General features: G+C 40.8%; 1 protein-coding gene across 2 annotated transcripts; it reads right to left on the reverse strand.

The window, feature by feature from the left end:
* Positions 1-14,410: 14,410 nt before the first annotated feature.
* Positions 14,411-105,321, reverse strand: adamts6 (ADAM metallopeptidase with thrombospondin type 1 motif, 6; the record flags this gene model as incomplete). Of its 2 annotated transcripts, none has more annotated exons than XM_083887815.1 (24): positions 14,411-14,520; positions 33,344-33,500; positions 37,556-37,732; positions 37,823-38,027; positions 40,661-40,790; positions 42,813-42,951; positions 45,761-45,924; positions 48,971-49,051; positions 49,772-49,895; positions 56,471-56,604; positions 58,516-58,618; positions 62,675-62,738; positions 64,600-64,745; positions 67,889-67,996; positions 74,072-74,213; positions 81,999-82,145; positions 86,906-87,011; positions 91,980-92,023; positions 96,142-96,287; positions 100,294-100,377; positions 101,203-101,426; positions 102,076-102,250; positions 104,141-104,511; positions 105,213-105,321. In XM_083887815.1, 24 exons carry the CDS (start codon positions 105,319-105,321, stop codon positions 14,411-14,413), a joined length of 3,390 nt encoding a protein of 1,129 aa, XP_083743941.1. The 2 variants fall into 2 exon arrangements, with proteins under 2 accessions (XP_083743941.1, XP_083743942.1); XM_083887816.1 differs by having other exon boundaries at positions 101,203-101,413; positions 102,072-102,250.
* Positions 105,322-109,725: the final 4,404 nt, after the last annotated feature.

Below are 109,725 nucleotides of genomic sequence, written 5' to 3' on the forward strand. Positions count from 1 at the left end.
ACTTTATAACTTTTGTTTTTTCCTTGAGGTCAAACGTTTTCTCTCCCCCCCCGTCCGTCCGTCACACAACTCCTCTTGTTTCCTTTCTGCAGACAATGTTCTGCAAAAAATTGCTTCTTGTGTTACACCGGAGCAAAAATTAGCATACTGTGTTATGTACAACCAGAGGCGGCTCTAGAGTCTGTTGGGGCCCTAAGCAAAAATTCCCTGGGGGCCCTTCAGAACAGTGTTTATCATTATTATATTATAAATACTTTGACGCCAACGAAAAATATATGAAGTCAAAAGGTTTTTTTTTTTATTCCAAATGATTGAAAATAACATGGAAAAACCTTGTAATTTTGAAAATAAATAAAGTATGTGAAAATACAGTATATACGTGAAGAATAAATAATAAAATACTGTAAATAACTTTTAAGAATCTATATACATTTAGTAAAGAAATATACATTACACTGTAAAGAACCCACATCATAAGACAATATAAGTAACTGTAAATAATATTTTTTGTAAAAAAAAAAAACTGTATATAAACTTTAAAATATATATATATATATATATATATATATATATATATATATAAATATATATATATATATACATTACACTGTAAATAACTTGCAGAATTATAACTTCACACAGGTTAACCTGGGGTGGGATCATGGGATTGACGTGGGGCCCCTTTAGGGCTCCGAGTGTCGGGGGGGGGGGGGACACCTATCGGCTCGGGCTTGTTTTATAATGTGGGTTCTTTACAGTGTAATGTATTTTTTTTCTTACTAAGTTTATATAGTTTTTTAAAAAGCTATTTACAGTATTTTATTGTTCTTTACATTTATATTTTCACATACTTTTTAATTACAGGGTTTTTCCATGTTATTTCATTCATTTAAAAAAAATATATATATATATTTTGAACTCATACATTTTTTGTTGGTGTCAGATTATTTGTAACATAATGGTGATGAACACTGGTTGGAAGGAAGGGCCCCCTGGGAATTTTTTGCTTAGGGCCCCTACAGACTCTAGAATCGCCCCTGGATGAAGTAATACAATGCAGCTATTGTTTGGCAGCGCTTCGATGCTCTTGCGGGTTTTTCGTGTCGATCCAAAACCGATGGTTAAACTCAGACACACATTGAACATGCTTTTGTCGGGAGCCGGTGCAGCGCGATGATTACCCAAACTGCCCCGGCTGTTGAGACGCCGAAAATAATATATTCATTCGTCTTTGCCAAATAATATGAGGTCCAAGCCAGGGCCTGAACATTAGGGCCTTCCAATACCACAGCACAACTGGAGGGAACTCATCAGGAATGAATGCTATTTCTCAAGAAATGCAGGACACTGAAGGAAAAAAAACTAGTGTAAACAATAAATTAAGCCCAGGACTACAAGGTTAAAGACAAAACAAAAGGAAAACCACTGAAACGCTGCACCTCGAAGAAAAAGAATATTTAGCATCGAGTTACATGGAGGACAGTTGTTATCGCACCCCCAGCTGCTCTTTATGAAGTATTTCCATTTAAGGTTGAATTTATTCCATATTGCGAGACATTATTAGACAAAGAGGGACCATAAGTATAATATTGAGTTTTGGTTGAATCCCACAAATGTATTGCAAGTGGGGACCAGTGTGTGGTTTGGCTCTAGTTACAGACCACAGCACTTTACATGTGGTCATAGTAAAAACAATTATTATTCCCTTTTTTTTTTTTTTTTTTTTTTTTTTTTTTTTTTAAACAAACAGAGTTGTTGCAGGTAGAAATGTGATATTCTAATTTTTTTTGTTCCCATTTTTCTTTTGGTCAATTCTGGCCGCACAGACACGTGTGGTTATGGGGGGTATTGTTCCGTTGGTCAGTCCTGCACTTTGATTCTAAACATGCTGCTTTTAGCTTTTAGCTCCAGCCTCACAGGGATGTGTGCATAATTGCAGACTATTGTGTGTGTGTGTGTGTGTGTGTGTGTGTGTGTGTGTGTGTGTGTGTGTGTGTGTGTGTGTGTGTGTGTGTGTGTGTGTGTGTGTGTGTGTGTGTTCTTGTACTTGCGGCATACTGAGGACCAGTGAGGGTTTTTTAAACCAACAAAGTGAGGTCATTTTTACAGAGTGAGGACATTTTGGCCGGTCCTCACTTTGTTTTCATTGAAATCACTTCCTTATGTTGCTATAACATGCTATACTCAATTTGTCAAAAAAAAAAATATTCAAAATTTGGACGACATAGTATAGTATGACTTTTTTTTGGTCAAATTTTGGACCAAAAAATTTTTTTTAATTTTTTTTTTAATTTTAGATGACATAGTATAGCATGACGTTTTTGTCAAATTGTGGACCAAAAATTTTTGGTAAATTTTTTTGGGAAATTTTGGTCGACATAGTATAGTATGACATTTTTGTCAAATTTTGGACCCCCCAAAAAAAAATCTAAAAAGTTTTCCAGCCCTTTTTGCTCTGGGGCTCTACCTGCAGACATTTTATGGTACTGCAACCAGTAGTTCTATATAGATGTCATTCATGAAGTAGATATTTGTAATTGTGTTGATTTATAAAGTGGTTATGCTGGTCCTCACTTTGTCAGCAACCCAGTCCTCAGTATGCAGCAAGTACAAGAATGTGTGTGTGTGCACGTGCGCGTGTGTGTGTGCACGTGCGCGTGTGTGTGTGCGCTGCATGTTCCTGCAAAAAATTCCGCTTCACAACAAAAACAAAAAGTCAAAAGCAGAATGGCGGCACATGCTGTCTCCAGCACTGTTCCCACACACAACTAATCTGCATTCTCAAAATATGCATCATAAGGAACCTATTTTCGACCAGATTACATTTGGATTCTTTTTTCCTTAATCCCAATTATTTGCAGTTCAAAGGTCAATCACAATCACTCCCAGGTTTAACATTCACAACCGATTTTAAGTAGAGTTCACTTTCACATTTATTCCATTATTTTAAAGCTAAAGAAGTGCTTTCTCACCATCTTCTCAGCAGCTGCAGCTACATTTATTTATTCCACTTCCACTAAACAGGTCCAGCACGGTTTAAATTGGCAAGTTGTTGTTGTTCTTTTTGCTTTTCCATCAGCGATAGTTACCTCGTTTTTAGTACCTGCTCTGGCCAGGTTCCATAGTCTTTTTCCTGAAGTTGCATTCCATTTTTCCAGCGCTCTCGCCTTTGCAGCAAGAAGACCCAGCTTCCTTGGGTTCGAGCCCCAGTTGGAACAAGGGTCTTTCTGCAAGGAGTTTGCATGTTCTCCCCAAGTGTGTGTGTGGGTTTTCTCCGGGTTTTCCGGCTTCCTCCCACAGTCAAAAAACATGCACATTTAGGGATTAGGTGAATTGGTCACTCTAAATTGACCGTAGATGTTAGAGTGTGAGTGAATGGTTGTTTGTCTCTATGTGTGGCCCTGTGATGGACTGGCGAACTGTCCAGGGTGTACCACCCCCCGCCTATCGCCCTATGTCAGCTGAGATAGGCACAGCAACCCCCTCGCGACCCTCCGGTGGAGGATAAAGCGGTCGATGATGGATGGATGGAAGTTTGGCCCAGACCATTCATCCATCCGTTTGCTATGAGGGTCGCTGTGCCTATCTCAGCTGACATATGGAACGATAGGCGGGGGTACACCAATTCACCAGTCATCACAAGGCCGCATAGAGACAACCAACCTCACACCTATGGTCAATTTAGAGTGTCTAATTCACCTAATGCATGGTGCCAAAAACTAATTGCATGTTTTTGGACTGTCCGAGGAAATCGAAAAACCTTGAGAAAACCCACACACACACACATGGGGAGAACATGCAAACTCCTTGCAGAAAGGCCCTTGTTCTAAACGGGGCTTGAACCCGGGTCTGGAACCCAACACTACATTCAAAGTTAACCCTTCACGTCGTTTCTTGACAGATGACAGAAAACACAAACTATTCTGCAAAAAAATAATTTCTGCTCAGTCAGTGCCTGCACTTATTTGCTTTTGAGAAATCAAAATCGATGCGAGGTCAATGACGCTGACCTGATCCTCAGGCGCTAAAGTCAAAGCGGTTGTAACTCGTTCAGGCAGGATCTCACTCACTGACAATGACCTTCAAAGAAACCACTTATATATAGTGGAAGTGATGGATGTGGACGATTGTCTCCTTTAACGAGAAGAACCCAGCACAACAAGTTCATGAAACCTGCCTGTTACACAGTAACATCTATCCTCAGTGATCTGGTCACAGATGGCTTCCCGGCCTTTATTCAAATACACGTTGACGTCACGTCTGGAATTGAGAACAACATTCTGGTTTTAAAGGGATCTCAGCTTTAACACATCAAAAGCAAAGCGCCCGACGTTTAACATGTTTTATTGTTAATCGTCATAATTGTGTGCAGAGATTCTGCTGCGTGTTCTGCATTCAAGACTGTTTGCACATGTTTATGCCGTTCATTCGTCTGCCCGACACTAATCAAGTTCAGGTAGAAGCTTTTTTATAAAGGTTTCAGGAAATGGGTTTTAAAGGGTTCTCTGGATCAAAATGGTTCTTACCGGAACCACTTTTGTTACCAAAAACCCTTTCTTCGTGAAAGGGTTTTTCAGAAGCAAATGGTTCCAGGTAGAACCTCAGCCCTTGTAGAAGAACCCTTTTGGAACCCTTATTTCTAAGGGTTCCAAAGTGTTTGATGACACCCCTGATCTAAACCATTCACGCTCTCCTAAAAGATGAAGTGGGTGAAATCATTATTACACACTTCTAGTTTCTTTCACACCTCGGACAGGAAGCAGTGACTTTATGTCCTGTGCTCACTCTAAAGCTGATAGTCGTCGTCGTCACATCTGCACTCTAAGACCTGACAAACACTTCCAAAATGCAAGTCAATGTCACGTTGACTCTCGAGAGCAAAGGACGTGCATTTGAAGTCATTATTTTCACAGCTGTATCTGAGGTATGCAACCTTAAAAGCCCCGGTGTGACGAAGATAAAAGGTAGTCCCGGAAACAAGTGGCTTGCTATTCGTCATTGGACACCCGTAAACAAACAAACTTAGGTCACGTTTTGTTTGTAAGTCAGCGCTGTGTGAGCTGACGCAGATCTCTGGAGTTGTGTCGGAGAATTATTTGTTAACACCATTTTGGAATTTTTTCCGATATCACAAACCGTTGCGTGATTATGGTAATGCAAATTACGCATGCGCAAAATCCGTCATCTGCAAAAACGCTGGGTTTTAGAGCTTGGTTTTTGGTGTGTATCTGCGCTATTTCCTGGTTTATGAAGCCCTAAAGTTTGGAAAACAAATAGTTCAGCCACTGCTGAGAACGCTGGGTTTTATTTCTATTCTCGGGCTCTGCAAGCGCTCTAAAAAAGTCCAGAATCGTGACTTAAGGATCCCGTCTCCTGAACGGCAGATCCTCCTGCTCCGGACACTAGTCCTGGTTGCGTACGTTGAACCGCAGAAGAAGAACGTCCGTTGTGGAGGTGTTTCACGGGCGACAGTGTCTTCTGACTCTGGGTCAAAGTCGTAAAAAGGGACTACGCTCAGGGGGTGTCTGAAAATGAGTAGCAGTGCATCCACCGTTCCAGAGGGGGGAGCTGCTCTTCTGAGAGCTGACGTACTAATTAATTCACTTCCAGGTATTGGCCAATCACAAGACAGTTGGGAAAGCCCTCGCTGGCTGACCAATCACAGCACAGTTCTGTCTTCTGGGGGTGAGATTTCAGTCTGAAATACCGCGGCTGATGAGAGCTTCAGTGAGGAGAGATTTCTATCGGCAACTAAGAGGTTTTTGACCATAAAAACAAGTTAATCTATGTAATTAGACCTCGTTTACTCACATATATGTGCGATAGTTATAAGCTACAACTTACAATAGGTCTTTACAAAAGTCAAACTGTTTATTATTCAAAGATTCACCTCTTCCTTGTCAGGAGTGAAGGACGTGTGGCCAATGAAACAGTGACAGAGGTGGACTTTCTGTACTTTCTGTAATGAGACGATAGCGCCCCCATTACCATTAGTCCTCATTAGCTGCTGCTGCTGTCGTTTGTGACATGGAGACAGTTGGAGGAGAGGAGGCTAAATCACAGCGTAATTCATTCCTGATGGATTTGGTAATGTTCTCTGTAAGAAGAGACATCCTCTGGTAAGCTCGCACACAAACGACGACACACGTACGTACACAACATCGTTCAGCCTCGTCTACGAGCAAAAGCAAAGGCTCTTGGCTTTACTCCATTGGCCTAAGTGATTGGCTATTGATTGGTTATACTCTCAATCCACTTACCTGCTGCCTTTTCTGCTGCCAGAGGACACACCGTGGACGACAACGCAGAATCCCTTAAAGGTGACCCAGCTACCTGCTGATCCATTACACATACTGTAGGTCCTTAAGGGTTAATGCTTCAGTGGGCTTGATTCTAAAACCTCTAACACCCTAACACTGATAACAAAATTAGAAAAATGCTGGATCCAATAATTTCCGACCGATCTTGTATGTTGTACCTGAAATGGCAACTTGAGTATCTTACCAGAAAATGACTTTGGTAGAAGTTGAAGTCACCTTTTATAGGGCATTATTTTAGATTTTTCGTAAATACCACTCACACACTGCATGTTTTAGCAGACCTGTAGCTTTAGCTGTAGCTGTATATGACATTTACTGGATCAAAAGTACTTTTTCCTGATATAAAATGTAGTTAAGTGAGGAGTGGCTCAGTGGTAGAGTTGTGTAAAGTTGTGAATTTGATTCCTGGATCTGCTATAATATAAATAAAATGTGTAAAATGCTTTATATGTGATTTCTTCACCTACATTTAAACTAATAGTGTTTAAGTAATGATTTACAACAAGAGTCCAACAATCATTCAGTAATGGTTAATTAGTGCTTATGAGGAACTTATTAAGGGTTAGGGCAGGTTACTAATGTTAAGTAGTACCTTACATAAGGTTAGGTCAGGGCTACTGGATGACAAGATGTTTCTTTAAATATGGCATCATTTTCAATATCTATATATGTTCTATCATTGGCTCCACGGTGCAGCACAGAGTTCTACACAAACTGCACGTGAGAGTGCTGGTGAGGGCAACGGTGTCCGAAAACCGGAAAAAACTCGAAAAGTTCTATTCTTGTCTCCACAGTGCAGCACAGAGTTCTACACAAACTTCCAGCCTCAGAGGATTTATCTGTCCAGTGGATACATGTTATATATGACGGCAATGTGCCTGCTAGAGCCTGCAAATGATCACTTTTCCAAATGCTAACTGCAGTTAGCTCCCAGTAGCCTCTGTGGCTGATAATGGCACACTTACTAATAACAATATTTCACTGCAGTTTCGATATCTGTCGCCTGTGTCATGAACATGGCACGTCACTTACTTGTTTCAAAGTAAAAGCACCTTAGCATTGCATTTCAATGAATCTGCTAACCCTAACCCCTGTGTGAAGAGGACCCAGCCTAATGTTCATGGTAGATTGAAGACAGAAGTCCTGATGTAGCTGGTGGGTTAGCGCCTGCTCTGTCCTCCAAACACAACCACCAGCTTTGATCCTCATCCACAGCAGTTTAGTCTGGGTGTTTAGCTGTGGGAAGAAAAAAAAAATCACTGTGGCCGAACAGGCAGCAGCAGCAGCCCAGAAGATAGCAGGTGCTGGAGCCTTGACCTTCTCGTCCCGTAGCAGCATTCCTGTCTGTCAGACCCCCCCCGAGTCCATGCATGCGATGTCTCCAGCGACACCATCTGGAGCCGCTGGTCCCGCCGCTGCGTGTTCAAACGGCAGAGTGTCGGAAACACTTCGAGCGCTCGTCGAGGACACAGTACCACGGCAACTTTGATTAGGAGCGATAAACCCATAGAGCGCTCTGAGTTATGTTGTTCATCAGTAATCCTCTCACCGTCCAGCTGGGGAATAAATGTCCAAAAACCAGCCCTGGTTTTAAGTTTAAGAGGTGTGGTATGTACCCAGGACCACAGCCAAGAGTCGTGCCATGCCAAACTCAACAAGTGAAGGCTTTACCATCAAATGTGGCTATGGAAATTTGGAAAGTGAGCATTTTGTGTAAATGTACCGAATAATTGTAGTATCCTATCAACAAATCTTGGTTTGACTCAATAATTCATTGTTACTGAGCAACTGCAATGGCTTCTCTTCTCTTCTCTTCTCTTCTCTTCTCTTCTCTCACTCTCAGTCCTTTCCACAGAAATCTGTTCTCCATCCTCTTTACACCTCTTATCACAAGCAGACTGTGAGATCCAAGTCTCAGCGGGCCAATGGACTGGTAAATCACCTTGTCACTCGTTCGCTCGAATACACATGGTACATGTCAGGGAGACCACAGGGAGTCGACATGTGGGCATACAAAGTACGAATAGTCCTCGATGTAGCCTTCATTAGTTTACCAAAGATACACTTTCCTCAGACAATTAGTCAAGGGACTCACACTCTTAGGAATAAAAGTGCTAAGTAGATCCATATAAGGTTCTTCGGCTTGTCCTCATAGGAGAACCCTTTTTGGCTCCAGGTAGAACCTTTTTTTTAATAAAGGTTCCATTTGAAACCATTTTGGAGGGTTCCATCAAGAACCCTTTTGAAACCCTTTATTCAAGAAAGGGGTTTTAAAGGGTTCTCTGGATCAAACTGGTTCTTACTGGAACCATTAGTGTTACCAAGAACCCTTGAAAAACCCTTTCTTCGGGAAAGGGTTTTTCAGAAGCAAATGGTTCCAGGTAGAACCTCAAGCCCTTGTAGAAGAACACTTTTGGAACCCTGATTTCATGGCCAAAGCCTAAAAGCGACAATCTACCGAAAACTGATTATCGCCAAGTTCACAAACACCTACACATGCTTTCATGTGGATCAGTCATAACGCGTTACCTCATATCTGTCACGTTCCTCAGTGTTGCCCTGGTGTACTTCCGCGCACTTTTCGGCTGTGAGCTGCTCGTACAAGGCGTATCCGAGGGAGACAAAGCATAATTTTCTTCTTCTTTTGGTAGGAATGCTTCCTATTCCCTGTCTTCAGACTTGTACCACCACCCGATGGGGAAGATGCTACAGGATGCTACAGAACCCTTTTGGAAACTTTTAAAACCCTTTTAAAACCCTTTATTCGGGAAAGGAGTTTTAATGGGTTCTCTGGATCAAAATGGTTCTTACTGGAACCATTAGTGTTACCAAGAACCCTTGAAAAACCATTTCTTCTGTAAAGGTTTTTTTTTTAGAAGCAAATGGTTCCAGGTAGAACCTCAGCCCTTGTAGAAGGAACCTTTTGGAACCCTTATTTCTAAGAGTGTACACACACTTGGAAGAAGTACAAAATAAAGTAGGAAGCAAGGAACTGGAAACCAGACAGAGAACTAAAAACACACGGTTAGAGCCTCAAAGTTTTTGAACGAAATAAAGCCAGCTGCGTTTTTAAAACTTTCATTTCAGGGCGCTGTAAAACACCAGAGGAGTGTGAACGACAGGGACACCCAGAGCAGAAGCTAATGTGCGTCCTTAAATGAAACTAGAGCAGCATTGATGTAACCACAGTACGCAGGGACAGTGTTGAGTTTCTCAAGAGTCGGTTTGTTTACGTGTCACACGTACAACATGCTATCATGTCGGCGTACGCGACGAGCAAACCGGTGCCGGTGTTTTTTTTTTTTTTCTCCGTGTGAAGCAGCCTTCAGGTCGGATCGTCTTCAGACACCGAGGATCCCTCAGCCTGAACTCCACCACCTTCTCCTCCCGCTCTGTGTCGTCGTCTGCAGCGCCGCAGATTAGGACTAATGTAATCACAGACACGGCCGCAGACAGTCCAGCGTGGGAGACAGAAGCTCGGGCCAGACGTACAGGTATTCTAAACTGGTTACATTAGACCAAACGGGCCATCTGTCTCCCGCTGTAATTGGACACTGCGGATTAGACGGAGACGGCAGTGTTTCCCAGCCAAGTGGGCTAGTTACTGTTTATTTGGAATTAATTACCGAGGAGAGTGGAAACCTCACAGCTCCTTAAGAGCCAATCCAGACACTTGAGGCTGGGGATGAGAGGAAGGAGAAGCTCTATGGCAACAGAGCTGGAACACTTTCGCAAACGATGTTCTGACATTTATAAATCTCAAATGATAATGTAGCCCGGCGTGTGTCGGAGTTAAGGTCTATTAGAAAAAAAAAAAAAAAAAAGTAAGAAGCTTTTACCGACTTCTCCAGTTCGGTCACCCTAAACTGAGTCTGTGAATGAATGGATTTCTTTAGCGGAGGTAACGGGATCCCTGGTGTGATGCCATTAGGCTGCTCTCATGCTGTGGGTGATTTCCAGGAGTTGAGTGAAAGGACAAGAGTATATGGGTGAATTCCAATTCCTTGCTTAAACCCTCAATCTTAACCCTCAATCTCAAAAATGCGCGCTCCCTCTAGTGTAAGTGCTGTCCAGATTCTCAGAAAAAATTAAGTTGAGGGGGCAAGTTTAAGGGCTGTATCGCCCTCAATATTGAGATTTTCCGAGACCACCCTTGGGAGCAAGGGCTACCCAGAATGCATTGCGTGTTTTGACATAACAAATATGGCGTCGAAAGCAGCGAAAAGAGTATGCTACAAATATTTTCTTTGTTAATAGAGATATAAAAATGATGAAAACCATTGTATTATCTTAGTTTAGGCCCATATTATGGATTACTTACGTCATTGTGGCATAACGTTTATTTGTATTTTTTACGATCTTTTGTCAATAGCCGGCCGGTGCGGACAAGCGATCGTTTGCTATCGTTTGCTTCTCAATAAGCCGTGGTGTGTGGTAACTGTCAGCTGAATATGTCCGTGGTTGTGGTATTTGTATGAGTATCATCTTATAACTAATACTTATAACGGATCGTAATAAATAATCGTGATGTAAATGTGTTCTTCTCCTTCTTCTTCTTTTTTGGAGTTGACAGACTGGACGCAGCTTTCACGTTATTCTGCCCCCCCACAGTCTGAAGACGTATCTGCATTTAAGGGGTGTCCCATTTCTAAGTGACAGAATAACCCTCAACACTTGGTTTTGAGGGCCAGTTAAGATTAAGGGTTGAGCTTGAGGGTTAAGATAGGAATTGGAATTGGCCCTGTATCTCTTAAAGCCTGTGAGAACGGAGCATCCAACCAAACACCGTTTGGACAAGCAGGAAAATGAATAAAGCCACTAACACCTTCTATTCAAAAGCTGCTCTTTTTTATTGTATCTACTTTTTAAAAAAAAATGTTGGTGAAGGGCCGTATCACTGCATTTTTTTTTTTTCACTATGCTACGTTTCAGTTTGCATGCAGTGAAATAAATGTACAAGTGAGACAACACAATAAATTAGCATATAATTTACATTTGAAAAAGAAAAAAAAAAAAATTAGTAACAGTGTACCAACATTAATACCGAATATAAAATATATGCAACTGATCACATGATGCTTTTTTTTCATTTCTGTTGCACTTAGGTACAGGTAATAGCAATGTGACATTCAAACATCCAAGTTCACAGCAATGAGTACCAGTTTGATTGATTTCACTTCTCTTTTTTTTTTTTTTTTCTTTCTTTCCCCTGGAGGCTCCAAAATCCCACGGCCAGCAGATGAGTTAGTCCAAGCAATGTCTAAACGCTTCTGGGCATCCACTGTCCTCTTTCCTAAGGCAACCTCGCTCCACTGAAACCTGTCCGACATCGTCATACTTGAAGGTGGCTACGAAAAAGTAGCAGCAGCAAAAAATGTAGAAGTTAAGTTGTTGAACAGCTTCGACGAGATCCTCGCACGTCGTCTCTCGGAAGCCACGGAAAAGTGTGTGATGGAGAACATTTCAGAGGCGTTTCCCTCTCGTACGCACCCTCACGCTAGCAGAAATGTCATCCGGGTGAAGGGTTACCGCGGTTACAACGGCGTGAGTGTCCATTTTTGTCGGTAGCGCAAACAAACAAATGATACAGGGGCTAACGATGAAAGTTCCCAGTGTGAGGTATACACAGATATACAAACAGAACAAATAACATGACCAGCATTTACGAAACAGAGATATTGACAGGATATTATTTCATATTGTTTGGATCCAGCCTCACTGGAGAGGGTTGAATGGAAGCACCCACTTGATAGCACCAGACGCCTGGAAAGGCTTTTTTTTACCCTCAGGGCAGCACACAGGGAAGATAAAGGTAGACACAGTACGCCAGGGAAATAGAAAAAATATATAATTAAGTGGGAGGGAGGCAGTCGGAGGAGTGAGTCAACTGTGTTTTGTCTAAGCACTGATGATAACTGTGGAAGGAGTGTCTGAATCCTGGAAATGTGGTCTGACAATGGCTCCACAATCAATCTGATGAGTTTGCATATAGAGTACTGGCCCCTTATTTGTAGGAATAGTCAGATATTTTAGATTAAAATGCAAGTTTGGGATGAGAAAACAACGATACCACTCGTGTGTGTATTAAATGGGGTTTGTTGATGAGTGGGAATGGTGTATAAGAAATCAGATTTCAATTAATTTGTAGTTCCTTATTGTGGGACTAATAAAGGTTTATCTTATCTTAACGAGCCCTAAGATTTTTGATATGGTTTGAGCATGGCCCGATGGTGAGCATCCTTGATTTTCAAATTTTTTGGAGGAATTTAAATTTTCGCTTATTGATCACGCTACACCAGGCAGGCAGTGGCTCATCAGCAGCGGCTGCGCTGTCTGGAGCAGGGGAGGTGGGATTGAAGAGGCTGTCCTCACTGTGGGTGAGACATTTTCACACGGTTCACCGCAGAACATGGTGTTATACTGAAAGTCGGTGTCCATTCACCAAATACGCGAGCACATATTTATTTTGCATTAGCATGCTACTACTTTTGCGGCTAACTTGGCGAACCTGTTTCCAAGCGGTAAGCTAGCGACGCTACGATTAGCATTAGCATAGGGCTAACATCATACAAACACTGTGCAACCTCATTAGGCACAACGCAAATGTTTTCATTTTTCGAGTAGCATTAGCGTAGCTAGATGTGACCGTCAGCCACGCCGGTGCCTAATGAGGCTGCACAGTGTTTGCATTATGTTAGCCTTTACGTTACTTATCATGCATTACTGTAACTGAAAAATCTTCAAACTCCAAATATAGGAATACATACTTTCCTACGGGCACTGCACTAGTATTTACTGAACACACATTAGAGTGGTATCAATCTTCTCATCCAAAAACGCATGTTCTCCATTGAGAACGAAGCCATTCCCTTCATTCTCGTCAGTGTAACAGTGTTGGCTTCCTGCTGAGACACAAAAAACACAACTGCCAACCAGACCGACATCTGGTTAAATCATAGGAAATAGGAAACTAATAGGAAATAGTGAGTGCACTGTGACTCTAGTGAAAAGGCCGCTTCATAGAATGTGCTCCTTCAAAATGAATCCTTCAAAAGTGAACTGAAAGCTCCTCAATGGGATGTTTAGCAAAAGGCCAGTTTTGGTAACAGTGTTTTCTTGTGGCCCAGGCATCATCTGACAATATCTTCATTCTAATTTGGACTGACTGACACTGGGTGAACTTTGAGTTATCAATAATTAAGGCACCCATCTGGGGAAAAGTAAAGATGGATTAAAAGCTACTACTTGGTATTTTCTGGTGCAGGATAAACATTATATATAATATATAAATCCTTACAGTTTATAAGGGTCTAATGTATTTTACAGTATGTAATATTTTCATTCCAGCAGAGACATTGAAATTCAATCACATTACATTCCCTTCCGTGAAAGTAGGCTATCATGTGACCAAAAAACATGATCAGAGGACAATATCTCAGCTCTGTTTGGAATTGTACAATAAATATACAGTACACCGATGGGATTTCTCTGTCCTATTTGAGCAGTAAGTTGTAAATAATTGTATTTACATGAAAAAAAAAAAAAAGTGCACTGAAGCCAAAAAAGTCTGCCTGCCAATAGCATCATCACAGTCGTCCCACAGACAGGAGTCCCATGCCCTTCTCCACCCACCCCCCGTCTGTCTGCTAGTCTCTGGGGGAACATCCTGTGTGAGTGATGTGTCCAGCACTTTGGATTAATTGAAACAACAAACATGGAACACGACTAACAATGATATCAATAATTATTATTATAATAAAAATAACATCACCAACTCACAATCTTCCAAGTTCCACTTCACAGAAGTGAAAATTAAAAACAACAACAACGACGACGACGACGACAACAAACGGTTTGTCTCAGCATCGTGAGCTGAGCAGTGGTTTGGATTCCACCTAGGATGGAGGGGGGGGGGGGGAAGGAGGATCAGATTATGAAACAGGGAAGTTCTTACTCCTCTCCAGAGTTTTGCTGTCCAGTCTGCCCTGTTTCCTTCCTTCTTCTCTCTCTTTCAGTGCTGTGTCAGCCTCCCTCCATCTTTGCTCTTGCCGCCTTCTTCTTCTTCTTCTTCTCCTCGTGTGCTCCGAGCGTCAGTGTCCCTGGCAGGTCTTGCAGCACATCTGTCTGAAGTACGCTCGACTGCAGAACTTGAACTTCAGCACCAGCGGGCAGTAGGCCACTTTGTTTACATCTTTGCATTCTGCACACAGAGAGAGAGAGAGAATGAGAGAAGAGTAATTTAATATGTTTCAAACTTGTTTTCAATGTTTTTGTGTAACAGGTGAATCGCTTCTAGCTACACGTTTCACCCAGAGGTGAACTTCTTCATTCTGGAGGAATGTAATTTTTTTTTTACGTTTGGTCTCCATCATGTCTGCCAGGTTAGGCTTCTTTGTGTTTTTTATTGTATTTGATTGTTGTAAATGAACGATGCAATGATGTCATCGTTGTGTGTCCTTGTTTTCTAATTAAAAGAAAAAAGATGTCTCTCTGCAGTTTGTACAACATGAACCAAAACTGACTAAATCAGTTAGGCACCATTATAATTGGCGCTGGAGCCATATTATTATGTTTAAGACATACTTAAGATATCAAATAAAAAATGACCCTATAATAATGTATTGTTCCTACTACTGAAGAGAATAAGTTTATGTTACTTTTAATAGGAGAAATATTCAAACTTGGGGAAAGGGGTGACTACAAATACATGTTTTACACTCAGGACACTCATCACTGCCGCACTGCATCACTGACTCCATTGTAAGATTAAAACGAGAAAAGCACTCTGAGAGCGCAGACCTCCACCAAGGCACCCGGACACCCTTTTTTGTCAAATTTTGGACGACACACTAACCTATGAATTTTTTTTGTGTCACATTTTGGAAGACATAGTGTAGTATGACGCTTTTGTCATATTTTAGACCAAAACATAAAAAAATAAAAATAGTCGCATTTTAGAAGACATAGTATGACTTTTTGTCAAATCTTGGACCATAAACCTTTTTTTTCAAAAAAATTGCAAAATTTTGAACAGCATTGTATCGTATGACGTTTGTGTACATTTTTGGAAGACATAGTATAGTATAAGATTTTTGTCAAATTTTGGACCAAATTTATTTTTTCTTAAAATGGTCAAACTTTGGATGACATAGTATAGTTTGTTGTTTTTGTCAAATTTTGGACAAATTTTTTTTTTCTAAAAATTATTAAATTTTAGATGTCATATTATAGTATGATGTTTTTCACAAATTTTGTGCCAAATTTTTTTTCTTCTGAGAAATGGTAAAATTTTGGACGTCATAATATAGTATGACATTTTGGTCGACGACATAGTATAGTATGACGTTTTGTCACATTTTGGGCAAAAAAAAAAATATTCTAAAAAATGTACAGATTTTGGACGACATAGTATGACGTTTTTGTCAAATTTTGGACCACAATTTTTTTCTAAAATATGGTGAGATTTTAGACAACATGTGCCACACAGAGCCCTGACACAGCCAGGATATGAACCCGCAATTTATAGCTTGAAAGACAAGTGTCTTAACCACTACACCAATGTGTGGGTCAGATTTCAGATGACAGAGCATAATATGAAGTTTTGGTCGACGACATAGTATAGTATGAATGTTTGTCACATTTGGGCTAAAAAAATGTTTCCAAAATTTTTACAGATTTTGGCCGACATAGTGTAGTATGACATTGAGGTCGACGACATAGTATAGTATGACGTTTTGGTCACATTTTGGGCTAAAAAAAAGACATTTCAAAAAATTTACAGATTTTGGACGACATAGTATAGTATGACGTTTTTGTCAAATTTTGGACCCAAATTATTATTTTTTTTAAATGGTCAGATTTTGGAGGGAATAGTGTAGTATGATATTGAGGTCGACGACATAGTATAGTATGACGTTTTGTCACATTTTGGGCTAAGAAAATGTTTACAAAATGTTTACAGATTTTGGACCAAATTTTTTTTTTCAAAAGAATGGTCAGATTTTGGACCAAATAGTGTAGTATGACATTGAGGTCGAGGAAATAGTATAGTATGATGTTTTGGTCACATTTTGGGCTAAAAAACAATTATTTTTTAAAAAATGATCAGATTTTGAACGACATAGTATGACCTTTCTGTCAAATTTTGGACCAACATCTTTTTTTCCAAAAAATTGTCATATTTTGGAGCAAATAGCATAGTATGACATTGAGGTCGATGACATAGTATAGTATGACGTTTTCTCACATTTGGGCTAAAAAAAATGTTTCCAAAATTTTTACAGATTTTGGCCGACATAGTGTAGTATGACATTGAGGTCGACGACATAGTATAGTATGACGTTTTGGTCACATTTTGGGCTAAAAAGAGACATTTCAAAAAATTTACAGATTTTGGACGACATAGTATAGTATGACGTTTTTGTCAAATTTTGGACCCAAATTATTTTTTTTTTTAAATGGTCAGATTTTGGAGGGAATAGTGTAGTATGATATTGAGGTCGACGACATAGTATAGTATGACGTTTTGTCACATTTTGGGCTAAAAAAATGTTTACAAAATGTTTACAGATTTTGGACCAATTTTTTTTTTCAAAAAAATGGTCAGATTTTGGAGGAAATAGTGTAGTATGACATTGATGTCGAGGACATAGTATAGTATGATGTTTTGGTCACATTTTGGGCTAAAAACAATTATTTTTTAAAAAATGATCAGATTTTGAACGACATAGTATGACCTTTCTGTCAAATTTTGGACCAACATTTTTTTTCCAAAAAATTGTCATATTTTGGAGCAAATAGCATAGTATGACATTGAGGTCGACGACATAGTATAGTATGACGTTTTCTCACATTTGGGCTAAAAAAAATGTTTCCAAAATTTTTACAGATTTTGGACGACATAGTATAGTATGACATTGAGGTCGATGACATAGTATAGTATGACATTTTTGTCAAGTTTTGGACCAAAAAAATGTTTTTCAAATAAAAGGATAGATTTCGGACGACATAGTATAGTATGTCCTTATTGTTAAATTTTGGACCAACATTTTTTTTCAAAAAATGGTAACATTTTGGACGAAATAGTGAAGTATGAGATTGAGGTCAACGACAAAATTGAGACGTTGGATTAGCTCAAATGGTTGAGCACCCAACCTGCCCATGTGTTGAGGCTATAGTCCTTGCTATAGACAGCTTTGCCTCCTGTCTCTCTCCCCTAAACGATCCGTTAGAAAGGCAAAAACGCCCCAAAAAAATATTGCCCAATTTTGGACGACATAGTATAGTATGACGTTTTTGCCAAGTTTTGGACCAAATTGTTTTTTCAAAAAAATGGTCAGATTTTGCACGAAATAGTGTAGTATGACATTGAGGTCGACAACATAGTATAGTATGACGTTTTTGTCAAGTTTTGGACCAAATTGTTTTTTCAAAAAAATGGTCAGATTTGGACGACATAGTATAGTATGTTGTTTTTGTCAAATTTTGGTCCACATTTTTTTTTCAAAAAAGGGTCACATTTTGGACGAAATAGTATAGTATGACGTACTACATAGTATAGTATGATGTTTTTGTCGTTTTGGACCAAAAAAATGTCATTGTTTTTGGACGACATAGTATAGTATGTCGTTTTTGTCAAATTTTGGACCCAATTTTTTTTTCAAAAAATTGTCACATTTTGGACGACATAGTATAGTATAACGTACTGCATAGTATAGTATGACGTTTTTGTCAAGTTTTGGACCATAAAAATGTTTTTCAAAAAAATGGTCAGATTTTGGACGACATAGTATAGTTTGTCGTTTTTGTCAAAATTTTGGACCAAATTGTTTTTTCAAAAAATTGTCACATTTTGGACGACATAGTATAGTATAACGTACTATATAGTATAGTATGACGTTTTTGTCAAGTTTTGGACCATAAAAATGTTTTTTCAAAAAATGGTCACATTTTGGACGACATAGTATAGTATAACGTACTACATAGTATAGTATGATGTTTTTGTAAAGTTTTGGACCATAAAAATGTTTTCCAAAAAATGGTCAGATTTTGGACGACATAGTATAGTATGTCCTTATTGTCAAATTTTGGACCAACATTTTTTTTCAAAAAAAAAATTAGTGATTAGTGAAGTATGAAATTGAGGTCGACAACATAGTATAGTATGACGTTTTTGTCAAGTTTTGGACCAAATTGTTTTTTCAAAAAAATTGTCACATTTTGGACGAAATAGTGTAGTATGATATTGAGGGCGACGACTAAATCAAGACATTGGATTAGCTCAAATGGTAGAGCACCCAACTTGCCCGTGTGTTGAGGCTATAGTCCTTGCTATAGACAACCCTGGTTCAAATCCCACACCGAGCAGTTTTTCATGCATGTCATTCCCCAGCTTTGCCTCCTGTCTCTCTCCCCTATATGATCCGTTAAAAAGGCAAAAACGCCCCAAAAAAATATTGCCCAATTTTGGACAACATAGTATAGTACGACGTTTTTGTCAAATTTTGGACCAAATTGTTTTTTCAAAAAAATGGTCAGATTTGGACGACATAGTATAGTATGTCGTTTTTGTCAAATTTTGGTCCAAATTTTTTTTCCAAAACATTGTCACATTTTGGACGAAATAGTATAGTATGACGTACTACATAGTATAGTATGATGTATTTGTCAAGTTTTGGACCAAAAAAATGTTTTTCAAAAAAATTGTCAAACTTTGGACGACATAGTCTAGTATGACGTTTTTGTCAAATTTTGGACCACAATTTTTTTCTAAAATATGGTGAGATTTTAGACAACATGTGCCACACAGAGCCCTGACACAGCCAGGATATGAACCCGCAATTTATAGCTTGAAAGACAAGTGTCTTAACCACTACACCAATGTGTGGGTCAGATTTCAGATGACAGAGCATAATATGAAGTTTTGGTCGACGACATAGTATAGTATGACATTGAGGTCGACGACATAGTATAGTATGAATGTTTGTCACATTTGGGCTAAAAAAATGTTTCCAAAATTTTTACAGATTTTGGCCGACATAGTGTAGTATGACATTGAGGTCGACGACATAGTATAGTATGACGTTTTGGTCACATTTTGGGCTAAAAAAAAGACATTTCAAAAAATTTACAGATTTTGGACGACATAGTATAGTATGACGTTTTTGTCAAATTTTGGACCCAAATTATTATTTTTTTTAAATGGTCAGATTTTGGAGGGAATAGTGTAGTATGATATTGAGGTCGACGACATAGTATAGTATGACGTTTTGTCACATTTTGGGCTAAGAAAATGTTTACAAAATGTTTACAGATTTTGGACCAAATTTTTTTTTTCAAAAGAATGGTCAGATTTTGGACCAAATAGTGTAGTATGACATTGAGGTCGAGGAAATAGTATAGTATGATGTTTTGGTCACATTTTGGGCTAAAAAACAATTATTTTTTAAAAAATGATCAGATTTTGAACGACATAGTATGACCTTTCTGTCAAATTTTGGACCAACATCTTTTTTTCCAAAAAATTGTCATATTTTGGAGCAAATAGCATAGTATGACATTGAGGTCGATGACATAGTATAGTATGACGTTTTCTCACATTTGGGCTAAAAAAAATGTTTCCAAAATTTTTACAGATTTTGGCCGACATAGTGTAGTATGACATTGAGGTCGACGACATAGTATAGTATGACGTTTTGGTCACATTTTGGGCTAAAAAGAGACATTTCAAAAAATTTACAGATTTTGGACGACATAGTATAGTATGACGTTTTTGTCAAATTTTGGACCCAAATTATTTTTTTTTTTAAATGGTCAGATTTTGGAGGGAATAGTGTAGTATGATATTGAGGTCGACGACATAGTATAGTATGACGTTTTGTCACATTTTGGGCTAAAAAAATGTTTACAAAATGTTTACAGATTTTGGACCAATTTTTTTTTTCAAAAAAATGGTCAGATTTTGGAGGAAATAGTGTAGTATGACATTGATGTCGAGGACATAGTATAGTATGATGTTTTGGTCACATTTTGGGCTAAAAACAATTATTTTTTAAAAAATGATCAGATTTTGAACGACATAGTATGACCTTTCTGTCAAATTTTGGACCAACATTTTTTTTCCAAAAAATTGTCATATTTTGGAGCAAATAGCATAGTATGACATTGAGGTCGACGACATAGTATAGTATGACGTTTTCTCACATTTGGGCTAAAAAAAATGTTTCCAAAATTTTTACAGATTTTGGACGACATAGTATAGTATGACATTGAGGTCGATGACATAGTATAGTATGACATTTTTGTCAAGTTTTGGACCAAAAAAATGTTTTTCAAATAAAAGGATAGATTTCGGACGACATAGTATAGTATGTCCTTATTGTTAAATTTTGGACCAACATTTTTTTTCAAAAAATGGTAACATTTTGGACGAAATAGTGAAGTATGAGATTGAGGTCAACGACAAAATTGAGACGTTGGATTAGCTCAAATGGTTGAGCACCCAACCTGCCCATGTGTTGAGGCTATAGTCCTTGCTATAGACAAACCAGGTTCAAATCCCACACCGAAAGGTTTTTCATGCATGTCATTCCCCAGCTTTGCCTCCTGTCTCTCTCCCCTAAACGATCCGTTAGAAAGGCAAAAACGCCCCAAAAAAATATTGCCCAATTTTGGACGACATAGTATAGTATGACGTTTTTGCCAAGTTTTGGACCAAATTGTTTTTTCAAAAAAATGGTCAGATTTTGCACGAAATAGTGTAGTATGACATTGAGGTCGACAACATAGTATAGTATGACGTTTTTGTCAAGTTTTGGACCAAATTGTTTTTTCAAAAAAATGGTCAGATTTGGACGACATAGTATAGTATGTTGTTTTTGTCAAATTTTGGTCCACATTTTTTTTTCAAAAAAGGGTCACATTTTGGACGAAATAGTATAGTATGACGTACTACATAGTATAGTATGATGTTTTTGTCGTTTTGGACCAAAAAAATGTCATTGTTTTTGGACGACATAGTATAGTATGTCGTTTTTGTCAAATTTTGGACCCAATTTTTTTTTCAAAAAATTGTCACATTTTGGACGACATAGTATAGTATAACGTACTGCATAGTATAGTATGACGTTTTTGTCAAGTTTTGGACCATAAAAATGTTTTTCAAAAAAATGGTCAGATTTTGGACGACATAGTATAGTTTGTCGTTTTTGTCAAAATTTTGGACCAAATTGTTTTTTCAAAAAATTGTCACATTTTGGACGACATAGTATAGTATAACGTACTATATAGTATAGTATGACGTTTTTGTCAAGTTTTGGACCATAAAAATGTTTTTTCAAAAAATGGTCACATTTTGGACGACATAGTATAGTATAACGTACTACATAGTATAGTATGATGTTTTTGTAAAGTTTTGGACCATAAAAATGTTTTCCAAAAAATGGTCAGATTTTGGACGACATAGTATAGTATGTCCTTATTGTCAAATTTTGGACCAACATTTTTTTTCAAAAAAAAAATTAGTGATTAGTGAAGTATGAAATTGAGGTCGACAACATAGTATAGTATGACGTTTTTGTCAAGTTTTGGACCAAATTGTTTTTTCAAAAAAATTGTCACATTTTGGACGAAATAGTGTAGTATGATATTGAGGGCGACGACTAAATCAAGACATTGGATTAGCTCAAATGGTAGAGCACCCAACTTGCCCGTGTGTTGAGGCTATAGTCCTTGCTATAGACAACCCTGGTTCAAATCCCACACCGAGCAGTTTTTCATGCATGTCATTCCCCAGCTTTGCCTCCTGTCTCTCTCCCCTATATGATCCGTTAAAAAGGCAAAAACGCCCCAAAAAAATATTGCCCAATTTTGGACAACATAGTATAGTACGACGTTTTTGTCAAATTTTGGACCAAATTGTTTTTTCAAAAAAATGGTCAGATTTGGACGACATAGTATAGTATGTCGTTTTTGTCAAATTTTGGTCCAAATTTTTTTTCCAAAACATTGTCACATTTTGGACGAAATAGTATAGTATGACGTACTACATAGTATAGTATGATGTATTTGTCAAGTTTTGGACCAAAAAAATGTTTTTCAAAAAAATTGTCAAACTTTGGACGACATAGTATAGTATGTCGTTTTTGTCAAATTTTGGACCCAATTTTTTTTTCAAAAAATTGTCACATTTTGGACGACATAGTATAGTATGACGTTTTTGTCAAGTTTTGGACCATAAAAATGTTTTTCAAAAAAATGGTCAGATTTTGGACGACATAGTATAGTATGTCGTTTTTGTCAAAATTTTGGACCAAATTGTTTTTTCAAAATTGTCACATTTTGGACGACATAGTATAGTATAACGTACTACATAGTATAGTATGATGTTTTTGTCAAGTTTTGGACGATAAAAATGTTTGTCGTCCAAAATCTGATAATTTTTTTGAAATAGTAAAGTATGACGTTTTTGTCAAATTTTGGACCAAATTGTTTTTTCAAAAAAGGGTCACATTTTGGACGAAATAGTATAGTATGTCCTTTTTGTCAAATTTTGGACCCAATTTTTTTTTCAAAAAATGGTCACATTTTGGACGACATAGTATAGTATAACGTACTACATAGTATAGTATGACGTTTTTGTCAAGTTTTGGACCATAAAAATGTTTTTCAAAAAAATGGTCAGATTTTGGACGACATAGTATAGTATGTCGTTTTTGTCAAAATTTTGGACCAAATTGTTTTTTCAAAAAAGGGTCACATTTTGGACGAAATAGTATAGTATGTCGTTTTTGTCAAATTTTGGACCCAATTTTTTTTTCAAAAAAGTGTCACATTTTGGACGACATAGTATAGTATGACGTTTTTGTCAAGTTTTGGACCATAAAAATGTTTTTCAAAAAAATGGTCAGATTTTGCACGAAATAGTGTAGTATGATATTGAGGGCGACAACTAAATCAAGACATTGGATTAGCTCAAATGGTAGAGCACCCAACTTGCCCGTGTGTTGAGGCTATAGTCCTTGCTATAGACCAGTGGTTCCCAACCTTTTTCTTAAGGGACCCATATTTTTACCATTGTAAATTTTGGTGACCCCCCCCCCCCATGAAAAATAAAATAAGGAACATCATAACTTCTTTTACATTAAATACTTTATTATATTTCAGTAATTTCATAACAGCATGAAACAATGAGGATAACCTGTCTATACTTCTTCAGAACTTAGGCCTATTTTTAAAAACACAATTTTCTTTATTAGGCCCTATATTTCAATTATTACCTGCTTGACTAAAAAAACAGCAACAGCATGAAACAATGAGGATAACCTGTCTATACTTCTTCAGAACCTAGGCCTAATTTTAAAAACACAATTTCCTTTATTAGGCCCTATGTTTCAATTATTACCTGCTTGAATAAAAAAACAGCAACAGCATGGAGCAATGAGGAAAAACATGTGTAAAATGACCACATAAACTTCAGAACTTGTACTAGGAACACATTTTTCGTTGTATTATGATCATCTTTTCATTTCACTTTCATACATACCAGGCAGCCTAGCTTTTAATGAGAGCTCTGACACTGTATTTCTTGAGCCAGTGATGGGATGTCTGGTGTGACTTTGGTAACAGCCAAACGAAAGTCACTGTGCACATCAAGTCTGTTGCGTGCCTTTGTTTTTATGGTGACCAGAGCGCTGAAAGCAGTCTCTGACAGGTATGTTGTGGCAAATGGCAAGATGAATCTGGTGGTTGCATGATGAGCAAGCCTAGGAGCGACTCCTGGCCCTTTCACAAGCCAAAACCGCTTGTATCCATGCTCATCATAGAATCGCTTGCAGAGAGAGTTGGACTTTATATCCATGAGCTCATCCTCAGCCTGGAGGTGCTCCACATCTTCTTCTTTAGCGAGAAATGGGTCCATCACCCATGCGTCTTTTGAGACATGTTCATTAATATCCGAAAAACGCGAGTGCATATCCTCTTGAAGCTGCTCCATGTGGCGGGTGAATTGTCTGGCCAAAGCATCAGATAACTTCCCCCCTGACTGTTGTTGTAGCAAGGGAAACTGTTGCAGGTCCCCCTTTCCCAGTTTATTCTTCCTGTACTCCACTTTACGCACAAACGCATCCACTGCCTCTTTGCACTCCATTACGTTGGCATCCGCGCCCTGCATGCGTTTGTTTGCCTCGTTGTACAGACTGAATATCTCCGCAAGATATGAAGTCTTAATGAGAAACTCGTCGGTCATTTCGTCGGATAGTTTCTGGTTATGAACGGCTAAGAATTCACTTATTTGGTTTTTAAGTTCCATGAAACGCACCAACACTCTGCCGCGGGAAAGCCAGCGCACTTCGGTGTGGAGGAGAAGTGTCTGGTGCGCCTCATCCTCACACAGCTGTGCAAAGATCCTTTTGTTGACCGGGCGAGCTTTAATAAAGTTGACTATTTTGACCACAGTCTTTAAGGTTACGTCCAGGTCTTCACAGAGGTGTTTGGCAGCCAGTGCGTGTCTGTGTATCATGCAGTGAAACACTAAACAGTGCGGAGCCTTCTCCTTCAAACGGCTGTTGAAGCCCTTATTTTTCCCCATCATTGCGGCGGCTCCATCTGTGCAGCATGCAACTATATTTTCATAGGGAATATTGTGCCTTGTGAAGTACGTGTCGACTACACCGAAAATATCCTCTCCTCTTGTGGTGGCTGTGAGATTAACAGACATAAGAATGTCTTGTTTAAGCTCAGTTTCCTCAATGTACTGTACATACACAATGAGAATTGCTTCCTCTGCCACAGTGGTAGTTTCATCCAGCTGGATTGAAAACGGGCGTGTCCTGATTTTTTCAACGAGTGTCTTCTCAACGTTCCCTGCCATTCTGTCGATCCTGTCTTTCACTGTGTTGTTGGATAGTGGTACAGTCTTAAATTTGTTAGCCACCTGCGGTCCACACAGTATCTCAGCCATTTTAATGCACGCAGGTTTAATCAGTGTTTCGCCGATGTTGTGTGGCTTTTTTGCTTGGGCAATTAGGAGAGAGCACTCAAGGGATGCAACCGTTGCCTGCCTCTGGTCGCTTCCTGCCCTGAAGAAACTCTCCTTTATGTTTTGGGGCCTGCTAGTGACAACAAGCTCTCTTTTTCGGATGAAAAACTCTTTGGGTTTACCCACCGTCTCGGGATGTTTAGTTGTCTGGTGTCGCCTCAGCTTGCAGGGCTTCAAACTTTCATTTGCCAGTTTCTCGTGGCAAAATATACATTCAGCTCTAATTTTATCCATTGCTTCTATGAAGCCAAACTCAATATAACTTTCTTGGAAGCCCCTCTTTTTCTTTTTGACATTTTCCGCAGTCTCCTCTACCTGACGCTTCGCCATCTCTGCCTGAGCTTTGTTTATGTTGCTAGGCAATGGCTGCTGCACGAGAGGCGTTCACGTCACACAGGAATGCTCTGTTCCTCGTGATATCGGCCTATAACTTATTTGTTTACCTATTTAAATACACGAATAAATGTTTAATGTGGCCCTTGAATTTAGTTGATTTTGTCACATATATATGAATTAAACACTTACTCATTTATTTAACATTTTAATTACATTAAAATTATTAAACCCCTTAAAATCAAGAGGGCTTCGCGACCCCCCCTGGATCTTTGGCGCCCCCCTCAGGGGGTCGGGCCCCCCCGGTTGGGAACCACTGCTATAGACAACCCTGGTTCAAATCCCACACCGAGCAGTTTTTCATGCATGTCATTCCCCAGCTTTGCCTCCTGTCTCTCTCCCCTATATGATCCGTTAAAAAGGCAAAAACGCCCCAAAAAAATATTGCCCAATTTTGGACAACATAGTATAGTACGACGTTTTTGTCAAATTTTGGACCAAATTGTTTTTTCAAAAAAATGGTCAGATTTGGACGACATAGTATAGTATGTCGTTTTTGTCAAATTTTGGTCCAAATTTTTTTTCCAAAATTTTTTCACATTTTGGACGAAATAGTATAGTATGACGTACTACATAGTATAGTATGATGTATTTGTCAAGTTTTGGACCAAAAAAATGTTTTTCAAAAAAATTGTCAAACTTTGGACGACATAGTATAGTATGACGTTTTTGTCAAGTTTTGGACCATAAAAATGTTTTTCAAAAAAATGGTCAGATTTTGGACGACATAGTATAGTATGTCGTTTTTGTCAAAATTTTGGACCAAATTGTTTTTTCAAAATTGTCACATTTTGGACGACATAGTATAGTATAACGTACTACATAGTATAGTATGATGTTTTTGTCGAGTTTTGGACGATAAAAATGTTTGTCGTCCAAAATCTGATAAATTTTTTGAAATAGTATAGTATGAAGTTTTTGTCAAATTTTGGACCAAATTGTTTTTTCAAAAAAGGGTCACATTTTGGACGAAATAGTATAGTATGTCGTTTTTGTCAAATTTTGGACCCAATTTTTTTTTCAAAAAATGGTCACATTTTGGACGACATAGTATAGTATAACGTACTACATAGTAAAGTGTGACGTTTTTGTCAAGTTTTGGACCATAAAAATGTTTTTCAAAAAAATGGTCAGATTTTGGACGACATAGTATAGTATGTCGTTTTTGTCAAAATTTTGGACCAAATTGTTTTTTCAAAAAAGGGTCACATTTTGGACAAAATAGTATAGTATGTCGTTTTTGTCAAATTTTGGACCCAATTTTTTTTTCAAAAAATTGTCACATTTTGGACGACATAGTATAGTATGACGTTTTTGTCAAGTTTTGGACCATAAAAATGTTTTTCAAAAAAATGGTCAGATTTTGGACGACATAGTATAGTATGTCGTTTTTGTCAAAATTTTGGACCATAAAAATGTTTTTCAAAAAAATGGTCAGATTTTGGACGACATAGTATAGTATGTCTTTTTTGTCAAGTTTTGGACCAAATTGTTTTTTCAAAAAAATTGTCACATTTTGGACGAAATAGTGTAGTATGATATTGAGGGCGACGACTAAATCAAGACATTGGATTAGCTCAAATGGTAGAGCACCCAACTCGCCCGTGTGTTGAGGCTATAGTCCTTGCTATAGACAACCCTGGTTCAAATCCCACACCGAGCAGTTTTTCATGCATGTCATTCCCCAGCTTTGCCTCCTGTCTCTCTCCCCTATATGATCCGTTAAAAAGGCAAAAACGCCCCAAAAAAATATTGCCCAATTTTGGACAACATAGTATAGTACGACGTTTTTGTCAAATTTTGGACCAAATTGTTTTTTCAAAAAAATTGTCAGATTTGGACGACATAGTATAGTATGTCGTTTTTGTCAAATTTTGGTCCAAATTTTTTTTCCAAAACATTGTCACATTTTGGACGAAATAGTATAGTATGACGTACTACATAGTATAGTATGATGTATTTGTCAAGTTTTGGACCAAAAAAATGTTTTTCAAAAAAATTGTCAAACTTTGGACGACATAGTATAGTATGTCGTTTTTGTCAAATTTTGGACCCAATTTTTTTTTCAAAAAATTGTCACATTTTGGACGACATAGTATAGTATGACGTTTTTGTCAAGTTTTGGACCATAAAAATGTTTTTCAAAAAAATTGTCAGATTTTGGACGACATAGTATAGTATGTCGTTTTTGTCAAAATTTTGGACCAAATTGTTTTTTCAAAATTGTCACATTTTGGACGACATAGTATAGTATAACGTACTACATAGTATAGTATGATGTTTTTGTCAAGTTTTGGACGATAAAAATGTTTGTCGTCCAAAATCTGATAATTTTTTTGAAATAGTAAAGTATGACGTTTTTGTCAAATTTTGGACCAAATTGTTTTTTCAAAAAAGGGTCACATTTTGGACGAAATAGTATAGTATGTCCTTTTTGTCAAATTTTGGACCCAATTTTTTTTTCAAAAAATGGTCACATTTTGGACGACATAGTATAGTATAACGTACTACATAGTATAGTATGACGTTTTTGTCAAGTTTTGGACCATAAAAATGTTTTTCAAAAAAATGGTCAGATTTTGGACGACATAGTATAGTATGTCGTTTTTGTCAAAATTTTGGACCAAATTGTTTTTTCAAAAAAGGGTCACATTTTGGACGAAATAGTATAGTATGTCGTTTTTGTCAAATTTTGGACCCAATTTTTTTTTCAAAAAAGTGTCACATTTTGGACGACATAGTATAGTATGAGGTTTTTGTCAAGTTTTGGACCATAAAAATGTTTTTCAAAAAAATGGTCAGATTTTGGACGACATAGTATAGTATAACGTACTACATAGTATAGTATGATGTTTTTGTCAAGTTTTGGACCATAAAAAAGTTTTTCAAAAAAATTATCAGATTTTGGACGACATAGTATAGTATGTCGTTTTTGTCGAATTTTGGAACCAATTTTTTTTTCAAAAAATTGTCACATTTTGGACGACATAGTATAGTATGACGTTATTGTCATGTTTTGGACCATAAAAATGTTTTTCAAAAAAATGGTCAGATTTTGGACGACATAGTATAGTATGTCGTTTTTGTCAAAATTTTGGACCAAATTGTTTTTTCAAAAAATGGTCACATTTTGGACGACATAGTATAGTATAACGTACTACATAGTATAGTATGATGTTTTTGTCAAGTTTTGGACCATAAAAAAGTTTTTCAAAAAAATTATCAGATTTTGGACGACATAGTATAGTATGATGTACTACATAGTATAGTATGATGTTTTTGTCAAGTTTTGGACCAGAAAACTGTTTTTCAAAAAAATGGTCAGATTTTGGACGACATAGTATAGTATAACGTTTTTGTCAAGTTTTGGACCAAATTGTTTTTTCAAAAGAATGGTCAGATTTTGCACGAAATAGTGTAGTATGACATTGAGGTCGACAACATAGTATAGTATGACGTTTTTGTCAAGTTTTGGACCAAAAAAACGTTTTTCAAAAAAATGGTCAGATTTTGGACAACATAGTATATAATATGTAATTTTTGTCAAATATTGGTCCAAATTTTTTTTTCAAAAAAGGGTCACATTTTGGACCAAATAGTATAGTATGACGTACTGCATTTGGACTAAAAAACTGTTTTTCAAAAAAATGGTCAGATTTTGGACGACATAGTATAGTATGTCATTTTTGTCAAATTTTGGACCAAAAAAATGTTTTTCAAAAAAATTGTCAGATTTTGGACGACATAGTATAGTATGTCGTTTTTGTCAAATTTTGGACCCAATTCTTTTTTCAAAAAATGGTCACATTTTGGACGACATAGTATAGTATAACGTACTACATAGTATAGTATGACGTTTTTGTCAAGTTTTGGACCATAAAAATGTTTTTCAAAAAAATGGTCAGATTTTGGACGACATAGTATAGTATGTCCTTTTTGTCAAATTTTGGACCCAATTCTTTTTTCAAAAAATGGTCACATTTTGGACGACATAGTATAGTATAACGTACTACATAGTATAGTATGACGTTTTTGTCAAGTTTTGGACCATAAAAATGTTTTTCAAAAAAATGGTCAGATTTTGGACGACATAGTATAGTATAACGTTTTTGTCAAGTTTTGGACCAAATTGTTTTTTCAAAAGAATGGTCAGATTTTGCACGAAATAGTGTAGTATGACATTGAGGTCGACAACATAGTATAGTATGACGTTTTTGTCAAGTTTTGGACCAAAAAAACGTTTTTCAAAAAAATGGTCAGATTTTGGACGACATAGTATATAATATGTAATTTTTGTCAAATATTGGTCCAAATTTTTTTTTCAAAAAAGGGTCACATTTTGGACCAAATAGTATAGTATGACGTACTGCATTTGGACTAAAAAACTGTTTTTCAAAAAAATGGTCAGATTTTGGACGACATAGTATAGTATGTCATTTTTGTCAAATTTTGGACCAAAAAAATGTTTTTCAAAAAAATTGTCAGATTTTGGACGACATAGTATAGTATGTCGTTTTTGTCAAATTTTGGACCCAATTCTTTTTTCAAAAAATGGTCACATTTTGGACGACATAGTATAGTATAACGTACTACATAGTATAGTATGACGTTTTTGTCAAGTTTTGGACCATAAAAATGTTTTTCAAAAAAATGGTCAGATTTTGGACGACATAGTATAGTATGTCCTTTTTGTCAAATTTTGGACCCAATTCTTTTTTCAAAAAATGGTCACATTTTGGACGACATAGTATAGTATAACGTACTACATAGTATAGTATGACGTTTTTGTCAAGTTTTGGACCATAAAAATGTTTTTCAAAAAAATGGTCAGATTTTGGACGACATAGTATAGTATGATGTTTTTGTAAAAATTTTGGACCAAATTGTTTTTTCAAAAAATGGTCACATTTTGGACGACATAGTATAGTATAACGTACTACATAATATAGTATGAAGTTTTTGTCAAGTTTTGGACCAAAAAACTGTTTTTCAAAAAAATGGTCAGATTTTGCACGAAATAGTGTAGTATGAGATTGAGGTCGACGACGAAATTAAGACTTTGGATTAGCTCAAATGGTAGAGCACTCAACCTGCCCGTGTGTTGAGGCTATAGTCCTTGCTATAGACAACCCTGGTTCAAATCCCACACCGAGCAGTTTTTCATGCATGTCATTCCCCAGCTTTGCCTCCTGTCTCTCTCCCCTATATGATCCGTTAAAAAGGCAAAAACGCCCCAAAAAAATATTCCCCAATTTTGGACGACGTTTTTGTCAAATTTTGGACGAAATTGTTTTTTCAAAAAAATTGTCAGATTTTGGACGACAAAGTATAATATGTCGTTTTTGTCAAGTTTTGGACCAAATTGTTTTTTCAAAAAAATGGTCAGATTTTGGACGACATAGTATAGTATGTAATTTTTGTCAAATATTGGTCCAAATTTTTTTTTCAAAAAAGGGTCACATTTTGGACCAAATAGTATAGTATGACATACTACATAGTATAGTATGATGTTTTTGTCAAGTTTTGGACTAAAAATGGTCAGATTTTGCACGAAATAGTGTAGTATGAGATTGAGGTCGATGACAAAATGACATTGGATTAGCTCAAATGGTAGAGCACCCAACCTGCCTGTGTGTTGAGGCTATAGTCCTTGCAATAGACAACCCAGGTTCAAATCCCACACCGATCAGTTTTTCATGCATGTAATTCCCCAGCTTTGCCTCCTGTCTCTCTCCCCTATACGATCCGTTAAAAAGGCAAAAACGCCCCAAAAAAATATTGTCCAATTTTGGACGACATAGTATAGTATGACGTTTTTGTCAAATTTTGGACCAAATAGTTTTTTCAAAATAATGGTCAGATTTGGACGACATAGTATAGTATGTCGTTTTTGTCAAATTTTGGACCAAAAAAATGTTTTTCAAAAAAATTGTCAGATTTTGAACGACATAGTATGTATGTCGTTTTTGTCAAATTTTGGACCCAATTTTTTTTTCAAAAAATGGTCACATTTTGGACGACATAGTATAGCATAACGTACATCATAGTATAGTATGATGTTTTTGTCAAGTTTTGGACCATAAAAATGTTTTTCAAAAAAATTATCAGATTTTGGACGACATAGTATAGTATGTCGTTTTTGTCAAATTTTGGACCAAACTTTTTTTTCCCCAAAAATGGTCAGATTTTTGAGGAAATAGCATAGTATGACATTGAGGTCGAGGACATAGTATAGTATGACATTTTGTCACATTTTGGGCTAAAGCATTTTTTTTTACAGATTTTGGACAACATAGTATAGTATGCCGTTTTTGTCAAATTTTGGACCAAATGTTTTTTTTTTCAAAAAAATGGTCCGATTTTGGAGGAAATAGTGTAGTATGACATTGAGGTCGACGACATAGTATAGTATGAAGTTTTGTCACATTTTGGGCTAAAAAAAAAAAAATCAAACAATTGACAAACACATTTTTTCAAAAAAAAAATTGAGATTTTGGACAACATACTAAAGTAATACTTTTCTGTCAAATTTTGGGCGACATAATATTCTGTGACTATTTTGTCAAATTTTGTACGACATACTAAACCTCCGCCCATGGATCACGGCCAAATTGAATCACTTGTTCCTGGTCCCATTGCGGTCATTTCCTGAAAATTTCATCCAAATCGGTGTGTGACCTTTCGCATTATGTTGCTACCGGACAGACAAACAAACTCCAGCTAAAAACATATACCTCCTCAATAAGAGGTCAATAAGAGGGACACAGACTCAGACTCACCTGCTGCATCAGCGCTGGTGCATCTCCCTCAGGCTTAAACATAATAAAACTATACTTGGACGCAGAGACTGAGGCTGAGACAGATCCTGGCCTCGTTCACAGAGTGGGATGTCTGCCATCTCCACCATGCACACTCATATACACACACGTACAAACTGCTTGCTGGATGCTGGACAGGCTCTAAATGCCTTATCACGATCAGAGTGTCTTTCCTTATTAGGCTTTGGCCCCTGCTTCCTCAAAGCCAAATGAAACGAGACATTGCCTCACTGCTGTCCGTAAAGGAACAATTAGCCTACAGCTAATCCCATTAGCCAGCCTGTAAACGCTGCTCACGTTTTCCATTCAGCTTAATCGAAAGGCCCTTCTCTATGCATCTGAATAGCCATCCATCATGTGTAAGTGTATATGGAGGCCTGAGCTGTTTGGCTTTGACCAGGAGCCAGCCTCACTGGAAAGATTAATGTAGCTGGCAAAGTGTAGAGGAGTGTGTCATCCAAGTGTGTTTAGGTCATAGTAGAACAGTGAAGATGAAGATGGAGACAGTTCATAGCCATTTCAGTCGGGCTATGCAGATACAGCACAATAGGTGCTCACATAAACCATCTGCCTTTGCATTCGAAGGCAGAGAAAGACCTGCGTCTGTCCGGCGACCACGCCACGTCTTTTTTGTGACCGTGATGAAAACTGCGAGCCGACAGCTCGTCACGCATAACGAACGAGCTGGGCCGGCGCTATTAAAATGTGATGGCAGACTCAGACATGTGCGTGCAATACAGTAGAGATGGGGTACAGTGCGTTGCACTCGTTCTTACCGTCGCCGTTGAGAATGGGGGTGGCGTCACACTTGCTCTCACACTGCTGCATGGTGGGCGGTCGGAGGGACTCGGCGCAATCGTTCGACGGCTGCCCGGTGTACGACAGACACTGCACCGTCCTCATCTGCTGACCCAGGCCGCACTGCGCTGAACACTGTGACAGATGACATCAGGGTGAGACTCAAATGACATTATATGGAGGGAATCCTTGATGTTTGTGCCCTCTTATGCACCCAGACACACATTTAGATATTCTGAGTAATCCCTACACATGAACCAATCATCCAGTCAACACTGCAGCCAGTGAGGAGAGTCCCATTCCCTTTTTTTTTTTTTTCAATTGGCTGCCTCTGAGCGCTGTGTTTCCTAACTCGGAGTAGCCACGTCAAATGTTGCTCACAAGGAGTTTCTCTGCCCAAATAGGCTCATTTTTTTACGCTTGTGTCAGGAGTGAAACAGAACATTACCTCGTGTTTCTCTTCTTAGACCAACATGCGTGAGTGAAGGATGCAGTGGAAAAGAAAGTCAAAGAGGCAAAGCACTCGGAGCAAAACGTCCTCGACTTTTCAGAAATACAGTACTACAGTTTTAATGATAAAAAGTTTTTCCAGAAAATACAGGATATATATATGTATATATATATTTATGTATACATCAGACTAATGTGTGATTGAAAGTTGGTCTCATATCTTCTTCTAGTAAACCTGGCGTTACAGAGCTTTGTCATGGCAGCCATTTCCCAACAACAATAATTCTGGTTCCATACCATTTAGGTTTAAATGGGCCTGCAATTTCTTTGTAAAGTCATTGTCAACAAAACCAAAACAACAACTCTAATGCTGACATGTAAATGACATATTACACCTATATGTTTGTATTTCTTTATTGAAATTATATTGAGACAATTGTTGGGAAACAATAATGTACACAACCACAAATACCATCATATGTAGCCATTGAATCAGTAAGTTATGCGAGTATGGGCTTCAACTCCCTCGTCTTTTTTTGTGCCTTTATTTGGCAGTGGGCACCTTTTCAAAATATGCCAAATTACCTATTAGTCACTCCTGTTTGCAGTTTTCATGGATGCACAGACACTTACGTCTGGGTTATTTTGATTTCGAGCTAAACTTAAAAAATATACGATGCCCAGAAAAGTTCTGGCGTTATAAGTAACATCTCTTTTCTGTGATTTAATCTCACATATGTGGACGTTTGTTCAAGACGGACCCCAAAAAGATGCCATATCTGTGCCTCCATGATCACAACAATGAAGGTGATCAAGGGTTCTTGGTAACACTAATGGTTCCAGTAATAACCATTTTGATCCAGAGAACCCTTTAAAACCCCTTTCCTGAATAAAGGGTTTTAAAAGGGTTCTTGGTGGAATCCTTCAAAAGGGTTCCAGGTGGAAAAAGGTTCTACCTGGAGCCATACACTCTTAGAAATAAAAGTGCTAAGTAGAACCATATAAGGCTCCTCAGCTTGCCCTCATTGGAGAACCCCTTTTGGCTCCAGGTAGAACCTTTTTATAAAGGTTCCACCAAGAACCCTTTTAAAATCCTTTATTCAGGAAAGGGGTTTTAAAGTGTTATCTGGATCAAAATGGTTCTTACTGGAACCTTTAGTGTTACCAAGAACCCTTGAAAAACCCTTTCTTCGGGAAAGTGTTTTTCAGAAGCAAATGGTTCAAGGTAGAACCTCAGCCCTTTTAGAAGAACCCTTATGGAACCATTATTTCTAAGAGTGTATAGTATTTAAAAGTTGCGCATAAAAAAGAGTAATTGGGTCAATTTCAGATAATAACATGGTAAAATTGTTATTTAGGTTGAATAAAGAAGCTTTCTTCACCATATTTTCAACATTGGCTTGATTCCCTCTGAGATGACAAGACTTGATGGACTTGCCTTGACAACGCAATTGTTTTTAGATACATGAAGGAAGTTGTTGTACTGAGCCCAAAATGTGCACCTGCATGTCTATGTCTGACTTCCATCAATGAGCCAGTGATAATAAAAACTTAAGATTGATTATATGAGTGGCCATTAAACTTTTTACAGGAGGATAAAAAAAAGCAAGCAATAAAGTCCAAAATAACAATTACGGAAGGTGCCAACATGCATTTGGCAAAACAACTACAAATAAAGTGGATGTCTTCATAATTAATCTTCATTGGAAAGAACTGAGGGATAACACACCTGTCAGCTATCACTGTGTGTGTGTGTGTGTGTGTGTGTTTGTGTCCAAGTATGAGGGTGTGACGTGAACTCAGCCGTCAACAAATGGCTGCCTCCTGCTGACGAAAGAACTACCAGGCTTTCTGTCACCTTCGCTGATCCTCGCTGGCTGTCTCGGATCAGTGAGCCCACATGTCATCCCTTCCCAATTAGAAAGTCTTTATTAGGGCCTTGCTGCCAGCCATGACAGATGGTGTATGTCAATGGCGTGACTTAAGTGGGATTTGAACCTGGTCTTTTTGGGTCTTGGGAGACCTGGCGTTCTGTAGCTGGCAACAAGCTTCCCTTTCTGATGCTTTGAGGGTGAAGCTAATGATTACAGGCAACAAAAAAAAAAAAAAAAAAAGAGGTGAATGTGGAGGGGAAGGGTTTCTCACATTCACACACACACACAGCACTCTGCAGTGCTTGAGAAAGTGCTGCGTAAGAGCAGACTCCAGCTGTTGCTCTACGAGGTCTTAACAGGGGCTTGGTGTGGCGAGGCGCCCGCTCTTTGATGGTCCACGTTGAGGTTATCCGTCAGGTCTGCTTTGTTTATGGCAGTTATTGGCACTGATTGAATTGTAAAAGTGCGTTATTGACGTTTGCACACACACACACACATGTGGCGGTGACCTAGACTGCCCGACTCTTGACCTCTGACTTGAACAACACAGCGCTGCTGACACCATGACATCGCTCCCTCCACTAGAGAATGAGCGATCCTCTAAACACCAGAGCGCACTGTTTAAAAATTCCACTTTTGCTCTAAATTATTAACAAACGCTACAAAATAACAAGCCATACTTTTTTTTTTTTTGTAGATACAACTTTCCCTGACGCACGTTTTTCTGGCGTCCTCTCGCTAACATGAGTCAGCTGTGTTATAAAGTTCAACAGCTTTTGCTAAGCTCGCTAAGCCATGTCAGGGTGAACCCGAGAACACTACTCCTCGCTCTTCCTCTAAATCGTGTTCCTGGAAGTGATAGAGAAGCCTGGACCGAGGCAGAGATAAAAAATTCAAACAGCCAGAAGTATATTACTGCCACTGATCACACACTTGCAGGCCTGCTGGAGCGCTCACACCAGAACACACACACAAGCACAGCCTCTATCAGAGCAAGCACATGGAATATATCTGTGCATTGTTTGACTCTATCACTCAGCCTGTCCTTCAAAATGACTAACTTGTGAACTTGTTGTTCAAGACAATCACAAAAGTCATGCACAAAGTTGACAAAAAATTACTTTTTGTTCATGGACATGTAGGCGGGAATAAATTTTTTTTGTGTGCGACTCATCAATAATTCCATAAATACCTTTAAAGGCGCCATATGTAAGAATGTGGCCAAAAACGGTTACTGCACTACAGGTTTTTCGTTTTCTCCGCCATTGTAGCTCAGACGTACCTGGCAACCCGTGGTTGCTCGGCAGCGGAGACTCTACTTGCTGCAATGATTGGTAGATGGTGGTAGGTGGCGCCACATGTCCAGGCACCGTTTATCAGTTAGCTCCGTTAGCTGCATTAGCTCCTTAGCGCGCCTACAGTCGAACTGGAGCGGTCTGTTTATTAAACGAAAAAAAGAGCAGCGCTACAAATAACCAGCGTACCTGTGTACTGCGTATGTGTGCCTCTGCTTTTGAAGGTTAGCGTTACTTTAGAGATCCTTCTCCCAGGATGGACAAGGTAGGTACAATACAGTAGAGGCCAATGTAAAGGAACACTCTTAGAAATAAAAGTGCTAAGTAGAACCATATAAGGTTCTTCAGCTTGTCCTCACAGGAGAACCCTTTTTGGTTCCAGGTAGAACCCTTCTAAAACCCTTTATTCAGGAAAGGGGCTTTAAAGGGTTCTCTGGATCAAAATAGTTCTTACTGGAAGGCATTAGTGTCACCAAGAACCCTCAGAAGCAAATGGTTCCAGGTAGAACCTCAGCCCTTATCGAAGAACCCTTTTGGAACCCTTATTTCTAAAGTAGAAGTAACGACTTACCTGTCCCCATTCACCAGGGATCCAGCGAGGAGGAGGACAACGTCCTAAACTGCAGCGGATTCGGACCGGAGGCTTGTTGTGGCTCGGGCAGTGGGCAGGCGGGAAGGTCTTGGTCAGATCGCTGCTCTTACACAAGGCAATGCGGTGCTTATAGCCAGGGCCACATTTAGGTGTACACTAAAGAGGGACAAATACATGTAAGAAGAAGTAGAAGACGGTACGACGGTACTTTAGGCCGAGTAATAGAATATCAGAATATCGTCGTACCTCAGACCAATCGAGAGTGACCCACTTTGGCGGGCAAGACTGGTTGTTGCAGGATTCTTGTTCAATGGGTCGGTGAGTCAGACAGTGGGTGTCCTCCAGCGTCTCCTCCTCGGCGGGGCCGATCTTCCTGATGCACAGGACTGTCCTCGTCCTTGTCCCACCGTCGCACGTCTTCCCGCACTCTGACCAGTCACCAATGAACCACCTGTAGAAGGGAAACGTCTTAAAAGTGGAAAATCAAAGCTAAACGCTCGGTCTGCAAACGCCACTGTGAGTTTTTTTTTTCAATGTTGTTCCTTCAGTTTGATGCCCAGTGACATTCCGGTGACCTATTCTGACACAGTGTCAGCTGGGATTGGCTCCAACTGGCCCACGAACCTCAGAGGATAAGTATTAGAGATACTTCAATGATGACGGATTGAAAGAATGGATGAATGATATATTGTGTCCTGGTGGACAGGTGTTCCAGATTAAGCTTTAGCGTCAAGTGATGGACCATGCCACAACAGGCCCGCTGGGCTTCTGACCTCCACAAAATTTCACCCCCAGTGTTGTTCAATCCGCCATCAACACCCTTCAGAACGAATATCATAAAACGGCCCAGACAACAGCGACTCCAAACACATCCAGCCTGTGCGATATTACATCATCTTGAAGAATGTATACAGAATTAACAACATGTTCAAACATCTGTTAGCTTTCATTACTCCAGCCCATAAAACCGGGGGCCTATTCTAAAACAATTGTGTTTACACGGTCTCCTTTTTTTTTTTTTTTTTTGCCCGGGCCTTTCCCGAGGCTGCATGAGAGCGTTTGTCTTCCGACACAGACACAGATGCCATGTGTGCAGTGTGTAACTCGGCGCGCACACACACACACACACACACACACACACACACACACCACCGCAGCTTTCAAGTATTAACGAAAACAAACGAGATACGGCGAGGCTGTGACCACCGAATACAGATGTTAAAATAAATAAGCCGTGGACTGTAGTCTACCCTGTGAAAACAAATGACCACTTATACAGTAGATTTATGAAACTATCGGTTACTTTGGCTGAAAGACGTCGGCGCTCATTTTCACGCACAAATAATTGTTAGATGGTCTGAAACTAATTAATGCGATGCATTCGCTGCCTCTTTTTCCAAGCCGTGATTGAAGCGAGCCTGGCTGGAGTTTCCAGCTACGGCTCGGGCTTCACGGTTTCAGTTTGGCCACTGAGCGCAAATTCATATTCCACCTGTATACGTGTATATTACCCCTCCAGGATGGACAAAGAAGCCAAAACAATCAAACACAGGTGGTCATTTCCAAGGCTCTTATTGTTGGCACCAGGCAAACATTGAAAATAGTTAACATATGCAGTTATAAATCACTGCACTTTTATTTTATTATTTTTCTTCCAAACACATTTTACAACCAGGGCTCATTGAAGGTGAATTAATATCACCAGTCAGTCTTGTTTTATGGAGGGTTTTCCTTTTGAAAGCATTAACTTAAAGTTGCTCTGATCAAGTTTTTTTTTCTTCATATGAACAGTGGATCAAATATCTGCATGAAGTGCGAAAGGTGTAGGAACAAACCAACAGAGAATCATCAGTCAATGCATTTTCCCTCAATACTTTTAATAGCCTTTTAGCATCTCTTAGGACACTGCTTTGGTTTTACAGCATGAAATGTGACTGTTTTGGTTTAGTCACAGCCACAGTCATCACAAAGATGGTGCAGTTTAAATATAAAAGTTCATCACTAAGCAAGTTGGACAGCACTTTTGGTGATTTTTGTTGTTGATGATGCTGTTCTGCCTTTGTTTAGTTAGTCTTCCCGAACAGAAACAATGAAACTTTATCTGTATGCCACGTCCTCCATCTGAAAATGAGCAGATGTGACTGCGGGAGTGTTCGTATGTATACAGCAGTAGCACTTTATCCAATCAAACTGCTGAATCAACTGGAACAGGTTTTTTGAGCAGTAGAATTCACTTTCGAATCTTTTCGTGGTTTTCAGTCATTTTACTTGCTCTGTCTTGATCAGGTACACTCTTAGAAATAAAGGTGTTAAGTAGAACCATATAAGGTTCTTCGGTTTGTCCTCATAGAATAACCCTTTTTGGCTCCAGGTAGAACTTTTTTATAAAGGTTCCACCAGGAACCCTTTTGGAGGGTTCCACCAAGAACGCTTTTGGAGGGTTTCACCAAGAACCCTTTTGGAGGGAACCACCAGGAACCCTTTTAAAACCCTTTATTCAGGAAAGGGGTTTTAAAGGGTTCTCTGGATCAAAATGGTTCTTACTGGAACCATTAGTGTTACCAAGGACTCTTGAAATACCCTTTCTTCGGGAAAGGGTTTTTCAGAAGCAAATGGTTCCAGGTAGAACCTCAGCCCTTGTAGAAGGACCATTTTGTAACCCGTATTTCTAAGAGTGTAGTTGTTAGTGCTCTCGCCTTTGCAGCAAGAAGACCCAGGTTCCTGGGATTGAGCCACTGTTGGAACAAGGGCCTTTCTGCAAGGAGTTTGCATGTTCTCTCCGTGTGTGCGTGGGTTTTCTCCGGGTTCTCCGGCTTCCTCCCACAGTCCAAAAACATGCAGATTTGGCCAGTAGGTGAATTGGTCACTTCACCGTAGGAGTGAGAGTGAATGGTTGTCTGTCTCTATGTGTGGCCCTGCGATGGACTGGCGAACCGTCCAGGGTGTGACCCCACCTATCGCCCTATGTCAGCTGAGATAGGCACAGAAACCCCCCGTGACCCTCCAGTGGAGGATAAAGCGGTAGAAACGGGATTTTGGGCAATTACCCTAGAAAAAAAGCAATAAAAGTTTAGTGATACGTACTCTGGGGGGCACGGCTCAGTGTTGCAGTCCCTCTGTTTCTCTGGAGGTTTGCTGTCTGGGTCACAGTAGCTGTTCTGCACCACAGAGTTGTCGTCCAGCCTCTTACACACCACCTCCTGCTTTTGCGAACCTGCGGGAGGAGAAAGAGAAGAAGGTGGGGGGGAGGGGGGAGACGACTGATCAATAGAGCAGCGCTGGATGGAGCTCAGCTGATCTCGCACCATTAAATCACTCGAGAAACATGGAAGCCAGCCGTCGTGTTGAGCACTGTGTTTGAGCGGACATGGTATCACTTTCAGTCTGTAGCAAATCCAGACATGTAAATTCCTGATTCTTTGCAGGATATCTTGGCAAATCACTTTTACAGAGCAGAGAGCTCTTTACTTTGGCTCCTAACGGAGAGAGTGAGGGCTACTGTATCGGTGTCACAACTCCCACTGTGTGCATATATGTGTGTGTGTGTGTGTGTGTGTGTGTGTGTATGCCACAGCAATTCAGAATGGGTCTGTTTGGACCCTCGTGGGACATATCCCACAGCAGACTTGTCTGGCAGCTGTAATGAGATATGGATGCATGCGTATGTCTGCACGTGTGCCTGTGTGTGTGTGTGTGTGTGTGTGTGTGTGTGTGTGTGTGTGTGTGTGTGTGTGTGTGTGTGTGTGTGTGTGTGTGTGTGTGTGTGTGTGTGTGTGTGTGTAGTATAGAAAATCTACCCATCTGTTGTTGAAGTGAATTACAGTTTGGAAGCCTGGTGTGAACCATAAGGGTAAAGCAGTCTCAGTTGTAAGGCTGTCAGAAGGTGTTTTTCATAGGTTTTATTAGAGCAGTGATATATTAAACACCGCTTCACGATTAGCTGAGCTGGCTGCATCGAATGGGCGAATGATTTAAATAAAGCGTTACTGATTTAAGCCTCCGTGCGATCACAGACACATGGTAGACACAAATTAGATCGTTTGGATCAACAAACGCACAGGCATGTTTATGATGCTGGAATTGCCGCGTGTGTGCTTCTCCATCTAAGGAACGACTTCAAACCTCTGCTCGGGACTTGGAAATACTTCCTCAGGAAAAAACCCACATGCTTATTCAGTCATGCTTTTACAAAATATTACAAACCCATCCAGGCCACGCTTGACAACTGGGAAGAAACACTGTTTATTGTTACATGAAACCCATTGCTTTTGGTCTAAAAGGTTTGGCTTAGTCATTCTTGAGGCTCTGGTCAACATTGCAGTGCGGTTTCACAATTGTGCATGTTTGACTTTGTAGGACAAGCGCTCTGGAAGAGCGGCCGTAATCTGCGCGCAGCTCTGGTAAACCAGAAGCTATGCAGAGCAGCTCATTCACAGAAATTACACCTTATTCATTACTCTGGCTCAAATATGGAAAATATACATATTGACTTTATTAGAGGGGGACGGATCTCTGGGCTTTAAAGTAATGATTTTGGAAACCCATCTCAAATTATGATACTGGGTTTCCACACACTGCTCTTCAGCATTTGTGGAATTATTGGTTGGCGGAAGATTTATAGAATGACACACACACACACACAGAGGCAGACGGAGATGAAGTACAAAATATTTGAAAGGGTTAGAAATATTCAAAAAGACTTTTAAACACCCGCAGCATGTTATGGTATTCAACACCAAAATGCTTGGAGAGCTATTATTCAAAAAAAAAAAGAAGCCAACTGGCCACTGAAGCTCAGCAGAAGGTCGACACAGAAAAATAAACTTTGATAATGAAAAGTTATAGAACAGTTTTTCGAAAACCGGTATCTATCTATAATGAAGGGGGGTGAAGTCATATTGTATGTCATGTAACAGGAAGCCAGACAATGCTTTGCTTCTCTATAATAAAATAAATAACCAATGATGTAACACGAGAAACGAGCTGGGTTTGAAGGTTTCTCTGTCCTCCGTGTTTTAGAATGTTTCTAAAACGCCACCTGATTCAAACGTGACCAAGCGCTGTACAAGCCTGATAATGACTCGTTCATTTGACTCAGGTGTGTGTGGAGCAGCGTAACATGAAAGACAGAGGATCTACAGGACCGGGATTGAGAAACCCTGCTAGACGATTAAATAAAAGTGTGTATAGATAAAAAATAAAATACAATAGAAGCAAACTGGCTGTGCTAACTCACCTCCAGCGCAGGTAGCTGAGCATTCGGACCAGGGCAGGTGGTGCCAGGAGAAGCCCACCTCATTGTCCCCACTTCCTGTGCGCTGGATGGGCACATTGAACTTGTAGCGTATTCCCATGTTCTGTTCCTGGAGCAGGATCTGAAGTCAATAATCCAGAGAATAAAATGTGAGAAGAGGGGAGGAAAAATGTGATGGCGGGGCATGAAATGATCATATACACTCTCAGAAATTAAAGTGCTAAGTAGAACCATATAAGGTTCTTCGGCTTGCCCTCATAGGAGAACCCTTATTGGCTCCAGGTAGAACCTTTTTTACAAAAGTTTCATCTGGAACCCTTTAAAAAGCCTTTATTCAGGAAAGGGGTTTTAAAGGGTTCTTTGGTTCTTACTGGAACCATTAGTGTTACCAAGAACCCTTGAAAAACCCTTTCTTTGGAAAAGGGTTTTTCAGAAGCAAATGGTTCCAGGTAGAACCTCAGCCCTTGTAGAAGGACTCTTTTGGAACCCTTATTTCTAAGAGTGTACATAATCAGAATCAATTCATTGCAACTTCCAAAAATGCATTGTGCAAACATGTATGTAAAATACCACACAGGAAGTACACATTTGAAAACACACAACAGACAGTAGTTATAACAATATTATAATTTTTATAAGTTATGCTCTGTAAATGTCAAACAATGGGACTTCCTCATTATTGTTTTCAAATTAAGTTCTAAAGGGAAATTTGAGAAAACTCCTCATCACAGAATTAGGGCTGCAACCGATTAATTCATAGATTAGTTCTTAATTAATCCCTTAGTTGATCCATTAAATGTAATATATTGATGACACCAAGTTGAATCTTTCACATTATGAATAACAATATGACCCCACTGCTAACATTCATGTACTGATCACTATAATAGATATAACAGATGAAGATGAGTGAGGCCCTGGTGGCCTTTTATTAGTCTGCTGGATGCAGAAACCGAGGAAGTAAAGCACAGCTTTGCAAGCCGCAAAGAAATAGCTGGTGGCCAGTGGCTTGTGTACTCCAGCCGCGATGTGTGGTCTGGTATTTTCAACGTTCATGTCAAGGCGGAAAAACCACCGGGGCTAATACAGCGAGGAAACGGCGGAACATGTCATGAAAGCCATTATAGAAATAAGTGCATCTGTGGTGGTTAACACGCACACACAAAAAAGCCTTCACACAATAACGTAGAGAGGACGCTACACAAAAACCAAGTCACACTGTGTTTGCACTCATCAGTGTCTCCATATAAATAGCTTTCAACCCCAAAACCACTGGCTGAGGGTGAGCTAAGGTTAGCAACCAGATGCTGAGTTTAAAGTGGACTTAAATACGCAGCGGCAGGAAAGCGATGCAGAGTGAGAGGAAGCGCTTCTACCTCAGGTGAGTCGAGAAGATGGCGAGACTGAAGGTATCAGGTGGTTTCATGCTTGTCCAATGACAGTGAGAGGGTCTCGTGTGAGGAAACAATGGACATTTTAATGTATTCAAAGAAATTGTTTTTGATTTTAATGCATTGGACACATCTGTTTCTACTCTGTTTACTTGCATGAAAGCACCACGGGGTTCCTTTTATGAAGTAGGGGTAAGGTAATAAGGTACTTTTGGGTTGTGTGAACTGAAATAGTGTAACATTATTGGTATGCTGCATCTGTCAAGCAACACTATCAGACCTGACAGTCCTGTAAAATTGGGTTTGGGTTACGGTTGGGTTAAGGGTTAGACATTTAGTTGTGTTATGATCTATGTCCTATGAGTGCTGTGTGTGCCAGGTATTGTTCCAGGTGAGCAGCTGAATCAGTTTACACAGTCACAGGGTTAGGGTTAGGGTTAGGTCTGGGCCAGTAAGAGTTATGGTTAAGGTTACTCTCCTGACTCCTGAAACCAGACTGTGTGTGTGTGTGCATTGGGGGTGTTTTATGTGAAGCAATAATGCATTACATTTTATGAGCTATACAAATAATGCTGGCTTGTTTGATCGATCGCTGCCTCTTTTGCAGTGGGACATGGGAGAACATTATGATTTATGTATTGGTTTTACTGTGAAGCAGGATATAGGCCCTAAAAGAAGATGAAATGATCATTTATGTTGTGAAATTGTTTGTATATTTGACTATTATTACCATGTTATCAGAAAAGCCCTTCCCTTGGGCACTTTCTCCTAGTATTATCCTACATACATAAGCACCGAACCTGTTAAGCCATTGCAGATGAGGTGTTTGGGTTATACATTCAAAAGGCTGCCTTACACTTGTCACACCTTGTACCTCATACAACTCCACTTCAAAAAAAAAACAATAACATTCTCTTTAAAGAAAGAAGTGTGCTTTGACTTTGAAGGATGAAAACATCCACTCTCTGAACTTTGAATACTGCTCGGTCCGGTCACTCGAAGAGGTTCAGGGTCAGATCTTAAGTGTTTTTGTGTCAAAACATAGACACTAATGTCTACAAAGGCTGTGCTGGCGTTTTAGAGTCTGCTGCAAACTAATTCAATACTTCACTTATTTCACATATACTAGGGCATGAAAGTTTCTTTCTCATACTCAGTATCAGTGTCAATACTTCAGTTCTCAAAAAGACTAAGCTTACAGTTAACCCTTTTTTGGTTTTCTTCATTGTAAATTGTCAATACACCATTTTAACATGCAGTAAAATGTAAATTACTGCCGGATATTTAAAGCTATTCTGGAAAACTGGACGAATGCACTGGATGGACATTTTGAAGCTAGGCGTTAAAGGGTTAAACAACTGAACAAATGTGTGATTATCACCTAAGAATGTATTGGACTGATATCTGTAATAATACTAAAGGTTGTGATTTCAATATTGGAGACAAAAAGTATCAAGTAATCCCTATAGTCTTAATGTTATGGGTCAGTGAGAAGAGCTTAAGAATTCACAGTGGGGGCAATAAGAAATACAGTATTACCATGACAGCCAGGTTTTCAGTGGTGGCCCCCAGCGCCTCTAAAGACTCCGGTTCGTCAGATGGTCTCTTGTAGTGGAACACCGTCCCCGCGATGTCAAACTTCCTGGGCCAGTCGATGGTCCACGCTCCGTTGATGTAATAATCATCCCTTTCAGATTTCAAAGCTAGGTAATCACAGAAAGCAAGAAACCCTTTGAGAAAGCTGAAATCAAAAGCAGACAGGAACGGTAGCTGAGGCAACAGGTGGAGACAATCATTTTGGTGTGATGTCATTGCCGTCGTACGTCTTCATCATCGTCAACATCGACGTTCGCGGGCCCTCCCCTGGTGCTGCCGCTGACAGGCAGGCTTGAGCAGAAACACGCAGCAAACTAGAGACGTCCACGTGCACCGACACGTACAATACGTCTAATTTAGGAGGAGAAAGAAAACACACCTCAGGTGAAAGCCTGGACGAACCTCGTGAATACCACTCTGTCTGGTTGTCAAAACAAAGGTCGGTCTCCAAGCACAACAGATCTGAAAATATCCACTTTCTCTGCATTGAAATGGGGCCAAATTGGGGAGAAACGATCCAACTGCTCGCCGTGCTGTCTCTCTGGCTCATGCTCTCCAGACTCCTTCTCTGCTGTTTACGTAGAGCCGATGGGCAACAGTTTACTCGTCCTGAACACATCGCAATCCTCCTCTCAATAAATTCCCTTTCAGCACATCTGGCACGGATCGAGAGCATTGTGATTTTGTTATATTGAACTGGCCTGTTTACACAAGGACTTCACAGGACTTGCACCAAGTTCGAAAAAAATAGAAAATGCAAAAATCTAAAGTTTGCTGACCTAAATAGCGAGGACTAAGGCAATGCTACGATATATAAAACTATTATCTTTGTCACTGTGGTTAGATATGAAGTTCATGACAAAGTTACACATTGATTAAAAGGGAGAACGTGAGTCCAACAGCCAAAATTGTACTCTTTAAACTTTGATATATAGTCATCATATCCTCCATAATCCTGGTGGAGCAGGCAGCTGTCACCAAGGCCCTATAAATCTGATGCAGCTCTGCGGTTGAGTGTAACTTAAGCCCTCCATCAACACCATCCGCAGTAAATTCAACACGCTCTCACATGTTTTTCTCTTGTTAATGAAAAGACACAGAACTGGCTTAATTGAATCGTTGTTTGACGGCTGTTTGATTGTTTTGGTTTTGATGCTGCCAGTCTAGCAAATACTCTTTGTTTAGTCTGGAAGTGAATGGATGAGTCTGGTGCCAAGACCATCGCACATGTGTTTAGCTGCTTGTGTATGTGTGCATGTGTGTGTATTATTTAATTATATATATTTTTTTTTTTACAAACCCTGTTTTATAGATCCACATTAGGCAATAGGGGATTAACTGATGGCACTTTCGAATTTTCTCTTGACAAGGAAATCCCAGGAAATGTGGTTGACACAGAACGGAACACATAATATGAAACAGCCTGATGTTGCAAATCACACTGCAGTGGTCTTCTGAGACCGATGGATAAATGATGAAGCAAGAGTCAGAGTCTGGGACTATGCTAGCACCCACTGTGCAAAATATGGGGGGGTATGGGAAGGCTAGACCCCCTAGATCAACATTCGAGACCCCCCGAAAGCCTCAAAGGCTAAATTTGAGAGGAATCTAAAAAAACAAAATTAGCAAGTTTACTGTGTACTTAATATGTTTAGTATTCATGATTCAAAAAAGGCTTGCTGATTATGAAAATTAGCCACATGGAAGAGAAAGACAGCGAGACTTCGGACAGCTCAGCATTAGTGAGCGGAGTTCAGTTTTGGAAAGGTTATCAGGTTACGGAATGTCGAAGAGAAGGCAAAATTATTTGCTTTCAAACTTTGGGTTCACATCAAACAAAAAGTGAAAAAGACACCCACAGATACTGGAGTAAGTGAAGATAATGCTGCAGCTACGCTCTTAGAAATAAGGGTTCCAAAAGGGTCCTTCGAACCATTTACTTCTGAAAAACCCTTTTTAGGGTTCTTGGTAACACTAATGGAACCAGTAGAGAACCCTTTAAACCCCCCTTCCCGAATAAAAGGTTTAAAAAGGATTCTTGGTGAAAACCTCCAAAAGGGTTCCAGGTGGAAGATTCTACCTGGAGCCAAAAAGGGTTCTCCTAGGGTTAGGTCCTAGGGCCTTTCTTCAGGAAAGGGTTTTTTTCAGAAGCAAATGGTTCCAGGTAGAACCTCAGCCCTTGTAGAAGGACCCTTTTGGAACCCTTATTTCTAAGAGTGCGGAGTACTGTTATCATTTAGATCTCCAGACGCAGTTTTTGGTCACAAACAGTGAACGATTCAATGCCGATCTGTCCAATAGTTGTGGAGTCGTGTCACTTAAAACCACAAATAGTCAACCTCAATATAGAACAAAAGATAAACTAAAGGCTAATGTCATTAGGATTCAATCTCCAAGGAAACATAAAAGTCTATACGCCATCCAGTAGATGTTTAACTGGAAAGAATATCTTCACCCATTTATGGCACTTGCCCAAAATGTGCTTGAGTGTAGTCATTAGTACATATATATATATATATATATCCTCTGGGACACATGAATATCTGTACCGAATGTCATTCTAATATGTCATAATTGTCAAGATATGTACTAAAATGCACAAATGTTGAGTAAATGTCAGGGGATTATAAAAATCATTAGGTTTTATCCTTTGGGGACACTCAAAACTTCATGGTAATACTAAAAACTCCCTTAAAAAAAAATACAAGAAAATAACCTGTTTGTTGCTCTATGAAGATGGTCATGAGGATATCAAATAATATTAGGATGCATCCACTGGGGACCTTGAATAATTATTTTTTAAAATTGATAGTAATCTGTCTACACACAAAAAACAATACCCAAAAATCTAAACTGAGCGTCATGGGATTACCTAAATCGTTTGGCTGTATCTATTGAAGACCCTGAATATGTAAGCAAAGCTTTGTAGCAATCTGGTTACTATGAAAATCAATAAAGAGACAAAATATATCAATGTAGGTTTCATCCTGTGGTGGCAATGGCAGTTTGTCGGCGGCAATCCATCCAATAGAAATGTCAGTCTGGACTAAAGTGGTCCCACCACTGATATGGCTCATTAGAATCCAGTGCATTAAAACAGATTTTTTAATATCGTTATTTGCGTGATTGTGAAATTTCAAGGCCATTACTTACCAATATAGTTCTTGGACATGGCGACTTCTTTAATCTCGATATGAACCGATCCTTTTGGGATCTGAACCACCTCCATGTAGCCTGGAAGACAAGGACGCAAACCAATGTCTCATTCCCATTGTGACATCTTTCCCATTGCAGACGAGACGGAAAGTCGTGTATCATTTAAGGTAAGAGTACGTATAGAAAAAAAAAATTCCAAAACACCGAAAAAGGACAAAGCGGGAGGACAAAACAATCCCCTCCCTCTTTCTCCATACTCACACACACACACACAGTATTTTTAGATGGTTTACTAGCCATACCATAGAAGGAGAAATATGTTTTCTCTCTCTCCTGGTCTCTATAGATGACCTCAGGCTACAGCCAACGCCGAGCCCCTATCTCACTCCTAATTTCTTCACTCCATGATGTAATTAATGGGGAAAATATTATGTTTTGATCTATATTCTGACAACATAATTCTAAATAGTCAAAAACATATGCTCTGTGGGTGAGTGACAAAGGTGAAAAAGGCACTTTTCCATGAAAGATTATCCTCCTGGCTTCGGGAATGGGGGTTGGAGTTTGGACAAAAGCTGCTTGGCCAGAAAGGACGGTGAGTTATTCTGTTTTCTTCACTGTCATCTTCGCTTTGACACATGTGCTCATCAAACCAAAGCAAACTCTCACCTTCTCCCCGTGTCCAGAATGAGTGAATCAAAGACGCCTGAAAGCTGCTGGAGCTCTCGCAGCTACGGCTACATGTAAGCCTCTCATCCTGAAACACTGAAGCTCGTGTGGAGTCAGATGTGTTTTTACCTCCTCGGGGCAAAGACTCGTTGAAGAGTCCCTCTGTGGCCTCACAGGTGCTGCCGTCCCCTCCGCACACGCGGCAACGATCTTCTTTAGCATCGGATCCCAGGGTGTTGTCGCAGCCGACATGCTTGAAAAAGAGAGAGACAATGTATTCAGGATGTGTATCATTTAGCAAAATGTTACTGTACACTGTCTACAGTCTCGACCTTTAAGGTGAGACTGAAAACACACCTCTTTAACATATATAGCCTATAGTAGAAACTATGTAGATCAGGTATGTCCTGATTAGAATACCTCATCTACCTTATGCTGCCATAGGCCTAGACTGCAGGGGGGGATTTTCCATCAGTTGCTCCACTTTTTCCTCACCCTGTCCTTGATTTCTCAACTTTCAGAGGCGATTCTAGAGTCTGTAGGGGCCCTAAGCAAAAATTCTCAGGGGGCCCTTCCTTCCAACCAGTGTTCATCACCATTATGTTACAAATAATCTGACACCAATGAAAAATGTATGAGTTCAAAAGATTTTTTTTTTTGTCAAAATGAATGAAATAACATGGAAAAAACTTGTAATTAAAAAGAATGTGAATATATAAATGTAAAGAACAATAAAATACTGTAAATAGCTTTTAAAAAACTATATAAACTTGGTAAAAAAAAAATACATTACACTGTAAAGAACCCACATTATAAAACAATATAAATATATACAACAATAAAATACTGTAAATAACTGAAAAAAAAAAAATATATAAACTGAGTAAGCCCTCAGGCTCCAAGTGTCGGGGGGCCCCCTATCGGCTCGGGGCCCCAAGCAGTTGCCTGCCTTGCCTGTTCACAAGCTGCGCCCCTGTCAACTTTCACCACTCACCCGATGTCCCCCCCCCCCCCCCCCCATGACATGTAGCCCATAAAACCACATGTAGCACATATCTAACTGATTTTTAATCTCTTACAGTTCTGCTGCCACCAGCCAAACGGGATGAGACCAGGATGGAAACGAGGACTCCGTCATCCCCAAGTCTCTGACCACAACAGCCTTCGCTACAGGCTGCGACAAACCCAGTGATCCAGATGGATCGTTTAAAGACTTTTTACTCTTTATTTTTTTGTAATTGTGTATTGTATGATTTGGGTAACATCTACTGCACGTCTGTCCGTCCAGGGAGTGGATCCCTCACCTGTGGTTCTCCCTAAGGTTTGTAAGGGTTTTTTTCCCTGGTAGTTTTTCCTTACCCTGGTCGAGGGTCTAAGGACAGAGGACGCTACAAACCCTGTGAAGCCACGTGAGACAAACAGTGTTTTGTAAACTGTGGGCTAGACAAATAAAATTTGATTAATTGATTGATTATGTTGCAAATTATCTTGAGGTCAGATTTCATAGATATCATCTTCAGTAACAAAAGTCATTTAACACATAAAATATATAACCGATAAGTGCACAAACCTCTAACAACACGTAAGTTATAATACATTAAACATCTTTATGCTAAGCTAACTTGCATGATATTAACTGTACAGAGATGAGAGTGGTATTAATCCTATTTGTCAGCAGTCAGTAATTCAACTCTCAAAAACTCAAAAGGATGTGAATCCTATTCTTAAAAATATCATAACTATCCATGAAAGATAATGAACTGTTTTCCTAAAACTGATGGCTGGGATTATTTTGGGAGAATTTCCACAATACAATCTACTTTTTTTCTACACAATTTAATTTAAGCGCAAACACATCAGAATTGTAGATTACATTTGTAACACCCTGCAAAGTCATCCATAACTAACTGATAAAGATACATTTGTAAGAAGTTTGTAAGCCTTTATAATTTAAGCCCACTTTCATCCACAGACTATTTGTTACTTTCATAATTAATAAGTCTGGTGAGATTCTATTTGTTTGTTGTCAACACAAACAACTCTTTTCGGACAAATTCTGTATTTGGGAACCATTTTAAATGTTCGTCTTGGATCTTGAATGGAAATCAACAGGCCTGACAACCACAAACTGCTAACTATTAAGCGACACATGGACACAATGTCGTTTTTGTTTTATATTTGTTGACAGCAGACTAAAAAACCGATGGCAGCCTTCAGACATTACATAATATGCTTACATCTGTAACTGCTAACTACCTCACAGACTTTTAGTTGTAGATTATTGAAGAGCTCAAGTATTTAAACTAAAAAGTGCCGCAGATATTTACAAAGAAATGTTGGCTTACGACGAGTAAGACCAAATGGAGGACATTAAAACCTAATCTGTGCTAAATCTGTGATTGCTTCATCGCTTTATTACTCTCTCATAACGTCCCGGTGTTTCTATTGTTGACGCTAACGGACACTCATATTAAACCCTATTTCTCCAAGTGAACCTAGTTCCCTGGTGTCCTAATGAACATGTCTGTCACATGCTTTGGTCAAAAGGATGAAGCACCACAGCAGTTCAATCACCCTGCCAAAACAGCCCTGTTCAGAACGCTCGGTTTAGTCGTATCTCTTTAGGTCCACCTTAAAGGTCCACCTTAAAGGTCCACCTTGAAAAAAAAGAGGCTACTGGGAGCTAACAGCAGTTATCATTTGGAAAAGTGATCATTTGCAGGCTCTAGCAGGCACATTGCCGTCATATATAACATGTCCACTGGACAGATAAATCCTCTGAGGCTGGAAGTTTGTGCTGCACTGTGGAGCCAAGAATAGAATTTTTTGCGGACTCTCGCCCTTTTTACGGACAAAGCGGCGCTCCGCAAGACAACAATTCCAGGAATTTACCGTCTTGTGACGTCCCAATGAGCGCGGAAGTCAACATCGTGTGTTTTATCACCTGTACTTAGACTGAAGAGGACCACAAAAACACGAGTGAGTCATCTTTTTACACACTTTGGCGACTGATAGGGCCTCCAGAGTCCCAAATATAAGGATTTAAATGATTAAAAAGTTGATTTTGCATAATATGGGACCTTTAAGAATCATTGTGTCATCATGTCTATTATCAAGTATTCTGTACATGCAAAAATGCAAATTAAAGTTATTGTTAAGTGCAATGAGGGGGAGGATCTTTGTAGAGATGAAGGATCATGGTGATGATGCTGAGACCTATGATTGCCCTCCTTTCCAAAAAAAAACTAAAACTAAAACAAATCTGCTGGTCAAGATGATCTAAAAAGATTAATCAGCTGTGGCGCTAAAGTAGAACATAAGCATTATTTTCAGTAAAAAATAGAAACCAGTAAATTCATGTGACGGACACTGATACAGTATCTCTAAACTGAGCAACTGTGTGACCGTACAAATGGGAGGATCACTCATATTCTGGACCTCCCAGGTTCTTTCCATCACTGACTCTCCTATCTCTATGTTATTTGGATCTCTCGCTCTCTCTTTCTCCAGCACATGTGCACAACATAGTCTTTTTTAGTATTTCTAACAGATTTCCAAGCAGCCTGTGTTCCAGTGATTTATCGCAGTGTGGCAATGAACCCAGCAGAGAGCCAGCCTTCTGAAATAAAACGACACACCGGGAATAAACCTGCAACGCTCCTTTCCTGTGGAATATTGCGCCTCTCAGAGCTCACCCCCCCCACATCATGTTGTGTTTTTATACAGTAATCAGAGTAATGTTGCCGGCGTGACACCAAACAGGAATCAAATAGTACGGTCAGGTAGAAGTCAAAGCAAAAAGTGAGGAACCAAAAAGTTATTTCAGCTGCTCATGAAAACAAAGACAGCACAAAGTGCCAACAGTTTTTTTTTCTTTCATTTTTTTTGCCTTGATATTAAATCAAACATATCTAACAAACCATTATTCAACAAAAACAAATTATTTTGTGTTTTATGCATCACAAAACAATCTTGTTCAGGGCTGCAGTTCCATGATAAGAGTCAAACACCAGTCTCTGGACCACAATCAGCTACAATGAGGCCTAAAGACTGATTGTTATTCGCTGTAGAATGGTTTTTCTAGTTTTCTTTAGTCGTGTTTACACAGTCTTTATCTAACTGTTTCATCAGAGATAAAATCTCAAGACACACAGGCTGAGGAAACTCCTGCTAGTCCAAATAACGTGGACCTTAACTGTAACTCCAGCTTCAATTTGACTACATATCGGTCACAAACAATCACAAGAGGCCATCAGTGATAATGTCAAACTGTCAGAGCTGTCCATGCACAAACACTTTATTACATCTGACATGTGTTTCACATCCAAATTATTCATAGTACCGAATTTAGTTTGGCACGATATGAACATTTTTGTAAGTTGTCACTTGTGTTCTGTATAAGAAATGAGATGGAAATCTCACTGATTAAAATAAATACAAACAAAATGCAATACATTGGCTATTCTCATTGGCTCGTATTTGCTCAGTTGTTATTATGTGACCTGGGAATGGAACTGAGGTCACATGACAACTTATGGAGGACTGTGACATTCAGTAAAAAAGTCAGTGGATTCTGTTGGTTCCTCCATTGTCTAGCAGTATTTGCAATTCGCTTATTTGTTGTGTTCCAAGTCATTCTTAATAAACGAAAACATCTTCAGTTAATCTTTCCACTACTTGGCAGTCTGGTGGCCACATGAAGAAATGGTTTATTACGGGACAACTTTGGTTTTAGTTTCATAGCTCTGGGCATAAGTTCTATCAGATACGATGACAGTTAAATCCTAAGATTTGGACAAAGTCAGGATAGTTGCAACAAGCAAGGCAGGCAGGCAGGCAGGCCGTTGCTTTGGGCCCCCGAGCTGAGAAGGGGGGGGCCCCCAAGACCAGCCGATTACATAAGTCCACAGCAATGATAATCTTGTGAGAATCTCTATGTACCAAAGACTGCACACTCTTAGAAATAAGGGTTCAAAAAGGGGTCCTTCTTCGAGGGCTGAGGTTCTACCTGGAACCATTTGCTTCTGAAAAACCCTCTACCTGGTTCCAAAAGGGTTCTCCTTGGAGGGTTCTACCTGGTGCCAAAAAGGGTTCTCCAAGGAGGACAAGCCGAAAAACCTTATATGGTTCAACTTAGCACTTTTATTTCTAAGAGTGCAATGCTTCTAGTTTGCTATAAATCTTTCTCAAGGTACCGTATGAACCAGGGTTCAATGTAATGCCCCCAGGTTCCTTTGCTGGAGCGAGGATCGTGAGAGGAGCTGGAGTCAATCCTGATATCAGACATGGGACAGAAGGTGGGTTACACCCTGCACTCTTATAAATAAGGGTTCCAAAAGGGTCCTTCTACAAGGGCTGAGGTTCTACCTGGAACCATTTGCTGCTGAAAAACCTGTTTCCCAAAGAAAGAGCCAAAAAGGGTTCTCCTATGAGGACAAGCCGAAGAACATTATATGGTTCTACTTAGCCCTTTTATTTCTAAGAGTGTAGAAAGGTCAATTTACAGTGTCCACTCAACCTAATCCTGATCCAAGACTGTTGTGATGCAAAAATGCTAACCACTGCTACCATCACAACAAAACAAGAAATGAATCAGTTTTACAGAATAAAGGTGTTACAAATTTAAGAGGTTTGGTATTTACCTAAAAACGAATTCTGGGATATTCTAAATCTGTACACTATTTTCAGATAATTACATAATATTATTAACACAAAGCAGATTCCCTCTACGAGGCCTCTAAAGTCTCTCTGAGAGAATGACTTGAGCATGTGTTTGAATGAAAAGCTCTGGGACATAATCTTGAGCAGAATTCATTCCTCTTCCATCAACTCCAGGCGCTGCATCATCCGGTTTAAACCCGTACATCAGACCCACTGGTCTAGTGTGAGACAGAGCAAAGTTTTTTTCCGTCATGATTGTGACCCAACATGTCCTTGATGTAAATTTGAACCAGCCATTCTCTTTCACTGGCTTTGGTTTTGCTCTGAGCTTGCTAATTTTTTTGGGGGGACACATTTTTAAATGCTTGTCAGACAATTTCAAAACTGGTGTTTGTCCCAAACTCTTGATGTCTCTGTTCGGCGTTATTCCAGAAAAATTTACACCTCTGCAAAGCCAGACTGTTGCTCTTAAAACTCTCCCAGCTTGATGATGCATTGGAATTTGGCCGCTGCCATCTTACCGTCAATGGATGTGGGATGTTTTATGTAATGTTAAAATTGAAGAAAATCAGTTTAACACCAGATACAGGCCTGGGACTCTTTTAGAGACTAACTTTTATGCAACTGAGTTATAGCTCTCTTTCCTCTTTCTTACGTTTAAAGAAATCTGCAAAATAGTGCAGAATCTTTAACAGCATTTTAAATCTGATTATTTAGTACTTAGCAAGTTTGCCTTTGCAGCAAAAAGACCGGGGTTCGAGACCCGGTCGGAACAAGGGCATTTCTGCATGGAGTTTGCATGTTCTGCGGTGTGACACTCTAAATTGATCGTAGTTGTGAGTCTGAGTAAATGGTGTGTTTGTCTCTACATTCTTATATATAAATAAGGGTTCCAAAAGTGTCCTTCTACAAAGGCTGAGGTTCTACCTGGAACCATTTGCTTCTGAAAAACCCTTTCCGGAAGTAAGGGTTTTTCAAGGGTTGTTGGTAACACCAATGGTGCCATTAAGAACTATTTTGATCCAGAGAACCCTTTAAAACCGCTTTCCTGAATAAAGTATTTTAAAAGCGTTCTTGGTGGAACCCACCAAAAGAGTTCCAGGTGGAACCTTTATCAAAAGGTTCTACCTTCTAAATGGACGAATGGATGGATCGTTTCAGACTTACCTTACACTCTCCGTTGATGCAAATGTTCAGCGAGTCGGCCAGACACCTTGTGCCATCGATGACCGCAGGAGAACGCTCGGTGTAGAAGTTGTAGCCCTCGGCGAGGCAGTTAAGAGCACAGGACTTCACACCACCTGCACACACGGCGGAACGCGCAGTCACAGTTATCAACGGTGAGGACAGAAAACACACAACATGGCAAGAACCCTATGAGACTGTAAAGACCATCAAACACAACCGTTATCCCAGCTCTGGAATCTCCTCTCTGCTTGTTGAAGATAATACTTGCGTAGACCAAACACGGCAGTGTGATGTCACTACAACACTGACACCATCAGAGACAGCACCGGCTGACAACATCTATTACACTGTTCTCGAATGAAAACTACCAGCTAACCGAGCGCTGCGAGTCAGTAGGTGATGGATTTAACAAAACAGACCCTTGTGATAAAGGAGATGCAACTTAAGCTCTTTCATCTCTGAAGGGAAGTAAAATATGTGTTTACATGCTTCACGCTCTTATCACTCTTTCTTTGAGCTGTTTGTCTTTTCAGTTGAGTGGATATTTTCCATGATCTACAGACATCAGTGGGAGAATGTGGGGGGAGAGTGACACAAGGCCTGTACTCTTAAATTGCTGCCAAACAGCTGTGATAGTACAACTGTATACAAACGCGCCGGAGGCATCAACTGAAGGGTGCCTTAACTTTACAAGGAGCCGCATCGAGTGTTGCAAAACTGCATTGTGGGTCCGCTACTTTGCTTTGGTCATGTTGCAGTGGCAAAGGTTTTTGCAGAAGAAATGCAAGTATTCCATCTCAGACAATAGCCAATCGAATTACACACGTTTAACTGTCAAAAGCTGAGATTGTGGACAAGGACAAAAGACAACTCTTAGTGCAAAGTTAGCCTTTACGGACACTGCTCTGCTAACTTCCACTATCCTCCCGCCTGGGCCTGCTCACCACCAAGAGTTACAGCAATACAAAATGTACCAGTCCTCATTATCAGATCATTATTTAAACCTACTCATACGCCAAATATGACCATTGGGTCCAAACAAGCTAACTGATGAAGCTAATCTTTGGAGGGAAAACACTGAGAGCATACAAGACATGAGCTAACACTTTATAAAGAGAGATTTAGAGATTTTATATTACAACATGCATGATTTCTTTTTGCATTGTACAATTTGGGCGATTTACTCTACTTGGTTTGGTATCAGGCGCGTTGTTTTAACGTTAGTTCAGAGTAGGGTCGTTATAGCAAGGCTGCATGAAACTGCTATGATGTCATTATACGTGACACAAACACAAACTGGTGGCGGGAAAGTCCTATTTTTTGGTGTAAGTGAATCATTAGGATTAGTTGATTAAAAGGATTTATTCACTGAATAATTCAGTACTACACTCATAAGGTTCTTCGTCCTCATAGGAGAACCCTTTTTTGGTTCCTGGAACCATGTGTTACCACCAAGAACCCTTTTAAAACCCTTTATTCAGGAAAAGGGTTTTAAAGGGTTATCTGGATCAAAATGGTTCTTACTTGAACCATTAGTGTTACCAAGAACCCTTGAAAAACCCTTTCTTAGGGAAAGGGTTTTTCAGAAGCAAATGGTTCCAGGTAGAACCTTCAACATGCCATCGTTTCAATCTTGTGAAAGAGTGAAATATTAGGTGTTGACATAGGAGCAGCCAAAGTATTCATCATGTCTTAACCATATCAACAAAGCATTTGGCCTTTGACCTGCTTGCTTCCATGCTAAGATGCACAGTGTGAAGGATAAATGTTGGGTTAACTCGTCAACCCCGTGGATGTCCTGTGACTGGCAACACAAAGCTACAGGCGAATCCTATTGTAAGAGTCGTATAAGTAGCATAAAGTGCTTTAAAGTGGTCATCAAGCATAGAAGAGTGCTTTATAAATACAGACCATTCACATTAGGCCCTCTGACGTCCTTCACTAGCTAAGGAATGCTTCACATTTAAACGGTTTGAAGTTTCAATGTAAATCAAAGGATTTACACACTGCAGACGTGAACTCACCACCAGTGTAGGGCTTCCAATTGTAGTACTTCCCACGGAAAGGCATGTTGTCGAAATCGGCGCACTGCTTCTCTCGGAAGTCACGGGAACCCGCAGGGCAGGCCTGCAATACGGAAAAAGAGTGAACGGGAGTGAGACATTTTGCATATCTTAGGACGTTTGTGAGTAGCAGAAAAAAAAACAATAATCCAAATACTTGTTTTATTTATTTATTTTTCTACTCATACTGAGAAATGATTTGCAGAGCTGATTAAATGAAAAAACACATCTGCTGTAATATATTAGATTAGTCTTTTTAGATTGTATTCACCCATTGTCTTTTAACCGTAACTGGATTATCATACAAAAGTTAATTTTTCTTTTTTTTGTCTTTCTGGAAATTGCCTGCGGCATCTTTTGCTGTTGTGCCATTTAGAAAATTATGTATTCTATTATCATATATACAATTAGTGTTTTAACAAAAAGGAAAACGTCACGTACGTTATAATGTTCAGAAAAAATGTGTCCTGTACAATCTTACATACATGAAGTCTAACATGTTGTTACCATTAAGTAAGTGAATTAGCTGCTTGGACTTTTTCTTTATGCTGGAAAGTTTCTATTTGCATGGAAATAGTTGTTATTAACTAATGCATAAAAGATGTCACAAGATGTCACTTTGTATTTACAGATGCTAAAGCAGACTTCGTCCTGGGTCTTCTTAATTGAGAACAGTGTGTTTTGCGTTTGGAGCGATTGCTTTGTTTTCTTGTGCGGATTTATGATGGATAATGAAGCACGTCTTTGGCAGGGTAATTAGAAACATAAACTCAGTCAGAGGAGGTAGAGAAGTCCAGCGCTGCAACACAGGCTGGTGCAGACCTGGTTCTGGCTCAGATTCTGGACTGATTTATCTGGGACGGTGGATGTTGCTCCAGTAAGAGGGTGTTTTAAAAAAAAAAAAAAAAAAAAAAAGGTGGAAAGAAGCGTTTTATTGGTGTGAAAAGGTCCTCAGAAACCCCCAAAACACTCTCCCTCAGGACAAATAAAAGCTCTTGGGTCAAAGCTGTATTTCACATGCTGAAAGTGTTCCACACTGGAGGCTGAGCCACTTTCACTACCACTCGAAGTGTTTTGCCAAAATGGCAGCTTTAACTTGCACATCAAACATACAGAAGAGTCAAACTAATACCATTACAAGAATGTGTTGAAATGACACCACTGAGCCAAATGATATTTACATGTGCTAACACGTGCCTTAGGGAAGAAGAAAAGGATCCTGTTATATGCAAGTTATTTATTATATATTGTATGTTATTGTCATTTTAAATCAAGCTGTTATTAATCTGTTATTAAGTGTTCATGTTTATTCTTGTTTGTTCCAAAATGGTCCTTCTACAAGGGCTGAGGTTCTATCTGGAACCATTTGCTTCTGAAAAACCATTTCCCCAAAGAAAGGTTTCTTGGTAACACTAATGGTTCCAGTAAGAACCATTTTGATCCAGAGAACCCTTTAAAACCCCTTTCCTGAATAGAGGGTTTTAAAAGGGTTCTTGGTGGAACCCTCCAAAAGGGTTCCAGGTGGGAACCTTTATAAAAAAAGGTTCTACCTGGAGCCAAACAGATTTCTCCTATTAGGAAAAGCCGAAGAACCTTATATGGTTCTACTTAGCACTTTTATTTCTAAGAGTGTAGTTGCAGATCTCATATCACTCCCAACCTTGCACACCTCCCTCCACTGGATCCTCATTAAATTTTAGAATCGAACAAAATCCTCGATGACCTCATCCCACCTGGCAGCACCACTTAGATCTCAACCACCTAAAACCCAAAGGTGATGGTGCTTCAGCAGTAAAACGTTGCTTTGGAAGACCTGCTTCATCACTGCCACAACCACAGAATCAGTCTATTCCTTGGTAAACCAATCACAACACAAATACAACATGTCTGTTGTATTTGTGTACTTTGCAGCACCATAGTACTCACCAACTTATATACATCTGTTTCTGGACAAGGTGTGGTCAGTGTGATGAAATAGTAGTTGGTCGGGGCTTTTGTTTGTTTTCCGAAGAAAACACTCAGTGCTTGCTTCTCGGCTATTATTTTTAAGACTTGTGGTTAAATGTCCACAAGGACCATAACTGTTTCAATGTTCACCTTCTGAAAAAATGGCCACCTAGAAATAGTTGAACAGAGATCTCATATTGCAGCCATGTTACATATTTCTTTAAGTAATTTCTCCAGATGCTTCCCATGGAAACAGAGAGTTTTCAAGTGACAAAGAGATGATCGAACCCAAAGTCGCCAAAGTATCACAACCTCGTGCTTTGCTATCATCACCATCTAACGCCACTTTCCATGTCTGACAGCTCAAAGGAGTAAGTAAGACGCCGCTTGAGCCGATCTCTGCTTTCCTCGAGGAGCTGTCTCGGAGATAACGTAACACGTTCTGCAGGAGAAAACGTGAGGCAGCAGTGAAGAGGTTCAGCAGTCGTGCTGAGACAGGCCAAATCCATCCCAGGTCAGAATGCCTCAACACGCACTACCTCAGTCCAAACGCAAACCAGGGAAGAGCATTCATCAAGATGACACTTGGGCCACAAATCATTTCTACAAGGGCGTCTGTTTCAGAAAAGTGTGTTATAACCCAACATTTTTATGTCCCTGTATAGAAATCAATATTGGATCAGATGGAACTGTTAAGTCTCATCCCCATGTTTACATAAAAAAAAAAGTTTCCGACATTATGAAATGTAAAACTAATCTATTAATTGAGAAAATAACCATTCAAACTGATTGTATTTTATTGTTTGAAAATAAACTTCTTCTTTGTACTCCCTGATTTATTCTTTGCGCCGTGGTTTTGTGTTTGCAATTCTGACCGTGGGCGGGTGTTAGGAAGCTGTCTGCTGATTGGCTACTGAGTTTTGGAGCGACAGCTCAATGGACCAGAAGTACGGAGTCGCTGTCCGTCTGGAACAAAATAATTGTACACTCTTAGATATAAGGGTTCCAAGGGTTCCATTTGCTTCTAAAAAAAACCTTTCCCAAATAAAGGGTTTTTCAAAGGTTCTTGGTAACACTAATGATTCTAGTAAGAACTATTTTGATCCAGAGAACCCTTTAAAAACCCTTTCGGACGTCGAAGGGGAAAACTTGAGGAACAAGTTACAGGCAAACAGTGACTCCAAGCCCGAGAATCGCAAACAAAAAACCATGATGCAAAGAATAAGTGAGGGAGTGCAAAGAACAAGTGTATTAAATAAAATACAATAATTTTTAATGCTATTATTTGCTTCTTAAAAAGTGTTCTTTTCCTCTTGAAAAGTGTCACAAACATAATTCCATACAAAACAAGAGTAAAGGCATATCAGCATGTCATTCTTAACACTGCATAACAGTATATTCATTCAGATTTCTAAATACAATACATCTCTGACATAAGTAGATCGATTTTTGTCACAAATCACTTCTTGTAACCTCCTCCAAAAACAACTGAATCTGCTCTGAGCTCAAAGATGTGCAACAACGCCTTTTGCTCAGGAAAAGACATTTTGCCTCGCTGTGAAACGGCCATGTATGATTGCATCCTTACATACCCTCACAAAGTGTGGAGAACAGTCCCATTTTCAGGGCTAAGGATTTCATTCATCTATGGCTTTATCCTCCACATACATAGGGGTAGCTGACATTGGGTGAATTCAAGCTGACACAGGGTGGATGGCGAAGGACTGGCGATCTTTCCAGGGTCCTATACGGTCAATTTAGAGTGTCATAAGAAACCAGAGTCCCTGTATGCAAACTCCATACAGAATGAATTTGGATCGGGTCACAAACCCGGGGTCTTTTAGTTGTCAGGCTACAGAGCGATCCACTACGTCTACTATGGTTTTAATGAAGTCCTGGTTTTGTTTTGAGTGTATGACCTTTATTGTCAATGGAGACAAAGATACCAATTTCGTCCCAATGGTCACATCTCTATCCCCCACCAGTGGGATGCACTGATCTCAGATCTTGTATCATTTATTATGGTGGTTGTACGGTCAGAAACATGTTTAGAGAGGCTTTGGAAAGTACATCAGCATACCCCCATCCCCAGTGGATATTAGACCCTAAGAGCTGCGCACCATCGTCTAAATACGGAGCAGACAGATTAAAACAAAGAAATTAAGACACTCACGTCAATGTTACAGGATCTGTAGCGTTTCCTCTCTCCAAGGCAGTACTTTCCTCCCCCAGACGGACTGAGAGAAAGAGGAGAGCAGAATGAGCAGGGAATTCAAAAGTGCAGCGACATCTTCGACACATCACATCAAACACCAGAAATGCACAAATCACATAATCTTCAAAGACATAATCTGAGTATATTAAGTAAGGCTTCAAAAAAAAAAAAAAAAAAAAAAAGCAAGGAAATTTCAGCCAAAAGTCTGTCTGCGTTTGCTGCTTTGCTGAGCATCTGTGCCAGTGATTCATTCATGAAATCCAAGCCGTCCTAAGAGCTTTTAAGTGTGACATGACATTTAGATTTGGGAGTGTGTAACCTCAGAACGATTCCCCACTCACTCCTTTTTTCCTTTATCCACTCTTCACTTCTCATCTACTACATCTCTTAATGGTTTTCCTTTCCTACTCTTATCATCGCTCGCCTTCATCAGCCCTTTCCTCTCCTGCGCGGCGACTATTTCCACTTCACTGCAAACAACTCGGAGACGACCTCTGTAATGAGTGAGTTAAAGGCCGATGCGAGGACTCTCTTTCCTCTCCCGCCCTTCACTTTGCACTGATGTCTGAGCACCAGTGATCACTTTACACAGGTGTTCCGCATTATGCCCGTGCCTTCTCCTCTTCCCCCGTCTTTCCTTCTGTACTTCTTGTAATCCCAGTTCCCTCTGGTTCACCCTCTCTCTCACTCACTCTCTCGTGTCTTCCCATGATGTCCTTTGACGTAATACCTATCTTCCAGAGCAGAGGAATGCAAACACCGAAGATAGATATGAAGATCCCAGACGTTTGAGCTGCCAGACAGCCGTGCACTGAACTGAACAATGATTTGTCTGGTGAGCGCACAAAACATCGGGAGGCTTTAGAAGAAAAATGACAGCAGTGGTGGAGAGTGAGCTGTGTCATAAGTGATTGCATATGATTGCATATGAGTCCAGCTCCGTCTGCACCAGGACAAGACACTTGAACTAGCAGTGCTTATCACACTTGGAGAGAAATGCTAAATTGTATATTCTGTAACTTTAATCAAAGGATAGTTTGAAGTGTCACTGACTTGACATTCTGTTGTACACTCTTAGAAATAAAAGTGCTAAGTAGAACCATATAAGGTTGTTCGGCTTGTACTCATAGCAGAACCCTTTTTGGCTCCAGGTAGAACCTTTTTATAAAGGTTCCACCTGGAACCCTTTTGGAGGGAAAGGGGTTTTCAAGGGTTCTCTGGACCGAAATGCTTCTTACTGGAACCATTAGTGTTACCAAGAACCCTTGAAAAACCCTTTCTTTGGGAAAGGGTTTTTCTACCTGGAGCAAATGGCTCCAGGTAGAACCTCAGCCCTTGTAGAAGGACCCTTTTGGAACCCTTATTTCTAAGAGTGTAGTGCTTGGTTATCTTGGTTATCATGGTTGCTGCATGGATGCTACACTCTTAGAAAATAAGGGTTCCAAAAGGGTCCTTCTACATGGTCTGAGGTTCTACCTGGAACCATTCACGTCTTTCCTGAAGAAAGGGTTTTTCAAGGGTTCTTGGTAACACTTATGGTTCCAGTAAGAACCATTTTGATCCAGGGAACCCTTTAAAACCTATTTCCTGAATAAAGGGTTTTAAAAGGGTTCTTGGTGGAACCCTCCAAAAAGGGTTCCAGTTGGAACCTTTATGAAAAGGTTCTACCTGGAGCCAAAAATGGTTCTCCCATGAGTACAAGCTGAAGAACCTTCGGGCCTCATCAACATCAAAAACTGGTCAATATCAAAAGTTCACGTCTGTAGATGTTTCATACTCAGATCTCTCCTCCCACTCATGGACGACACACACACAAACACACACCTGTGGGCAGGACCTGGATGTGTGTGTTCAGCTTGCTGTGGCTTACTTTGCCTACTTACGCTGGGCTGTCACAGTGCCTCATGGAGGAGGACACACCGCCCCCGCAGGTCCTGCTGCACTCCCCCCACGTGGACCAGGGCCCCCAGCCTCCATCCACACTCTGAGGCCAGGTACCGAACGCTACACACTCCCCCTGGTAGCACCACTGGCCGGGCAGGAGCAGAAACACAGATACAGAGGGAGGGAGTTTGGTTATTGTGCAGAAAGGGTTGAATTGTTTCTTTATGTCAGAGGCATTGTTACAGCAACAGATTTTTATTAAAATAATGTGTTTATTTGTTTAACACTGCAAGGAAAATGAGAATACTGATAGAATTTACAGACATTGCTGAATCACTTTACCGACATAATGACTCTCCTCCACACTATTACAATACTTTTTGACTGTTGTCAGGTCAGGTCAACGTGTGTTTGGCTTCAAAACTGGAAACAAGTGGTAAAAGCCAACTGAGTCGGTCAAATGATCAACGGCACAAAACACAGTGAAGATGATTTATTTGAATATTAAATTGCATTTGTTTAAATATATATTTAAAAAAAATGAAAATAAAGATTGAGCCTTTTGGTTTCAGTCACTTTTCTCTCAACTTGCAGTGCACATTTTTTCTGTGGTACGACCTCTACTCAAGTGAAAATAAATTATTTATAGAAATCCTAAACTTGTGCATCTTTCTTATGACACACACGACAACAACATTTAATTACCTGCTTTTCATACTGATGCATCATGTTATTATTGTTTTCTCTTGCTCATGTACACTCTTAGAAATAAGGGGTCCTTCTACAAGGGCCGTGGTTCTACCTGGAACCATTTGCTTCTGAAAACCCAAGGTTTTTCAAGGGTTCTTGGTAGCACTAATGGTTCCAGTAAGAACCATTTTGATCCAGAGAACCCTTGAAAACCCCTTTCCTGAATAAAGGGTTTTAAAAGGGTTCTTGGTTGAACCCTCCAGAAAGGGTTCTCCTATGAGGACAAGCCGAAGAACCTTATATGATTCTACTTAGCAATTTTATTTCTAAGAGTGTACTGGCTTTCAGACGTACTGTAGATGAGGAATAGAAAATCCTGTCCAGTGCTTTTAAAGCCTCATGCTTTACTGTCCTGTGATCCAGAGGGGATCAGGGACTAGACCGTTCATTGTCTCTCCAAGTGTGTCAGTGGGTTACAAACTCAGACTTGGACAGTCAAGGTGAGGGTCACGCTGGGCCACTGTCCTATTTACTACTCGCTCATTCACATTCTAAGATGCTATAGGAGATGCTGAGGGGAGAGATCAGGACACAGAAGGCAGGAAGGTCGAGTCCATTTGAAAGGACTGAAAACATCCCTCCATGCAGTTTCTGCCTCTCTCTCACCTCCCTCCCCCATCTCCTGCCTCGCTCTATTCCCTGCTCCTGTTGGAAGGGCCTCTCTCCATTACACGCTGGGTGAGAAATGGCTGACATCCATATTCCTTTGAAGCTGCACCCGGCAAGTCCAGACAGGGTTCGCCACTGGCTCTCCTAAAGCTGCTCCGAAAGCTGTCCCAAAGCCCCCCAGGCTCAACCTGGGGGCCCCCGTGTTGTCCAGGACTCTGTCCATGGGCCTCGGCCCTCAAAGGCTCCACTGAGCTAATGGTAATCACGGGTGACAGCTCGTGACACTCGCCCATTCTTCCCTTTTAGACCTCGGACCATCCGGCGACAATGGCTGCCTTAATCCGCGTTAAAACTGTCTCCCCTAACCTGGCTGGCACCAACAGCAAGCCGATGACCTAATGCTTGGCCTGCTTGTGTGTGTATGTGTGTGTACATCCACTGCATGAGTATGCATTCACAGAACTCTATCCCATTCCAGAGTGGAACAAATGCAAGTTGAGGTAGTGAGTTACCACAGGTGCTGCACACAAAGAAGAGTATTGATCAGTTACTGCACCTTAAAGGGTCAGTCTTCCCCTCTATTCTTCTTTTGGCTTCTCCCTTTAAGGGTCGCCACAGCAGATCATCTGCCTCCATATTGCCTTCAGAACATCCATGATCCTTCTCTGTGATCTTCCTTTCCCATCAGCTCCATCTCCAGCATCCTTTGTCTGGCATAATCACTCTCCCTCCTCTGCACGTGACTAAACCATCTCAACCTTGTCTCTCTGACTTTATTTCCAAACCATTCAACCTGAGCTGGCCCCTTTAATATGTAAATTTCTAATCCTGTCCATCCTGGTCACACCCAACAAAAATCTCTCCACATCTTCAGCTCTGCCACCTCCTGCTTCCTGCCTTTCAAGGCCACATTTCTACTTCTGCAACTGCGTAATGCGTTATCCAACTGCGTAATCACTGTGACCCCTCGTCGTGGTGCCGGATACGCACTGTAATTTCCCGCCCGATCAGTAGCGGTTTTTGTGTTCCCGGCTACAATGAGCAATGACGTCCGAGAGACTGTTGTTGTTGTTGCAGCTGAATAACATTGAAACACAGATATTTTTGATACAAAACTGGAGACGTGAAAGACCGAGGAGACGTGTCCGGAGGTGGTATGTACGTCCACTAAATGCACCGAGACTGATGGCAGGTCTTTGGACATTGGACCGATGAGGGACATGGACGAAGAAACCCACTTCAGGTACTTCCGAATGTCGGCTGGCAAATTTAATGAATTTCTACGCCGTGTGCTACCTCATATTAAACATCAGGGCACCCAGCGCATGCCCGTTGATGCCGCCCAGAGTCTGGCTGAGGACCAATTGCAGCCCTTGCTGTCCCTGTTGTCCCTTGACGGAGTGACGGACTAAACATATTTAATGCAGTCAGAGACGACGGAGGGGCTCTCCAACAGGCTCTCGCCGGCGACGTAGCGGGCTCTCCGTAACCAACATAGACTTTACGCAGGAGTATGAATTGGGCTTTAGACAGTGCCTGCAGAGGCCTGTAGTTTAGGTCAGTCTACCAAAACTATAGAAAAAACATATAGTACCTCTAAATGCAAATGCAAATCTAAAGTCTCACTCTTAGTTTTAGGAAATTCCAATGAGTTAAAAACATAAAACGTACAAAAAAGTGGGTTAAATATCTCTTCATAAAATATAGTGACTGTGACTGTAATTTATTAACATCTCCCTCATCCTTCTCATTGTTTAAAAAGGTCTGGTATCTGGCCATTCATTTCTTGTAATAATCTTGTTTTGTACGATGATATTTGCCTTTAGGGAAGGATGACCAATCAGGGAAAATCTTGAGACTGAGAGTGAGGTTTATTCATTACTTTAATGTCATTGAACTTAAAAGTATGAGCAACTGTTGATGACTTACCCCTTTCTCGATGCTGCCGGTCTGGCACAGAGTCCCCTCTGCAGCTGGGATACTGTTTGTTACACAGCGGTTGCTTTTGCTAAGGCACCAGAGCTCTCTACACACTTCCTAGGAAAGAAGGCAAAAGCAAGTTGATCAGAATAAATCAATTCAGCAGACTGGTGGGTAGACAGCTGAATCAGGGTAAGAGAGAATTATCAGTAGCTGTGTGTATCATTTAACTGCACAACTGCAGATCGAATCAGAGGATGAGCGGAGGCAATGAAGGTTGAGGTTTTGAGGTTGAAGAGCCCATATGCTTTGGATCATGTGCATCTTGAGCAATAATGCCAAGGGTCACCGTGTGCTCTTAATGTCCTCCTATGAGAAATGAAGAGTCAGCTGGATCAACACCATGACTAACGTTTGCTCACGTTCACCTCAGGACCACACGAGACCGTGACATCAGTTCAAGAAATCACATCACTCCTTCTTAGGGGAAATCAAGAGTGAGCAATAGGCCTCCCAAGTTTGAGATAAAGACGACTCAGAGGCCAAACAAATATCTTAAGTATTACTGAGTGGATCTGCCTGCCTCGCTCCGCAGTCTGGGACATCGGGAGAATCCATTTAGATTACTAAAGGAATGGACAGTGTGTTTGTGTACGTGTGTGTGTGGGAAAGGGATAGAGGAAGAGAGATAGTAAGACGACAGCACTAAGTTGCCCCCAAATAAATAAAACCATAAAGTGAACACATGTTACAAGGGAAGCTCTGCGCAACCTTGCATTAGATTTCCCATTAAACCCAACCGGGGTCGGCCCGGCTTCTCCACTTCAAAGGCTTTTACAGGACAATCGTGTGCAGCAGAAGAGCCGGTCCATGAAAGAGAGTTATGATCCCGAGCATAGATTCTGACCTGTGGGGTCAGTGAATATGCCACGGCCCTGCAGCTCCCTGGGCTTATCCAGATTAAATAAGGCAGCAAACTGCCACTCTCTGGTTGCAGTGACTCTCCCCTCTGCCAGCTGGTTTCAATAACCTGACCCACTGCTCCGTTCACTATCCGGGTGCTGCTAAAAGGTCAGCGGCTGGGGCCCTTAACCAACATGGATGAGAGCCTGATTGATTTACACAAAGCGAGAACAAGCCAGCGATAAAAAAGGCCAGAGGCAGTCAGTCTAATATAGCCATCAAAGCGTGTTTATTTTTCATACCTTCAGCTCCCAGTGTTGCTCAGGTTTAACCAAAGGCTTATAGTCAAAACAAGGAAGCGGGAAGAATAGTCACCAAAAACAAATTAAAGCTATAAATTACACTAATTACTTCTCTTGATGTCTGTGTTACTCTTCCCACCTCTGAGAGTCTTGTACTTGATGCTCCTGTGAATCGAGGACCTTTAAAGTCTCTGGATTTATTAGAGTCTCTGAAGGCATCATGGGCCAGATCCACTGAAATATTGCTCCGATATTGCTACACATAAATTTAATGAAATACAAAAGAGTATTTTTTTGCAAGTTTTGATTGAAGCGCAGCATATTTGTGTGTACGTGTGTTGATATTTCTCAGCATCACCATCACCACTACTGACTTGATTAGCTTTTATTCTGTTGGGTTAGGGTTACTCTTTTGATGAATAAAAGTGTGATTTTTTTTTTTTTTTTACTTGGAAATATTGTATAGGTGACCCCAAACTTTTGAACGGTACTGTGTGTAAAAATGTCCTCAGTTACATAACTGTATTTCATGGCTTTTATCACAGATATTTAAGTCTCTGTGATTAGGAGCTTAGATGCTAACCTCCGCAAGCTAGCTAATTTTTCATGAGCTAGCTTTCCTTCTCAGAGTTTCCTTGTGGACTTTTTGGGTCTTGCTTGGAGATGCCTTGTTATTATTACCTTTATTTGTTTCTGTCCTTGTGTATCTTGTATTGGTTTTCTTCCTGTTTTACTTTATAGTGTTTCCTGCTTGCATGTCCTCTGGATTACGTTTCACCTGATTAGCTGATTAGCTGCACCTGTGCCTTGTGTTTCACCTGTTTTCCTTTTGCCGTTGAACGATAACAAAATAACTCCTTCAGAAATGACTGTCTTACAAACGTGAGTATCAAATTACATGGCACTCAAGACTTAAATGTAAATGTTTCAACGTAGAACAAAGTGAGGGACTAACTAACTAACATACAGACACTGCTGTAGCTAGCAAGATGCTTCGGGTAAACAGCTAATGAATTGGGATGTTATGGGTTTGTCCTGAGTGAGTCTCAGGCTACGTTTACAAGATGACGGTCTGGACAGAAGACGCAAAAGTGGCGTCGCGTCTTCACTTTTTATTCTGCGATTAGACGAGCGTTTTTTCGGGAGAAAATCTGGGTGCATACGGTGGCGCAAAAGTGTGTGGAACTCGATTGGGCAGCTAGGTGGTGGAGAGCATTCAAGTTTTCCACCCTGGAGGGTAATTTCAGATTTTTGCGCCCCAAAGAAATCACTGTCACCATCTAAACGAAAGGCACTTCCGATTTTTTTACTCGCAAGCGTCCTCATATAAACGGGGCCTCAGCCTGACTCAGTTCATGAGAATGGTCTAATTCTCATATGAGAAAACGCATCCCAGCTGCCTCAAACCATAATTATGCAGCATTATGAATGATTTGAGAAAAGTCTGTATACAACATTTTATTTATAACCCACTATAGTAATAATAATCTCTGCGTTGCTGTTCATAAACCAGCTGAACGGAACATGCCAGGTCACATGCGGCGGTAAATTTTCCTCTCTGTCCTTGAGATGAATTAACATGATGGAGCGCAGTGTCCAGAATTCTTGTTTGTTGTTGTTTAAACACTTACAAATCATGTTGTTATCTTCCAGTCTGAGCTGAAGCAACGGTCGTTCTCCATGAGAAATATTAAAACTACATTGTGACATATTTATAGATAGATTATAGATAAAACTTTGATTTATTCCGGTGTAAGTTCTCTGCCTTTCCCATCACTGGTCCTCTCTAGAAACTGAAAAAATATCTTCATGTGGAAAAGCTCAATAGGTAATGGTTGAGTTTTAGCGACCAGTTGGAGACCAGACTCTTCATTTCTGTAATCCATTTCTCTGGTCATGTCCTGTCCTGCATGCGGCTGCAGAGGGCATCTCTTTCACAGATGGCTGTATAAAATAGATCTGATTGTCAGACGAAAAACATCCAATCTTGCCCCGCTGAATCATTGCTGGAACCCGATCTGCTCATAAATCTCATAAATGTGTCTTTCATGCTGATCTGAAACCACAATTATGAGCTTAGGAGCCAAAATAACAGGGCTTGATTTGAGGCCTGTTATAATCTGCTGTCAGACGTTTCTTTCAGTGACATGAAATAACCATGCGATCTCAGTCTAATCTCGATTTCCCAGATCAAATGGGAGCACTTCCTTTGTTCCTATAATGTGCCCAAATATTTATGTAACATCACATTATTTTCTTTGATTCTTTCATTTTACCGCGACGCTGCTAATCATCTGTCATCATCTGCCTGTGTCACTTTATCATGTTTTTTCATTTGAGGTTAAAAATAATGATGACGATGATAATAATAATATAATAAAAAGTTGAAAGGAAAACAAGACAATGGGTGTGAAAAGACCTGTAAATTAGCTCTAACTGTCAAACGGTAATGACACAATTATCTTCTTCATGTTTTACCTCTCTTTGATTTCGACCCTGAAACATAAACTGTTATTATTTCCTTATTACAACCCGCAGGGGATTGAAAATCACACACAAGTCAATCCAACTTAAACAGTTTTAAATCATTGCTTTCAGACCTTGTGTCCTAAGGCGCACAGCTATTTATCAATTATAAATCATCAACCAGCGTTTCAGTGATTAATTGGTATTTACTTGTTTCTTTGGTCCTCCGTGAGACTTAACTCAATATATTTGGTTTGTGGACAAAACAATGAGGTTTGGCGGGAAGTTTTCTGACATTTAATGGACCGGGAAAAGAACTGATAAATTGATCAATATTGAAAAGTAAAAAAGAAAATTCTACAGTTCATAAAAATCCAGTAATTCAGTATTTTGTTGTTATATTGTTTTAAAGGCGCCATATGTAAGAATGTGGCCAAAACCGGTCACTGCACTCAAATTCTATTCCGCATTAGCATGCTACTACTTTGCGGCTAACTTGGCGAACCAAAGGTTTCCAAAGGTAAGCTAGCGATGCAACGATTAGCTAATGCTAACCAAAAATGAAAACATTTGCATTGTGCCTAATGAGATCGCACAGTGTTTGTATTATGTTAGCCTAATACTACGTTCCTTATCATGCATTACCATAACTAAAAAAGCTCCCAATATAGGAATACATAAAGTTGGATTGGATTGGAAGTGCAGAGGGAACAAAGGACAATTTATCTTTACTGGTGCAAGATATAAACCTGTATAAACTCATCTGTTTCTGTATGTTACTTACTAAATCTGTCAGTCCTGTTGACAAAATATTCATAGTAACATAACATTTAAACCAGGTACCACTTGATTTGTATTTGAGCCGCTAAGACATTTAAGACTTTGTCTGACTGTTAAAGGTCCAGGTGGGAATCACGACTGGAACAGTAGGAAAATATAAGCTTTTATGATCTTTATTTAAAAACTGAATGAAATGAATATATTAAGGTCAAGGTGAATGTAAAAGCAGTCTGGAGTGTCCCTGATAAATAATTAGAAAAGAAGAAAAAAAGAAGAAGCAATAACAGGCCTTTACTGGGTCATATTGCATTTAAAAAACAGATGTGCCTGCATGGAGAGCATGTCCAGATGAAAATGAAGTTGGTTTGATGAAAAAGGAAAGCCATTAACAATAATTTGACAAGCTATTTTAGCCATGTGGTATGCACTTTAGAGTCCCTGATTTTAACTGTTTCCCATTCACAGTGAGGTGCTTCATCCTGTGCTTCAACACTGATGAAGATGAAGCCCGCTGAACGTCATACTACTGAGCTTTGGCCTCGATATAGGCAAGAACAAAATGATATGTATACATTATATAGGCAACAACAGTATCTGATTATCAGAAGTTCTAAGGAACAGTTACTTTAAGTGATTTCTTGGGAAACTGTTGACAATAATTGTTTTGATATAGCATGTATATAATGGGGGCGATGGTAGCTTAGTGGTAGAGCAGGTTGTCTTTCAACTGGAAGGTTGTAGGTTAGAATCCTGACTCCACTAGTCTACATGCCAATGTGTCCTTGAGTCCTTGGGGCCAGCTTTGACTGAAAAGTGCTATATAAATGCAGACCATATAAAAACATAAGGTAAGCGTCCATTCCAAGACTGCTTTATCCATTCAGGCTGCTGTCGAAATATGGCACAAGACCCTAACCCAAGATGGCGGCTGCCAAGCACAGGGTTCTTCTAAAGCTCAGAAAACCACATTTTTATTTTGAAAATGAAATGAGACCAGGCTGATTAAGCCTTTCAGCTCTACACGACTCTCTTTGTATCTCTCAGTATAGCATCATTATAATTCATTCATTCATTCTCGTGTAACCTGCAAAACTCCCATGCTGCTCACAGGAAGTGATTCATTTTATGTAAAACACAGGCGGGAGGCAACAGCAACATTGCGCAAGTAAATTGAGACAGCTGCAAACAGAGGTTGACTGGAAAATTCTACAGCTCAAAAAATCCAGTAAATCAGTATTTTGTTGTTTATGCTGTTTTTGTGTTTTAAAGGCGCCATATGTAAGAATGTGGCCAAGGTTTCGTTTTCCCCGCGAAACTAGAAAAGCACTCGGAGAGCGCAGACCTCCACCAAGGCAGCTCAGTGCCTACAAAACACACCCTGCCAACGTGTAGCGTCTACGGATCACGCCCAAAATGTAATCACTTGTTCCTGGTACCATTGCAGACAATTCCTGAAAATTTCATCTAAATCCGTCCATGACTTTTCTAAAACATATACCTCCTGGCGGAGGTCAACAACAACATTCACAAGAAGTAGGGAGTATATTCAACCTCTGCCAATAAATCCTCCTATATGTTTGTCCTTAAATGGTGTAAAATACCTTTGCATTTGTTTACTTCAAAGTCAAATGTAATCCAGTGTGGGTCTGGTGTCTTCACTGTAACAAGCGGCACCCCTTTAAACACAGTATAAAACAGGAACAGAACATGTGAGGTGGTGTGCAGCGGCGTGGTTTCTTACCCCATACTTGCACTGGCGTGATGAGGCGCCGTACTGGAAGCGACACTGCTCGTCTGCGTCGTACACCTGCCCCGGGGCCACTGTTGGGTACAGGAAGTCTCGTTTCAGAGGTTCATTGTCCAGACACGTCCCCCGACCTGAGCTGTCAAAAAAACAAACCTACAATAGGATTGTTTCTTACACAAAGGAGCCATTCTGCATGGTTAAAACAACCCCAACCTCCTCACCCTCTCTCTCTCTCTCTCTCTCTCTCTATTAGAACTTGGCTGGTGTTGTTTAATTTTACCACTAAACTACCACTGTAGGAGGAAGCTTGTCAAAGATAAAAAACGACATATAATTAATGTTGATATTACACATCAACGCCTCCTAATCAAAAAGGCAGAGCCATATTCCTGGAGGCGGCGGGGGGAGGGGAAAGGCTGTCGGCCGATCTGCCCGTCTTAAAAAACCTACAACTTTTCCCCTGATTGTACGGTTATGTGGTCCACCGTTCACTGTGTCACTTGTTCTACTGGATCCACGACGGAGCCAATAAAACGACAGAGCAGAGCAGAGAGGAAGAGAAGAATCTGGAGTGAGCCACGGGTCATATGTCCAGGCCTAGGATTATGTTTAGTCTGTTTTGTCAGATAGAAATATGTGCACTCAAGAGGAACTCTCGAAAGACACATACACTAACACACACAGTCACAGCAAAAAAAAAAAGAAAGAAAAAAGAAAAGAAGGAAAAATCAGTCTTGTGTCTGTTTATTTGGGTTCAGACACTGAGACTGTTTAACTGTTTGCGTCGCTGTATGAATGCTTCTCAGCACTCACACATTAATATATATTCTTTTGACCTTTCGTCACAGAGGAGACAAAAAATATAACACAAAAGACAAAGTGCTGATAAACAAACACAGATGTGTTCATTCCTACCTTCTCTATTCCTTCTCCCCGAGTAGGATTTTACTCAAGGCAGAAATATTACTACAACTATTTACTACAACACACTGCAGTGCTATTTTCCAGCTGTGGCAGCTGCAACATGCAGGAGACTCCTTCCCATCCCTCAACAGGAAAAGTGGGCCTGGTGACAACAATAATGTAGAGCTAGGCTTGGTGATTGAGCGCAGTGAGACTTAGGCCCAGAAGACTTGAAAGGAGAAGATTGAGGACTAAAACTAACGTCCCATGTATTCCCACTGGACAAAATATCAATTGACTAAAGACGAAGGTGAACGTGCTAATTTCTAACTTCTTTGTCTGCTTCGTTTTATGCAGCGGTGCAAATCCCGACATCATTTCCAACCGTTATGACCGTTACAACCTATAGATTCACCTTAATAATCCATCCCTACCTCAACATGAAATACACTATTAGAAATAAAAGTGTTAAGTAGGACCATATACGGTTCTTTGGCTTGTCCTCATAGGAGAACCCTTTTTGGCTCCACCTGGAACTCCACCAAGAACCCTTTTAAAACCCTTTATTCAGGAAAGGGGTTTTTCCGATGGTTCCAGGATCAAAATGGTTCTTACTGGAACCATCAGTGTTACCAAGAACCCTTGACAAACCCTTTCTTCGGGAAAGGGTTTTTCAGATGGTTCCAGGTAGACCCTAAGCCCTTGTAGAAGGACCCTTTTGGAACCCTTATTTCTAAGAGTGTAGCAGAGCAGTCAGGGAATCACTTGTGGAGACATTTCAGCAGACAACATTAAAGCACAGTATCAGATCGGACATCTCTACAGTTGGATCGAAAATTTCCGATCCATGAATTATTGTACGTCTATATCGGAAACCGATACCGATACTTGATCGGATCGGCCCCATCCCATTAAAGCAGGGACTTGACTTTCTTGATTCTTGCAAGTATGACTTCGGACTTGCTTGAGACTTGAAGGATAAAACTTGAGATTTGCTTGTGTCTCTTCTTATGGGGGTTATTTCCTATCTTAATTGAAGAGCGTATTATCTTGATTGGAGAGCATTATTTATTGATTTCACGTTCAGATTTTTGTGATATTGTCTCTCAAATCTTTGCTCTTGCACTCAAATTTGCTGGATTTTTGCGGATCTCTGCTCTGCTCTCGGATTAGAAGGCCGGCTAGCGTTGACCAATCAGATTATCCCTGCTACTTTGCGGATGCGTTCGCTGTACTTCAAGGAGCGCCACATACGGGCTGGCACTCTTTCAACCAGGTTTATCCACATCCAAATGTGGTTCCCTTTATTTTCTTTGACGACTTTTGTAATAAAATATCAGTTAATCGATACACGAGCGCCCATGCTTTTCATTACAATAGCTAGATAAAGTATAACACTAGCCACATCTAGTTTTTATGTTAAAGCTTTAGACATGGTTATGGAGGCCACACACACTTCACACAAGAAAATCTAACATTATTTTCTTTCCAAAGTATAACTTATGTTCCAGGCCAAGAAGTACGAACCTTCTCTCCTTCTCTTTTCACCTCTCATCCTTCCTTCACTTGTCTCCCCTCCTCTCTACGTCCACTGATCTCAGTGACTGAATGGAATAATCCTGTTTCTTGGCTCTCATTCCTCAGAGGACCCTCTCCTCATCACAGAGCGAGATCACTCTGAGGCCCTGAGACCGCCCTGTACACTGAGAGTCTCAATATTTATTGGTTTGGAGCGAGACAAAATAGTCAACGTTTAAACAGAGAGGCTTATTTGACGTTGTCGCGAAGGCTTCCTGTGTGACAGATGCAGCCAAATTCATTATGCTGAGTGGAAATAGCCTTTAATATATGCGGGAACGCTGGCAGCCCTTGAACTCTGACACAGGTCATCCACGTTTAAACGTCACTATCTCGACTAGATCCAGGCAGCAGTGAAAACAGCAGCGTGATTATATCAGACTGACCTAACAGTTATCATAAGGCACAAATCTAATATGAACTTCAATAAAACTCATGCTCTCGGGGAGTTTAATAGACCCAAAACTGCTTGGCTTTTAACATTTATAGCAAACTGGCATGCAGACCTGAGAGACTAAACTGCGTCTGAACTGTGAGTGCATTCATGAACCATTCCTAAAAAACCCAAACAAAGCTGCGCATATTGCCCGAGCAAGACGGAGAATCTAGGCCAACACCGCAGCCAAAGTTGTTTACTTGGCAAGAAGAAGCACGTACGACATCCAAAACCCTGATTGAGGGAGAGAAAGGGAGGATAATTGGAGTTTACAGACAGAACCCTTTTGTAAGACACATAAAAGCTAAAGGCAATAAAACCCTAAATGAAAAGACAAAGCTTGAGCCACAGAGTGATACAAATGGAGGTATAACGAGCTTAAGCAAGGAGCGATTCGGCCTTTGTGTCTCTTTTGCAGCCTCGGTCGTCCTCAGACACTCGTGCCAGAAAATGGACAGAGCGGCAGAGAAGTGGTTCTTTGTGTCCCGGCTGGAAACTGGCATATTCTGCAATACTGTCATCTCTGTCACAAGTGCTGCTCGCTAACCCCGCTTTAACAGCTTTCAGCCGGAAACATCATCTGACAGCCACAGACGCTATTATCCGCTTTCTTGGAGGGCCTTGCCTACTAAACGCGAATGCACACACACACAGAGAAAGAGAAACACACCGCAGACTTGCAACACATCCAACCAACACTTAACCACAGGGTTTGCGAGGGGCTCTCGGTCTTAGTGATGAGCCATCAAGCTAGACTGTAGGGAGAATACACAAAGGAGTTTCTCTGCTTGCATTATTTGTGGCTCTATGACTACAAAATTGAGATATTTGCACCCCCAAAGCTTGAATACCTAGTGTCTATTATCCAGAGGAGAATAAATGACAGCGTAGAGAGGGAATGTTGTGTTCTGCGTGTTTCTGTTCCCACAAACCAGTGTTTTTCCACATACACAAATCATATAAACGCCAGAAACATGAAGTTTAATATGCATGATAACAGAAGAAGGCTGCACTGGAGGTCCCTGTTTAAAATGCCCATACGGCCCAAATCTGTTATATTATGACCTTTTAATTGTTATACCTGTCTGTCCACAGCACAGGCAAGTTATCCAAATGTTATGTTGTCAAATGAGATCTCACGATGCTGACTGAGCTCCATACACTCTTAGAAATAAGGGTTCCGAAAGGGTCCATCAACAAGGGCTGAGGTTCTACCTGGAACCATTTGCTTCTCAATGGTTCTTGGTGACACTAATTTTGATCCAGAGAACCCTTTAAAACCCCGTTCCTGAATAAAGGGTTTTAAAAGGGTTCTTGGTGGAACCCTCCAAAAGAATTCAAGGTGGAGTTCTGCCTGGAGCCAAAAAGGGTTCTCCTATGAGGACAAGCCAAAGAACCTACTATGGTTCTACTTGGCACTTTAATTTCTATTATCTAGTATACATATGACTCTCTTCGACTCTTTTCAAGTGCTAGGGATGGTGCCGATCCGACCCAGTATCGGGTTCAGATACAGACGTACATGAATTCATGGATCGTAAATTTCCAATCCAACTGTAGAGATGTCCGATCCGATACTGTGCTTTAATGTCTGCTGAAATATCTCTACAAGTGATTCCCTAACTGCTCTACTAGCTAACCCTAACCCTAACCGGCTGCAAAAAGTGGAATGGATTTCCTGAGTCTCCGACAACAAAAATATTGCCAGGGGTCTGTAAAGTCGCTGTAAAGTCGTACATATCATATTTGAAGTTTATTAAAGTCTTATATAAAATCAATAATAATGATGATAATAATATTAAAGCAAACAGAGCATCCATATCGGCATAGTATCGGTATCGGCAGATATCCAAATTCAGGTATCGGGATAGGAAGTGAAAAAAAAGTGGATCGGAGCATCCCTAACTGCACATAAAATACAATAAAGCCCGCGAAAACTAAATTCTGCAGCTCGGAAACTTGATGGGATAAATACTCTTTGTCTCCACCCGCCACCTGTGCTACAGTTGTATACACACAAGCGCTCCCCTCGGTGTTGCTTTGATAGAGCCTGTTTATAGAAGGATGCAGCGTATAAATAATTTTACATGGATTCTGTTCAAGAGGCGGAATAATAACCAAACGTTATGAGTTGCAGCTTTAAGACTGACTCTTTTTTTCTCACAATAAACACATTCCTATGGTAGAAAAACGGGGAAGCTCTTATTGTGACGCAGCCTCAGGAATTACACCGTGGTCACCTCTGATGCTGCGCTGAAAAACGTGATCATTCTCGGCATTTTTCACCCACATATCGAGTTTTACATCTCGCAGGGGGTCAGGCTACGGTTACGGTTACTTTTGACTGACGTCTGTGTTAAAACAATGTGATTTTGTTTGGGTGCAGTGTAAACAGAAACAGCAGCTGCTGAGACGCTGCTAAAGGAGCATTACGTGCTGTAATAATGGATCGACTGGGCCTGGAAACGCTGCACAGTGAAATCGGGACGTGACACCTGGTGCAGCAAAAAAGGCCTTTTTCAGCAAGAACTTCAACTTAGTGCCGACTCGAGCATGTTTTTCTATTTCTGTTGTACATAACCTGAATCTGTCCTATAGTTTCACTATGTCAGCACAGCTCTAGCCAATAGTTTACATCGGCCCTGCCGCTGCTGTAAGATGAGGAATCTTTGACCTCATTCTCTGATAGTTAAAGAAGAATAGCACGCCTCTCATGTGAGGAAACAATCCTGACCACTTTCTGATTGTTATTCCTAAACAATGAAGCCATTTCCCAGCAGTGACCGAGTCCTTGCAGAATGCACTTTTATACTTCACGGTTATAGCCTGCTCTGTCCTCGTGTGAGAGCACGAAAATGGATTTCTTTTGAGATCGGGCTGCTCCTCCTTCAGGGGTTTTTGACCCGAAAAGAAATATGGATCATCATCATTAATGTCTGTTTAAAAACAGCTACACTGTAGCGTTCCACGGTTTAATGTGCTCTCACGACACTCTTAGAAATAAAAGTGCTAAGTAGAACCATATAAGGTTCTTCGGCTTGTCCTCATAGGAGAACTCTTTTCGGCTCCAGGTAGAACCTTTTTATAAAGCTTCCACCTGGAACCATTTTGGAGGGTTCCACCAAGAACCCTTTTGGAAAGGGGTTTTAAAGGGTTCTCTGGATGAAATGGTTCTTACTGGAACATTGGTGTTACCAAGAACCCTTGAAAAACTCTATCTTCAGGAAAGGGTTTTTCAGAAGCAAATGGTTCCAGGTAGAACTTCAACCCTTGTAGAAGGACCCTTTTGGAACCCTTATTTCTAAGAGTGTTCTAATTTCACAGTAAATGACATTGTTTTATTTTAAAGGCTTTAAATGTGATCATTCACTCTGAAACCCCTGGTGCAACCAAGTTAACATACCGTATGCTATGTTCTTGGTAACACTAATGGTTCCAGTAAGAACCATCTTGATCCAGAGAACACTTTAAAAACCCCTTTCCTGAATAAAGGGTTTTAAAAGGGTTCTTGGTGGAACCCTCCAAAAGGTTCTACCTGGAGCCAAAAAGGGTTCTCCTATGAGGACAAGCCGAAGAACCTTATATGGTTCTACTTAGCAGTTTTATTTCTAAGAGTGTAACTGGTTGCAAAAAGTGGAATGGATTTCCTGAGCCTCCAATAACAAAAATATTGCCAGGGGTCTGTAAAGTCGCTGTAAAGTCGTACATATCAGACTTGAAGTTTATTAAAGCCTTATATAAAATCAACAATAATGATGATAATAATATTAAAGCAAACAGAGCTTCCATATCTGAATGGTATCGGCATCGGCAGATATCCAAATTCAGGTATCGGGATCGGATTGGAAGTGTAAAAAAGAGCATTGTAATTATTCCATTTTAGAGGACGGTGTTATACAATGCACAATGGAAGTTACTGTAGTGGCAAGACGGTGGTTCAGATTGATTGCCTTAAAGCATTTATCATCATGTCATTTGTTGGCAGACTACACTCCTTTATTTTTAAACAACTTCTCATATGTCCTATTGATTCTTTCCTGTCATTTCCACTGACGTTGTCATGATTTTTTTGGAACCCTGCTGTTTTCTAAAAACAATATAATTTGTTCAAAATGCTAAACTGGACCCTACCCCGTCTTCAGGCTCTTTTAGGGTGCTTTCACACCTACAGCATCAGAAATGAAGCCCATATTAAAAACCCGTATTGCAGAATCATTTGACCCGGGGGAATGACTGCTGCTTACACACATTCCCCTGATCAAAAAAAAAAGGTTTAAATCCAGCAGTTAAAAACGCATTTTATCAGTTGGGAATAAGGTATTAGTTCTACCATTATCAAAGGTATCAAACCACTCTGACTGCCTCATTCATGCATTGTCTACTGGGCACTACATGGACACAGTGAGAACATGCAAACTCCACACATAAAGGTCCTTAGTCGGACCAGGGTCATTTTGCTGTAAGGCAACAGTGCTAGCCACTATACCGCCCTGACTGTCTCATTATTTTTCCCGTTTTCCAGGAATCAATCTTCAAAAACGTCACCAAAGTGCCTCGTCTTTGTTTATTCGTACGCTCTCGGTTTTTGTTTTCTTTAACTTGTTAAAAAAAACAAAAAAAAAACAGTGGCAAAGTGGTTGAAGGCAACTGACCGACGCACATCACCACCAAGGACCACACGAGCGCTAACATCGCCCGCCTTGTGGTGCAGGGATGCAATGGACGAAGGCACCCAGTTATCATGCACAGCCGCAAGGAGGTCTGGCAGGAGTCTCCGTGATGAAACGGATGGGAATGGAGTGGGGAAGGACTTGCATACAAGGCGGCCTAGTGGGTCACCACAAGGGCCTGCCAGTGGCAGTGGGTTGTGAAGTGAGACGGCTGCAGGAAAACAGGCATGCACCTTTTTCTGGACCGCACACACACACACACACACACACACACATAGAGGCAAATCTAAACACACTCAGACAGCCCCAATGGGATCAACCATCATCCACTTACTCGAGAAAGCTGGTGATGTAGTCTTTGCTGCAGGCAGACCAGGAGAACGGGTGGGTGTTGGCTGTTATGTGAGCAGCCATCAGTTTGGCTGTCTCGTGGCCTTTGGTACCGCAGGAGTTCCCGATCCCATCATGGTTCATCCCAAAACTAAAAAAAACAAACAAAAAGTGTTAAATAAAATTGACTGTGACGATGACCCTTTCTTTGGCAGTTAAAGGACCAGTGTGTAGGACTGAGTGACCCTTTCCCCAAGCACATCAGGGAATTACGGTGTCCTTCTAGGCTCAGCTTGTCTTAAGAATTGGATAGAGCACCGCCCCCTCTGCCTTGCAGACAATTTTATTCAGTGGCCACTCGTGGTACTGCAACATTTCAACTAAGAAAAGTACCTTTACTTGGTAGGTGTGGTCTGTGCTGTCCCCGATGGCCGCATCAGCGAGATACATAGCGCAATGTCATAGTCGTGTGACGGCAACGACACCCAATGCAACACAAAGGACAACAATGGAGGACATCGACACATCGCACTTTACCAGCAACTCAAAATGGAACAGTTGGGGTTGGTTATTTTGGTACTATTCCTAATGCAAACGCCAACAAATACAAAGTTCTCCTCCATGGAAACAGCTATAAATCACTCTTAGAAATAAGGGTTCAAAAAGTGTACTTCTACAAGGGCTGAGGTTCTACCTGGAACCATTTGCTTCTGAAAAACCCTTTCCTGAAGAAAGGGTTTTTCAAGGGTTCTTGGTAACACTAATGGTTCCAGTAAGATCCATTTTGATCCAGAGAACCCTTTAAAACCCCTTTCCTGAATAAAGGGTTTTAAAATGGTTCTTGGTGGAACCCTCCAAAAGGGTTCCAGGTCCTGGAGCCAAAAAGGGTTCTCCTATGAGGACAAGCTGAAGAACCTTATATGGTTCTACTTAACATTTTTATTTCTAGGATTTTACAAAGCTTGACGTCTTGTTGAGACGAACAAAGCAGGAAAAGCAAGAGCTGCTTGGTGTCCTCCTTTGTTGTGCACCAGTACAGCGTCTATGCATCTCGCTGATACGACCATCAGGCACAGCCTACCACTGAGACAAGAACCTAGCAGAGCTCTGTGGGCCTCTGCATACACACAGATCTGGAAAGTATGACAATATACTGTGTATATAACATATTTTTAATACAATTCTTGCTTATAATGTTATACACTGGACCTTTACTTGCTCAATTTAGATGAAAGGACGCAGGAAAGTCAAGGAGGATGCCTTCGCTCACTGGCTTTGGCTGTAAAGTTCGAGCTCTGTGGCACTGAAAACAGCTGTGAGAGGGAGAGCCACAGGTCAAGGGTCAACCCTTGTCTGGAACTCGACAGGAACGAAAAGAGTTCTAATCACTACTCTGATGCCTGCTTGTCAATCAACGCCTGCAGGTCTGAGCAGGCCGTGACGTGGGAGTTGCCACCAGCTAAAGAGAGGATGTGTGTGTGTGCATGTTTGTGTGTGTGTGTCCTTTATCAATGGCAGAGCTCAGGGAGAGACCCGAAACCCAAGTAGCTCCCAAACCTTGTGGTCTGTTATGAAAGCTGCTCAAGAATTTATTTCACACCGAGGGCGAAAATAAATCATTTTAACAATTCATTTTAAAAAGAAAACCTTATCTGTCTGGATATCATTTGAGCGAGAATCTCAGGTTACGGCAGGAGGTCGTAGCTTTCTTTTCCTCTCAGTCCAGGAGCACAAATCAGGTCTAATGTATAAAACAAACCCAACCACATTGCACAGCCTGAACCTGTTTTTCTAAGGCTGGCGTTTATGACATTTTACCCTACTCTGGAAATAAATCAGCCCGCTTGAAACCCCACTGCACTGTGTTTTTTTTTAATACATCCTCAAGAAGCAGAGACTATTTTTACAACTGCCCCACAACAGAAGCAGACATGAGACATAATAAAGGAAATCGCCATCTTGCTGAACTCTCTCGAGAGGGATATGTAGACTAATACATCATCATTATTTTGCTTTATATTCAGTAAGAAAGAGCCAGAGGTATGTGGACACTGACATTTACATGAGGAAATATGCAAAGATACAGTTCAAGATGTCTGTGGTGGGAAAGAAGGGCAACATGCAGGCCCCATGTAGTCGCTCATGTTTGTTTAACAACAATTATTAAAGCACTCAGTCGTGAAAGGCGATAAAGGGTTTTTAAAAGGATCTGCAGCAAAAGACAGAAACTCATTGGCTGTCAGTGTAGACACAAGTCAGATTGGAGTTGGACTCACGAGAATGGAGTCGCGAATATAATGACTTTTGACTCCACTTGTCAAAATCAAAAACAGACACAGTTTGACTTTGGCTTTAACACCAGATGACGTGTGACCTCAGTTGGACTTTAAGCCTCCCTTGACTTGGAATGACTTGACCCCATGAGGAAAAGTGAGTTCATTCAAGGACAAGTTAGCAGCTTATATGACAACCTTCTAACTTTAGTTTGAATAATTAATTTTTGTTTTAAAACTGTTTTCCTTTTCCAATTTGCTCTGAGTCATGATGACGGTCTGAACAGAAGACGCAAAAGTCACTTTTTATACCGTGTTTGGACGAGACGTTTTCGGGAGGAAATCTGCGTGCATACAGTGATACAGAAGTGTGTGGAATTCGATTGGGTATGCATGCTAGGTTGTGATACACTACACTCTTAGAAATAAGGGTTCCAAAAGGGTTCTTCTACAAGAGCTGAGGTTCCACCTGGAACTTCTGAAAAACCCTTTCCCGAAGAAAGGGTTTTTCAAGGCTTCTTGGTAACACTAATGGTTCCAGTAAGAACCATTTTGATCCAGAGAACTCTTTAAAACCCCTTTCCTGAATAAAGGGCTTGAAAAGGGTTCTTGGTGGGACCCTCCAAAAGGATTCCAGGTGGAACCTTTATAAAAATGTATCGCACAAAACATAAATTAAAAAACAACACTATCAGCTTATTTCCTTGCCGTTATGCAAAATTGAAGTTTATCTTAATTTATGACAAAAGTATTCTTTATCCAAAACAATAAACCCAATGCAAAAAAGACCATTAAAGACACAAACATTGCCTGCTGCTCCTTTAGTTAACCACCAGGTAATATTTAATATTTCAGTACATGTAGGTCGCATTAATCCCTTCTACAGTTGTTTTCGTCAGGGCTTGTGCCCACAGTGTAACTCACAACAGCTGTAGGTGAGTTACACTGTGAACAGAAGATGTTCCCTAAAGCTGTTGCTGAACTGTATGTTCCTAAACATGACCACGCCAATGAAAACAGTAACAATCTGGGGGAAATAGAGGAAAGGAAAGACTAAACATGAAACTATCTCTGTAAAATTTGGAAGCCATGATGATGAAAACCTGTACAATAATGTCATTTTGTTTTGTTTTAAAGGTTTATTTTGACTGTTATGTTTCTTTTCATTCGTGAATAATCTGTTATTTAATTAATTATTGAGTGAATAGTGTCAACAAATGGTAAAAATCCCCTTGTTTTGTCTGACCAACAGGCCAAAACCTACATTTATTCTGTTTACTATCCTAAAAACACAGAGGCGCATCACAAAAGGAAGAGCTATGTCATAAATGGCTTGAAAAGCAAGAGTGTTCAAATGTAAACAGGAAACTTTTGATTTTAGAGCAGGCATTAGACATTAAGAAAGACATCTGTTATGGATCGAGGAGGTTTTGTGTTGTGACGTCGACCTATTTCTTGCCTTGACTGACTTCAGCGGACGAGCACTGCCATTCCACACAATGTCAACTTTAAAGGTCCCATATTATACCCTGTTTCTCCAAGTTAACCTAGTTCCCTGGTGTCCTAATAAACAGCCCTGTTCAGAACGCTCGGTTAAGAAGTATCTCTTAAAGGTCCACCTTAAAAAAAAAAGTAAAACGGAACTTAAGGGACAGGAAATTATATCAGCCACAGAGGCTACTGGGAGCTAACAGCAGTTAGCATTTGGAAAAGTGATCATTTGCAGGCTCTAGCAGGCCCATTGCCGTCATATATAACATGTATCCACTGGACAGATAAATCCTCTGAGGCTGGAAGTTTGTGTAGAACTCTGTGCTGCACTGTGGAGCCAAGAATAGAACTTTTCATGGACCTCGCCAGCACTCTCGTGTGTTTTACGGACAAAGCGGAGCTCCGAGACAACAATTCCAGGAATTTAGCGTCTTGTGACGTCCCAATGAGTTTTTTTCACACTTTGCAGACTGAGTCCCCATTATATGTATTAAAATGATTAAAAAGTTGATTTTGCATAATATGGGCTCTTTAATATTAACTTGGATGAACCCATCCACGTCTGCTAGTGATTTGATTCACCAATACGCAAGCACATATTTATTTTGCATTAGCATGCTACTACTTTGCGGCTACCTTGGCAAACCTGTTTCCAAAGGTAAGCTAGCGAGGCTACGATTAGCACAACTGTTGTGGCGTGGCTGACAGTCACAAAACAGCTAGCTATGCTAATGCTAATCGAAAAATGAAAACATTTGCGTTGTGCCTACTGAGGTTGCACAGTGTTTGTATTATGTTAGCCTTTACGTTCCTTATCATGCATTACCATAACTGACAAATCTTCTTCATCTCCCACTATAGGAATACATACTTCCTACGGGCACTGCACTAGTAATAGTCGAATGACAGCTTTCCCCCATTTGGAGAAAAGCAGATTATCTTTACATGACTCACACGACAGGTCGTAAATTTCAAGGGAACATTTTAAATACAAGAAAATGAGTGATTGCGACAAATTCTCTTGCACATGCAGATTCATAACTGACCTACAAAGCTGGCTGGCATCCTCCCATTTCTGCCATTTGTATCAGAAAATATATATATATATATTATTGCTGAACCTTAAAACATCTTTTTAAAAACTCACTTGTGGCCAATCTCGTGCGCGATGGTGAAAGCAGAGCTGAGGCCGATGTCTTCATTGATGCTGCAGCTCCTCTCCGGCTCGCACATTCCAGCCACCGAGGCCAAGCCTGGACACAAAGACGCACACGCATGCCAGACAAACATACAAACACACATTCTTAGCGGGGCGAGTCATAAAAAAAATCAGGATTCCACACACATGATCGGCCTGCTTCCAGCGGCGCTGAAAGACAATCTGCTGCTAATAGATTCACTTTGGGGGAAGCTGGGGTGTTGAGTTAAGCATCACTGGCTAGACAGCTTCTTTTTCCTTTTTTTTTTTCATTACTTCTTGCAAACTACAGAGACTGGTGGAAAACGTCTAGACAAGGGTTAAGATTTATACATTTCAATTCACAGTAACGGGGGGTCACCAAAATGCGAGCCAAGGAGGGGGGAATATAAGAACCCCCCTCCCCCCCCTCGCCCAACTCTGTGCCCCTGCAGAAACCTGTCAGAAAATATAGATGGTTTACTCATTTCCCAAGTCAGAGAACGAAAGGGGAAAGAGAAGAAAAAGAAAGAAAGGAAAAGAGAGAGAGCGCAGGGGAGGGAGGGGGGGGGAGGGTGTATAAACGTTAAAACCTCTCCATTATCCAGGTGTCACAAGTCCTTTTTCTCTAAAGCTTGACAGGTCAGATAGGGAGACAGGAGGCAATTCTTCACAGATTACATCTACAGGTGACTGCAGAGTGGATCATATGACAGCGCAAAGCAGGTGTGTGTGTGCGTCTGTTTGTGTGTGTGTGTGTGTGTGTTAGAGGATGTGTGCTACGGGAAAGAAGATTTTAATTAAGTTGTTTGTTGCAGGGAAAGACTGAAGGACACTCCGAGAGGGATGAAAGTTAAGTGAATTATTTGCATGTATTACTAATGGCTGTCTGCAACTGAACAAAATAACTTTCTCCATCCTAACACCGCAACGTTTGTGGTGTTTGCATCGCTAAAACGTCCAACAGTAACCCTAATACTTTTGGATAAAACCCAGACCTTCACATTCACATCCATATTTAGCACGTATTGTGACCAATTTCCCAGAAAAACCAGCGAGAGAAAATGCAAAATATTGTGCCTTACTGGAGAGCTGGAAGGCAGAACATATTCAAGTCCTTCCCCAAAAGAGAGAAGAAGAAAAAGAAAAAAAACGCTCAAACAATAAAAAGTTCAAACATTGCTGAGTAAGCCTGATCAATGCCAGGTAAATCTCTCTGTACTCTGGAATGTACCGGAGTTTTTTGAAATCTGGCGTCCGTGTCCGCATTCCCGCACTGGCACACCGCTGGGCGATTTGTGTTTTACATCATCCAGCGATGATTGGTTTACCAGAGCTCGACCGTGGCAACAGAGACAGTGAGTGCGACTACAACGACTGGCGGGGGGGGGGGGTGGGGGGGGAGTACGGAGGAGACAGAGACGTGGAAGGTGTTCAAGAAACGTTCCTGATTTCTCCAGATAAAATGTCACTTTGCATTCAGGAGGAGGAGAGATTACGGTCTAAGAAAGAAAGCAGTCAACGCAGAGGACAGAAATAGACTGAGGGCAGATACACGGAACAATCCATGTGTCTTGGACAAGGAGGCTTTGTAGCTGCTGCATTTATTCACTAATGACTTATTGAATGTATATTTTCTGTGGTGTTGTTTCTCTCATTGTAAGAGCAAGTGGACAAAAGTAGCTTTAAAGCTGCCGTCAGTGTGTTAAAATAGCTCTTTATTCTGACATACAGATGCAAGGTTCTTTAATTGTTCTGGCAGGAAATTGATTTCTTTAAATGAAGTGTGTCACACTTATCTACACTAGGGGGCGATATGCCCCCCTCTCAACTGGTTGGCATTGAGTATTTTTTGGAGTTGACCTATCACGTGACATACCACAATGACTATTTGTGTCATGTCCAGCTCAATTCTGTCTTTCTACCATCCATTAACTTCATAATATCAAACTCTTGTGTGTGCATATATATACGTGCTCAACGTCTTCTTCTCTGGTTTTTGGTCTATTTCTGTAGCAGTGCCACAGCACCACACACAGGACTGGCATATGTACTACAGTGAGTAAAGTAGTTTTGGAAGGTTTCGAGGCCATCCATCCATTATCTACCGCTTTATCCTCCACCGGGGGGTCGCGGGGCTGCTGTGCCTATCTCAGCTGACGTAGGGCAATAGGCGGGGAACACCCTGGACAGTTCACCAGTCCATCGCAGGGCCACAACCATTTTTTCACGCCCACGGTCAGTTTAGGGTGACCAATTTACCTAATCCCCATATTGAATGTTTTTGGACTGTGGGAGGAAGCCGGAGAACCAGGAGAAAACCCATGCACACATGGGGAGAACATCATGCAAACTCCTTGCAGAAAGGCCCTTGGTCCAACCGGGGCTGGAACCCAGGAACCTGGGTCTTCTTGCTGCTGTTGGTGAGTGTGACGTCATGTTTACGTGAATCCCGATTGTTAAAATTAGTTTCTAAAGTAACGCTAAACTTTAAAAACAGAGGCACACATACGCAGTACACAGGTACGCTGGTTATTTTCGCACGCTAACGGCGCTAATGCAGCTTACAGAGCTAACTGGTAAACGGTGCCTGGACTCCGGTGTTGCGGCACGTAAACATGGCGTCACGCGCGTCTTTTTCCAATCAGTTGTCATGGAAACGCGTCATGCGTTAGCCTGGTGCCCAGCGTTAGTATATAGTGACAGGAGTTGAATCACAACCCGATCAGCTGTACTCCAGTTCAGTGTGATCTCCAGAAATTCACTCTTACATTGACGTGCATGGATACAGCCCTAAAAACGGCAGTCAAACCGTCCAAACGTGCTATCGACAACCTCGACACACCTGCATTTGCGCGAGGGAGCGGCTACATAAATCACGCTTTGCTGGTCAGCGTTGCCTCAGACTTCCCCCGCGCAGCTTCGCATGAACTCTGCCTCCCTGTTAAAAGTGGCAAGGCTTTTGTATCCTCTTTACTAAGAGGCTAAACAAGAATAGACTCGCAAATCAGGAGGCCACTGAAACCATTACTGCGGGGTAGAGAGGGAGCCTGAAGGTGAAGAGAGGGAGGGTGGCTACGCTGCGATTAGCTTAAGAATGTGTATGTGTGTGTCGGACAGAGTGAAGTGAGTGTGAGTGTGTGTGTGCTTGTATTTGTTGCCTCTTTAGGACCTTTTCTGGCATAAACACTAACGTGGTCAGGACCAGTGTTCCTCATGGAGACCAAAACCTGGTCCTAATGAGGCAAAACCTCATTTCTGAGGAACTGGTTAAGTTTAGGGCTGAGATTTGAATGTATGTAGTTTTAAGGCATAATGCTATACACTCTTAGAAATAAAAGTGCTAAGTAGAACCATATAAGGTTTTTCAGGTAGAACCTTTTTAGAAAGGTTCCACCAAGAACCCTTTTAAAACCCTTTGGGGTGCAGCGACTTTACAGACTTTACGACTTTTTGTATTGGAGCCTCAGAAATCCATTCCACTTTTTGCAGCCAGCTACACTCAGAAATAAAAGTGCTAAGTAGAACCATATACGGTTCTTCAGCTTGTCCTCATAGGAGAACCCTTTTTGTAAGGGTCGGAGGGTTCCACCAAGAACCCTTTTAAACCCCTTTATTCAGGAAAGGGGTTTTAAAAGGTTCTCTGGATCAAAATGGTTCTTACTGGAACCATTAGTGTTACCAAGAACCTTTGAAAAACCCTTTTCTTTGGGAAAAAAGGGTTTTCCAGAAGCAAATGGTACCAGGTAGAACCTCAGCCATTGTAGAAGGAACCCTTAATTCTAAGAGTATAGGATGAAAATGCTTTTCAGTGATATGACCTGGTTTTAGGGTTAGGTAAGGGTGAAGTACTAGGGAATACATTATGTCTGTGTGTCCTCACTAAGACAGTTGCGCGGGTGAGCGAGCGCAGACACACAAATCCCATAACGAGTGTTTTTCTTAACACTGTGGTGGACCGCGTATTATCTTCAGCCCCGTGATTACTGGGCGACCCTGGAGGCCAGTGATCTGACCCCGGGAGCATGATCCCAGAGAGGGGGAGGAGGGGCGGGTTGGAGGAGGAAGAAGGTGGTCGAGGTAGGTCTGGTGGTGGTGGTGGTGGTGGTGGTGAGAGCCGAGACAACGAGGAAGCCAAGCAGATGCCAGGGCAATTAAAGCGACCTGGGGGAATGTGACGAATGCGGTCAATCTGTCAAACCACCCCTGAAGTCACAATATTACCTCCAAGATATACTGTGGTGCCTGCAGGGCCTTTGCAGAGATAAGATGAGGAGGGGGGGAGATGGCCTGAGTGAGGGGGGTGGTGGTGGTGTGGGGTGGGGACAGGAGAGAATGGGTTCTGCCACTGCATGCTGTCCTTTTTTTTCAAACCCCCATTACCTTCTCCACCAGCATATCACCCACTCCATCTCCCTCCTGCATACTCTAACACTCCCTATAATTGTCCTTTTCCCCCTTATATTTTCCTTTCAACTCCTCCTCTCATTCTTTCTCATCTCCTCCCTCTGTCACTACTCTCCTTTTTACCCACCCCACCACCCCTCCCAAGTCTCCCTCCTCGTCTGTCCGACACATACCGTTTCCTTTCTCTTTCTCTTACTCTTAACGCCTTTAGACAACCTGAGGAGCGAGAGACGAGGAGAAAGGGTTTTATGAATTGGACACCGCGCGAGGAGGTGACCGCGACCGTCCAGGATCAGGACTCCAGGGCCTCGTCCGACAGAGGAGAGGAGGAGACAGAGAGAGAGAGAGAGAGAGAGAGAGCCACTGAGGAGCCATAATAACACAAGTGAAAACATCCTTCTCATTATGTCTCTCAGGAGCCGTCTGGTGTTCCTCTGAGGGAGAATGAGAAGGTTGCTAAACACGGTTTGTCTGAGGACACACCGAAGGTGAAAATGAAAACCACCGTCTCCAGAGAGTGAAAAAGAGCGAAAAGACCCCACCCCCCCACCCGACACAATATAGTCAACATCAGCTAATGTTACCTATTTGGCAGGAATGCACGTGTTAAAACAGTGTTTATAAACGGGGGACTCACCTAAGGTACCACAGGGTTTGTTCTTGTAGGTGCAGATGTCATACCTAGGCAAGAAAAGAAGACAAAAGAAAAACAATTTCATTATCTCCACTTTTTATTTAAAGGTGCCATATGTAAGAATATGGCCAAAAACGGTTATTACATTCATATTCAAAATGCAGAGGTCTTTTAGGTTTAATTTTTTGACGTAACTGGCAACCCGTGGTTGCTCGGCAGCTGAGACTGTACTGACTGCAATGATTGGTAGGCGGCGGTAGGTGGCGCCACATGCCAAAACATGATTTCAAAACATAAGCATGATTTGCAGTCTGCAAAATATTTTTTTGAATGCAAATATTTTGGCTGTACTGTTGTTGTTGGTGAGTTCAGTTTGTTATATGAATATAAGAATGAGCATAACAATAGCCTATAAGGAGCACAACAATAGCCTATAAGGAGCATAACAATAGCATATAAGGAAGCTATGAAAGCACCTGGTGGGCTCCACTCATCCACAGCATGAGCCTCCAGCACAAATGTCACAGGGGTAAAACACACACACACACACACACACACACACACACACACAGTGCTCAAATGTCAAAGAGTACAGTGAAAGGCTGCGGTCCCGCCGCCGTGTCCCGACTGTTAACTCCCGTGACCTGCACACAGGTAATCCAATAGAACGAGGGAGGGATGAGGTGCTGCTGCTGCTACCGCTGCTGAACCCACTAACCCATAGTAAATTAAAGAGCACTACATATATTTCAAATGAAAGATCCAATCATTCTTAAAGCTTTTAATCTATTAAAACCAAGGGCAAAGCTAATCTAATTTCATCTTCCTTCCTTCCTTACCTTACTTTCTCTTCCTTCTTCCTATAGTGGAGCAGCTCCAAACCAGTGAGGTGCAACCTCGCCCTCTTTCGGGGGACGCCTGTTTTTTTATGCGATTCCATAATTGCGTCTCTTTTTTTTTTTTTTCAAAAGTGACAGGCCACGTTCCAAACGTGGCAGAAACTTACAGGGGGAAAAAAAGCAACAGAGCCACAGAAGGTCCCTGGGATGACGACAGCGATGGTTGAAGATGATAAGCAGGACGTTGGGGAAACTGAGTCATTGTAGGTGAAAAGATTTAATGAGTCTCTGCAGGATAGTTGGAGAATACGTTCATAATAATAACTGCAGTGGAATGGCTTTATTCCTTATCATGATGTCATCACATTTCTTCATATAATAATTCCATTTACTGAAGTACTTGGACGTTTGACAAAGTCAGGATTGACTTAATAATACGGTATGTAATGAGATCCTGAGACACATAATTAGAAAAGATTACACAAGAAGTAGACAAAATAGCTGACTGTCGTCCAAATATAGCCATACAGTATAAATACTTTCCTTCATAGTTGGACCTGTTTTGTTCAAGGGAGACTGATGCATATGAGTCTAAACAAACACTTGAATGTATGCCCATGCACTGTGCATGAAAACATGTGCAAAAAATATAACCCTGGCACCCGATTGATCCGTATGTATTATTAAAGGTGCCATATGTAAGAATGTGGCCAAAAATGTTTACTACATTCAAATTCAAAATACAGAGGTCTTTTAGGTTTCGTTTTCTGATGTAACTTGCAACCCGTGTTTTCTCGGCAGCTGAGACTCTACTGACTGCAATGATTGGTAGACGGTGGTAGGTGGCGCCACATGCCAAAACATGATTTCAAATCATAGACATGATTTGCAGTCTGCAAAATATTATTTTTTTATGCAAATATTTTGTCTGTACTGTTGTTGTTGGTGAGTTCAGTTTGTTATATGAACATTATTCCTGAGTCTCTGTGACATATTAGGAGGATTTTATGGCCAGTTGCTTTAGATTTATTACATAATGCACCTTTAACTATTATTAAATAGTTGTCTCAAAAAAAATACTACAAATAGTGAAAAGTTGGTGGAAAGAAATTGGGCTCGTAACCAGAGGGTGGTTCAAATCCCAGGAAAGGCCAAAGGTCGGGGTGCCCCTGAGCAAGGTACCCGATCCCCCATTGCTCCTGCACCCAACTTGTGTGTGTTCACTACTGGTGTGTTATAAGGATGGGTCAAATTCACTATCACAAACTGGTGAGTGTGCAAAAATAACTCATTCTTATTCTAGTGCCCAACATGACGTCATCCAATGTTTTATCTTCTTTATCTGACCAAAGCAAACAAGGTGATTTTGCAGGGTAAATATGCATGTGGAAAAAGTTGATCCATAAATGAATTAAATAACCCTCTGAGCTAAGTTCTGTCCGCTTTTATTAAGCACATTTCACCATCAACTGCTCCTCCAGACATGGCAGCTAATAAGAGTTTACTGGTGTCTACCATCACGTTATTTATACTATCTCCAATGTTAGCATCTCAGCGCTCTCAGCTGCTGCCTCCTCCCAGCACCACATTACCCAATTTTCTCGACACATTGCCAGAGTTTAACGATTCACCGATGCCACATTTGCTCGAAAGTCACAGATGTCCCACCAGAGTGGAACTGACCCAAAGTGCTGCGGTACTAAAAAACAGGGGTTTGGCGACCAATCAGCAAAGAAATCGACAGCAGTGTTGATGTGCGCCATCCTACAGGAAGATTTAAAGCCTGCGCTACCTGCAGATAATAAGGACGTCTGCGAATGTAAAATTGAGCGTTATGAGCCATTTAAGGTGAAAACCTCAATGGGAAACTCATGTGTGTTACAGAAAGAGAACTGTTATTAGGACTCAGTGACCTCAAATATCTGTGCAAATGTAGAAGTATTTAATATATCCAAGGACTGAGGCAATATTTCAGTCTGGACTCAAGTTACTTACACTTACTGGCTCCAACCCATGATCTATCCATACATAATCTACACAGTTCAGGTCCGAACGGTTCAAATCTGTTCTGAATGCTTGCTCAGAACCTGACCACAAATCAAAAGCAATGAGGACGCATGTTGCCACATAGTTTGTCCTCAGGATTGGGTTAGAGCCTGACTCGGCAGCTGACACCCAGCGACCTCCACAACACTAACGCTGATCATGAGATATCCTCTCGACTAATGGTTCAAATATTTCATACTACAGCCGTGCAAGTAGAGGTTTGCTTCAGTCTTTCATCTCTAAAAAGGAGTGGGAAACCATAACAGTCCTATGTAGCACTAGCCATCACTAAAGCAGATATAAACACCAGGTTTGAACCGGGTTATCGTTGCTATCATTTCGCATTCAAAACACATTTCCAAGATAGCTACTGTCTGAGGCAACATTGACATTGCAGTGCTATGCTGCTGCTGTTAGTTTTATCTCCTAGTGGGTGGTGCAGGTTGGCATGTGTGGACCTGGTCTGACAATTCCAAAATTACCGTTTGTGGACTGAAATATGACTGACTAGTGACTAATCATGAGCGTTACACTTCCGAAGAGAGCTTTTCCAGAGAATAGCACCATAATCTATAACGTCCTACAGAAGGGAAAAATTAACAATTTGAGATAAATCCCATGACTAGTCGGACTATGTGGACGCTACTAAGCACCCTTTGAGGCTGGTGATGCTAAAACCAATAATAAAACCTGAGCCACAGCAGCTGGAGAACATCAACTGACAGTCAACAAGAATGAGCACCTAAATGATAGAAAGGCTGTTTTGTGCAAAGCCTAGAGTCAAAAATCTTGGCTTTAGCCTATGTCAATCACAGAGCGCCATCCTTTCGCTAAACAAAACCAGTGGAGGAGGGGGAATGTGCTCTTCAGTTGCTAGGTTATGTGGCCAAAACAGTTCTGGCAACAATGAAGCCTATTCCAGGTAATGACAGACCTTTGCTGTTTCGTGGTAACACCCTTAACGCAATGTGCAACATGACAGGTACAGCAAGTCTGAAACTGCACATTTTATTGACAGAACGGCGGTATTTATTCACATCAGCTGTAACGGTTATAGTTTGAGTGTGTGCACAAGAAGTGGACATTTGGAGGTTTTTAGCGCGGCACCTGCAGGCGCACTCACACACAGTCTCTCAAGCAGAACCGTGAGTTTTTTTATGAGCCAAAAGCACAGATTAGCGCTACTTCCTATGAAAGAACAACTCAAACGTGGCATCAATATACCAACATCGGATTATACCAACATTTTCATAGTCTCGTAGACGTGAGCCTGCACTTACCGGGTGATTAGGACGGCGTTGTCGTGATGAGCCATCCCATTTTCAGGAATACTGTTGCCATCACTGTGATGAGACAAGATGGACTTCTGCCACTTACAGAAACTGTCCAGAGACTTGTCAGCGTGGTGGTTAATCTCCAGGTTAGGCTGCAAAACACAACGCAACAGTATTACAATAAAATCGAACCATATTACGATCCATCATATAGTCTTTTCCACTATCAGATATATGATAGATGTCTTGTGTCAAACCATTGTCTGTTACATTCTATTGTATTTAACTGTGCGTTTACAGCAGATTATCTCACTCTCTTTTGTTCCAATATCATCTCTGTGGCACTAAATCATATCGAACTGTCATAGCATCGTACATCATGTGACAGAATGCAATAAATTGTGTTGCATCATATCCTATTTTGTTGTTACTGCGAGGTTGACTCGTGTACAAACACATCCACGTCGTGCCATATTCATTCGTATTGCATCATGACGCATTATTCAGTTTTTGATGTGTCGGCGCAGCCGTTGGCACTGCTGCCTCACAGCAAGAAGGTTCTTGCTGGTTTGGTTTCTGTAGATTATATATAAGAAATGGACATAGCCTTCAAAGTGAAGCCTATTTAAGCAGAACTATGCAAGATTTAAAGGTTCCATTTTATGCAAAATCAACTTTTTAATCATTTTAATACTTATAGTTGGGACTCTGGAGGCCCTACCAGTCGGCAAAGTGTGAAAAAAGAGGACTCACTTATGTTGTGTGGTCCTCCTCAGTCTAAGTACAGGAGATAAAACATGCGATGTTGACTTCTGCGCTCACAGGACGCCAAATTCCTGGAATTGTTGTCTTGTGGAGCTCCGCTTTGTCCGTAAAACATGTGAGAGTGCCGGTGAGGGCAAGGGCATCCTAAAACCGGAAGTCTGCGAAGTCCGCGAAACGTTCTATTCTTGGCTCCACAGTGCAACACAGAGTTCTACACATACTTCCAGCCTCAGAGGATTTATCTGTCCAGTGGATACATGTTATATATGATGGCAATGTGCCTGCTAGAGCCTGCAAATGATCACTTTTCCAAATGCTAACTGCTGTTAGCTCCCAGTAGCCTCTGTGGCTGATGTCATTTCCTGTCCCTTAAGTTTCGTTCAACTTTTTTTTAAGGTGGACCTAAAGAGATACTACTAAACCGAGCGTTCTGAACAGGGCTGTTTTGGCAGGGTGATTGAACTGCTGTGGTGCTTGTTAAATGACTTGTTTTGTGGGGGGATTGGGGGTGACTCCACTCCGCCAAACCCAGAGTCCTCAGAATTAGGAGGTCTTGCAAAAAAAACCCTAATTGCTTCACGGCAATGAGCTGGGAATAATGAGTTTCAGATTTTCACTCGATTTATAACATCAGTAAACATTTCCCTGAGGAAATCATGGTCTCAATCTCTAGTTTCAGCATTTCATCAATAGAATGTAATGTGATTGACAGCTTGTGCTGTCCAGTAGGTGCCTGGATGCAGGTTAATTGAGGGCTCTAATGTGACTTAACGTGTCTTGTCAATGGTTGTTTGTCCCTGTATGTTGGTTCCGTGATAGATGTAAACCCGGCCCCTCACCCAGTATCAGATGGTATATATCGGGTGCATACGTGCTGGCTCAGTCATAAACAGAGCCATTGTTAATGTGATCAGTAACGCCTGTGCTTTTCCTGCTAAAACATGTCAAAATGGCTGCTGTACAAAGAGCCCCATTGTGTCGCTGTCTGATGTACTGTGTCACATTATATACTCTGTAGTACTACACTGTACACCGCACTAAACAACTTCAAAGGATGGTTTTCATCAAAAGGACCAGTGCACTGGTTGAGACCAGGAACAGTGTATAAGCAGTGCATTTCCAGGCAACACTTCAATCCAAGTATATGTCATGACGGTGTCACGTAGCTGTGTGGTATATATACACATAGAGTATCATTATGTTCCCACAATATCCCCAATTCCACTTTCAATTCCAGTCAGTGAACTTTTTTTCATATCCCTCATATCCTTCATATCCCTCGCTCTCCTAAATTTCTGTCCGTCCCAACTGTCTGCTGTTCAGTAATAGCAACAGTGGAGAGAATAAACAACACTGTCATGTGTTGACAACGCTGACAACCGATGAACCACTAGCGCAATTGTCTGGGTGAATTATTTGGAGGAGGACTGAACTGGGATCAGTGGGAGGTTGGGGAACAAGTTTTTGGAGTAGATGCATTTTTGTATCTGATTTATGCAAAGATACAGTTCTTGTAAAGGTAAGGACAATTTATAGCAGGAGAAGGAGATACTGAATTGCAAAGAAGCACACATTTGATAAAATATAGCAGAAGTGGATGAAAAAGGAGATGCAGCGAAATAAAGACGGTTGGGGAATTTTGTAGCAGAGTCTGCAAAATACATCTCCTCCTTCTATTATAACCCATTTCCACTGGTCAAAAAAAAACAATTTAATTGCAGGTTTAAACTGGTTTTTGACCAGTGGGAATGTGTTTAATCACTCTAGTCAAATGACTTTGCAATGCACGCAGGTTTTATTGGTTTTCATCTCCAATCTGAATTAGCGACCGCAAGTGAGCATTATGAACTTCATTTTTGGCAGCGATGCAAATTCCAGCATCAGTTCCACATGGATGCTAAAATGTATGTTCATCGTCTGGCCATTAGCATAGCTGTTAGCTATACATGTGGTACTTTTCACAGTTTGGGACAGTGCTTAATATTTCTATTTCATCTTACTTAATTTAAAGATCCCATATTATAACCAATATTATCCAAGTTAACCTAGTTCCCTGGTGTCCTAATGAACATGTCTGTGACATGCTTTGTTCAAAATACCATAATACCATACCATAACCTGTTCAGAACGCTCGGTTTAGTCATATCTCTTTAGGTCCACCTTAAAGGTCCACCTTAAAAAAAGTAAAACGAAACTTAAGGGACAGGAAATGACATCAGCCACAGAGGCTACTGGGAGCTAACAGCAGTTAGCATTTGGAAAAGTGATCATTTGCAGGCTCTAGCAGGCACATTGTCGTCATATATAACATGTATCCACTGGACAGATAAATCCTCTGAGGCTGGAAGTTTGTGTAGAACTCTGTGCTGCACTGTGGAGCCAAGAATAGAACGTTTCGCGGACTTCGCAGACTTCCGGTTTTAGGATGCCGTTGCCCTCGACGGCACTCTCGCACGATTTACGAACAAAGCGGAGCTCCACGAGACAACAATTCCAGGAATTAAGCATATTGTGACGTCCCAGTGAGTCATCTTTTTTCACACTTTGCCAACTCATAGGGCCTCCAGAGTCCCAAATATAAGTATTAAAATGATTAAAAAGATTGATTTTGCATAATATGGGACCTTTAACTTTAAACATCGTTACCTTGATTTGTTTTTGGTGCATTTGTCACATTTTATGCACTGGTCACAAATGGGTTAAAAAAAAAAAAAAAAAAAAAAAACAGAACAAACACTGGCAATGGGAATGTGTTAATCACCTTTCACTCGGGTTCAAAAATCTCAGGTTCACCTGCTGAATTTAGTGTGAAATAGTGTGACTGTATTACAGCAGGTTCTGTTATCGTACACCAATGCTCCCTGCAGCTGAATCTGATGCGGCGCTGAACTCTGCTTGACCACTGATAAATTACAGCGGAGCTTAACAGCCCATTCGGCTGCAACTGTATCTGTAATTGAGTTCCTCCAAAACCAGGACTGACAGTCTAATACTTCCTTTTGGATCAAAGTGCGGCTTCACTTGAACATAAAGACAATTTTTTGGGGGGACTTGATGCCGCATAAAGATCCTCTATGATCCCTATAGAAAAAAAACAGATGCTCGGAAGACACTGTTTCTCCCATCACACATACATACACGTGTACAGTGCATGTAAAAGCCCCCAGTCGAGGCTCCCTTAGGGAAGATGCCTGAACACAACTTTTATGTTATGTGACCATATGGTGAACGGTCTCTCTCCCCTTCATAATCACATAAAATACTGCAGCTCAGTCACGCCAGGTACATCACTTATAAACCCAGTGACTATAAGAAAGATTACCCATAGTAATAACTTTGGTTACAGACAGTTCAAAGTTAGTTCTGTGATAATTTTTATTATGACGTTCTTACCTGATCTTCGGTCAGAACTATCAGCCGGGTCACAATAATGTTCACAACATTTCCTAGACTGGCATCACGGTAAAGTTTGGCAACCTGACCTCCAGAAAAGAAGAAAAGACACAAAGTCAGACAAATTGTGTGTCATATATGTCACAATGTCAACACAACACATCATCTTCCACTCAGAACTGTCAGTCGCCATCTTTTAACACATTTCTACAGCTGCAATGAATAGTCAGTCATTTCATTTTTTAAGCAAAAAATGCCAAATATTTGCTGGTCTAAATTCTGCATGTTTAATTGGACCCCAGACAGGGTCGCGGAACTGGGTCTTTTGACTGCAAGGCATCAGTGCTAGCCACTGCTCCGCCGTGTGGCCCTCATTCAGCACTCATTTTCATGGGATTCATTTACTTTTGTTCCTGCTCTGCTCCTGTATACACACAAACGCTCCCTTGGTCAGGTCTGATAGTTTTGCTTGACAGAACCATGTTTCAGATGAAGGACACAGCATACAAATCAGTCAAAGTTACGCACTGCAGCTTTAAATCGTGGGAAAAAAACTGGACTACACTCTTAGTAATAAGGGTTCCAAAAGGGTCCTTCTACAAGGGCTGAGGTTCTCCCTGGAACCATTTGCTTCTGAAAAACCCTTTCCGAAAAAGAAAGGGATTTTCAAGGGTTCTTGGTAACACTAATGGTTCCAGTAAAAACCATTTTGATCCCTTTAAACCCCCTTTACCGAATAAAGGGTTTTAAAAGGGTTCTTGGTGGAACCCTCCAAAAGGGTTCCAAAGGGTTCTCCTATGAGAACAAGCCAACGAACCTTATATGGTTCTACTTAGTACTTTTATTTCTAGTGTTCGAGTGTATTGTTTGGTAGAAAATAACAGGACCAAAAAGTAGGATCAAACTTACAATATTCATTACAGACAGGATGTAGTGCTCGATGTCTTTGCGCCCATGGTAGCCAACCATCATTTTATCAGCGACCACGAGCGTCTCTACGAAGCGCTCGGTGCTGACAGAGCGCTTCTGTCTGTGGGTGCTGTTCAGCTGCTCACTTTCTTTGTGAGGAACAGGGGACGAGTGGGCAGGAGAGGGTGTGTTAATCTGGCAAGGTGCGTCACTTTTACTGAGGTCTGTGAAAGACAGGGAGACAAGGTGCAGGGTTATGGTGAATTATCAAATAATAACAAGGAACATCGAGATGCATCATCTTTTTGTCAGTACAGGCTGGTTTGTGTGTCGTGGATTTACATAGGGGAATCTGCCCCCTTGGAACCTTGCGGCTAAAGCCTTTGCTTTATGACCCAGATGCTCTGGGAAAAAAGCTATAAGGTGTTACATGTCAGGGCACGCTAGCTTCCTGGCGATGACAGCCTTTGCTGTTTCTTATAAGGCCTTGGCCCAAATACCTAAATATCCACCTGGTTCTTTTTCCCAATTCGTCATATCTCAAAAGTATTTCAGGAGCACTGATTGTCTTTGTGTTAAAAATCTGAGCATAATTGTTGGTTCTATAAATAGGATTTGTGCTTCAATAAAAGTCAGAGCCAAGCACGCTTTATGCAGAGAAGGGCTTTTTTATGAAAGCTGGAGGGAGACTTTCTCTTACAGGTTGAAAGGTGTCCAGGCCAGGAGCAACTATAGCACACAAGAGGCCCGGTCTTGTCTACCAGAACTTGGGCCTAGAACCAAACCAGCACTTCCTTTAACCTGCTATGTATAGTTATTCCTTTACGTCAGTTCCACCCACACAGAGTCCAACCCAGATGGAGGTTCACCAACCTGAAATGCCACAGCTGAACTCCTGGCTATGCTCTTGCGGTGAGGGAATGGCAGACATTTTATAAATAACATGTTGCTGTGCTTCTTCCAGGTTCCATTCATTGGAGGTGGTGGAGGATATGTTCTTTAATGGCTCTATTAAATACTGTTCTTCCTCTGTTGTTATAACACCGTGCTTGTTGGGAGGCAGGGGAGAGAAAAGCAGTGAAAGAAACAGGTTACAAACACAAGCGATCGGTAACACAGAATTACATTCAATATAAATGTTTAGCATTTCTTATTATTTTGGCAGCATTTGGTTAAACATCCAGGTTGTAACATTTAGGAGGGTTTTATTGGGTATTATACCACGCAAACTGTAGTTGTTGATGTGCTTAAAAATGGGAGGTGTGAGTGAAGGATTCCTTAAGGCACGGTTCAAATATTTTGCACATGGGGTTTTAAAGGGTTCTCTGGATCAAAATGGTTCTTACTGGAACCATTAGTGTTATCAAGAACCCTTTAAAACCCTTTCTTTTCGGGAAAGGGTTTTTCAGAAGCAAATTGTTCCAGGTAGAACCTCAGCCCTTGTAGAAGAACACTTTTGGAACCCTTACTTCTAAGAGTGTAGGGATGTGTCTTGTGTCTCATAAGAAAACAACATTTTGAGTTAACGTGATTGCATGCACACAAGACACCAAAAGTGAAAGCAAAACTAAGGGTTCTGTTCCAAACTAATAACCCCAGAGGTGCAGAGATGTTCATGATAATCGCTGATGACACCATAATGTCCTGAGACGTCACATGTTACATGACAAACGGTGATTGTGGTGTTTGACATACTGTAAATGACATGTGCAGAGGTAAAATGTTGATGTTTGACCTTTAAAGGTCCAGTGTGTGACATTTAGTCAGGGTTATTGGCATGTGTGTTAATGTATAAAATCTGCCATGTTTGGATGGAACACATTTTCAGGTAGAAGCTTGTGAGAGGGAAGGTTAACAGAGATGTTCTCCATTTGTTATCAGCTGCAGTCTCAGCATTAGATGTGATTAAACTTACACACTGGAAACCCATATACATTTACTCAACTTACATTTTCTAGTTAAGTGAAAACACTAATCATTAAAGTGCAGCCAGATTCAAGAACCTACATTAGAAGATTGTTCTCTCTCCTCTAAAACTAATAAAGAGGAGGACTTAAAGTTCATATAACACAATGATTTGACAGCAATTAACCTGAGACCACACATACAAACAGACACATATTTGGGTTTTAAAAGTGTGTGATGTCAAGATCTCAAAATGTGCTGATGACTGATTACTCTAAAGTAGTCGACACATTTTTGTCCATTTTTGGTGCTTGTACAAAAAGGGCTAATTCAATTTATGATTCTCGATGTAGGTCTTGCCAACACATTTGGCAACATGTATTCTCCACATGATTACATTTGCCAATAAGAAGCGGCGCACTTTTTTTTTTCCTTCTTTAGAATTATTCTGAAATGAGGAGGAATAACAGCTTTCTTCCAATCCACTGATTAGCAAAATACAAGCTGGACATTCAGTGTCTGTGGACAAAATCCCAAGGACTAAAAGCTTAGACGGTATAATTAGATGCCTTGTTAGTGGTGCTCTTCATAATGGGGTTATATATGTGATTTAGACACATTATTTTACAAATCGTAAAAAAAACGGACCAGCTGAAGAAACGTGATCTGAACTAACAAGGCTTTTGAAAAGTGCGGTTAAAGTGTAATATTTGACGCACAAACTGAAAAGAAAAAGGGATCATTGTGATAATATGATCTCTCCGCATGAGCATCATCTCGATCCAAAACTGCCTGCAGACTTAACCTGCTCAGCAGAAAGAGGCCAAAATCATGTTCAGCAAACTACAATTGGTCTAATCCTTTGGCACAGTGTCTGAGAGACTGGCTGACACGAGCGCAGCGGTAGCTTTATATTCTGACATTATTATTAGCAGGGGTTTGTCTGAGGCAACTCTTTGTGTTGTCGGAGAGTCTAAGCTGACCGTTTCAGAATAATAATAATAACTTAAAAACACAGCAGTGCACTACTCACCAGGCCCCTGCAGTTGCTGAGCGCCACTCTGGTCGTGCTGTGCTGATTCCGCAAGAATCCGACGTAGTGACAGTTATCTACCGTGTTGTGACGCCACTCGAGGCCCTCTTTGCCCCAGTACTCCACTGTGAAGTGTTTCGACACCAGGTGGGGGTTGAGTGTCAGGTTTAAATGAAAGTGCTTCCCGTAGGCTGACAGGCTGTAGAACAGCCTCGACTCTGGAGGGTCCAATGAGGGCACTGGTCCCAGGATGGGGTCCACCACTCCCCGTCTCCGTCGGCCTGGCCGGTGGTGCTTCACAGTGTTGCTCAGGAACTCGCCGTTCTCATCCACCCGCTCTGGGACAGTGATCTGGTAGTCCAGGAACTCCGCTTTTATAGGTGAAAGATAGGAGAAAGAATGAAGAAGAGATGTTGTGACTGACTATGAGCATACTGTTACAATCTTCAGAATGGTTGATATAGGCAACTGGACATGCTTGATTTATCTTGTCTAAGCCTTTTGGATATGAGGAACTTGAAACTCAAGCAGGTCCAGTTGCTTGCATCTACATTCTTGAAGACCTGGGGCCAATTCCAATTACTATCTTAACCCTCAAGCTCAACCCTTAATCTTAACTGGCCCTCAAAACCAAGAGTTGAGGGTTATTTTGTCACTTAGAAATGGGACACCCCTTAAATGCAGATACGTCTTCAGACTGTGGGGGGCAGAATAACGCGAAAGCTGCGTCCAGTCTGTCAACTCCAAAAAAGAAGAAGAAGAACACATACTTAATTTGTAGCGTACTTGTTTTGCTACTTTCGGCGCCATCTTCGTTAGGTCAAAACACGCAATGCATTCTGGGTAGCCTTTGCTCCTAAGGGTGGTCTCGGAAAATCTCAACATTGAGGGCGATTCAGCCCTTAAACTTGGCCCTCAACTTAATTTTTCTGAGAATCGGGACAGCACTTGCACTAGCGGGAGCGCGCATTTTTGAGATTGAGGGTTAAGCAAGGAATTGGAATTCACCCCTGGATGACTTGACAACCTTCACAGACACTGTTTCAATCATTTCCCCCATCCATTTGCATACCTTGAGAATTGTGCGAAAGTCTGTTGAAGCTTTGAAATTCAGAGGCAGCCATCACCACCAGGCTCCAGGTCCAGCAGGTCCAAGTCAGCGTCTTCCACAAAATTTCCATAATTCAGGGAAAGATGTGACATGGGGTGGTGGGGGGGGGGGGGGGGCAGAGGGTGCTACGAACGGGTTAAAAGCACGCGGTCGGTCCAATGCCACACCATAACAAGTCCATGGTTTGTCTCCTTCACTTGAATGTTCTTGTTAAGCTCCTATAGGCTCATCCGGGGAGGTGGGTGGGTGGGGGGTGGGGGGGGGTCTCAGATTTCTCCTGAAGGCGAGCACTTCCACATCTCACCGGCCTCCGAGTTCATGTCAGCAGCTCCTAGAAAACACCGTAATCCATCAGACACAGTCATTCTCAGGTGTAACTCCGAACAGGAACAGCTCTACATTGGGAACTTGTCTTGACCAATCCATCTGCATTCCTGTGGGGGGGGGGGGGGGGGGAATCAATTGCATGTTAAATGAAACTATCTCCTGGAATTATCACTCCGTCAGAGTGATAATTCTGACGTTACTTATTTATTCAGATAATTGAATAGTGCATGTATTTTTGAATGGTTACGTACTATTGTCTCAACTTGTAGATGAAGTTTGCAGATTGTGCAGGAAAAAAAACACAACAGAATTGTGTTTCTTCTCAACACTGAAAAATGCAAATATATTCAACTTGCAATGTAATTATTCCAACAAGAAGTATCACGCAAATCCATGAAGAACTGAAATTTGGTTGGTACCAGAGTTTGATTTCATTATCTTTCAGTCACAACATAACTATTAACTCCAAAATATGTTGCTTCCAGGAACATGAACAGATTAATTGTGCCACATCCTCATTAATTACGCACTGATCTGGTGCAGATGACAGTTTAATGGCCAATAGTGTGAAGCTACGGCAGAGCAAGTGAAACGCACTGGAAGAAAAAGCATAAATCTGAGGCAGTCGACGTGTTTGAAGTAGCACAGGTTGTTGTTGATCTTACTTCACTCACTTCACGGCAGCGTGCGCAAAAGCAAGAAAAAGTGGACCAGTATAAACAAACGTCAGGGATGATGATGATGATGATGATGATGTCTGGTGGAAACACAGAATGACAGTAGCTGTGAGTCCTGAGCTCCAGAAATCACAGACAGACAGACAGCGCTACCTACTTGGCCACTCTGACCCAGACAGCAGCTGGTAAAGCTGGCACGGATTCCTCGCAACGGTGCGTCAAACTCAAACCTCCCAAAGAAACGTCTCTCCAAAAGAGCGTGAGCCGAGTGAGTTGATTTGTGTTGGTAAACTTCAGCATCGCGGACGTGGAGCGCACACGGCACAACCCCCGTGCAAACAACTGACAACCATGCGCCGCAAAATTGCTGTGCGTAAAAGTTAAAAAAAAAAAAAAAACTGTGCGCAAAAAACTGCTTAGTCAACAATGAGCGCGTCACTGGAAGGATTTAAATGCTCGGATGCAGAAAAGAAAAGAAGTGTGTGATAATGTTACCATGCTCATCCTCGTCATGTTGTCAGCTCCGCTCCGGCTGCGCAAGGAAGGCGGTGAAGTGTTTGGCACACGGATCTCCTCAGCTCCCCCTCTTCTTCTCCTCCTCATCTCCTCCTGGACTGTGCCATCCTCCTCTTAAACAAACTGCAGGAGAGGGATTCTCTCTTTCTTTCTCTCTCCCCTCCACCCCCCCTCCACCCCCCCCCACCTTCAGATCAGCAGCAGCTCTGTCTCCAACCAGACACTGTCACAAGAAGGAGGAAAGAAAAGAAGAAGAGAAGCCAGTCTTTCAGAGAGTTGGATTTCTTCCCAGGTCTATTTCCAACCTATCAGTCTTCTTTATAATCTGGACTTGGTGTTGCTCTTGTTGGTTGGTTGGTGGCAGATGTGCTGCTGCTGCTGCTGCTGGTGGTGGCTGTGGCTCAGGTTGGCAAAGGAAAGAAAAAGTTGGTTGAGGTTGCAGAGGGGGTTGTTCTACCACCTCACAAACCGCCTGAGAGGAAAGTGCATGCAAACACCAGCTGAAGTTGGCCTGGAACTGCTGCTGCTGCTGCTGCTGCTCCTCACTACATTGCAGAGACCAGGGTATGTCCCAGTCTCGGACAGCTTCAAATTGGCAGCTTTGTGGAGGGGGGGGGGGGGGGGGGTGGAGTTGACGTCAGTGCAGATGTCTCTCTCTCTCACACACACACACACACACACACACACATCAGCTGTGCGCATGTCTATCTTGAGTGCTGCCCTGAATTAACACTTCAACTTCTTCAGCCCTTTCACCCCCCCTTTAAGAGAAGGAAAGGTTAGACTGTATACAGTGTATTGTCATGGACTATAAGTATTCATAATGGTACTTGGAAAAATGCACTTTTAAATTAAAATGTCCATTATATTATTATGTCACATGTCACTTGGCTCAGTTTCTTGAAGATCTCAAACCATTTTAATTGTTATTTAGTCATTATTTACGTCACAATAGTAGCCTAGTGAATCCCATCAGCAGCCAATGACCTGGATGTTGCTTTGTAAAATAACATGGTATTACTGTAATATTATATCCATATCATCAGAGTATTAGTAATAATATTGCATGTTGAAGCTCAGGTGATAATCTGAAGAAAACAACTGACCTTTTGACCTAAATGTGGCAGCAGTTTTTTTCAGTATCCCAAAATAAAGTAGTGTTTTTTTGGCTTCTGCCTCTCTATTGGTCGCCACAGCAGATGATTTCGCATTTTTGTATTTGGCAGTGATTATGCCCTTCTTGACGCAACTCTCCCATTTATCCGGACTTGGGAATTGGATGTCGCTCCCTGTCCAATCAACCCAATAAATGGGAAGCAAATGGGGAGTGGGTATGCCTTGCTCAGAGGTACAGGTTGAGATTGGAACCAGCAACACTGCTAAGTAGAACCATGCAAGGTTCTTTGGCTTGTCCTCATAGGAGAACACTTTTTGGCTAAAGGTTCCACCTGGAACCTTTTTGGAGGGTTCCACCAAAAACCCTTTTAAAACCCTTTATTCAGGAAAGGGGTTTTAAAGGGTTCTCTGGATCAAAATCGTACTGGAACCATTAGTGTTACCAAGAACCCTTGAAAAACCCTTTCTTCTGGGAAAGGGTTTTTCAGAAGCAAATGGTTCCAGGTAGAACCTCAACCCTTGTACATAGAAGGACCCTTTTGGAACCCTTATTTCTAAGAGTGTAGCTGTCCAGCCCAAAATAAAGTGCTTAAAAACTCTAAAACTATCATCATCTAACATTATCCCAATGCACCAAGATGTTATATCATATGAAGCAATGGTTCTGAATATCTCCTACATTACTCGAAACAAAAACTTAATTTCAAGACTTCTTTAATGTAAATGTCTTGGAACAATGAAATGCAACTAAATCAGCAGTTTACAATCAGTGGTCCAGTGATATTTTTGTGTACCGCGTTATGCTTTAGTTATAGTTTTTCAGATGAAGACTTTGAATGGCTCATTGCAATAATACTAGGTTGTTAAATATGACTCCATCTTAACGGCATTTAAAGCATTTTACTCAGTGCCGTTTTACATGAAGAGCACTTTTAATTTAGATACTTTAATATGTTCCATCGGTCAATGTTCTGTAATTTGTTGTTTGGTGCGAGTCACTCGATACTTTACTTTCAGATTTTTTTTCTGTTTTTTTTCAGAAAAATTACCAATACCAAGCAACAAGTTAAAAACAAGTAAAATAAGGACTGGTGTCTCTCTGTTGCAGTTCAGATGTTTATCGAGGATGTTTCTCAAGCTTTTGTCACAGTGACAAACTCGGGTCCAAACTAATAAAACATAAAAAAATAATTTTAAAAAATAAGAGATTAGATATTCTATATATTCTATTCTATTCTTAAACCCTATAATCAAATCCTGACCATCTATGTGACTGTATATAGCACAATCAGCTACAACAGTAAAAATTATGCTGGAGCGCTGATGCATCAGTCAACAACATACTCGGAATAATATCATCCTTACTTCTGCATACTATGAGATTAACATTCACTTAAAGTAATGCTGTAGTGCTGAACTCAGGTTTTTACTACAGTCAATGTATTCAAAATGCACTAATATTATAGTATAGAGTATATTATATAAATACTAAAAATGTAATGGAGTAGAAGTTAATTTATTTCCCTGTGAACTGGAAATACTCACATAAAGTATTTTATAATTACCCCTAAATTCTACTTTCCATCACTGGTTATTAGTAAAAAATATTTTTACATGTAATTTATAAGCAATAGCACAGGGTCACCAAGCAATTTTGATGTTTGTTTAGCACTAGAATTCATTTCACGCTGTATATATATGTGTGTGTATATGTATATAGAAAAGTCATTAAGGGTGACATCAACGATGCAATATCTTGAAATATTCACATAAATCACAGCATCAGGCTCCTTCAAATACACAGACTTAGTAGTGGCAGTGAGGAGGCAGGTTTGAAA

The sequence above is a fragment of the Microchirus variegatus genome (assembly GCF_963457635.1).
Source record: "Microchirus variegatus genome assembly, chromosome: 1".
Taxonomy (NCBI): Eukaryota; Metazoa; Chordata; class Actinopteri; order Pleuronectiformes; family Soleidae; genus Microchirus; species Microchirus variegatus.